This window comes from Plutella xylostella, chromosome 8 (assembly GCF_932276165.1).
Source record: "Plutella xylostella chromosome 8, ilPluXylo3.1, whole genome shotgun sequence".
Taxonomy (NCBI): Eukaryota; Metazoa; Arthropoda; class Insecta; order Lepidoptera; family Plutellidae; genus Plutella; species Plutella xylostella.
Genome location: NC_063988.1, coordinates 2,227,209 through 2,334,447, shown reverse-complemented (window position 1 = coordinate 2,334,447; position 107,239 = coordinate 2,227,209). Strand labels below are relative to the sequence as shown.

The window sequence follows — 107,239 nt, the reverse complement described above, 5'->3', positions numbered from 1 at the left end:
ATTGGATGACGCTATTCAGTTGTATGACTAGGCCGAACGTTGATTGTACAAGCGTCACAAAACGTCCAACTAGTTATCGGACTTAAAAATCAGTCAGGTGGTGAATAAAACAAATATGGCGTCTAACAGCGAACAGCTGACACGAAAAGCACTTGTATTGTTATTTTTTGCAAATAAATTAGCTTTAAAGTGCGTTATTTATGTTAAAATAGTGTGACAACATGGATTTACCTATTATTACACCGTCGGCGGATAGTTTCAAAGAAAAAAATGTGCTGAAAATGGATAATTATGAACAACAATATCAAGGTTACGTTTATTGTTATTGTTTAGTTAATTTGTGAGATGAGAGCTTTGTAACATAGTCTTTTTGTTGACTCTTGTCTGGTCATGTTCATCCTAACCAGACATTACAAAGTTGCTATACTATATCCCATTTAACGACTTCGCTGAATAACGTTCAGTCAAGACGTTGGACGTTACAGTCAACCACTTGACGAGTTGTTCTTTAGTCATTCAACTGAGTAGCGTCATCGAATGAACGGGCTAGCGGTTCAATCAAACAGGAGATTAAACCAGATGCCTGCGACATATATACCTACATAGTTAGTGCCCTGTAGGGCATAGTAAGTTTAATTCTTATATCTAGTAATTTTAGTACCTAACTAAGTAAGTAGTTAGTTAGTTACTGATATTTCATGCATTGGTGGATGCCGATTGCAAATGGAATTTAAGTGCTCTTCCCCCTACCCTACGCCTACCCACAATAAGGGACTACAGGTAGGTATGCCTATGTAATACTTAGGTTTAGATCTAGAAATTCGTGTTAATAGCGCTAGGAATGTTCTTTTTATATTTCGGTAACCCATACCTAGCTACTTTACCTAATGTATTTAACAGTATTTATCACAAGTTTAATCATACATACCTGCGTAACTCTGATTTCTTACTTATAATTTAATGCTAATCCGGCATACCTACCTAAGCTCATTAAAACCTTATCTTTATAGCCTTAGGTCAGAAGGTATACCTACTAACTTACGTACAATTTTACAACGCACAGCTTATAGCTATACTGTAAATACCACGAAACACCTAACTACTAGTTTAGTACTTTTTTCTTAAAGTACTTATATAACTACCAGTATCTAACTAATCTAATGAGGTTGCAAGTCCTACTGTTTTCCAGTATTGTAATGACTGTGAATGGATTGAAAGAAGAGGAAATAAAGGAAATATGCTCGAGTCTGGATTGCAGTAACTCCACTAAAGAGGCAGTCTGCGGGGTCAGAGCCGAGGGGGAAGGGTATAAACTCAAGGAATTCGACAGCGAATGTGAGCTCCTTAAATTCGGATGTGACGTCACAAAAATAGAAAGTAAGTAGTTAGAGGTACTTAACTAACTAGGTAAGTACTTTTGTACTTACTAACTTAAGCCATTATCATCAGCCCGTAGTCCCCACACTGGACCTAGGCTCCTCGAAGGAATGTCTTAAAGTAAATTAGTTATACGATAACTTTAAGATTCAAGATAATTGCCCTTCCAGTGCCCGACTTATTATTCCACTCTGTGTTGGTACAAGTCATAGTCCTGCCTGTGCCTGTTCTATTATAAGTAGGTACTTGTTGTAGGAATTATGTCACTACACACACAATATTAGTCTATGAATTATCTACTGTCCGCAGGATATGGCTTAATAGGCTATAGTTTTTGCGAGCAAGTATTTCATCGCTCACATGATTCTAAAAACGCTGAGGATCTAACCAACCATGGCTCCGACAATGATGAAGATGAGCTCTACAATGATGCATCCAATATGTGCGAGCAGAACATCTGCAGCAGCGGTAATGACACTACAGAAGTGTGCGCCATTAGGAAAGAAGACAATGCATTCCGAATAAAACTATTCCAAAGCCAATGCGAGCTATCAAAACACAACTGCAGACAAAAGTTGAAATATACCGAAACACTATCGGTTGACTGTCTAGATCTTCAAGAAAACTACACGAATGAAATCCTTGCTGCAGAGAAAGCTGAAGAGTTTTTCCAAAACATTGGAACTAACGATTTGGGAGAAAAAATCAGCAAGCTAGTGGTCGTAAGTGACCTGCCCTTTCACAATGGCGACATCAACTCCACAGTTCAAAACTTCTTCGATAGAACACATTCAAGCAAGCTCGTTCTAAAGCAACTTACGGCGTCAGAAGTTTCTCGAAGGTCCATGCACAATACTCACCCTGGGCCGGTGCAGGTATTCGAACCTGTTGTTCCGATTACTGATGAGAAAGATAGATTTGACGACTATGAGCATGAGCCTACGCTGCAGACTTGCTTTCACAAGTGTCCGGAGGTAGGTCGGATCCCCGACTATATAACTCGTATCAACTGTAGGTGGTAACTACCTTATTACACCCGGCCAACCCTGAACAGTCAACGGCGAACAACTTGTCTGACTGGCATTTCTTTAACCACGGTGACAAACGCTAGTCCATAGTGTTTGTCGCTGACATATCTCTTGTCTTGTCACACATTACCCCTTTCTTTATAGGTACTATCGATTTCTTTTCAATGTGGTTGTCTGGAAGAGATTACTTTTAGTAATAAGGCCGCTGATTGTACTATTTATTTTCTTTTCTAGTTATGTTTATGAAACTGTTTCTGTTTGTGTGCAATAAAAAGTATATTTTATCTTTTTTATCTAACTTATTAAGTTTCTCGAGAAAATAGTTTTTCATTATTTTCAGTCATGCCCTGACATATACAAGCCGGTGTGCGGCACGGCCGGCCTGAACGCCAGAGAGCCCAGCCTTCTGTTCAAGAACCACTGTTTCATGGATATAGCCCAGTGCAAAATGTACCGGGAGCGCAAGACCAAGACGTCAAAATCATCAAGTAAGGTATTCCCGATGTACTGACGGTGTGTTGTAGATAGGGACCTTATGCTAATGTCGACCTTATGTATAGCTTACAGAAAGAGACAGACATCGATTTAATGCCGACATTAGCTTAAAGTTTCTTTCTGTAACTCTGCGTGAGTGATTTACCTACGTTATACAGTATGATACCTATGGACCAAACGAAAGAACTTTTGTTCTACGACTTTTAAATATTCGTAACTAACTTGACTTGACTTTTAAGGATGATTCACGCTACACCGTGCCTCGACCGGGCCATGCCCCGGACCGTTTTGTATGAAAGTATGAAGTAATTCATGTCATGCCCGATCGACCGTGCCCCTTCATACAAAAATGCCCGGCCGGCCCGGTCGAGACACGGTGTAGCGTAAATCATTCAATCTACGCCAAATAAAATATGCTCTCACCTAATACCACATCCATTCACAGAGTACCAAGGCCTCACGTTTCTGTTCTGCCTGGGCGATCAGTCGTACAACACGTTGCGGCTGGTGCCTCTCATCAGGTCTCTTCAGCGCATGGGGCGGATCCGGCAGCGCGGCAGCTTCCACTATCGGATTCAGAACTACCGCACGCAGAATAACGTGCTAGTGCGGGAGCCTAACTTTATGGGGTAGATGTGGGATGGAGGGTATGGGGAATAGTGTTGTGGCTTTTGTAGTACGAATTAATTAAGACAGAATTACCTAGTAGAATCATACAAAGCTAACTTTGCAATAGGAAAATGAACTTAAACTACTTAATTATTTTTTAGCTGAAGCTCTCTGCCGTGTCGTGTGTGCCTGACCCCTAATACTTCAATGAAGAAAGAAACATTGGTAAAACATCGGTTTTGTTTTGTGGTGGCACTTGCTTCGGTTGCAAAGTTAGCGTTGTCAGCTTTCATCAGTTGCATTCATCGATAAAGTCAAGTGTTCAAGTACCTACGTAATAAATAGTTTAATCTTAGTTTAATAAATAAGACAATTAAGTAGGTGCCCAATAGGAAGCTAGTAGGTATATTACCTATAATAAAAACTACAAGTTCACAGTCAGACAATATATTTTATTTAAATATTACAAGATCAAAATATTACTAAATAACTGGAGTAAAATCTTTCATTGTAGAGTTAAAGCAACATTTATTGATAACATCCAAGGTTAGTGTTCAATAGAACTAAGTGCATAATCCTCCTAAGCCCACGGCTACAGGCAGGCTTTGAAAATGCATTAGTTGAGTGCACAGCTTACATTTTACCACGAACCATAGTTCGGCGAAATAGAAATATCTATCTACCATTCATGGAAATAAAATAATAACGGCTTCAAACATTTTCATGAAACTTAACTTATCTACAGAAGTAAAACCCTTAAACGACATTATTATTGAACAAAAATCGGTTTAGCCGCTTGGGAGCTACACTACCAAATCAGTTCCACAAACACATTACGACTATTTACGACACCACTTTTTTTCGTCTAGGTTTAAAAAGGTATCAATACTTTCAATCTCAACATTCAGCTGTGTGTGTAACCAGTAGACAACTCTTTTAACTTGACAAACAAGTCGGCAGAAAGGAAATTAGAAACTGCAGATATTAGATTCAGACTCGTGCAATAATAATACCCTCCTTTTAATGTCCAAAGCCCTTTCGGCTGTCCCATTTCAAAACACAGTAACCGCCAACTTTAAAAAAAAACGGGTCTTTGATTTATACATTATTTTAGGCGATTCCGCACAAAACTGCATTGTCAGAATATCAAAAAACCGCTTAGAAACGAAAATAAAATTTCTAAAAACCTAGTAACTCCACCCTGCGAAATCAAAAATGCCACGAAAACCATTTCAAAACATAGTAAGAGCCACCAACCATTTTAAAACACAGTAAGTGAAAATGACTTACTAGGTTTTAAAATGGTCAATGGCGCTTACTAGGTTTTGAAATGGTCAGCAAAGGACAATTTTCGTCCGTTAATTTTAGTAAGTCACAAATGGCATACATTATTACTAACACTTTTTTCGAACAAAATATCAAACATTTCAGAACCTGTATCTTTGCACCAATGAAACCTAGAGAGTTGAATTAAAAGTAGAACATAAGTAAATTTTGTCTTCTTTATAAAAGCTATAGAGACCTTTCTCGTTAGAACCTTTCTACTAGCCCTATTTTGCATAAACAAAAAAAAAACAAGTTATAAAACTGATTTTTAGATAGAAATTTAGGAAATATTGTCTAATTGAAGGCAGCCATAAATAATTTTCATGTTAGAGCCTTCTGAATATGGCTATTTAATTCATTTACATAAAACAAAAAAACAAACATAAAAATATGCCCGTATTTCAGCTATTACTTATAGTGCCGTCGTGTAAAAGTGCTGCAAAATTGGATTTATAATATGTGAAGGATCCCAAACATATAAAAAATGAAATTATTACGCAATTATTGCAATTTCAATATACTTAACTTGTCTTAAATGACACAATAATGGCCCTTACTAGGTTATGAAATGGTCAGTGAGGGCGGTTTTAGGGTGAGAAAACCATATAAAACCTAGTAAGTGTTTTCTTTTGTGCATTACAGCAACAATTTTAGTCATATTTAAATGAAATAGTATTGTATATAAAGCCTAGGTTCTGCCGCTTCTTTTAAGCTTACATTTGTTCAGATATCTATCATAGTTTTACCAGGGCATTGAAATGAAGGTACAAAAACGTTTTTTGGCTCTCCTGAACATTTTGTCTCATGGCTGTTACTGTGTTTTAAAATGGGACAGCCGCTTTGATGCACTGTTGGAAATGGAAACTAGAAACTAGGACAAATACGCAGCAGGAAATTTGTATACAAATAACGTTTGAATAATAATTGAATGCCAACTTCAGGTTCAGAAACTTTCAATACGATAACGATAACTGTTGATTTTTCAGTTGTTATTATTATTAGCGATAGCTAGGTATAATTCGGCTGTCCAATTTCAAAACACAGTAACAGCCAAGAGACAAAATGTTCAGGAGAGCCAAAAAACGTTTTTGTCCCTTCATTTCAATGCCCTGGTAAAACTATGATACATATCTAAACGAATGTAAGCTTAAAAGAACCGGCAGAACCTAGGCTTTACATACAATACTATTTCATTTAAATATGACTAATATTGTTGCTGTAATGCACAAAAGAAAACACTAACTAGGTTTTAAATGGTTTTCTCACCCTAAAACCGCCCTCACTGACCATTTTATAACCTAGTAAGAGCCATTATTGTGTAATTTAAGACAAGTAAAGTATTTTGAAATTGCAATAATAACGTAATAATTTATATGTTTTTTATTTTCTATATGTTTTGGATCCTTCACATAATATAAATCAAATTTTGCAGCACTTTTACACGACCGCACTAAGTAATAGCTGAAATACCGGCATATTTTTAAGTTTTATCTAAATGAACCAAATCGCCATATTAAGAAGGCATGTCTGACACGAACATTATTTATGGCTGCCTTAAATTAGACAATATTTCCTAAATTTTGAGCTAAAATTAGTTTACAATGTTTGAGTTTTTTTTTGGTTTATGCAAAATAGGGCTAGTAGAAAGGTTCTGACGAGAAAGGTCTCTATGGCTTTTATAAAGAAGACAAAATTTCCTTATGTTCTACTTTTAATTCACCTCTCTAGGTCTCATTGGTTCAAAGATACAGGTTCTGAAATATCTGATATTTTTTCGAAAAAAGTGTTTCTAATAATGTATGCCATTTGTGACTTACTAAAATTAACGGGCAAAAATTGACCTTTGATGACCATTTCAAAACCTAGTAAGCGCCATTGACAATTTTAAAACCTAGTAAGTCATTTTCACTTACTGTGTTTTAAAATGGTTGGTGGCTCTTACTGTGTTTTAAAATGGTTTTCGTGGCATTTTTGATTTCGCAGGGTGGAGTTACTAGGTTTTTAGAAATTTTATTTTCGTTTCTAAGCCGTTTTTTGATATTCTGACAATGCAGTAATGTGCGGAATCGCCTAAAATAATGTATAAATCAAAGACCCGTTTTTTTTAAAGTTGGCGCTTACTGTGTTTTGAAATTGGACAGCCGAATTGATGAATTGACTTTTTTATAACTTAGTAATAGGTATGTTACTTTCACCTCTCCATACAAAATCAATAGGGCATAAGCTGCATAAGGGTGCGGTGCAAATAGTTTTAACGAATGAAATAGGTACCTAAGTATGTAAATAGAATCACAGGTAGGTACAAAAGTTTAACACGTAATCCGAAATGGACCACGGCAGTTGAAATGTACCGAGCTTTAGTGAAATTGATTTCTCCCGTTGCGTGCGTCTGATGCGGCGACGGGAAACAACTCAATTTTGCGATGTTCAATTTAATTATTCTCGGTCAGCCTCCGATCCGGGGGGTCGCTCTACAGGGTGTTGCAAAAAGGGTATAGGTACTAAGCCGAAACCTATATGTACAGCATGGTATATCTAATCCCGAAACTGAAATCAGTATTCTGCAGTTCTTGCATTTCAAAATTCGCGAAAAAAACAAAAAATCCATATAAACTATGTTGGTCACGTGACTTTTACTATGGAGAGTGACTTTTTGCAACATCCTGTATATACTTATGTCGAAAAACATAGTTTCGGAGCGCTGCTACGCGAGCCACGACTCTATCTCGTTATGTTAAACGTGCCGATTGCACGACAGATTCCGTTTGTTAGTTATTCTTCAGTATTTGTAGAGTAACCCTCCAGTCCGTAAAAACCTTGAAAGTCCACACCAATGAAGAGACGAGACGAGCGAAGAGATATTTTTTTTTTTCATTTCTCAAGTACTTAGGTGAAATTCTCACCTAAAAGAGGGGATTTTCATGCCCGGGGAAAATAGCTTTCTTGCATCTAAAACGCGATGAATAATAATAAATATCCTAAAAGCCTTCTTGAAACAAGCACCTTATGATATTTACCTTGCAATAAAGATGAGGGAATCTTTTTATTTTTGAAATACGCATAAGTAGGTAATAATCAGATATTAGAAGAATAATTTAGTATAAACTTAACTATTTTCGTCGTTCATGTTTTCCTCGGGAGAACGCCTTATTTAGGCCCTTTGGCTACTAGCGCCCTCGCTACGCTATAAGGGACTATACATATAACAACTTCGGTAACAATTAATATACGTACTATTAAATAACCGATACTTTGAATTTATTTATAAGTGCTGTTAGGATTTATCATCAGTATTTTCACATTCGTCACCCATTTTTCATTTCATAATTATGGCATCGAAAGTTATTATTATTTACATAAGAATAGTATCATTAGATCACATAGAATCCGACGGTAATGCTAAAGTAATTGACTGGATTCGTGGTTAATTTTTTTTAAGGGATATCACAACATTTACTATATGCCTAAATGATTAAGTATACATTAAATTTATTCACATTAGATAAATACGTATATACACACTACTGTTGAATTGACTTTTGGGAGTATTTATTTACTTATTTACAGCTACTTAAAAATAATTTACCTATTTAATTTACTAGCTATGTATTTCATCACATCATGGACACGATTTTTTTCAAAATTATCACACTATCTAGAGTAATACAGCAAGGACATTAATTGTTCACATCATTTACAACATCATTTACATAATTATATTGGGTTTCAGAAAATAACAAATAGACAAGAATCATTATTTTAGTCATTATATCATAAAACCCTGTCCTAGCTCCCATTACTTGTTTATTTTTTTATATTTACATCTTTAAACTACCTACTTAATAATGATAAGGAAGGCAAAAATTCTAATTTTAACGGTTTTCAAACCCTAAGGGTAGCTTGCACAACAAAGTTAATCAAAATTTAATCTATGACCTCTAGCTCTGACATTATACTGTCAGAGCAAGAGACAAACTATTTAATTTTGATTAACTTTGTTATGCAAGTCAACCTAAATTTTTCAAAAAAATTATGATATTTACGGAAACACTCCGAATTTAAAATTTAAATAAAGAAATTAAGATTTTGACAGCTCTAAAATTAGAATTTGTGCCTCCAGAATAGACATCATTATTGAACTATGCTAAAGTATCTAAGTACGGTTCGTTAGTCGATATAGGTACACTATTTTGAGTTGCTGAAATGAAAATAATTCTCATTCAAACATAAGAGATAGCGGTCTGTATCTTTGACTATCGACTGTGAGTTATATTTCGCAACTGCTATGTGTCATAATTTATCCTAACTAATATTATAAATGCGAAAGTAACTGTGTCTGTCTGTCTGTCTGTCTGTCTGTCTGTCTGTCTGTCTGTTACTCTTTCACGCCAAAACTACTGAACGGATTTGAATGAAATTTGGTATACATACGGTTTGGACCCTGGGAAAGAACATAGGCTACTTTTTATCCCGGAATTCCCACGGGAAAACTTTTTAAGGCGAAGCGAAGCGCGCGGGAACAGCTAGTATATTCATATTTACAACAATGGGTACTAAATTGGCAGCTACGCCTGCTACGAATTCTACAAGCTACGCTACATTAGAGCTACGCCTGCTACGCCATATCGAAGGTGGCCTGTTTAGAACCTGGGAGCATAGACTATGACTAGAGGGAGAGGGAATAGTGATACTGCTCTAGGACCGCTAAAATAAAACATTAAGGGTGGATTCGACCAACGTCGAGTAACTTTTTACTCACGAGTAAACTAGCAGTTACTCGCGAGTAAGCCGATTTTGCATTCTACCAAACCCGAAACCAAGATAAGTAGCTTATCCCAAGAATAAAATGTTATACCGCCAAAATTGACCGTGTAACGAGCTTATCCGAGAGTAATTTTGTAATGGCGGCGGCACATCAGCTGATTAGAAAACCGTCATAATGACATATAAGCACATCTGTCAAAACATAAACAAAAGTAAGTTAATAGGCAAATTCTCAAAATAACAACAGCGAATAAAATATTAAAACATAAACAATTTCATACTATTATAATCCATTCAAACTAAGTTGGCATGTCATTTCTATTGCATGCTTTGAAACGCAACTATTTTTATTTTAGTTGCATTACAGTTTCGTTCCTCGTTCATTCAATTAATCATGGTATAACTTGGTAGAATGCAAATGTACTTATCCTAGATATTTACTCGCGTATAAATTTTATTCCGGTATAGTTATTCTCGTGTAAGATGATGTTTGGACGAATTCGCCCTAAGGGGAAAAAACACGACATAATCCCGGCATGACCCCTATACACTCACGAGCAATGAAAAAGTTCCAGTGACAATAGCAAAAAATTACTTCCTCCTAAACGGAAAAGAAAGTCTGGCTTAAAGACGCCGTCTGCAATATTGAAGTATTAAAGTAGAACATTACCAACTAAAAAAATAAATATTTTGATCAAATTCATCAAATCAATAATTAAAAGTTTTAAAAAATTGGGGTCAGTCGGTTTTGACATTTGAATTCATTGCTCATGAGTGTATTATGTACAAGACAAAAAAACTTACAACTTACATACTCATACAAAGCCTACAAATGTGTTGATTGAGCAACTTTTACTATGGAATAATTACGGATTACTTTGAAATAGCGATAAAATCAGCTGGTCCGTACTAAAGATAAAATATAAGATACCATACTTACGGTGACTTGCATCAAATATTTAAACGAAATTAAACCTAGCTGTCCTGCACTCTCAGTATACTGTTTCAGCAAGAGACCAATGGTGCAAGTCATCCTTAAATAAAGTAAATCGAACAGAGCAGATATTTTTTCCGATTCCAGAGATTTTCCTAGCTTTGATGTCGTTGCAGAAATGCATATTTTTCTTCTAATTTCGCCCGCGTAGCAACAGCCTTACAACAAAACTCAATACGTGCTTATTCGCCGCACAGCCATGAAAAAAAAGCGACTCGCATCGCTTATCTAGAAACTAAAAAAAAACCTGTTAATTGCATGACAATAACGCTCGTACAGGTACTTCTAGAAAATAAATCTTGTAATAATATTTCGCGCATAAAAAGATTAACTTAAAGTAAACTTAAACTGCAGTGTAAACTTACTTCTTCATTGTAAATTTCTGTAACTTAAAGTAAACTTAAACTGCATAACATGGAGGAGGCCTATACCGAGCAGTGGGTTGACACAGGCTGATGATGATGATGAAACTTAAACTGCAGTATAAACTTACTTCTTCATTGTAAATTTCAGGGCTTACAGCGTTAGTGATTGATAGTAGCACAACTGCTGCACCAGGCGGCGCATCTGTGGCGTGTCTGTGGCATCGGCGTGGCGGTCGTAGATGTACCTACTTAGATGCAGGTAGACGGACGACTGATCTAGAAAAAAAATTGCCTATACTTAGTACAAATAATTAGACCCTGATTCACAATTGAATGACTGCCTGTGGGATAAAAAGACATGCTGTCACTGTCTAAAACAGCATCTCTTTTACACCACAGAAGGGCTAGTATGGGGCGTATTTAAGATGTGATAAGAGTTTTGCATCGTGCTCACTCACATCGCGCAGCCTCAAGAGCGAGTGTGACGGAGAACTCTTGTCACATCTTAACAGCGCCCTGTGCTACACGGCCAGGTAGCTATTATCCATAGACATTGTGAGACAGACCCTTAGTATGTATATTATTTAAATCAAAATTGCTACTTTTTCAGGTTTATTTACCTACCTATTCTGGAACTGGAGTAGCATCCAGAGATGGCGGCATGTAGCTGCTGATGATTTTGAAGCTAATGAGTCTATTGATGGATATGTGGACCGTGTAGGAGAAGACCTTTGACACTAATGATGCTATGTAAATACCTGAAAGAAATAGTCAATAACTATAAGGGGGTAATAGAGGTAGAGGTTACAGTTAGTACACGACAGTGACAGTTTGGGACTTTGGGACAGAAAATAAACTTTCTGAAGTGGGCGAAGGAAAAATTATTGTCATAGACATAGACTATAATATATTAGTATTATTCTATGGTATTGTAATGCTACGGTGACCGCGTAGCATCCGGAAAACTGCTACGAACGGCGTAGCAGGGAAAGTGCTACGCATGGCGTAGCAGGAATGTCTGTCCTAGAACTCTGGATTTTTTAAACCTTTATTGAACAATTATATTTGTATTAATTTTTTTGTTATAAACTTTAAACACCAAATAATCATAATAATTTCTTACTTACATTGAGATAAGCTGCTTCTTAAACTCCAGCAACAGGTGTGAACGGAATTATGACTTTCTCCAAAAGACTCGGGACCACATTTTTTAGTAATTTCATTATTTACCAACTTTATTGGAGTTTAGGCAATAGGTACCTTCTTATAACGTTAAGTGAATGAATTAAATAAATCAAAATTTATGTTCATTTAAACTTCACACACATATACACGTAATTACTTGCAGAAGATATTAAATACTTCGCAACTAAGACGGTATAATTGTCCAAAACTTTTCTTCATTTTAAGTTTTGGCCTCTCGTTTGAGAGCTACACGGTTCCCGCGCGACCTGCTCGCTAGCTCGGCTGTCAGCGATCTAGCCTGCGCGGGGAAGCCTCCAGCCCTTACAGACCCGGAGCTGCTCGTAATTATATATGCATCCTTTTATAAAACATTGGTCTAAATATGGCCTTTTTTGGACCTGATGCTAACTTTTCTAGGGTTAAAGCGCGATTTCATTTTTTGGTGGATAGTGTTTTAGCTGCTCTGCAGAAGGATACATTTCAAAAAAGGACATAGGTATCCACTAATTTTGAAAATTTGATTATGTTAAGTATAGAAGTATTTGGAACTACTTAATTTCCTTGGATTGACGCCAAAAACAGAGCAAAGAGTTAATTGTAAGTATTTAAATTATTTATGTTATGTACGTAAACATCTCCTAATAGCAGGAAGCTTTGCACACTGTTTATATTATTATGCATACTTACTGTTTTGGGTGCTATTCCAATGCACCATTACACCAGTAAATGTTCATTACATTATTTGAGCTCCTGACCTGTCGGCCCGGGGACCTGCATCCACCAATCACAGCAACCTAGGTAATACATGTATACCTAGGCAGCTCAAACACACTAGGACATGCCAGGTTGCCTAGCAATAGTACTGACCCAGCACCGATTAATTTCGATGTGAATTAATTTTTGCCTTTGAGGTTTGGGCAGTTAATATTTGGCTGTCATGCTCAGTGAATATCATTAACAGTAGCCGTAATTATAATACTTATATCTTATTAAAATAATGTATCACTGACTGTAGCTTTGTTACGTTCGGTTACTTGATGGCACAATTTAAATACTTAAGTACCTATATTACTTTTGTAATTCTGTGATTCAGTAAAAACAACACATCGTCCTCGGCCTTCCTCATAACCACCTTTCTAAGATCGTCGGTCCAGCTGGCCGGAAGGCGTCCCACGCTACCTACACTTACTTGTTCGTGGTCTCCACTGAAGTAATCGTTTAATACCATATCGTACTGTGTATTGATTTGAAAGATCTCCAACTATACACGTGAAGTAAAATTATAGGACAGCGATGACGTAACGGTCAACTGTCGATTGATCCATTCCATGACCTATGAACTTTTAGCCAACAGAATTTTTCACCGGCAAACTATTTAGGTGTGCGAATCTACGGAGTAGGTACGGTCAGGTGCAGAGAAACCTGACCCCCCCTCCCATAGTAACATGCTTCTGAGAGGGGTCAGGTTTTTCTGCACCTTACTGTACCTACCCACTATACGGAGTGCCCAGATATTTCTTTTACTTTGATACTTATTCCCTAAAGTCGTAGAACAACGGTTATTTCAGTCACCTTTAGACTTACTATCACGTTTGCAACAGCCTGTATGACTGTACTCGTATATGTAGGTATTTCAAATTGACTATTACAATCGTTAACTGTGAAAGCAAAAGCAGCAGTGCAAATCAAAAGATTTAAATAATAAAATAGAATGCTTTATTTTAAAAAATCTTATATCTAAACTTCCATAAAAACATGGTGAATGGGTAAGTATATAAAGATGGTACCATAATTTTATTATAATTTATACTTATTATATTGCACAGACCATAAAGGTAGTGTTACTTACCTACCCAAGTTCCAAACCATAACCAAACCTATACATATAATATACAACCAGGTGGACTAGGTAATGAAAAATGATTTTTCTAACAGTCAACATAAAGGACCTAAAGTCTTAAAAACAGAGATATTTACATACAGCATTCATACATAAAATCACTTTATTAAAAAAATACGTAAAAAAAAACAAATTGTTAATTTACACCGTATTAAAAGATAACAAAGATATCAATAAACCTAGACTAATATTGGAATAAGTAAGTATATAGTCTTTTCCTAAAGTAGATAGGTATACATAGAATAGAATACAACAAAATTCCATTCAAAATCAAATATCTAGGAGTAATTCCTCTTTCTCTGTGCATCTCAAATAAAAATAAAGTATTCTTTGTCTACTTTGTACAGGAAGAAGACAAGAATAGCACACAATAGGTAACTGAGCTTCACCACCCACTTCATTTATTAAACCCAGACGAACGCACAAAGGAAAATCACCTATACATAGATGCAATATTTTTACTATCTTTCTCTACAAAATCAATTTGTTAATCCCTTGTTTCATATTCCTGTTACATTTAAAATGAAAGGGAAAATTAAGCTCATAGGTACTTAACGTCGTAAAGACTTAAGTTTGTTAAGTCTGTTCACGGTAATTTGAATCTTTTTGCTCACAACTTAGCTGTGGGTTTCTTCATAGGGACTCTCTTGGCTGCAATCTTTTCTACTATGGTGCTGGCTTCGGCATAATGTGGGTTGAAGTAGGTCCTGACTCGGTCCATCCACTCTCGTATGACGGGGTAGTTGGCAGTGCAGTCATATCCGGTCATCCCTGGAATTAATACCGACATAAGATTTATGGACTTACAGTCTGCAATAAATGACTTAATAATAATAAGATAAAATTATGACCTACACTGGACAAACGTATACCTATGGTACCACTCTTTTCGGTGGCAGGTTAAAAACGTAACTTGAAAAGATACTCTACTTTAAAATGGAGCTATGTATCGCCCGCAAAATTCGTCTTAAAAGGTTAGCCATGAATGATGTATCGAGTATTTTTCATAATCATATTTCCTCTCTTAAACCTTTCATGGATATCCAACAAGTAAAATCCTCCTATACTCTTCCATTCCCTGCTCACACGTCCCCCCCCACCCCATAGAAGTGTAGATTATAGGTATACCTACTCAAAAAGCTCACAACGTTTAATTAAACATAGAAATACAAACAAAACGCAACGCCAAAGTACGATGCGAGGCGACGACAAAGTTACTCAAAGCCGATTTTGTATTTCTAATTTTTCCTGACATTTTGTAAAACTTCCTATTGAAATGAAATTTTAAATTTTATATTGAAATACTCGTTTGTATTTGTGAATGTGCTCTCAGCAGTGAAGTTAATTCTGCTTACAGAGTATTTTATTTACGAAACTTTTCGTAATTTTCGTAAATTGGGAGAGAAACAATTTTTCATCAACATCAGCCGTTGAGCTTTGGGGGGATTATGTAAGAAAGCTAACCAACGGCAACGTTCAACGTCAGCTTCGTCGATTTTGATAAAAATATGGCAGAGAACTCATGGGGTAAGATTACCTCTGACCCAACAAAGACAATTAGAAAATCGGTTCAACCGTTCGGGAGCTACGCTTAACGCTACGCTAAACGCTACGCTAACAGACACGATAAAATTACATATAATATATTATATAAAACCCGTATTTTATATTCGCTATATCTTTGGCCTGCGTAAGTATGATCACGTCGCTGAATTTCGAAATAAACTCAAGTGGCTCAATATCCGACACCGAAGGAATGCCCATATTTTATCTCTCATTCATAATATAGTTTATAATCCTTGTGCCCCATCCTACTTAACAGAACGCTTCACGTTCTTCGACTTCTCTGACCGTCCTCAACGGTCAAGTCGAAACCTTCTCTTTCGTACCCCAGAGCATAATGCGGCAGGGTATTCGGATTCATTCACTGTGACAGGGGTTCGCTTGTGGAACAGTTTACCGCTACATATACGGCACACAAAGTCTATAGACATCTTTAAAGCCAAAGTTCGTCAGCACTACCTCCAAGTGCAGAACGATCAACAAAATTGATTTTTAATATATTTTATTTCATGATGATAATCTTATATTATATTTTGTATTATTATTATGTATTAGGTATATTATAATATAATGTAGGAATATATTTATATATGTATGTATATAATTTGTATAGCTATTATGTATAAGTAAGTATATCTCTGTGTCTCGATTAAAGTAAATAACTTCTCTCCTCTCAGCCTATCGCACTACCAACCACTTTCTCGACATCACCAAAGGTTAACTGGTAGAGAATGCTACTAGCATTAAGTTCGCCTTTGTACAATGTTTTTATGTGCAATAAAGAATTTATAATAATAATAATATATCGGGAGTTAAAAAAGTCACTTACGTGGTTGTTCCACCTCGCAAGCGGCTAGTAAGTCGGCTACCGTCACGGTGTCTCCCAGAATATACCGGTTCCCTCGTCCCAGCCACAGCGTGCTGAACTCGTCCAGAGCTGTCTCCATGCGCTTCTGGTATGACGGGATCTTCTCCGAGTCTGGGCTGAACATCTGTTGGTATACAGGGTGTTGGATGAGTTGAGTGGTAGCCCGTCGTGCTTCGCGAGTTAACGCTAGGAGAATGTTTCACCTCACCGCGCGGGTTAAAACGACGTACCAAACAGTGGACACCCTTAGAAAAAGCATTTACGATTGTGACTCTGGCTTATAGTGGGAATTAACAATGGTGCGAGGTAGGACAGTTCGGGTTCCGCTAGTTGGCAACTCTACCGCGCCACACAAATTCGCGTTTACTCGCTACTAGTCGAACGGTGTAAAATTCGCACTCCACAGTCATGCTTATTGCTAACTGTGTAGTGAAAGGCGCAATAGCATTTTATGGGGCTTATTTTTTTTAATGATATATTTGTGTAAGTCAGTCCCTGACTTCACCCAAAGGGGTCTAGCTGAAAACTAGAGTGCTATGGTGTGGCATACGAACTATAGCATGAAGCTAAGCAAGAACCCATTTAGCATCGGGAAGGAACACTCACACAATGTATTTTTTAAGTTTATTTTGTAATGTATGTGTTGTTTCTGTATGTGTTAGAAATAAATGAATATTCTTTCTTATACACACATTTATTTTTCCACTTACAACAACTCTGAAGTACATGGCCAGCGGAGCGCGGAGACCAAGATGCTGCCATTCGAGGAACTCATCTAGCCGTGTGTTCAGAACCTTGTCTGCCCTCGGGAATAGGGCCTCCGGGAGAAGGTTCTCTCTGCCCAGGTACCGAATTATAGCAACACTGTAAACGAAAAAGATAAATTAAAAAGGCTTGTATTTAAACCTCCACCAAAAAATATTCAATTCTGCCTCCAATAAATTCGAATTAAATAATTAGTAGGTAGGTAGTAGGTATCTACTATATCTTTATATCTTCAAATGAGGGTGGGGATAGAGATGCGAATTTAGATAAGGACGGGGACGGGGACGGGCACCTTGGATAGGAAACATGATTTGGTGATGATTTATCCCTTTTGGTGACTAAAAAGATTATATATTGTAAACTTGCAATTATTTGGAGGCGTGTTTATTTATTTTGGAACATAAATGTTTTTCTTTGGGATTTCGATTTTGGAGTTGGTTTAATTAATTTGGTTATAATTAATTTTTTTGGTGCAATGTATTAGCATACAAATATTTTTTTTGGTGTGATGATTTAAATTGTACCCAATAAAAAATATAAAAATATAAACTGTATATCTAACTGTTATAAAATTGAATATAGTTTTATAATGTACCTATGTGTATTAAATTTTAAAACTTTTTTTGAGACCCGTGACAGAATCTCTCGTAGAGATTATGGAGCGGGCTTCAATAAGTATAATGTTTGTCATTACCTTTCAGTCAAGATAAATCCATTATGGTCAATCACTGGAACCTTCTTGAATCTGTTAATATTATTGGAATATTCATCAGTGTAGTGAACACCTGTAACAATATAAATATTTCAAAAATGTAAGGGTATTTTAGACTAGTTGGTTTTGGGTTGTACCGTGGTATTAATTAAGGTAAAAGCTAAAAGGCAGTAAGAAAATAATAATGTGTAAGATATTTGTTAAAATTAAACTAACCTTTCCGTAAATCCACGTATTTTGGTTCAAAGTTAATGTTAGATTTTTTTAACAGAATATAGACTGCCCTAGAAGGTTGAGACATAAGATCATAGTATAATTTGAGCGACATCGTGATTTATACAAGTTGGAATTTATAAAAATGTACCAACTATTGACTTGAACTTTGAACACTGTTGTAAAAAAAAAAAACTCAACTCAACCAAAACATGAAAACAAACTTTTCCGGAAGAGAGCGGGGCGGGCGGGGGCGAGGTGAGGGAGGGAGGGAAAGGGTTCGTTCAATGATAATAATTATTTTACTCAGATTTATAACTTGTTTGACTTGCATTATTTATTTTTACAAAAAAAATATAATTACTGAGAATTCCTTTTCTATCAAAATAAAGTTAAAATGCGTGTATAACCAATCGCAAACCTAAATATACATATTTCTTAAACAAATCTATAAATATGTTTATTGAATCTTGCAACACTGTTATAACTTATGTCAAACGAAAGTCAATGATGGATGAAAACTTCATAGTGATGTTCTTTACCACTGGACAGAAATCTCGACTTATCTTTTGCAGCTGTGTTGTCAATAATGTATATTTGTGTCGTTGCCTCGTTAAAATAAAAAAGCACGGAAGCGACTTAATAGGTCTTTAGGGTAATCAAGGGGTTAATAACAAGTATCTTAAAGTTAATAAAAAAAACAAGTTGGTTTTGATAACGAACAAAATACCATATTTCTACTGTCACTATCAAAATCAAAATATTTAACTATTGCAATCATGTATAGGTAGGTACATTAAATCGACCTTTTTTAGGGTTTCATACCTGAAAAGCTTTTTTTTATTATTATTAATTACTTATTTGTAAATAGTAAACACCTGTCCGACATTTTGAATATTGATCGATTGTGATTACGTCGTTTGACATTTAATCCAAAAACATATCAATATTACATTTCCCATCACTACTTATTATTTTTGGAGACGCCGGGGTTAATATTTTTAAATTTTCGGAAAATTTATTCGTGTATTGATAGAACGCTGCACGATGGCATCTTTAGAATTATTAACTCCACATTTATCTAAAATTAATAACCCGAGACCGCAACAGCTCGTTTACAAGGACGAATGTGTATATTCCTTCGATAATCCGGTGAGTTGCAGATTTTTTCTAACCTATTTAACTATGTGCACAACTCCACAAATAAATGGTTGTCATCGCATGGCTCAATGAAATTGAAAAAAATAAACAACAATTCACATGATTTATGCAATTTTTCGGTAAAATTATAATTTTCACTATGTACATGAACAAAGGATATTGAGTTGGTACTTAGACCTGCCTACATCAGGCATATTTTTTAGATTCTTGATTTGTGATAATGATTATAGCTTGCAAGTTAATAATTTTCTAGTTGGAATATTAATAACATCATTATTAACCAGTAACTGTCCATTTTTATAATATCTGTGTACTCTTTACAATCACTTAAGTACTACAATCATGAAAAATCTGTTCATTACTTGGTAGGTAATCTGTTCATGGTTAACCTACACAGGAACAATAACATTATCCTTAAAAAATTTGGTGTTCATAAAATTTTTCACTGCCTGATAAATGTTAGCTATGACATGAAATATGGAGGTTCTGGTCCCATTCATAGTATAAGAACAAAATAGCAAAGACACAAATGTATCAAACATGACAGGAGTCCAGAACAGAATGTTATACAAAAGCTCCCGGGACACAAAAGTCTTAACATTTGCTTGTTTTACATTCATTGAATGTATTTTTGTTAGAATTACAGTTGATATTGTTATAGGAACAAAGTAACTTACAACTGAAATCAAGAAAAGGTACATTAAAAGTGATTTGGTCTCCAAGTAGCACATTTTCAAACAATGGTTGGTTTCCTTTGATTTTCTATACAAAACTTGACTTGATACATCAATGGAGTCATTAGTGTATCTGCTGAAATGGTTCACAATGTTCAACACCTTGTCCACAACTGAGGTAATGGCCGCACTCTTGTTGTACAAACTTGTGTTGTATTCCTTTTTAAATGAGTTCAGATAATTATCAGACTGCAAGTAATCCCAGAGCTCCAAAGTGTGGTTTTGATCAAAAAAGCATGACTCGTTGGCTACATCCAACATGGTCATACACACGTCTCTGTAGTTACGAAAGTCATTGGATCTCACTCCCATCTCTTTCACTTGAATGGGATACATCGAGAGGGCTAGTATAATTGGTATCACCCATTGTAAGATTGCTGCCACCACTGGAAAATAGGTCTTGATGTATGAAAACAGGGTCGGTGTCCCTTTGATTGAATCTTGAATAGATTGTTCACCGATATCCTGGACTGCATTATTTTCCTCTGCCTTATTACTCTGCTGCAGCATCATATAATGCATGTAGTTGTCAATTATCAAACTCACAAAGCTGTTGACCATAGATACCACAAGTGGGCCGTAGCCCATCAGGTTCGACATGAAGCTACAGCTTACAGAGCCTTGTTCTTTGATGTGATCTTCAATGTCCACTGCCCTTTCCATGTCAATGTTCATAGGATTGATTTCATAGACAGCTCTGCTCACAAAAGCTATTCCAATACATGTTAGAAGCACGTTTTCTGATAACAGTACCGTCTGGTATGAATCCTTCTTTTGTTTCACTATTCTTCTTAGATTTATTAAGCTGAGTGCAAAGCCACTCATAATAAGGAAAGTCCCAAGAAATAAGTCTGTGGAGGTCTGCATTGCTACTGCTCAGTATGACAGCCCTCATATAAGTGTGTAGAACAGTTAGCTGATAGTTAACCCCTATGAGTTATTATTATTGATAACTGGTATCAGTCAGTGTATGCAAATATTATAGGGGTACTTTTGAAAATCGATTTTGGTGAAAGTCCTTACAATACAGTATTCTTTCTTTATTCAAATTATTTTTCATTTGTTTCAGGAGAGTGAGACTGGGCTATATGTATCGCTCGTGTCATTCCTCGGCTTCGGTCGCAATTATGTGGAGCAGTACTTCCAGAAGACGGGAAATGCCGTCTTTCTGCACATCAAAACAGATAAAGAACTGGTGAGGCTTAGATTCTGTGTTAGACCTAATGTAAACTTAGGTACTTAAATTTCTAATGGGAAATTTGTATTTTGTGTAAAATGTGTAAGAATGTAATATGTTAACATAATCATCACATCAGATATCAATAATTTCGTTTATTCAAAGTCTGCTGTTAATAGCCCTATGAAAAACATGTTGTGGTCTGATGTAGTGAAAATCCTTACTTCTATTACCCAGTTTACCCATCCCCCAAAAAAAGAACCAAACCCATGTCCCTCCATCTTCCCACTCCCAACCCATCCTTGATAGAGCCCGTTGCACACGCCGCGCCACGTTGCCGCTCTTACCCAGGCCACGTTGCCGCGTCGTGTGTAGCGGCAATGACCGTGCCGTCCTCACCAGGCCCCGGAGCCCGAGCAGACGGGAGACGGCCCAGAGAAGAAGATCACCCGCCTGGCCATAGGAGTGGAAGGAGGCTTCGACCCTGACGCTGGGAGGAACAAGTACATCTACACAGAGCATCACAGTGTTGTGGTGCTGCCAGGGTTCCATACGTATGCGTGGCCCAATGACGCGCTGCCTGATGTGGTGAGTTGCTAAAACAATTATTTGGTAGAATCATCACTACGCCAAGACTTATGTGGCATAAGACTCGTTTCGTCTAAAACTCTTTTGGCACATACTTGAAACACCTAAGCATCACCCAAGTCTCGTTTGCTCAAATTGTTCGTATTGTTATAATCTTGTTTCTCCTAATATTATCTAAATAAATACTATATTAAGTAGTTATAAATGTACAAATTGTGGTATTTTTCTACAACATCTCGAAAATCACGATATTGAATGATCAAAATATCGAAAGTGAATGACCATTATAATTATTACAAACGCCATTAAACCCCCTGGGATCGAAACCTAAAGATAGGTGCGACGACGAGCAAAGCGAGGAGCTGCGTGTTAGGTGCACATGTTCGTCAAAAGCAAAGCGGAGCGCAGCGAAGCGGAGCGGAGCGTTTTCCATATAGCGGCCACAATACAAGGCACCAGTTTGCGCTATGTAGGGAGACGCTCCATCAAAGTTAAAGCCAAACGAATATTATTATTTTGTATAACCTATGCCTTAGCATTATTAGGCTATTCAAGATTTGGCCATACCATTATTAGGCTATTCAAGATTTGGCCATACCATTATTAGGCTAAACAAGATTATGCGAAATAACTTTTTACTAAAAGAGATTTATGCCATACGATTTTCGGCGAAACGAGACTTTGACCAAACGTTACTATGCAACATAGACTTAGTATATACTAGCGTATAGACGAACTGACAGCTCGATAAAACGTGACCAATTTTGATTTTTCAGTGTGTGCATTAGCTAGTGATGTACCTTTCTTTACTTTGGAGGACCATCGATAAGTTATTGAAGTTCGATGTTCGACCCTTGGAGAGTTGTTCCATAGACTGTTGTTGTCCAGATTATAATTTTGACATAGTGTAAAAAAATGCATAAATAAAAACACTTTTTTCATCGCTCTTTATTTTATTGACTTTTAAACAGAACAATCTTAGATATATGTATGTATCAGCTGTCTGACCCATATTACAGGCTCTGCCTCGGATGGCCCTGTCTGAGATGTTCCCACATATTTGTTTATTTAACTGGTTCATTACAGTTTCGTTTCCTAAATTATTAAGTTTACATTCATTCTTAAGTCGAATTGCTGCAAATGGTAGAGTTCTTCTTTGGATTCCAACCAACGCGTCCAACTTATTTCAACCACTTTCGGCTTATTATAATATCTATAGAGGGAATCTGTTGGACAAATTATAGAAAATAATTAGTTTATGTATTTGTTAAAAGATGTGCCTTGCCCTGACTTATTTTTATAGCTAACATTCAAGATAAAATATCGATAATGATATCGATTAATTTGAGTCAATCCCTAGCGTACATGTAAAATAAATTGATGAAAAATATATCCACTAAAATCTTGTAAATTATTAACAAATGGACTTCCACATACACAAAATATGAAAGTAAACAACAGCATTGGCATTATTTTATATTTAATACAGGATAAAAGACAAGTTTTAACCAAAAATATACGCGTCATAGCAGTGATGACGATTTTGGTATTTACCTGTGAAATGTGCAATTTTCAGGATTATTTCTATGATTAACGCCACAATCACTCGCAGAAGATGTTACCATTGTTGAATACAATTAGATTTACTGAAAATAAACCACGATGTACGCAAAAAATCCAAAATACTAAGGTGTTGATTTTCCGCGTGCTGAATTGTGACGCTCTGTCATTCAAAACCAGTCACAGTTTCATTGGACTCGCTATCCTTTTCTATCTTGCCAAATTTCCGTAAGGGATTTTCTTCTCCCTCGCTCGCTTTGTTCGTCTATACGCTAGTATATACTAAGTCTATGCTATGCAATATGAGATTCGGCAAATAAATCTTAGAACAAAAAAGGTAGAACCGCTATTAATATCTACTGTCTGTTTATCAGTCCTACAATTTTCTTTGTTTGCCTGTGCGATCAGACTTTACGAGTTTCTTTATTGAAGATGTCCATATAAGCAGTTTCCTTACTTCTAATGCGATCCTTTAGAGAAACTCTCTGCATAGCTCCTCACTATCTTACAGTAGAAATTTTAGATGTTGCTTTTATGAATTCGATAAAAAATGTCCTTTCTACAATAGACAAATTATAGTAACCGTGCGGCATAACCAAGGCCCGCTATTCGTTTTCGATGGAGCCTAAAAATTTATTTCAAGATACGTTTTCTTTGCCATGTAACTAATACCCTTGTCCGTGTTCAGGTGAAGAAGTCGGTGCAGGCGGTGATCGAGGCGGAGTCCCCGTTCAAGCTGGCGGAGATGGCGGCGCTGGCGGGCACGTGGGACGGCGAGCAGCGGGAGGTCTCCGCGTGAGTACCATCCAGTATGAATAGCGACTAAATACTGCACAACTGAACCCTAAAAGGCCTGTATACAAAACTACGAATCTGCGCTCTCGTATGGAAGATGTACGAGTGGGAGGGAAACGTTTTTACCCGACTGCCGAAGGAGGAGGGTAATGTTTTTCGATTGTATGTTTGTCTGTTTCTTTGTTCCCTCCTATAGCCTAAACGGCTTGATAGATTTTGATGTATGAGGTATCGTTAGAAGCGTATTGATAACGCGATGGTTATAGGCTATGTGACGTTTCAATAAAATGTACATAGCGCCCTCTAGAGGACATAACGTGATGATCGAAAAAAAAATATTTTTCCAACTATGCCGTGTGGGGTATCAAATAAAAGGGATTGATTTGTACATTACAAAAATATGAATATTGTAGGTATTTAAATAACAACACCAAAATTATTGACATAAAAAAAATCATGAACCCGACTACTGACGTAAATTTCATAAAATAAAAACAACTAAAACGTTACAAATAAAAAAAATAATTATAAACAAAGATAAAACCCGACTGCACACTAAAAAGATGAAAACAAGTCCCAATGTTAATGGAAAGTATCGCAGTCAGGCATTTATGTTTGTTTATAAAAAAAAAATCACGATTCGAGTTTTGTTTTCCCATAAAGATAGATAGGTAGATTCTTATCCTCCATCTTCAAATCATCTTCTACTGCTAGACATAGGTCCCTCTTAGACATAGGTCACTCTATCCTCGGCCTTCTTCATCAAACTACCACCGGCTGTCCTTACGTCTTTAGGAACCTGTCTTTACGTCTTTAGGACTTAGGTCGACGGTACACTGAACCAAAAGGCATCTCAACATTATAACCACCACATCAGCATCATCAATCCTCACCCCACAGACACGCGCTAGATCTGAAACAACTGGACAACGGCGTGAAGGTCCCTCCCTCGGGCTGGCAGTGCGCCAAGTGCGAGCTCACCACCAACCTGTGGCTCAACCTGACGGACGGCTCCATACTCTGTGGAAGGAAGTTCTTCGACGGCTCGGGGGGAAACGATCATGCGGTGAGTGGGGTTCCATAGGGAATGTTGTAGGGCCCATTTCTATTTAATTTCACATTTGACAACACGCTGCAGAGAGAGACTACAATATGTGAGTATTGGACATCTATCGCTTTAGTGTTACTGGACTACTGGCAGTGCGCCAAGTGTGAGCTCACCACTAACATGTGGCTCAACCTGACGGACGGCTCCATACTCTGTGGTCGCAAGTTCTTCGACGGCTCCGGTGGAAACGATCATGCGGTGAGTGGGGTTCCACAGGGATCATTGCTCGGCCCATTGCTATTGGGTAACGATTGTGCTGTTATTTTATAGTTTACAGGATAATAATAATCGGATGATAGTATATATGTATAGAAATTCTGCTACGCGAGACATCAGGATGACTGATTCAGGAATACATTGTTAAGTGGTTTCGATAGCAGGCGTTCCCCAGGGATCACTGATGGGCCCATTGTTATATAATTTCATATTTAACCTAAAAAGTGTATTTTACGCATAAGTTAAGTTTCGTGATTTCTGGTATATTTACATTACATAACAGTCTATCTCCGTCCCCAGGTGGAACACTACAAGCAGACCGGCTACCCTCTAGCGGTGAAGCTGGGCACTATAACGGCGGACGGCTCGGGCGACGTATTCTCGTACCCTGAAGACGACATGGTGCAAGACCCGCTTCTGCGCGCGCACCTTCTCCACTTCGGCATCCGAGTGCAGCAGCTCGAGAAGGTAACCGGCTGTTAAATGAGCTGTGAAAAAGATTCCGACGAATTGAGAACCTCCTCCTTTTTTGAAGACCGTTAAAAATAGAAAAGCGGCAGTTTGCTGGCAAAAATTACAGTAAATTATTATAGACGAGGTCCTATTAGTGCTTTGCGTCGTCAAGGTGTCATCGCTGCAGTATATTTTTTATAAGCGACGACTCAACGTAACGCAGTGAAATGCACATAGGGCCTCACTATCCACCGTTTCGGGATCCTTGTACAACCGTTTGGGAAGGTAATGACCTCCTATGAAAGCCAGTTTATTACTGACTACAGATTTTGGCAGTTATTACTATTTATGTAAGTACATACTGCCGCTACACGGGTTGGTTATCGACGCAGTTAACTATATCACGATAAATACGGCGCTGTGATCGGTGCCATTTAGGTTCTACGGCTCATAAACTCAATTCTCTTACTTTTTATAATACCCCGAATACCTCAACTAACTAACTAACCTCCTTATCTCTCTCCAACAGACTGAAAAATCCATGGTGGAACTCGAACTGGAGCTAAACCAGCGCAACCTCGAGTGGTCCGCCTTACAGGAGTCGGGCAGCGCCCTGGTGCCGCTCAGCGGGCCGCGGCTGACCGGCATGCGCAACCTCGGCAACTCGTGCTACATCAACAGCGTCATGCAGGTACAGTCGCACACAGAGATATGTAGGCCACCCCAGCGTGATCTAAAAAAATATATATGTGGGGACATCTCACACACGGCCATCTGACCCCAAGCTAGGCAGAACCTGTGTTATGGGTGTCGGACAGCTGATATATCTACACAAATACATAGATAGATAGATACTAAATATAAATATCAACATCCAAGACCCGAGTACAAATATCTGTCTTTAAACAAATATCTGCCCCAGCCGGGAATCGAACCCGGGACCTTCGGCATAGCAGTCAGGGCCACTAACCATCTTTAGGGACAGTCCTTAAGTTTTTGATACACAACAAATTTAATCAAAATTAAATCTATGACCTCTTGCTCTTACAATAGGGAATATGCAAGAGGTTCAAATAAAGGTCAAATATTATTTATAATAAACTTCGTTATTTCATAACTACACCTCCATCAATATTTTTGATTATAATTTATTTTTGAGCAAGTAAATGAAGTTGAAAAGTACAAAAAAACTTCGGTAAATTCTAACTTTAGAGAAACGTCACCCATTTTCTTAGGGCGGATGTGACGTCAAAATTCTTTATATATCAATCTCAGAATAATAACTTCTTTGCGTTTACGGCGGAAGTTAAATAAATGTCAAGTGTAAACAAAGAAATGTTAATGTCACCGAGTGTTTGTGATGCTCGTTGTGATCAGATACGATGGATCACATAAAAATTCTTCCAATAGATCCTAGCCTCCTATAACCACTCCACTTCTTGTTTGATATGCTTGTTTGTTTGCAAAGTTTAGGACTTTATATATTTTTTGTTGGTAGTGTATGGGCTGCCATTAGTTGTTCTTTTGTAATGAGGCGTAAACAGCCATTCGCTAGTCGACGAGCCACTCAAATATGTTCCATATTGCAACACAATAAAATTAATTTTGTATTGGAAGTATTATGACATGAACATGACACAAGTTGCTCTTTCTACTTTTAGGTTATAATGGCAGTCGTTAGTATATTTCAAAAGTTGTTATTTTTTCTAAATTAAGTTATGGAAGAATTCTCGTAATCAGAAGAACTGGACACATTAAATTAATTACGCAGTATGAACGAGTAAACTGTGGCCAGCTGCGGAAAAGTTTTCATTATAAATAAAAGATAATATGTATGTTATACGTTATTATTTTTGTAGAATTAAATTCGGGGATAATCATGTAGCATGTGAAAGAAAACATCGTGAGGAAACTTCAATATTTAGATTAAGCACATTTAGATATGTGAACCCACCAATCCGCAGTGGGCCAGCGTGGTGGGAAATGGTCCAAGCTTAGGAAGGGGATTTAGACCTTTGAGATATGCACAATGGTTCCATTCAAGAGAGCCAGGTGCAGGTTCTTACACCCCCACAGATAATAGAATAGAATGACCCACTAACCCTAGCCTCTCTTACTGAGAACCAATGTTACAGTAAGTACTTACATACAATACAAATATTACTTTATAATCATATTGCCATAATAGCGTAATATTGTGTACAAAGGTCCTCTGGTTTGCGCGCTCCCATTTCATAAGAGCTACTAGTAGCTATTTACGAGCTCCCATTACAAAACAGCCACTGGTCACACTTTATTACCATAACAAAACAGCCACTGATCACACTTTATACACTTCCTTTTTCGTTTGTTACCATGACAACATTGGTTTGTTGAAAATACAAAAGTACTCTGTGATTACTTGATTAGGTAAAAAATCTATGCCGACTGACGGGACCCATTATTCTGAGCCGTGAACTTAAAAGATTATGACGTCACACCAGCCCGCCATCCTGACGGGAATTTCAAAGTGGTCGTGATGGTTGTAATTTTTTAACTTTCTTTAAAATACCTTAAATTACTTATTTTGGCGTTGAATTTTTTTTTACTATAATAAAGTGATGTAAAACTATCCAATAAAAGTATTAAAAAAATTTATGCATATTCCCTATTATACTGTCAGAGGAAGAGACAAACTATTTAAATTTGATTAACTTTGTTGTGCAAGCCACCCTTAGATTGCACGGCAACGTAAGAGCTCTCCTACAGCTTATTTGGAATAGCATTACGTTTTCTAAGCCCTCACTACATCAAAAGCGTCATGCAGATAACGGACCAATGGCGACAAAGCGGCGTTACCAGCGCACCAATCACGTCGCGTATTTCCTCTACGCATTGGATATTTTGGATTTCAGTACACCAGAGCGTGGCTGAAAATGGTCCAAACTTAAAAGGGCAGTTAAGTTCGATTTTAAGTCCATATGCTCTAAGGTTCCATTCGAAGGAGCCGGGGCGTCACTCTATTTATGACAAAAAACTTAGACTCGGAGGATGCTATATGCTCCCGTTTTTCGTCAGTATAAATTAACCCTCCAGATGCTGGCACCTATACCCCTGAAATGAATAAAATAGAAAGTTGATACATCTATATTTGTGTCACAGGTGATGTTCCGCATCCCGGACTTCATCCGGCGGTTCGTGGACGGCGCGCCGGACATCTTCGGCACGTTCCCCGACGACCCCGTCAACGACTTCAACGTGCAGACGTGAGTAATGTTGTCATCTTCGTTGTAGGTCAATGGTCTTGCATTGCTGGACATGGGACAAACGGTCGTCATCGTCATCGCAGGTCAATAGTCGTGCATTGCTATTCAAGGGACATAATTATGAATCACATGCAATAAACATAGATAGTTTTTTTAATAGCACACAAAATAAGCTAGAACACATTTATAGAACTTTATCTAATACTTAGGAGCCAAAAGCGGTCTTATAACTTAAAGCGATTACCTTCAGATAACCTGTCCTCTCCTTTCTCTCAGTGCAAAGCTAGGCGCAAATTGTTCAGAAGGAACCCCTGAATCGGGTTATACAGGGGCTCGTTCTGAGAAACTTGCGCCCTTTCTGCTTTCTATACAATTTTAGCAATACCCGGTATACTTACATTTTTCCATAAACCTTTTCTTTCTATATCCACAGTGCGAAGCTAGGCGTGGGCCTCGCCTCAGGGCGCTACGCCGAGGGCGTGGCCCCGCACATGTTCCGGCAGCTGGTGGGCCGCGCGCACCCCGAGTTCGTCTCCAAGCGCCAGCAGGACGCGCACGAGTTCTATGCGCACTTCCTTACGCTTACTGAGGTATGTGCTGGCTATTTATTTACTGAGCGAAAGAAGGTCGAGCGCATTAATGCCGCAATAGACGAATCGAAACGTAACGCACTCTAAACAAGGTATGTCTCTCGGTCGCTATTCTTGTTGCGCTCTAATGGTGTGCGAATGATTGCAGAGCAAACCAATAGCGACCATTCTACAGAGCGCGCTCTTATGGCAGTGGCGTTACTTGGTCTAAACGAATTACTACTACAGCTTGACATACTAGTGGCGCCATCTATGGCGCTCTGTATCTGACAGAGAGAAAGAAGGTAGAGCACATTAATACTGTATTTAGACGCATAGCGACCGAGCGGCTTTACGTGGAAGCCATAAGATCGCGCTTGATGCCGATTGGTCGTAATTCGTTGGTTCGTCTATTACTGTTACATACGAGTAATACGCAAGGCGGTTTGATTCACACTGGTTTATTATCTATAAACCTAACGGGTAGGTGGTGACGCAGCACGCACCTATACAACGACACAACATCCCTCCACCAATAGCATGTACTTACAATTATTACAGTGTAAATACTAAAACACTATACTTAACATTTTACTGTATACTAGAAAAAGCCTTCATAATTAACTCGTGGTTTATTTCTAAGAGTCATTCCATGTGTGGACGGCGCCGGGTCCGCGCGGGCGGGCGGCGCGGGCGCGGGGGGAGGCTGCACCTCGGCCGGCATCGCCGCACCTTCCTCCCCTCCATTATCACCACTAACAGCTGTATCTAAGTCAAACTGATAATGTTCTGAATCACTTGTCAATCCTTTATACAATATTATTTGATTTCTATGACGAGTTATGATGCTACCACTAGACAAGTCCTTAATTTTAAATAACATTAATCCCACTTTTTCTACGATAAGTCCCTTGCACCAGTTAAATTTATTTTTATTAACATAAAGTTTATATAGTACCACATCATTCGTATCAAAGTCTTTCCGAATCACTCCTTCATGGTAACTATTCTGTAAGAACTGATTGTTCCGAACTTTATCAGACAGAGGCGAGGGTGGTGACGGTGAGGGCACGGTCAGCAAGTCCAGCCGTGAGCGCGGCTGCCAGCCGAACACCAGGCTGGCCGGGGTCCGCCCGGTCGTCGAGTGTACCGAGTTGCGGTAGTCGAACAGATACTTCCAACAGTCTATTATTCACATCTCTCGCAATGCCGCCGGCTAAAAGTGCGGTTTTAATACCTTTTTTTACTATTTTTACACAGCTTTCCGCCTGGCCGTTGCTAGCGGGATGGTACACGGCGGTGGTCACGTGACTAATACCATTCAATTTACAAAAGTCGCTAAACTGACCGGAAGTAAACGATGAACCGTTATCGCTTACGACGGAAATAGGAATTCCAAACCGAGACATATATTCGCATAATTTACTTATTACCATACTAGTTGTTATATTATCTTTCATATTATAACATTCAACCCACTTAGTATGAGCGTCTACTATAACTAAATACATCTCATTCTTAATAGGTCCCAAAAAATCCATATGTATTCTTTGGAATGGCTTGTCGGGGTAAGGCCACGAAACCACAGGAGCTCGCGGCGGGGAAGGTCGCATACTGAGACAAATATGACAACTATTTATCATGTTTTCGATAGCTGTATCAACGCCAGGGAACCAAAATTTTGAGCGAGCCAATGCCTTAGTTTTAACAATACCGAGATGCGAATTGTGTAACTCTCTAAGAACTTTTTATTGCATTTTTTCTGGTATGACCACCTTATGTCCACGCATTAAAACGCCCTTTTCGAAAGACAACTCGACCTTACATAGAAAATACGGTTTTAATCGCGCATCTTGTACTTTTCGTGGCCATCCGTCGCATACGTACTTAACAACTTGCTGTAGAATGACGTCATCACTTGTCTCCCGGCTCAGCTGTTCGCTAGTGACCGGTAATGCCCCCTCCACTACAAAGTTGATAAATGCGGCCGCCGTGACGTCCCCCGCGTTCCCCGCGAGCCCCGCACTCGCCCTAGAACTCGTTTCAGGTAACGGCGCGCGAGATAAGAAATCTGCAGTATTTTCAGCACTGCGAACATATTCTATCACGTAATTATACGATGATAGAAAAAGCGAATACCTTTGCAGTCTATTTGCGGAAACTTCAGGTACTCCTTTATGTGAGCCAAAAATTGCTAGCAACGGTTTATGATCTGTGCGTAACACAAATGGCTCGGACCTAGCGTACAAGTACTGATGGTACCGCCTGACTCCAAATACTATCGCTGTTGCTTCTTTTTGAATCTGCGAGTAGTTCCGCTCTGCAGCGTTGAGTGTACGAGATGCGTACGAGATCGGCTGCTCGACGCCGTCCGGCCCTACTTGCGATAAAATAGCCCCAAGGCCTTTAGGCCCTGCATCTACCGTTAAAATTAGTTTAGCTTTTGGGTTGAAGTGCGCTAATACACTATCGGAAGATAATATATTTTTTATTCTATCGAAGGCATGTTGGCACTCTGCCGTCCATGACCATTTAGTGCCTTTTTTTAGCAAATCATACAAAGGCGATAGAATCCCTGATGCATTTTTCACAAAGCTCCTATAATAATTAACTAGGCCTAAAAACGATTGCAGTTCCTTTAATGATGTGGGTGGCTGAGCCTCCTGAATAGCCTTCACTTTATCCAATGATTTTTTTATACCAAATTTATTTATGACGTAACCTAGATAGGTTATTTCGTCTTTGAAAAACTCGCATTTATCCTTTCTAAGCGTTAGCCCTGCGTCGCGGAATCTTTCGAGTACTAACTTTAACCTACGTAAGTGTTCGTCATATGTGTCTCCCGTTATACAGACGTCATCCAAGAAGACTAGTACACCCTCGAGATCCAGAATACTTTCCATGGCTCGTTGGAAAATGGCTGGGGCTGATGAAAGACCGAAAATTAACCTCTTATACTTATATAGGCCCCTATGCGTGTGTAGTGATAGATATACTTTATAGATATATATGCTTACCTTGCTTACTTACCATGTCCGTGTGAACGTGAATAAAGTTAGTTGTTACTCAGCAGTCACCGCGTTTCTACTTATTCCTCCTCCCTACCTTACATGGATCCTGGCAGGGTCGCCATGTAAGGTAGGGAGGAGGAATAAGTAGAAACGCGGTGACTGCTGAGTAACAACTAACTTTATTCACGTTCACACGGACATGGTAAGTAAGCAAGGTAAGCATATATATCTATAAAGTATATCTATCACTACACGTGTTAATACACGTAATATTTTCGTCATCAATGATAGGAAACTGTGCGTATGCCGAAGACATATCTAATTTAGTGAATTGTTTACCCCCGTGTAACTTAGTAAACAGTTCCTGTACCGTTGGCAACGGATATTTTTCAACGTATAGCTGTTTATTCAATGTCTGTGAATAATCTGCACAGAGGCGGACTGTACCATCCTCTTTTAGGACTGGAACTACTGGCGATGCGTATTCCGAATGATTTACACTTTCTATTACCCCCGCTTGTAACAATCTATTAATTTCTGTATCAATTTTCTCTTTTAAGGCGAAAGCAACCGGTCTAGATTTGAAAAACACCGGCTTCGCGTCTTCTTTTAGTTGTAATTTTATTTTGAACTTATTGAAACAACCTAATCGATCCTCAAATACTGTAGCAAACTCAGAAAGTGTTTTTTCTAACGGTACTTTTTTATCAGAATTTGTTTGTGCGCAAAATTTTATAGGAGATAGTTCGAGCTGAAATTTTGAAATAAAATCGCGACCTAATATCGGAGGCCCGCCTCCAACAATGACATAGACATCTAATATATTAGTTTTCTCTTCATAAGTTACCGTTAACGGCGCTACTCCCAGACAACAAATTTTATTCCCTGTGTAACTAATTAAATTCTTATTGCACTTCGACAACTTTACATTGGATAAATGTGAATAATATGTCTTGTCTGATATTGCTGTTACAGTAGAACCACTATCTAATTCAAAATTTAACTTGATGTTGTTAATGATGACAGCCTCGACCATCGGTGCCCCGCCTATGCAGCGAATATTAAACAACTCACCGTCGTCACCCTCTGCCAACTCTTCGGCTCCTACATATTTAACGGTTTTGCACATCGTACGAAGATGACCTTTTTGGTTACATTTAGTACACTTGAATTTACTGAACCGACAGGTATTAGCACTATGACTTTTACGGCCACAAACACTACATCTTTCACTTTGGTTGCCACTGTTTCGGAGATCGGACCCCTTGTCGATCTTGAACAAGGGGTCTGAGGTGGTCGCCGCGGCCGGGGCGGCGCAGGCGGCGGCGGCGCGCGCCGTGCGCACGCTGCTCGCCAGCTCCACGGCCTTCGCCAGCGTCAGCTCCCCGATGTCCATGGAGAACAGCTTCTCCCGCTCCGCTCCCGCCGTCATGCCCATGACGAATTTGTCTAGAAGTGCTTCTTCCAAGTGCTTGAAACTGCAGTGCGCCGCGAGTCCACGCAGGCGCGCTGCCCATTGCGCGTGTGACTCACTCGCCTGTTGTACCGCCGCGTAGAAATGTAGCCTCTCAGCAAATCCACAGCGCTTCTGTGTAAAATGCTGATCTAATACCTGCACGATATCTTTAAATGCCACATCCTCTAACTTCTTCGGTAGCACGAGGTTGCTAGCCAGCTGGAACGAGTCGTCGTTGAGTGTGCTAATCAAGATGGCGCGACGCTTCACGCCCGCCTTGTCCGTATCACCGTCTAGTCCATTTGCAATGAACCATTGCTGCAGTCTGGTTTTAAATGTCGTCCAATCTTGACTGTGATGGTCAAAATTGGAGATGGCCCCAAAAAATGGTGTAACTGCTGCACACATTGCCTTGGAGAATATTTATTTTAACACCGAGGGTAGTTTTGCCCGTCGCTCGTCGCCACTGTTACATACGAGTAATACGCAAGGCGGTTTGATTCACACTGGTTTATTATCTATAAACCTAACGGGTAGGTGGTGACGCAGCACGCACCTATACAACGACACAACAATTACCAATGCTTGCTTCTATATAAGATTTGAGAACAGCCGGAGCGCTTCAAGTAAGGGTAACTAAGAAACGTGCAATAATCAGCTCGACATACCTGTGGCGCCATCTACCCTACACATGACGCAGTACCACCCGCAGCCGCTAGATGGCAGTGGCACACACTAGGCGGGCCTCAGGGCGCTACGCCGAGGGCGTGGCCCCGCACATGTTCCGGCAGCTGGTGGGCCGCGCGCACCCCGAGTTCGTCTCCAAGCGCCAGCAGGATGCGCACGAGTTTTATCGTCAATTCACACGTACCACAACCACACCACGTCGCAGCGACAAAATGTTGTCAAGCTGTGGTTACGTGTGAATTGTGTGACAGCGTCTTTTTGCAGTTGCGTTGTGGCAGCGACAAAATGTCGATGTGGTTGCGTTGTCGCTGTCATTGCGATGTGGTAACCACTTCGTCGTGTGCAGTTAATACCGAAAACAGGTTGCCGCGGTGCCGCCGCCGCGTGGTGGCGTTGCCGTTGCGATGTGGTTGCGTTGTGGTTGCCATGTGGTTGCGATGTGGTCGTATTACACAGGTGGTCGATAACAACGGCAAAATGTGGCACGTGTGAATTGGATTATTCGTTATCAATACAAAATATACGCCCGACCACACCGCGTGGTTGTGGTGTGGTTGTGGTACGTCTGAATTGACCCTTATTATACCTTCCTTACTCTTACAGAGGTAGGGGTCTGGTTGAGAAATGTGAATTAATGATTATATGTAGAGCGAGCAATAGCGACAGCTAGTTTCAATAACTCTATCTACCAATGACTGGTAGTTACTTTCATACGATTTTGACAGGTTGTAACTTTCAATGTGTCGAAATAGTATGAAAGTACCTACCAGTCATCAGTAGATAGAGTTATAGAAACTGGCAATAAATGGCATAAGGGTACCGAGCTATGGCACTCGGCCACTATTCGTGTATTTGTGTCGTTTGGTCTACAGTCTACACATATTCCGCTCGTGCCTAGTCAAGAGGACCTCCATATATATTTTACGCCGTGGCGACATCTATTCTATACACCAAGCAGGAACATAGCCTCTACATAGATGTATGAAAGCCTACACAATCATTAGTCGTCCAGCATTGGTAGCCTTTTGTCTTAACCCTGTATGTAACATCGGAATACACAATATGTTCAACCAACTCAATATAATAACCTAACCCCTCTTTCCCCACAGCGCAACAGCCGCAACAAGCCCAACCCAGGCGAGTGCCTGCGCCTCGTGGTCGAAGACCGAGTCCGCTGCGGCGCCACCGGCCGAGTCCGCTACACGAGGCGCACCGAACAACATGTTCCGCTGCCCGTGCCTCTAGCTGAAGCGACCAATTTGGATGCGGTTAGAGCGAGCGAGCAGAAGAGGAGTGAGGCTGAAGCTAAAGGACAGCATTTGTAAGTCTTTTATTCCGTAAAAAATAAAAAAAGCAATTTTAGCAGGTTTGGTCCTCCGGACCTGACAAAATAGCGCTATACGCGCTAGATCGAGCACAAAATTCGGCGTTTTTAGTGTGCTGATAGTGCGTTTTCGATAACTATAGAGGTATCTTCCAAAATGCCATGTTAGATCGGGCTCAACATTTAGCATTTTTAGAGCGCTGATCTATAATTGTAGAGATATCTTTCAAAAAGCCATGGTAGGCGTGTCTGCGGCGCCTCCGGCCGAGTGCGATACACGAGGCGCACGGAACAACATGTGCCATTGCCCGTGCCGCTGGCTGAGGCCACGAATCTAGATGCTGTGAGGGCTAGTGAGCAGAAGAGGAGTGAGGCTGAAGCTGGTTTGGTCCTCCGGTTCTGACAAAATGGCGCTTTACGCGCTAGACCGAGTACAAAAACAGCAATTTTATAGCGTCGAGCACGCAATCTGCAATTTTATAGCATCGAGTACAAAATCAGCAATTTTAGCAGGTTTGGTCCTTCAGCCCGGATAAAATAGCGCTAAACGCGCTAGATCGTGCACAAAATTATACGTTTTCATAGCGTTGATAGTGCTATTTCGATTAATTGTAGGGCTGTCTAACACTCATTAGGCCGTGTTCGCTACCGGTGGCATAGCGCTCACCAATAATGTACGTTTTAAATCAATCAGGCCTTATAATAGTTTTCTTTGCATTCTTCCTTCAGACTCCTTGAATAACCGAACACTTCTCCTCACATTCCAGCGACCCATCACAAATCGTCCGGCCGCACATCCCGTTCCAGGCGTGTCTAGCCAGCTTCCTGCGCGAGGAGGCTGTGGAGCAGTTCTACAGCACCGCCGCCGACGACAAGGTCACCGCGCACAAGTACGTACTGTAGCGACATGTCGCCGGCTGTAGCGACATGTCGCCGGCTGTAGCGACATGTCGCCGGCTGTCGCGCAGTTCTACAGCACCGCCGCCGACGACAAGGTCACCGCGCGTCCGTTCCAGGCGTGCCAGCTTCAGGCGTAGCGTGGGACACCCATCAGCTCGTTGGACCAACCAACGGGTAGCGGCTAGGCTAGATGAGGAAGTTAGAGGACAGTTTTATGGCACTCGTTGGGAGAGGGATATGTTTAGCAGTGGATAGTTGCTCTATACTATACATGTCATGGTGGGATATAACCTTACCCGATCAGATTTATCTTTTTACCCACAGTTCAATGTAAAAAAGTATCATTATAATTATATACGTTTTCATGAAACCACAAGCTAACCAACTCAACACACCCGCAATCCTCAGAATAACCCGTCTGGCGACGTTCCCCGACTACCTGCTGGTGCAGCTGAAGAAGTTCACCATCAAGGAGGACTGGACGCCCGCCAAGCTCGACGTCAGCGTCGACATGCCGTGGGAGGTACGAGACAAGCAGAATATAGACTAATATATTGTACATTATTCGACAATGGATGACGGGCGGAATGTACCCACCGACCAATAACGACCAGATGTATGATGAAGAGCTTTTGAACTACATTTGTACGTTGCTCGTTATTAGTCGGTGGGTACGCGACCCATACATTTTTGCACGTCCTTTACAGAGTAATTTAACCATGATCAAGCCTGCCGAAAACGAAAACGTACGGGATAGTGTAGTAGTTTAGCTACTTATTTACCAAACCTAGACACGAGGCGGAAAAACTAACTTCCATGACCTAATCTGGCTAGAGGATTCACTTTTCACTTTTAATTTTAATTTCGTTTGTTTGTTTTATTTTTTGTGTACTTACTTATGTTATTATTATTTTTTGGTGTGTGGTGCTAGACACCGAATAAATACTTTTTATCTTTATCTTTATCATTCCGGTATACGAGGGCTACACCGAAAAGATCGGGAATAGAATACTTAGGAATAAATTAGAGTGAAACCTTTTTGGTGTATCAAATGTAGTGTTTTTTCAAACATAATTCCATTTTCGAATTTTAAAAAAAGTAAAAAATAAAAGAGTATTGACCATTTGAATTTGACAAGTCGGTGTAAAAAATGGAGCTTACGCGGGAACATTTCCGTGCAATAATTTTTCACAACTTTCGTCGAGGTTTATCTCAAGAACAATGTCTCGCCGAGCTTGTTTCTATTTATAAACTTGAAGCACCAAGTAAAACGACTATATATCGTTGGTATTCTGAGTTTCGCCGTGGACGTTCCTCTCTTACCACAGTCCCTTCTACTGGTCGGCCAAAAACAGCGGTAACACAAGATAACATCGATGCTGTACGCCAGTTAATAAAAGAAGATAGACATGTGACATACGAGCAGATTCGGGCTTCTCTCAGCATTGGTATGACAGCCATTCAAACCATTTTACGTGAAGAACTGGGTGTCAAGAAGTTAGTTTCGCGCTGGGTGCCCCACCGTTTGACCGAGGAACAAAAGTCGGCTCGTGTTAATTGGTGTCGATCTGCTCTGCAACGGTTCAATGGAGGCAGTTCAAATGCTGTCTACAATATCGTCTCTGGTGATGAATCGTGGATTTATTCATATGAGCCCGAAAGAAAACATCAATCGGCAGTTTGGGTCTTCGAAGGTGAGGTCAAGCCAACAAAAGTTATTCGCTCACGCAGCGTGTCGAAAAAAATGGTCGCTTCGTTTGTATCGAAAACTGGCCATGTGGCTACGATTCCATTACAAGAACAAAGGACGGTTACTGCTGATTGGTATTGGTACACAACAGTTTGTTTGCCGGAAGTCGTAAGAGAACTTCGTAAAACTAACCCGAATCGTCGTATAATCCTTCACCACGATAATGCAAGCTCTCATACCGCTCGCAAAACAAGAACGTTTTTAAATATGGAAAACGTGGAGTTGATGGACCATCCTCCGTATAGCCCTGATCTGAGCCCCAATGATTATTTTACATTCCCAAGAATTAAAGATATGCTACGTGGTCAACGGTTTAGCGGCCCAGAAGAGGCGGTCGAAGCTTACTAATCAGCTGTTTTGACAGTATCCACTTCAGACTGGAATTACTGTTTCAATGATTGGTTTAATCGAATGAAAAAGTGCATTGAATGTCACGGAGACTACTTTGAAAAACAATAAAAGTAAATAATATTATGATATCTTTGTACTTTTTTCTATTCCCGATCATTTCGGTATCGCCCTCGTAAAAGGCATCCTAAATGTTAATTATGGATGTCTGCTTATTACATACCAAATTTTATCAAACATTATTTATTTATTTATTGGTTTTAGGGAAACAGACAGTATCATAATACAATAAATTAAAGTTCTTAGTTAATACATAAACCACTAAAGTTTCCACTATTAGATAGAGCTTAAACTAAGGCATTAGGTTAATTCTATAAACACACACGCACACACACGCACTCACGCCTTGTACTAATGTACTCCCTTGCGGGGTAGGCAGAGGTGCATTGCTGCACCCACTTTTCGCCAGAGTGTTATGTTAGTCCCAATGTAATAGGGGGCGAGCCTATTGCCATTTTACGGGCACATCCAAGACCCGAGAACAAATATCTGTGTTTAAACAAATATCTGCCCCAGCCGGGAATCGAACCCGGGACCATCGGCTCAGTAGTCAGGTCACTAACCACTACACCATTCGGCCGTCTACACCATTCGGCCGTCACATTCTATAAAAATTAACAAAGTTGTAAATACAAGTAATTTTTACAAAAATAGAAACTAAATTAGGTACATCTAAAATTAATTTCTTAAATTTTCTATGATTTGTTTTTTGTTAATATTATAACTGAAATGAAGTGGATCTAAATGGTTAAACTTATTATTATAATTCTTACAAGCTCTATATAAAAATGAATTATTATCCCGTGAAAGAGTTAACAAACATGTTTATAATATTATTAGTAAGATTACATTGGCGACTTTCCTATGCGATACAAAGGCCTTACTAGGCCCTGGCGGGAGCACTCTTTCTTCTTCTCTAAATATTTTTCCTTACACTGTATAGATGTACAATAAAGTATCCTATAAATTCCACAGGTGGACCTAAGCTGCCTGCGCGGGCACGGGCAGCAGCCGGGCGAAGAATTACTTCCAGAGAGCGCGCCGGCCGAGCAGCCGCCGCCGACGTTCGACGAGGCGCTCCTGGCCGAGCTGGTGAGTCACTCGCGAGTCACTACTGGCGCGAGGCTGCATATTAACTGCAGGGCGATCACGAAAAATATAGAATCAAATGCGATTGCGACTAGTGTCAACTTGACAGCACTTTCGAACACTTTTACCTATAAAATTGACAGTAGAAGTATAGAATCGAATGCGAGTGCGACCACTCGCATTCGATTCTATACGTTAGCTCTGTTTTTCGTGATCGCCCTGCTGGTCCCTACTGGCCCTCGCCAACTGCATCATGGCGCTGTCTGGCGGCGCTAGGTGAGTTGATCATGTCGGGGTTACCAATTTGCCTCTAACAGGAATTAACAGGATTTCGGTAATAGGAAAGGATGAATAGCCATGTGTCTGTAGAAGCAGCCATCGATGTGCTACTGGCTGAAGTGAATGAGGGATAGGCCTCAAGGGACACCGGGACCAATGCTGGCGGCTAGCTGTGGTCTCGAAAGCATATGGTCAGGTAGAGGTTATAAAGACAGACAAAGATATCTCATTTTGGTGAACGGATGAACGAAGTGTTTGGTTTAGACCCCGTGAATATTTAGGCATAAAGAATAAATTCATATTATAGATAGACATATTAATATGTATAATGTTAGGCCCTGAGTATAGGGCCTAAATTACTGCTACTTATAAATACAGAGTTCAGCAAAGCACATACTTGTATTCATATAAAACTTATATCAATGGTTGCTCTTTCCCAGTTGGACATGGGCTTTCCACTAGAAGCTTGCAAGAAGGCTCTCTACTTCAGCAACAACGGCGGGCTGGAGGCGGCGTCGCACTGGCTCATGGAGCACATGACCGACTGGGACTTCGGACACCCCTTCCAGCCGCCCGCCGCCGCCGCCGGCGCCGCAGGTATACATTCAAACCTTGTACAGTATAACTCTGTGCACCTTGAAATTAGTTGAAACTTTTTGCACCTCGTAAAAAATGAACCCAAAAAAAACGGATCGGTTTGGTCAAATTGAACTATACAAATTTATTCCCAGGCCATTCCTTCTCAGCCTCGGATAACGGGGCTACTCTTGTTTGTAGAAATACGAAGTAGCCGTCGGTGCTGCCGCCAAGCAATCCTTACGTTTCAGTTCACCAGATAGAATCATAGTTTAGTTAAAATTAATAATAAAACTAACTTCTACACATAATATATACAGTACTATTAGAGGAAATCTGTAATGGGCCTTACTATTATGATTTTACCTTGTATTTGTACCATTGTAACGCTGTTGATTTTCCTAAATAAATAGTTAGTGTTAGCGCAGCAGCTCTTCGAAAATCGTATTTCGTCAAGCAATAACTCCCTGCTGAGCCGCCTATTATTAATAACTGAATAAAACATATTAACACTTTAACTCCCCACAGCCGCCACCGCCAACATCGACGAGACCAGCATATCCCAGATCATGGGCATGGGCTTCACCCGGCCGCAAGCGCTCAAGGCGCTCTCCGCCACCGGCGGCGCCGTGGACCGCGCCGTGGACTGGATCTTCAGCCACGCGGATGAACTGGACGCTCCGGATGCGGCGCCGCCGGCCGCTGATCCGGCGCTAGGGTGCAGGGATGGGCCGGAGAGTGAGTATCTTTAAGATCACAGCTTGTGTAAGCGAAACGTAAACGGATCGCCTTCTTTTCTACTGTCGCGAGGTCGCGAACGCCTGATTGACAGATGAAAAAAGACGATTCGTCTACTACGTTACGCTTCATAGTGGTCGTTTGTCAAGCATTCACAAACGATACAAGGAATTTATAGCAATGATATGCTTTTAGTATCACCGTCTGTTATACCCAGAGGGCCCAGAAAGACTAGTAGCAGTGAGGTAGTACAGCGTATGTACCTCTAGGTGGCGTCTTTCCCGCGCCATACAAATTCACTTTTACTTTTTACTGCTTGAACAGTGTAAAAAATCACAATGTAAACTACTTGAAGGCATTTGAGAACATTACTACGATTGAACTTATTCTGCGTTGTAATCACAGCTAGATTGACTGAAAATGCAAACTTTGCCGATCGATAAACTCCGCATACATTTGAGTTCATCATGACCACGTTGTTGTTTCAGAGTACAAGCTGGTGGCGTTCATCTCGCACATGGGCACGTCGTCCACGGTGGGCCACTACGTGTGCCACGTGCTGCACGACGGCCGCTGGGTCATCTTCAACGATGAGAAGGTAACTAACATCCATACATACCACATAGAAACACTAGAGTACTTTAGTACAGCAACAACATACCCACATAGGCCTAGGTCGTCTACCGGCTTTCTGGCGTGAGCTTGCTTGGGTGGCGTAATAGCTAGTCACCCCGTAGGTATTTCCACGCAAAATGCGGAAAATGTTTCTCGCCACGACAGACCTCGTAGGCTTCCTGGATTTTAAGAATGACTATATTATATATTTATTTATTTATTTTCTTGCTATATTTATTTATTTAGTGTATGTAGTGTTTAAGTAGTGTATTATACACTTGCACCTCAGCTACCTCTAATTCTATTTCTATTTTGTTTTATAACTCTCTTCCATCCAAAGGTTGTCTGGTAGAGATTGCTATAAGCAATAAGGCCGCCTTTTTGTACTGTTTTTATTTTTAAGTTTTTATTTTGTATGTTGTTCTATTTTGGTGTAAATAAAGAGTATTGTATTGTATATTCTCGGCCTTCCTCGTCTCGGGGCCTGAGGGCGTCCCAGACTACGCTTGTGTGTGTGGTTTCCACTCGAGTGGTCTCTACTTTTAGTCAAAGGTCATTGTCTATTCTGTGTATATGGCCGGCCCTATGCCACTTCAGCTTGCAGATTTTAAAAGCTATGTCGGTTAGTTTATTTCTCCTGCGAATTACCTTCTTTACGATGCGATGCTTTACGATTGCGGTTAGGAGTCTGTGAATGCTCGTTCTGAAGGGGTCTACTGTCTAGACTTTATTAAACATACTTAATATTATTTTTTATTGCTAATGTTATGTCAAATATTTCACCCATGAAAATAAACAAAAAATAATTAATCCTTAACTTTCAGGTGGCGCTCTCCGAGAACCCGCCCAAGGATCTCGGCTACCTGTATCTATACGAGCGACTGTGATAGACGTACTTAGACCTATGAGGACCGACTTGTACCAAATAACGCTGGCGGGAATGTGCGGTTAGCAAAAGTTATAGGACACTGACTTGAGCCCTAGACTAATGATAAAGAAAACGATAATTAATTTTACCTGACTAAACAACTATGCTATTGAAAAAATAAAGTTTCCTACATCAGTTATCGCTTGAGAATTTTTCCGGGGCTCCTGTAGTGTGAATAGGATATTAAACATGTTAACTCATTGGATAGCCTTCATCTAATACATTTATTGTAGATTCTCATATGTAAGTGGCTAATTAGTACATATCTTTTTGCTGACTGTGCATGCTGAGAGACTGGAATGAGTATGTTTATTGTACACATGGTGTTTTAATATAAACTACTTTTTAGAAAGTATTTATTTCATAGATAAAAGTATTTAAAGATTTTCAATATTAGAAAAATGAAATTGTTACTTGTGTAATTTATAATGATAGGAATGTATTTTTTTCACTAAATTGTTGCATTTTAGTTGTATTTATTGAATCTTTAGTGGTCTAAAAGCAATTATGTGCATTTAAGTTGTGACAATATTGTATTTTATACTAAGACTTAACATGATAAGCAAGTGGTGGAATCAATGTGTTTTCTGTCTATTACTGCTAAGTTGAACTCAATTTCGTCATGTTAAGGCAACGAAGACTTAAAAATAAATTATTACTGAAGTGCTCTCTGGTATACCTTCTTTATTTTATCTAATTAAAACCCCCCCTAATAAGGATATTTATGACTACTGTATCTCACATTGTAGATCTAATGTAGTAATTTTCTGTGACAACCTACAAAAAAGGACTTTAATATACCTTCTACTGTGTTCAGCTTCATTAGTAACTGTACACTTTTGTACCTTGTCAGTTACCAAGCCACCTATTCATTGTTTCAAATATAGCAGCAAAGTCTACATCTAATATGTTGGAAACAAACTGCATAAATAAATTAATAATGGTAATTATTCACTAAAGTTTATTATTTACAAATCTATCATACACAGGTTTAATTAAAATACATAGATCCACTGCGCCTGAACCTGTCTTCTTGTTTGGGAAGTCGCTTCACAAAGATGGTGGACTCATCGAAGTAGGTATTAAACTTTTTGTAGGCAAACCTCTTTTTAGGATCCTTTTTGCAGTTGCCTGGCGTCAGGTTGATCATCAAACCTGTAACAACCAATTTTACTTGTTTTGAAGCTGATCCAACCTCACCAAATCAATCAATGGAAAGCAACAATAGAGGTTAGATGCAGTGAGAGGTTAAAGAATGTTAATCTACAGTACTGGGTGAAAACAATTCTAATTAATTTTAGTGAGATTTCACATGACAAACACTAGAGCTGGTTTACAGTTGGTCACTGGTGAAAGGATTAGTATCTTGCTAACTGCCTAGGGTGTGCCGTACATGCAGAAAGTACAGTTATTACATAACTTTAACCGTCCATTATTTTAACAAGCCACATAAACAAACCTGCTTTCTGAGCCATAGTGACCATCTTGCCGATCTTCTTCTGTTGTCTACTACAAAGACCGGTGATGCGGCGCGGGAGCATGCAGCCGTCGCTGCGCACGAACTGGCTGAGGATCAGCACGTCCGTGTGCTTCACATCCAGGCCCAGGGAACACATATAGCAGGGCTGCTTGCCATCCTCTGATGTGACACTGTCGTTGCGAACCAGCAACTCTGTTCTAGGTGATGGCACGATCACGCCTTCTATAACTATCGATTGGCCCTTCTGCTGTTCTCTTACTGGAAAATACATCGAGGTTATTGTAATTAGAGTAAACAAAAAAGATTGGGGGTTGGTAACTTTGAGGTTAGGTTGAATTATAACTTACTCTCTTTCAAATTCAGTGGTTTTGTAATCGACAAAGAACGGACAGACGACGCTATTATTGAATTCTTTGCTAGGAGAAAGCCCGTCCTGAACAAGGAAGTCATTTTTGTACACAAAACAATACTCAAAACAGTGAATATAAATTGATATAAATCGGCTCACAAAAGGCTCAATATTGACATTTCATTTGACATTGACTGTCATTGATTGTCAATTTGACATACAGTTTTTTTTTCCTTTTTCTACTTGTGCAAAAATAAACCTTATTGCAAACACTTAAGGGTCATTATTGTGTTCAATACTTCCTTTGTCCCAGCAGCGTTTTGTTTCTCCATATCTGTTTAGGGTTATCAGCGTAATTCTACGCGATTAATTCTACCACAAAAAAAAACTACTATCTATCGAGGCATCGGGTGGTATAGGCAAGGTATACATGTATTAAGCCGCGTACACACCGGGCCAACGAACGCCAACGAACGTTTTTCGTTGGCCTTCGTTTCTGCAATCTGCCCTGTATTATGTATGTTAATATCCATCGTTGGGATAACCGTTGGCGTTCGTTGGGCGTTCGTTGGCCCGGTGTGTACTTTTTAAGGCCTCTACACACCAAAGCCGCTGACCCGGCGGCTCAGGCCGCCGGCTCAACCCGCCGGCCTCATTTTGTACAATCATGCCTCATTATGTACTAAGTTAACCCGCCGGCACTAGGCCGCCGGGCTATGCCGCCGGGTCAGCGGCTTTGGTGTGTAGAGGCCTTTAGGTTTTCCAATATTAATCTGAGGGGTAAATGAAACCAACCATTTCGGTAACTTATTTTAATTACGTTACATACGTAGATACACGATACGAATATTATATTAAGCTGAAATGAAGTATAATGGCGCAGGGAAACAGTTAGTTACCTATATGTAAACCTCCTAGGTAGTCTAGAGGTCTTTTTTTCGTAACAGCAGAATACACCAAAAGCTAAGGCTTAGTTAAATTGCTTTTGTTTACTAAATTTTGGTAAATACCACTGTGACTAAATCTGGTCTACAAACAAAATAGATTAATAAGGCTGAAATTTGAAATAACAATTATTGACTTCATGTTTTGTACTTTTGTATTATTATGGTTTGGACGGGCAGCTGATTACAACAATGCAGCTATTTTTTTATACATTTTTTTAATGCGCAACTGAAGAAAACAACACTAAGAAATAGGCTCCTATTCTAGACAAAACCTAGTATCGATCGTATTAAAATGTTTAAGGCTGCAAAAAAGGCTTCTCATTTTTTTTCGGACGTATTTTTTTTTGGGGAATTATAAAACGAGCGAACAAAAAAAAACTTTGCGACTGATGATGGCATACTGTTTTAATAACTTGAGCGGTATGAATTTGAGTAAGCGAAAAATTAACTAAACTGATGATGAATATTGATTTATAATAAAATCCAGAACGAGCTTACAAAAAGTGGATTATGATAAATCCATTTCAGATATTAAAATTTTATCCGAGCGACTTAATTACTAAGTGAGCGACTGGAAATACAGAGAGGGCAACTTCAATATTAAGATAGATTCGATTTTTCTAAGTGAGGTTATACTTAGCGAACTACTAAAAAGTTCACTTTGAGCAAAGTTTTGTATGCTGCTTTATTAATGATTATTGGTTACTGATATTCTATTTAAGGGCTTATGTTTTTTATTTTGATACGCTTTTTAACACGTTTTGGGGCTAGCAATTCGGCTCAAACTAACAACACCACCACTGGAAGCAAAAATGAGACAAAAACTAAGTCCAAGCCCGCACTTATTTACCAGTGACGATGAGTAGTAGGGCTCCTCATACCTACTCGTATCAATGTTTCTTAGTATTAATAAGAAGTTTTTTTTTAGTTGACTGAAGCGTCTTATTTAATTTTTTGATCATTTGATTGAAATAAATGCATGCATATTACTTTATTTTTACGGAGTACATTGTTTTATTTAATTATCCTAATATTAGTGCATTATATAGAATAGTGTTTCTTCAAATAGTTATTTCATATTATTTTTATTAGTGTATTTTTCAAAGTGGCTTTTGTATTTGAAACACTTCATTTAAGATAAAATGCCGCTCAGTATAAAAAATACATTTGCCAAATATTGAAAAAAATGCAGGACGTAACGTTGACACTCAAACAAATATTAGGTCGCTCAAATATTATGAAGCTGCCCATTTTGTATTTTAAGTAACTCAAATTAATGTTTGTAAGTTGGTGTTCTGTTGATTTCTCGTCACTCGCAGTCAGTCGCTCACTTAGTAATTCTATAACCCAAATTAATTAATTTTGACACTTAGAACTGTAATTTACAGTCACTCGTTTTATTGCTACCCTTTTTTTTTTCATAGCTTTCGTTATGATGAAGCCATTGCTGCAGCCTTAAATAAAAGTTATGCAGTACATTATAATATTATTTAAAAATGCCTTTAGAATACGATATACAAATAACACTTTAGACCAGTATTGGTAGGTATAAATAATGTATGAAAAATAAATAGTTAACATATAGTTATTTTCATTCAAATTCAAATTCAAATTTCTTTATTTCACCATTTTTTATAATACAGCTTAGTTTGAGTTCTGACTTCCGAACTAGAATTATCTGTATGTCAGAAGTCAGTGCTCTTCCAGTTTGATGTCTTAGGTGGTAAAAATTAAGATTAAAGATGAAATAATACAATACAATATACTTAAGTACTAAGGCATGCAGCATGCACATTATAGATTTCTTATTGTTTTTTGAGTAACAAAAGAAGTAATAAGTATAAGAAACTCAAGTGCTTAGACTTAATGAGAGTACTTAGCAATAACACAACATAACATTTAGTGCAAAGAGAGAAAGTTAAAGATTTATGATGATTTATTCTAAAATTCAGAAAACAAAATGCTCACGAAAAACTCAATGTCTAGATCAGTAAAAAGTAGTAAGTAAAGTTAATGTTCAATTTCTAATACACACTCAGTTTCGGTATAGGTCAGTTTCTGTAGATAATTATAGGTGATGATTTTTGAAGAACTTTTTATTTTATTGTGTATGTTTAGTATTTTATTGATTTTGTTATATATATAGGGACCGAGAAAAGGGAAGAATTTTTGCGCAAAAGCAGTTTTATATACCTTGTTTGGTTCACAAACACGATAGGCTCTTCGTTTCGGAGGATTTTGTGTAACGAAAGGAGTAAGAGAGTGTTGTTTAATTATAATACTTAGTAAGAAAAGTTGTCGGACTGTTAGAACCTCACAGTGTGCATAAAGGAGATGAGTAGGATATAGGAAATTTCGGAAAGTACAGACCTTCAAGACCGCTCGTTGTGCAATCTCCAAGGGAAGTAGTATTGTCTTTGGAGCACCTCCCCACGAAGATATACAGTACATCAAGAGTGACTGACATAGGGAAAAGTAGACCCTTTTTAAAATATGGGGCTCGGCCACTTGTCTCAGGTTTTTAAATATATATATGAGTTTTCGAACTCTTGATGTAAGAAGGCTGATGTGGGGTTTGAAGCTGAGATTTTCATCTATTATAATACCTAGATAGCGTATGGAGGCAACTTTTTGAAGAGGGACACAGTGGCAAAAGGTAGGTCTAGTGATGGAGTCGCAGTCATGGGCGAATAGTTCGAGTTCATCTCGAGGCTGTGTATTATTTCTGATTGAAAAGGTCATATATTTTGTTTTTGTGGTATTCAGCGTAAGATAGTTATCCTGTAACCATTTTGTGACCGTGTCCAACCCAGTTTGTGCGGCAGCAAAAGTATCTTCCCAGGATTTAGATTTAAACATGAGAGCTGTGTCATCAGCATAGCAGATAATTTCTCCATGGGAAGGTTTTAAAGAGCAGAGATCGTTTATGTACACAAGAAAAAGAGTAGGGCCTAGGATACTGCCCTGAGGGACTCCATAGTATTCGCCGGAGGGTAGTTCTGAACTGGTTTGTGAGCCTATCTTGACTAGTTGGGTTCGGCCTGAGAGGTAATTTTGGAACAGCTTTAGTGGCGTTCCTCTTATACCAATGTTGTCCAATTTTTTAATGAGTAGCGGGACCGATATGGTATCAAAAGCCTTAGCAAGGTCGAGGAATATTGATAGGCACTTGCTTCCTTCATCTAAGCTATTTGACACAAAGTTGGTAAGGTCCTGCACAGCATCATCAGTTGACCTTCCTGACCGAAAGGCAAACTGGTTTGGTGATAGGATCGAGTTTTTTTCTAGGTAGTTTACTAATCGCCAGTTTAAGATTTTTTCAAGAAGTTTAGATATTGCGGGAAGGATAGAGATGGGTCTATAGTTCTCGACACAAGTTTTATCGCCATTTTTGTGAATAGGTATGACCACGGATTTCTTCAATAGCGATGGGAAGATGCCCTTGTCAATGCATAAGTTAAATATATATGTCAGTGGAGGGATAAAAAAGTGTTTATTTTGTTTTAGTATTTTATTAGATATTTCATCCACCCCCACAGAGCATATTGATTTTAAGGACATTATTGTAGCGTCTAGTTCTTTTACATCAACCATAATTAGCCCAAAAGAGTTTGCATTTGTGATCTTAGAGGTACTAGGACTATTAGAGGTAATTTTTTTGTTTCTAATTTTTTCGGCTAGTGTCTTCCCAACCTTGCAATAATAATCATTTATATTGTTTAGAGTGTGCTCAGCAGAAGATGAATTTGTTAGTAGGTCCTGATTGCAATTTTTTTGTTTAGACGTAGAGGTAATTGATTTTATTGTATCCCAAATTTTTTATTATTATTTCCTGCTTTTTCTAACAATGATTTTTCATACTGTATTTTAATATTTTTAATGAGCTTATTACAATAATTTCGGTATCTTCTGTATGTTATGAGTGCAATTTCGTTGTTAGGTTTTTTAGTATTTAAGTGTAGTTTGTCACGGTTTCTAATACACTTTAATATGCCAGGTGTGATCCATGGCTTAATTACCCTTTTAATGCCGCAGTAATTTATTATAGTTTTATGGCTTATGGGTTGTTCTCTTTTTGATTTAGCATCAGGTAGAAATATCAGAACTGCCTTATGATCTGTCAGGGTGGTTTGCGGTACAAGGGTGACGGCAGACGATTTGGATTTCAAAAAGGTGTGATCAAGACATGATCCACTTTCGTCTCTTGTGACATATGTATGTGTGGGCAGCAGCCCATGCGATGCCATTAGATTCAGATAACTATTTGAGCCTGAGTTTGCAGAGCTGCTACATGTATGTATGTCGATGTTTATATCGCCTAACATTATTATTTCATTTGCTGATGAAATTGATGACAGGACCTTATCTAAAGATTTTAGAAATATATCCAAGTTCTTGTAGGAAGGTGAACGGTAGATACATACGACAGCAATATTATCAATTTTAAGAACAATACAGTTTCCTTCATCAAACTGTGGCTCTTCGACTATTACTTTAATATTGTTTTTTATGTAAACTACCACACCTTCATTTTGGTTTGCATTATTTGATGTTTTATAGTAATCATAGTTGTCTAGGGACGGTATATTTGGGCAACAAGACAGCCAGCATTCTGTTAAGACTAATATGTCTAATTCAAATCCTATTTGTTGAAGGAGCAGCAATAGACCGGGGAAATTTCTACCTATGCTTCTAATATTTTGGGTTAAGCAAGACAGATTTCTACCCGATGAAGGTTTTAGTTTGCAACAGTCTAGCGTTGAACACGTGAAAGCTGAAGAAACCGTTATATTATCAATATCCGTAGATATTGCATTCAAACTATCGAATTTTTATTGTTTTATAATTTAAAATGTAACTTGTGGATGTACCAATTTGTAATATGTGAATGAAACGACCATAGAAAAATATGTGATGCAGTATGAAAAGATAAGTAGCAAGTATTTAAGATATTCCAAGTTGTTAGTATAGTTATGTGAATTTATTCTTGAGAGTGAGCGTGTGATTTTACTTTGGTGTAGGTAACTATTATGATCAGTACATTTTGCTGTGTTCAGCCTCAGAGTTGTAAGCACTTTGTTTAGGTGTATAAAGGAGACAATATTTACTATACTAGACATTTCGTTCAAAACAATACATGCAGTTAAGTAGTAATTAATAAAAAACAAAATAATCTCGAGACAGCTTTCATAATAAAAGAGTAGATTCGTTTTTAAACTTAAGTCTAGTCATTCATTTTGGCGCTTATCCTTGATTGATTTTAGGACATCTTCATTTTTTACTAAAATGTGAGGTGAGTGTTCATCTTTCCGGAGAAAGATATTGCCGTTTGACACCCAGCAGAACTTGTAATTCTCTGTCCTTGCAAAATCTCGTGCTAGAAAATGTATTCTCGTATTTTTAGGCGTTAAATGTTCAGATACAAATATAGGCAGTCTAGCTGTATCAATGCCTAGATGAGTAGTGCTAAGTTGCTCAGTAGAGTGTTGGCGATTGAACTTTTTGATGTGCTCTATAATTGTTGATCGTGCCAGGGTAGAAGACATCTCAAAAATGACAGTTGTTGCATTGTTTTTGTCGTTCTTTTTTGGCAGTCTGTAGACATCTCTTACTTGTGGGTTAAGATTTTCCAGTTTCAGTTGCTTTAAAAGATTTTGGATCATCTCGAACAAGTCACTCTTGGTCTCCTTTTGTTTTCGTGGGATATAGCGTATCTCTAGACATGTTTTCCTTAAGTTGCGTTCCATGTTATCAATTTTATCTGATAAAATGCTTATCTCTAGGGATGTCGATTTTTTCTCCTGTTCCAAACTGGTGATTTGTGACTGTATTGCCGTTATCTGTTCGGACATAAAGTTCAGGGTATTACCCATCTCCTGATTGTTTTTTTCTATTGTGTCTATCATATGTTTTTCAAGAGCATTTAATCTAGTATTTTGTTGGCTAAGCATATCACTCAACATTTTCTTAATGTCATCTTTAAATGAGACTAACATATCCTCCGAGTCATCATCCGAGAGACGCCTCTTTTTGTTGCGGGTGGATATATTCGGGCTTGAGCAACTCTCTTGGGATTGCAAGTTTGGGAGTGCTGCAGTGCGTAGGTCGTTTTCGGAGTTAGTTAAATTGGTAGGGGACCTTTGAAGAGGCATTTTTGAATCTTATATGATGTTATAAAACACAAAAAGCCAACTTGACAGTGGTTGGTCTCGAACCCACGGCCTCAGTGTTGAGTCTTACACTCTAACGCCTACACCAGTTAGACAAGTTACAGGTCAGTCCAATATACGGGAGGTATTATAGCGGTCAGCACAATGGTTGAGGTGACGTCTTGATTCTATGCGTTCCTGGTAGTGTCGGTGCAGTTAGAAATTGACTCACCGCGTTCGTCGCTAGATGGCGCACATTTGTCGTCACCTCTGGTGTTTATATGCGGTCCTGGTGGTCAGCGTATATCAAATTATTCCCGTAGGTCTCCTCAGGGATGTTTTGGTAACTTGTTGACTAGGTTTTTTATGCACTTGTTGAATACGGAAACTTTGTGTTATTTAAGATATTTATTTAATTATTTAAATAGTTTTAGGGTATTTTTAATTAAAATTTACGCAAATTTCGACACGTCTGTACCGTGACAGTGATCCAGCGGAAGAGATCTTTGTTGACTTATACAATAAAAAAGAGGTCGTAAAGTTAAATGACTTGAAACTCCTGGCTTCTGAACTCGAAGGTGGAGATGCTCGCATTACTTGGGGAAAGCCGCCAGACCCTTGCTCAGCAGACCGGCTGCTCCCTCGGATCCATCGTGAGCGGCTGAAGAAATGTTGGACAGCAACTGAAAATCAAATAAAATACTAATTTAGATTAAGTGTAATAGTGATTGTTATATTTTTTTAATTAACTAAGTAAAGTTACATTTTTTTTATTACTTATTTCGTTTTTCCCTCGTTTTTCCGGTAGAAATTAGGAATGAATGAAAAAAATACTGAAGATGGGAATAGGGATGGGACAGAAATGAATGAACGAATTCACTTAGGAGTACTTATTATATAGGGTAGTTTACGTTCAATTTTATTTCCGGAATACAATATTTATAATAGTTTTCCCAACCTCCGTAAACTTATATTTGTGCAATAAACTGTTGTTTTTTTAGCTAAGCAACCAGTAATGGATTTTTCAAAATTTAGCATGAAGCCATTTCACACTCTGTTTAAACACAATATAATGGCAACCAAATACCGCTAAAACCTAGTATACATACTTATATTCCAAATATAATGAAATGTATTTACCGCATCCCGTTTCTCGTTCAAGTACTTGTCGGCGTTCTTGAGCTTGGCGTCGACGGCGGCGCTGGCGTTCTTGAGCCCCTCGTCCGCGGCGCCCTCCACGCGCTTCAGCGTGCTGTCCACCGCGCTCTCCGCCGCCTTCTTAGACTCTTCTACGGCTGAGTCTGTTAAAAAAATGTTTATTGTTAGTATTTTTCTTGATATAGGTACTTACTGATTAGTTTGTAAATTTGTATAGTATACGTTCACTGCAGCTGTATAAGTTCGTTACTGATTGAATTGCGCTCTGGATTTTCATGAGTAAATAAAAATAAGGGACATCTGATTTGTGTGTTTAGGTCTATAGTACTCTATAGTATATTCGCTACGGTAATTAAATCACTGACTGCATTGTGCTACTCTCATCCATTTGCATCTCGGCATGAGTATTTCTGGGTTTTAATTAATAACTATGCCAAAAAAATAATTTTAAAATAGTTAAATCTTACTGGCAGCTTTCTTAGCTTCTTCCTTGGCAGCCTCGGCAGCTTTCCTGGCCTCTTCCTTAGCGGCTTCAGCGGCTTGACGAGCCTTTTCCTTGGCGTCTTCAGCTGCTTTCAGGGCTTGAGCTTTGGCTTCTTCAGCAGCCTTCTTGGTGCTGTCGACCGTGGCGTTTATCGAATCTGAAATGAAAATACCAAGATAATAATTTGATTCTATGATGGTAGCGGTCATAGCTATTCAGCTAGTTGCCATTCTTCCAGTGTTGTAGTATATAAGTTGCGGTTTTTTGAGCTATGATATAAGCTCACACGTGTCACACAGTTGCGTTAGGGACGCATCAGCTCCTTCGGCAGTTATACGTTAACACAAAAACAATATTTAGTCATGTTAAATGTAAACGAACACAATTCAATTCAATATTATGTAGGTAAGTAGGTATGTTTACTAAAGCCTGTAAAAGATTCAAAAAATCAGCATCACACATAATATTATAACATATATTTTCTGTTTATGCAAGTACCACTAGCTTCGCTTGCTGCATCATCGGCTGCCTTGTTGCTACTCTTAATAGTTGATTCAAACTTATTTTTCATGTTCTCTAGAAATTAAAATTTATAAGCTTTGAGTGCACATTGACTTAAAAGTTAGTACTTAATAGAAATATAGGAAACAAATTACCTGTAGTCGCATCAATGGCCTTTGTGCTATCGTCTACTGCTGATTTTACATTATGCTTAGCCTTTTCTACAGAGTCTACGATAAAAAAGAAAGTGAGGGTTAGAGAAAATAAAAAGAAAGTAGTTAAGTAAAGATGTAGAGTAGTGGAATGAAGATCATGCATTGTGAAGAATGGTAGATGTTAAAATTGCTAAATTTACCTTCAATATCATCAACGTAGTTTCTGTTGTGATCAATAATGTCTTCAGCATTGTCTTTTGCGATTGAAAATGAGGAAGTGACTGAAACTATAGGGAAAGTTAGAAGAAACAAAGAAAATTAAAAGAAGAGGAAAAATAAAAAGTAGGAGATGAAAACGGAAAATAGTATCTAAGAAATTAAGGTATGTTAGTATGTATTTCTCAAAATGTGGAATCTTACTGGTTCACACAGCAGTTATGCACTATCTGCAACCTGTTTTGAATGATAATAACCATTCAGAATTCCATTTTTCCTGGTGGGCCCTACGTTTTCGGTGCTAAGTACTTATCTTGACTAAAATTACCTTGTTATAGATGTCACACACATTTATCTTTGCATTATTTACCTTTAGCAGACCCGACTAATGAAGAACCTTTTTCCACAGCAGCAGATGCGACGTTCTTTGTATTATCTACAGTGCTTTTAACTGTGCTAGCTACGCTATCTACGAATGGAAATGGCAAAAAAGTAAATAAAAAATTTGCATAATTATAATTAATATTTTATAGTTACAATATGATACTGTTCTTAAAATATACCTTTAGCAGTTTCCACCATTGATGACCCCTTTTCAACTGCAGCTGAGGCTACATTTTTTGTTGTTTCTACAGTGCTCTGAACTTTGTTAGCAATTGAATCTAAGAATGGCAAAAAAGTGCATAAAAAGCAGTCATTAAATAAAAATAATATAGGTAGGTATAAGTAGTTATAAATCTATGTAATATATAAACAAATAAAGCAGTTATGTAGGTACTATAACAGATAGATATAGCTATAATCTTCTCAGATAATATTAAGTAAAGATAAAAACAACACTTGCGGTATGGCATACCTTTAGCACTTCCAACAAACGCTGACCCAGTATCGAATGCCGTAGATGCAGCTTGTTTGGTTGAGTCTACAGTGCTTGCAACAGTGCTAGATATCGTATCTACAATGGACAGCGCAAATTGTAAAAAAAAATTGAACCACACCAATTTTATAGCAACCGATAATCAAAAAGCCGTGACAATACCTTTAGCGGATGTAGCAACGGACAGTCCTTTATCAACTGCAGACGCTGCTACATTTTTGGTTGAATCAACAGTACTTGCAATGGTGTCTATTAAAATTAAAATAACTGTATTGGTATTTAAAAGAAAAAAATATAAGATATTATACGTATTATAGTATCTTATATTTTTATAATAAGATAAATGTATTAATACCTTTAGCGCTACCAATAGCTGACGTTCCCTTTTCAATAGCAGAAGCTGCTACATTCTTAGTAGAGTCTACAGTGCTAGCAAGTGTATCTACAAAATAAAACGTAATAGAAGTGCATGGGTACGATTAAATTATAATATACCTAAATGCTTAAAATCACGGCTTTTTCAGTACCTTTTGCAGTTCCAACTAAAGATGTGCCTTTCTCAAAAGCTGAAGCCCCCAAATTTTTGGTGGTATCTACGGTACTAGCGAGTGTATCTAAAAAACCAATAGCAAAATATGTAAGTATTTGAATAAAATAAAATATAACAGTCACAAAAGAAAAGATAAATAATATATACCTTTGGCACTTCCAACTAATGAGGAACCTTTTTCAAAAGCCGATGAAGCAACTGATTTGGTGGTATCAACTGTGCCTTGGACTGAACTAGTTACTGTGTCTACGATGAAAATGTAAAAAATATATACATATATTATGTATAAAAAATTTACAATAATAACATAATATATTGTGTTTAAAATACTTAAATACCTTTGGCAGATCCAGCTAGTGAGGTACCTTTCTCAAAAGCCGATGAAGCTACATTTTTTGTGGTATCTACAGTGCTTTGAATAGTTCCAGTGATCGTATCTACGGTCAAAATGATATATAAGTTATTAAAATATCAAAATTACATGATATAGATAAAATAACGCAGTTGATAATGAATAATGATATACCTTTTGCACTACCAATAGCTGAAGATCCCATTTCAAATGCAGATGCTGCTACATTTTTGGTCGTATCTACAGTACTAGCTACTGTGCCTATAAAATTAAAAACTTTGATGACAAACAGAACAAAGGAAATAAGTAAATAGTTAATCCACAATACACGTTAAGCATGTAAGTACCTTTAGCGCCTTTTGGAAAGCTTGAAGACGAAAAACAAATATTACATGAACAAAATATATAGCATATTATTAGGTATTTAAGTATGTAAGCTTTGCTGTGATAAAATACCTTTAGCTGATCCAACTAATGAAGTGCCTTTTTCTACTGCCGATGCAGCAACTGATTTAGTGGTATCTAAAGTTGTAGATACTGTGTTTGTTACGGTATCTATAATAATGAAACGTTTCTGAATATAATATGACTATAAAACTTATTTTCTTTAAGGCTTATTTACAATTTAAAACAAAAATTATCACTTTGTTTCTCAAAGACCACCGATTTCTAAATTTTGATTTGTCTTACTCAAGATTACCACTTTACAATTTTATCATAGTTAAATATTTATCAGAATGGTGTTAGTCACAAACATTTAAATACACTTGAAATCCTAAATACCTTTGGCAGATCCCACTAAAGTTACTCCTTTATCAACTGCAGACGCAGCAACATTCTTTGATGAATCTACGGTGCTTGCTACGGTTTCTATTGACAATAAACAGTTATGTAGGTATATTTTGTTATAAAGATTCTACAGAATTTACAAGTCTTATTTCAGGTTTATTGGTCATGCATGGCATGGTCAAATTAATTATATTTACTTATTAAATGGAAAATGAGAACAATACCTTTTGCACTATCTACATATGATTTGCCTTTCTCGACAGCCGAGTTAGCAACACTCTTTGTGGTCTCAACTGCGGTGTTAGCAACATTCTTAGTGGTATCTACTGTGCTCTGAATTGTGCTTGCAACCGTATCTAAAAATGTATCATCAAATGAATTAAATTCTATATATCTAACGAAAATTAATGAATGGCATTTTGATGGCAGAAGTTTTATACCTTTAGCAGTTCCAACATAGCTTTTCCCTGTTTCAACTGCTGATCCAGCTGCCTTATATGTGTGGTCAACTGTGCTTGCGACTGTGTCTATATTCAACATAAATAACATGGAAATAAAAGTATAAAAACAATATGAATATGAAATAAGTTGGATTAATCAAAACGAAAAACACAAACACTTCTTACCTTTAGCACTATCAACATAAGTCTTTCCAACATCCAAAGCAGATTGCGCGGCAGTTCTCGAAGTATCTACAGCAGTCTGTATCGTACTTTGTACAGTATCTAAGGAATGTTAATCTAGTTAAAGCACTACTCAAGCAACACAAATTATGATATTACACAAATTATTATTAGTAATGAATACTACGTTACCTTTGGCATAGTCGAAGTAAGTCCAAGTTGTGTCCATTGTAGATTGCGCCATACTTTTAGTTACATCAACGGTGCTCTGAACTTTATCTACAAAGTGCTTGTTAGAAAATTACTTAACACAAAAGAAGTGACTAAGCTCTAGAAATTTAACTTGTACCTAAGTAAATAAATAGGTACATATACCTACTTTTCCGCAGCCACTTCTCATGTATTCTAAACAACAACGACAAAATATTCACATCAAGACAACACTGATTAGTGATTTACAGAACAACACAAAAACAAGTTATTATTGACTGTGACATAGACTTTTGGAAAAATTGCTACCTTGAGCGGAAGAGACAAATGATTTTCCAGATTCAGCTGCAGCCTGAGAGGCCTTTGCAGTAGAATCTACAGTGGAGTTTACTGTGTTAGACACGTAATCTAAAAATAAAATTCATTTTGTGAAAATCTACACACTGAATTTTAAAAAGATCTTGTAGATTATTATAGCCTATCCAATTTACCTTTAGCACCTCCGACATAAGATTTGCCAGTTTCAACGGCTGACTGTGCAAGTTTTTGTGTTGTGTCTACAGTGCTTTGAACTGTGCTTGAGACTGTATCTAAAAATGTCACAAAAATCAAATTATTCTCTGGATCATTGAATTCACCGAAACATTGTAATGTTGTTCCTGAGTTTAATTACCTTTGGCGCTACTAGCGTAAGTTTTTCCTGTTTCCAAAGCGGAAGAAGCAACTTTTTGTGTAGTGTCAACAGTACTCTGGAGGGTGCTTGATACTGTATCTACAAAATAATGATTTCAAAATAAACCAAAATCTTATGTTTTATCATTTTAATATAACGTTAAATCATCGTATTATTCCAACCGTATTTGAATTTACCTTTGGCTGAAGTGATTGCGGACTCCGCTGCTTTCTTTGTGCTGTCAAAAGTTGTGGCAACTGTATCTAAAAAGTGCAGAAAGTAAAAGTGCATAAAAAGCTGCCTACTGTCTAAGTAAAATAATACTTATACTATGTAAGTACTTATCTAATACTTAACTAATAAAAATAAAAGCTGTACCTAATCTAATCTAATAGACTACTGTAAGCGTTAAAACTACTATTAAAGATATGTCTAAATCGCTAGGTTTCTATGTACCTTTAGTAGTGTCGATGGCCTTTTTCCCGTCAGCGACTGCTTTGGCGGCGGCATCCTTGGCCTCCCCTGCAGCCAGGCTGACCTTGTTCAGCTCATCGCTCAGCGCGTTCACGGCAGAGTTTCCAGCACCTTGGGCTGTCCAGATAACACGGAAAATATTCAGGTTAACAACCGTTTATCTTTTGGACACTACTTCTATTATCACATTAAAAACAGATTATGTTTGTGGTTACACAATATCTTTATCGGTTTAGGTTGCATTGCTACTGCGTCATATTATTTAAGATTGCTCTAACATGGATAAAAGGTTCGAATTGAAAGATAAAAATAAGTGTTACTATGTGTTAGGTAACAAAATAATACATTTTCTATAACAAACTGATGAATTATCAAGATTGAGATATAAGTATTATTTAAATTTAAAACTGCTCTTATTTATCATTTAGGTAGGAATCGGATTATACATTGGCATTGACTTGATTCAGATTAGATGATATCATGTTGAATGCATTCAATCAAACCATGTGCAATATCTCACAGCTGTAATCGCTTATCGATTGATAATTTCAGTTACTATTAAATAACTAATGAGCTCCTTTATTTTATACACGTGTGGCGCTTGATAAAAGCTGTGTTTCAAAAAAACTGCCTTTTACTTTAGTTTGTTTTTAATGCTTTTGCGATATGGGCTATGGCAATCAACAAGTTCTCATATCAAAGCATAAATTTCAAAATTGTAAGTTCCGTCCGTACCTGAGCTGGCAGCATCGGCGGCGCTCTTCTGGGCCCCTCCGATGATCTCTCCGGTCTTCTTGATCTGCTCCTCGACCGTGTGAGCAGCCTCAGCCGCTTTCTCAGCAGCCAGCTGTTCAGCGTCCTTCTTCTTCCGCTCGAAGAGTGAAGCGGTCTTCTCACCGATGCTTCGGAACGCTCCTACAGATCGAAAGGGTTAGATTATGGATATTCAGAGTATATTAAATTTACACTCACGAGCAATGAAAAAGTTCCAGTGACATTTGGAACGGCAATGGCAGGGGAACTTTTCCAAAGGTCGTCAGTGTATAGGTACTATAATATTGTTTTAAAATGCGTTGAAAATATTAAGTCCATTTTCCATCAAAGTGATTTGCATAAAGACTGTAGACATATTAAATTATTCATGAATAATAATCGTTAATTATTTCATGGCAGACAATTTGCCGGAAGTGGTGACATTTTGCCATTTTATAGGGTAGTTTCGAGAAACGAACAATAAAATCAACAACAGTAAACAACAACATCACATTTCTATTCGAATTTTTCCATTAGGGGCAGTCGGCCAGGGAATGTAGTGATGTCATATTTTATTGATCGTTTCGTCTTGCCATTGTATTAAAAGCGTACATTTTATACCGAGAACGAGCATACCTAACAGTGTTATTGAGTTGATGACGTTTGTAAATAATATACCGTGCTATAGTTCCCACGGGTCAAGGTTAGAGAAGGAGGATTACGTGTACAAATTATCTATATATTATAGAAAATGAAACAAGGATGCCTCTAGAATCCGTACGTGTTGCCCTTGACCTATTTAGAGCATCTCTCTCCCCTCGCTGCTCCGACACGGGGCGATGAGGAAATGTTTTGCCGAACTCTGGCATAGCTACTACATTGTGGTGTGGAAGTATGTTGGACATTCACGATTGTTGATTGCCCCCCGCCTTACTACGCAGTTGGTACGGGTGCTAAGTACCTAGATGTATAAGACATACAATATTGGTGTTTTCAGGAAGTGAACGCAAAGTGTGGTTACAGTAGATATTAGGAACATTGTTTCAATCGACATACACAAGATAGTGTTAAATTTGGAAAAATATAAAAAGTGTGTTGTGTAAAACTCACCATCTGTCCGTTAGCATGAAACATTGTAAATTATAGTCGAATTAATTAAGTACGTATACGCAGGTACTTGGAGGTTTAAAGTATTGGTGTAAGTAGTAGGTAGATAGATACTAAGATAAATATGATTAGGTATAATTAGCAAAAAGGATTTTACGAATTATTTCTGTGTTTGGTGAGTCTACTTTACACTACTGTTAGGAGATAATCTAGCTAGATTGTCTACAGTAAAATTCTAACTAAGTATAAATAAAAATGAGCTCGTATTACCTAATTAGGTGAGTACTGAGTATAGTGTAGTACCTAAATGAATAATTTATATCTAAGCATTAATAAATCTAACACAAACTGTCTAAAAGCACAACCGCTAACCACAGAGGTGCTGGGTTCTATTATAATGTATAAACTACGGTAGTATATCCATATCTCTGATGGTGATGGTGATTGATTATGTGTAATACCGATATACTACTTGACTTGTGATTATACTTAGGTACTACGTATGATCAATTAAGTAAGTTCTTAATGCGGACTAAGTTTTGAACTTTATAATTTTTGAAGTCAAGGAACAATTAAATGAGTGATTCAACAATGAACAATAGTATTCGGGTGATTGATCGCTCAGTTTTATTGTCACGTGCGCAGGCGCACCGGTGTCGTGTCGGTTATTTGACCGAACGCAAATAGAACACACTTCACCGATCCGGGATCATTGCTCGACTTCTCTGGTGACCGATTTCGCAACCAACTGATTGCTGACCTAAATATTTTGTACGTACAGGAAAAAAATAAACTTATTTTCTCTCAAGAGTTACAGCAAATAAGTCCGCTATAGCTACCTGTGTATGGTTTACATTATTAAGTGGCAGTAAAGCCTAACTATAAAATGTTATTGCTCCCTAATTTATCCCGGGCGTCAAAAATATCAACCTATTACTTTAAATAGCCAGAGGTAGTTTCTCTTTTTTGTTGCATATTGATACGAGTACGACATTTTTTTATAGCTAATAATGGTCAAACTAAATTATATGAAAACATGCAAGGTCACACCTAGTCGCCGGCTAGTCTGGGTCTCGGCCTCGCCTGAAGTCTAGATCCAGCTATCGATCCAAACGCGCAACACCGTTTTATGACCAATGCGGCAACAAGGATCATGTCAAAGTGTGTTATTTTACCAAATATTCGTTCCAAAAAGATCTATAGTAAAACTATGTAAAACAATATCTTCATTCGTGCTTAATCGGCAGACTCACACGTACTTAGTGGCCTCACTGGTGATTTGTTGACGAACATCTGAGCAATGCGCAATGAAGATAATGTCCGGAGCATAGACGCCAATTTAAATGACATCACGCCCCTGCCAGCCTGTGAGATCACTGAGCAATCCAGCAACACTAGCTAATAGTTATTGTTTTTTTAAGTACGTCCGTAGTAAAATTACTCTGTTTATTGTTATTATATGCACTGGTTTTTTATAAATATACAAATCCGGAATTTATTGGAATAAATGAACAGAAATACGTTAATGTTAAATAGGTACTTAGGTACTTTAAATTAATTCAAAACTTTATTAGCTCAAAAGTAAAAAAATAACTGTATTCTTGTTCAGTTCCTACTTTATATTGTTAAAACAAAGATCTATATGAAATTAAACCAAGTATTTTATCTTGATGTTCTTTGTTGTTTTAGATGGAATATTTTTTAATGAGTTTTTAATTTGATCACAAGGTACATAGGTACTACTGATTTTATCATTCGTTATATCAAGGACATCACTAGATGTGTCATTTAAATTTAAATCCTCGAATAGTCCAGGAGCCGGAAGTCGAATGGTTTGATTCTGTGTCTTATCTATATAGGTAAGGTTAAGGTACCCATATTATATATAAATCATTATTATTTACTTTATATACGTTATTTGCATTTCGCATTTGAAGATAAATATTTGACACAATAATGGCATAGGTAAGTACTTAACCTAAGTTGGTGCTTATTATAATGTACTTACTTAATTTAAAAAGGGTATTAAATACTTAGATAAGTAAGTAAGTACAAAAAAACATAGGTACTAATATTATGTGACCATAGATAGATACTAAATACTTTTTTATTTACTCAACTACCTATTACAGCTGTGTGTGACATTATATGTATAGCCTAAAAAAGGAATCTTCTAAAACCGGTTTATTTACGTGAATCGAGATTGATTAGCACGTCGCGAGTTCTTATAAGAAACGAGAGTAGCTTTGTACGCACTACGTCTTATAAGCGTGTTGTCTCTCTTTGACCGAGTAGGTCAGAAAAGGATCGATAAATAAGGTCTACCGCACCAGTCGGCCTTGATGATGTCATCGTGTCGCGTGCAGTCTCTCGTCAGGCTTTTGTTTTTTATAAATAAATATTATTATGAAGTACTAAGCTTATGAATGATATTCTGAATATTAAGTGCAACATATACAGAGTGCCTAGTAGTTCAGCAAATTACGAGGCGGAATCACATAAAATAATATCAAAAGATTAACTACAGTCGTCGAAATATAATAGGCCCGTTTGGACAGCTCGAAAATGTATGGGATGACAGCTGGTGTCAAATCTATATAATAAAAAAATCTAAACAATAAGTAACTTTTGGTGCTTTAAAAGTTCTTTTTTCTTTCAGCCTTAGATCAAAAGTAAATAGCACATTTGTGTAGGTTATGTCCAAACGGGCCTATTTTATTTCGACGACTGTAGCTTGTACCCATCTACGTGCTAAATTAGCCAGTGCCAGTGATTCATTGATCTCAGAATCATAACCGCACTATACGAGTACACTCGGTACGCTTGTTATTTCTGTCCTGCATATCTGCTACTATCGCCTCGACCTTATGGGTCACCAGCACTTACCACGTATGCAGCGATATGCATGCATCACCTACATTCATATTGAATGACTACATGGAAGTGATAAACACGTGACGTGATTAAGTAGTCTAAAGATTTTTTTACTTATAATCAATTTAAGAATAAATGCGGAATAAGAACAAAGGTCATTGTGGTTATTACGGAGCTATGAAAACAAAGACCGGTGTTCGAAATAAAGCTACAACAAGGTGGAAATTGTTATAGCTAGATGTGTTAATGTGAACTATACTTGCTGACCTTCCGCAAGTATAGCGCGAGCCGGCTGCCAAATGCAATGATTCACATGGTGGCGAAGGCTATAATCCCGGTGGTTTTATTATAGTTTAGGTGGTTTCGTTAAATTCGGACTTTCGGTAAAAAAATAACGAACTTACATTACAGCTAGGAAGCTGAAACTTTTATGGTCAAAATAACAATTAAAGAGGTTGACAAAAAAATAGTTAAAAAGTAATCCAAAAAAATAATAAAAAATAATTAATAAACTGAGGTCGATTTTCGTAGAAAAAAAAATTCATAACTCCTAAACTACAAAAAATTGCTGAACATATGTACATGGGGGTGATTTGGCTACCCCTTGACCTAAGGAATCGATCATTTTTCTTTTTCACTCTTTGGGTCACCCTGTATAATGTATCAAAACGGGAAATAGGTAAGTATTAAAATGCATAACAAATGCAAGCATCTGGCATTTTCGATCAATTTGATCTATTAAATTAAAATTAAACCTACATACCCATAATATCTATTCTATGTAAGTAATCAGGTAGGTACCTACCCATGTAGGACAAAAGAGTGAAAACTAAGGTGGGTGGCTCTGACCTCTAGGCCCTGACTAAACTTTTATAGTGCTTTAACAGCTACGTAACTATTATTAGTCCCTAGATACTAAACAAAAACATTATTCTACACTACCTACGACCTATTTTTATTAGTGACCTATGGCGGTGTACCCGCCCTCTAATTTGTTCAGTAAGTATAGTTACTTTGTTCCCGTAATACCTATAGGTACCTACTAAAGTTTGCCTGTCAGAGATCGCTCTTAGCGATAAGGCCGCCTATTATTGACAGTCTATGAATAAGTTTTTGCGTGTCTGACTTATGTGGTGTTCAACAAAATAAAGTTCTATTCTACGATACGTCATTTCATGAAAACTAAATACTACGTAGCTCCTGTACTACTACGACGTAAAATTATGTGGGCAATGCTATAGTAATAAATGGGGCAATGTGACAGCCAGCATGCTTTTAACCTAAGTAAAGTAAGTTAAAATAAATAGGAAACATTACTATAAATAGTTAGGTACTTAAGTACTTGAGTACTTACCTTAAATATTAATTAAATTTACATAATGGCAAGTTAGGTACTCTACAATCTACAATTGTTACTTAAATATAGTTTAAAAAATCTCACCGGCTATTCCACTGAACATTTTGTTTTTTATAGGATTTTCCGAAATAATTTAACAACACAAACTTCTGATCAACACTTTTACGCACACAAATCACTATCAATATTTCATAAATTAGAATGAATATTAACAACACACACGGCGGATATCTGTTCCAGAATACCTTCAAGGTTTGACTAAACGAGTTGTTCAAAGTTATTTTCGTGAGAGAACAGAACAACCTCCCACTTGTTATAGACGACCGACCCGTCTGTATTTTTATCAATGACGTAATTTCATACCTCTGCGTTTTGTTTCGTTTTATTTAGTAAGTTTGCACAAACTACTAACATGGAATATTTTTTTGTTATCTGGCAACTATTTCTACGTCAGCCGTCGTATGAAGTTCAATCATTCATTCAAATATCCGTATTGTTTTGCCTTCTTTTTACATATTTATTTTAAAAATGAATTAATTTACATAACTTAGGTATATTAGCCGATTTATTTAATATAAATAGACATATATTTATCAAAGAATTCTAGTTTTCTATGTATTTTCATTAAAGAGGAGGTCATTTGTCACTGTGATTCGTGAATGAGAGAGAGACATTCATTCATTCATCATTGGCCTGTTGCCTAGCAACCGTATCTCGGATAATGACAACAAAACAACAAACATTTTGTTCTCCGATAGTAACTCAAACTTACATTATTTTTGTGATTACAAAATGTTTTCATGAACGCAATGTCGAAGGATAACCTATCGAACAACCTGCGGCTGATGGGGTCGCCCGTGAACCTCTCGTACCGGTGCAAGAAGAAAGATGACAAGAAGAACATCCGCAACAGACCGCGGTCCGCCATGCAGAACTCTAGTATAACTCCGGTAATTACTGCTCTTTAACAATATATTTTAATTGTTATGTTAAATCTGAAACTTTTGCTTCAACGTAGCTGTTGTTCACTCTCAGCCATAGTAAGGGATAGGACACTAAACATCTAGGCAATTTCGACTTAGTTATTGTGATTATGATGAACACTTGCGAAAAGTGCTTGCAACGATTCTCCTCTTCTAAGAAGCCTGCAAGGAACTACTTTATATGAATTGTGATGTTGTTTAAATAGTTTACATTAAATGACAATGTGTGATCTGAGTTCCATGTAATTTGTATCATACAGTAAGCCAAGTTGATGTTACTTATATTATGATGGTTCATAGTTATTATATTATGTGGTTATTATTGCAGGATATCCAAGAGCGGCACAGAAGGCCATTTTCAGCTGATGCCAAGGAGCATGTGCCGTCTACTAGAACTTTCTTGAAGTCTTTCAGTGCAGAGTTGCTGCACTCGCTGAATAGTAAGTTAACTGCATAATTTCACTATGCACTGCTAGCATTGCAAGTGACCAGATTGGTGAGAATGCTAAATGATTAGCACATGGATTAGCTATTTCTGTGGCCAGTAAACTTGAATCGTATTGTTCTACTTTTATTCTATAATTTTAAATTATTAAAAAAAACGAAAATTACTATGTTTGTATAAAAAGTTCTGACAACTTTTTTACAGATTCACCAAACAATATTAAAATTATGGCTCCAACAGCAGATTTACTGAGGGATACTAAAAGTTGTGAAATAAAAACTCGAAATCGGGAAATATGCAACACATCTGACCATGGCTCAGAAGATACCTTCATAAGTCTTGGAACAAAGATTAAAGCTAGAGCACAGTCACCTAAAGGTAAAAACTCTAATTGCAAGAACTTTATTAAGTACAGAAATATAGCCAGGAAAGGTAAAAAAGCAATGGAGAATAATAATATGGAACCTAAGAATACAAACAATGTATTTGGTCTTGAAGTTAAAATCGAAAGAAGACTCTCATTAGATGAGAATACAGTTAGAAACAAAAACTTATTCCAAGACCGTACACCCTCGCCTTCCTATATGAGTCGCTCCTATGAATCTTACTACCTTCCTATAGATAATAATAATAAGAAAATAAGTGAAGAGTCACTGGCTGGCCGCGTGTCTTTTGGACAGGGAGGCCTACAGTCAGAAGTGGAAGATGCCATTGAAACATATTCCCGACACCTCAATGTGACCAAACAACAGTTGTCATTAGTGGAAGAGGAGTCCACACAAGACATAGAAAGTGTGCCTTCACAGAATGCCTCCAGTCTGTCCCCCGAAAATTCGCTGGAAGATCATAAAGAGAATGGTGATGATACTGGCAGAGCCACCTATGTCGTTAATGGAAGTCATGGTGATTATGCAAAAATTACTAACAATGATGAGGGTCCCAGAACTTATACTAGCTTTTATGATGATTTTAAAAGTGCATCTATTCCATCGTATAAAATGTCCAGCACTGTGGTACATCACGACACTTCGTCCAAAGATTCAGGATACACCGACAGTGGCGGCACTAATGACGAGAAACCACCTAGACGTAGGTATTCTCTACAAAGTAAAAACACTATTTATAAAAAATCTAAAATGAATACTCTTCAACCTAAAAGCTTGGAATCAATTCCTGTAAGTGAAGCTAATGAGGAAAAACATTTGAACACATTTCCACAACAAAAATCATGGACTGAACCCATGAACCACAGTCGCCTCTTGTACAAAGACTTTTTCCTAAAGAAAGAAGGACATATTGCGGTACCTCCAAATAACTCACCAAAGAAGACTGAGATCTTGAATATTCCGGGAGCAAATGAATCTATTTCTGTAGTTAAAAGTGATGAAGAAGATAATGTAGTTGAATATCCCTCCTATTTGCTTCACAGTAACACTAAAACCTACACTTCTAGAGTTATTGAAGATTACAAGAAGGAAATAGAGGCTATTAACAATTTACACGAGCTTACGCTCAAAGATATCAAGACAGACTCCATATCACCAACTCCTTTGAACATTGACAAAATGTTTGATCAACATTCTAATTTCAGTGACAATAAAACAGATTCTAATGAGAATTCACAGGCAAGCTCATCCAACACCGACCCATTACCTGTTCATCCTAAGCCCGACGAAAATACTAAAAACGACATATCAAAAGTGTCAACTGAAGAATTGATCCAAAACTACTTAAAAGTTAAATCAGGGGAATACACCAAAGATTACGTTTGTAAGCAATTCAAAAAGTTTGAGAAGAAAATTAACAATACTGATGTAAGTGTAGAAAATGGAATAGACCGTAAACAAGGTTTGAATAATAAAAATAACATAAAAAGTGCTGCAGTAAAAAGTGCATTATCCAGTCCAATAAGAAACACGATTCCGAGTCGCCCTATCGTACCAGCAGTTACTCCTAAACTACCACTTAGTGCAAGACTTGATAGTGTACAGAATGATAAAGATATAGAATCCTGGATGTCCATATCAGCTCCTTCGCCAAGTATTTTAGATATAGAGGAATCTCGTGAACCTATTGCAGTCTCAGACAACCCAGAAACTAAATCAACAGAAAAAGTTACTGACAACAACCAAAAAATAACAGAATCTAATTCTGATTCACAAAATGAAGCTACAAATGAAGATAAGCCTAAAGTTAAAGAGCTGAATTCTGGCTCCACGGTTCTAGATATTTATTCGATGTTAAAAGATATTGAAAGTTTTGGCGATCATCCAGTAACCAGTGTTGTGAAGACCGACAATGAAACGCCAAGGTCTAAAGAAGAAGAAAAATGCAACACTCCCAAAGATAACTTTGCGTAAGTAGTAAACAATTCTGAAATAATAAATTCAGAAGTTGAAAGTTAAATAGATGATGTAATTAAAAGGCATATTTTTGTTTCAGGGAAATATTCGAATTTCTGGAAAAGGTTGAGGAAAGTGCGAACGACGCTCTATCAGGAGTCACAACCACTACGCCACAGACCATTCCTAAGTAAGTTGTGATGCATTCTTCTCGCGTTGGGTGACTAGCACGACTAAACATACCTAAATTTTCGTGCTCATGAATTCTATTTTTCTTTTACTATGCCTATAGTTTAGAGTCGAATGTCTCCGTGTGAGAAATGATACGTTAGACTTAGCCTCCGGACCCCTTAGTGACTAAATGTAGGACATAAAGTGAATGAACATTCCTGAGTCTGACATTTTTACTAATAGTCAGGAGGTTAGGCCGTATACAGAAGTCTAACACAATTCAGCTCTCTTGAGGGCTTTCAAAATATGCATGAAACAACGCTTTAAAGCATTCTTTCTACATTCCTACGGTTCTAAAAAGGCATCATCATTTATCTTCTTCATCCATCATCATCATCATCATCATCCGTCTCCCCACAGACTGGAAGCTCTGCTCAAGCTGCCGGCGACGGAGCTGGCGCAGCGGCTGGTGACGGCGCTGCTGCAGCTCGATGAGCGCGGCTGCTGCGTCGCGCTGCTGCAGGAGAGCCTCGCCAACCACAAGGAACAGGTGAACACGACACACCGACACACACTGCCAACACAAGCAGCAGGTGAACACGACACACCGACACACACTGACAACACAAGCAGCAGGTGAACACGACACACCGACACATACTGACAACACAGACTGGACGCGTTGCTGCAGGAGAGCCTCGCCAACCACAAGGAACAGGTCCTATACCTTATTACTTTATATTAAGGCTATTTAGTAGGTACATGTTGTGATAAAATCCTGACTTTTTCTCAAATACGTTTTTCCGAAAAAGAGATAGGTATTACAAAATGCTTGTCAAATTATTATTATTTTGTTATTATTGGTACACCGCTCTCTAATTTGTCACTTTGTTTCCGCAACATATAAGGTTGCCTGTAAGAGATTGCTCTCAGCGATAAGGCCGCCTATTGTACATTAGTTCTAGTCTATAAGTATGTTTTTTGTATGTCTGATTTATGTGGTGTTCAATAAAGCAATATTCTATTCTATTCTATTCTTGTCACCATAATTCATATTATTAAAACTGCTTAGTACCTAGAATCTAGAAGTTAACTCCCTTTTCGCCAGTTTTAAGACGCACATTGTGACGCACCCCTTCGATCTAGCACGTCACATTAAAATCGTTTGTGAAAATGTGAGTGAAGCTGATCGAAGAGCAAGCAGGGATTCTTCTTTCTTCCTATTGTAGGGCAGGGCAGGTGCTTGAAATGAGAAGGCTTTTTTCTTCTATTATTAGGAGGCTTCTTTTCTTCTTGGAGGCTGCGAGCGGAATGATCGAGGCGGCCCGGACCGCCTATATTTAAATGCGCTCTCCGCCGCGCGGGCGGTGGGAGGCGGGGCAAGAAATGCGTCGACCAATCAGAGCGCTTTGCACCATAAGCGCCCTCATTGGTACTATCTATTATCGCGCCTAACAAGCCTCATAGTTTATTTATTAATAAACAACTTATACTAGGTATATTTACAAACTATTAAAACTATTACCAGATATTATACCTACTACAAACAATAACTATGTTAGATCTTTACCTACCTATAAACATAACCAAATAAACTTTATTAAACTTAAACAAACAAATAATTATAAACAATTAAATCAATCAACTAATCTAAACAGTCTTGAACATCTCTCCCGCCGCAGCTCTTGTAGCTGGAATCTTGCGTGTTCAAGTGTTGACTGGCAGGATGACCAATTTCTTCGTAGGCCGCCGGAGTACCCCTCTGTTGGTGCGCACGTCGACTGCTCGCACCTCGCCGTCTGGACCGGGGTAGGTAGACACGACGACTCCGCGTGGCCAGCAGTTCCTTGGTAGAGTCCCGTCCGCGATGAGCACGAGGTCGTCCTTCTTGATGGCCCCGTTGGTGGCTCGGGGCTCCCGCCGGTGTTGCAGCTCCGGTAGGTATTCTCGTACCCAGCGCGCCCAGAACATGTCTGCCAGGCGTTGACTCTTCCTCCAGAACAGCTACGCGGGCCGCTACGCCCGCCGTGAAGACAGCTGTGCGGAAGTACCTACTTCTCAGCGCTCGGCACATGCACCGCGCGCGTCAACTGTGGCTACGCTCGCAACAACAAGAAAACTTCGCTGAAGAAATAGCTGCGCTACAGAAAAGCGTCGCTATACCTACTACGAGTCGACTGCACAACTTATCAGTCATACTCGACGAAGAGAAGATCATCAGACTACGTTCAAGAATAGCGACTGCCGCCGACATCACCCCATCGCAACGTGAACCGGCAGTACTCGACGGCAATCATCGGTGGACCCGACTGTACATCGCTTGGGTACACAAACAGCTTCACCACGGCGGGTTCGAGACAACTGCGAATGAAGTCCGGCAACACTACTGGGTGCTGAGACTACGACACGCCGTGCGCAGCGAAGTGAAGCAATGCCTGGCCTGCCGCATACGGAAGGCCACACCTGCGCAGCCGTCGACGGGCAACCATCCACATACACGGCTCGCGCATCATCAGAGGCCGTTCACCTACACCGGACTCGACTACTTTGGCCCTCTCATGGTCACTGTGGGTCGTACGAAGCAGAAGAGGTACGGCGTGCTGTTCACGTGCCTCACCACTCGAGCAGTACACCTCGAGGTCGCCGGCAGCCTGAGCACGGACTCGGCTATCATGGCGCTGCGACGGTTCATCGCGCGGCACAACTGTCCCTCCGAGCTTCACTCCGACAACGGGACCAACCTGCGGGGCGCCGACGTCGAGTTGAAGAAAGCAGCGCTGGCGGCCATGGAGGAGGAGGCGTCGGTACGCTTCATCCAGTGGCGGTACATCCCTCCGAGCGCGCCATTCATGGGAGGCGCGTGGGAACGGCTGGTGCGGAGCGTCAAGAACGCGCTGCAAGTCACACTGCACGAGCGCGCGCCGAAAGAAGAGGTCCTCGCTACACTACTGGTCGAGGCGGAGCACACCATCAACAGTCGGCCACTCACCCACGTGTCGACCTCTGCAGACGACGAGGAAGCCCTCACGCCGAACCACTTCCTGCTGGGCGCGCCGTCACGAGTGCCGCTGCCGGGAGCCTTCACGTGGCCAGCAGTTCCTTGGTAGAGTCCCGTCCGCGATGAGCACGAGGTCGTCCTTCTTGATGGCCCCGTTGGTGGCTCGGGGCTCCCGCCGGTGTTGCAGCTCCGGTAGGTATTCTCGTACCCAGCGCGCCCAGAACATGTCTGCCAGGCGTTGACTCTTCCTCCAGTCCTTGCGGCCGGCCTCGTCGTCCTCGGTGAAGGCTCCCGGCAGCGGCACTCGTGACGGCGCGCCCAGCAGGAAGTGGTTCGGCGTGAGGGCTTCCTCGTCGTCTGCAGAGGTCGACACGTGGGTGAGTGGCCGACTGTTGATGGTGTGCTCCGCCTCGACCAGTAGTGTAGCGAGGACCTCTTCTTTCGGCGCGCGCTCGTGCAGTGTGACTTGCAGCGCGTTCTTGACGCTCCGCACCAGCCGTTCCCACGCGCCTCCCATGAATGGCGCGCTCGGAGGGATGTACCGCCACTGGATGAAGCGTACCGACGCCTCCTCCTCCATGGCCGCCAGCGCTGCTTTCTTCAACTCGACGTCGGCGCCCCGCAGGTTGGTCCCGTTGTCGGAGTGAAGCTCGGAGGGACAGTTGTGCCGCGCGATGAACCGTCGCAGCGCCATGATAGCCGAGTCCGTGCTCAGGCTGCCGGCGACCTCGAGGTGTACTGCTCGAGTGGTGAGGCACGTGAACAGCACGCCGTACCTCTTCTGCTTCGTACGACCCACAGTGACCATGAGAGGGCCAAAGTAGTCGAGTCCGGTGTAGGTGAACGGCCTCTGATGATGCGCGAGCCGTGTATGTGGATGGTTGCCCGTCGATGGCTGCGCAGGTGTGGCCTTCCGTATGCGGCAGGCCAGGCATTGCTTCACTTCGCTGCGCACGGCGTGTCGTAGTCTCAGCACCCAGTAGTGTTGCCGGACTTCATTCGCAGTTGTCTCGAACCCGCCGTGGTGAAGCTGTTTGTGTACCCAAGCGATGTACAGTCGGGTCCACCGATGATTGCCGTCGAGTACTGCCGGTTCACGTTGCGATGGGGTGATGTCGGCGGCAGTCGCTATTCTTGAACGTAGTCTGATGATCTTCTCTTCGTCGAGTATGACTGATAAGTTGTGCAGTCGACTCGTAGTAGGTATAGCGACGCTTTTCTGTAGCGCAGCTATTTCTTCAGCGAAGTTTTCTTGTTGTTGCGAGCGTAGCCACAGTTGACGCGCGCGGTGCATGTGCCGAGCGCTGAGAAGTAGGTACTTCCGCACAGCTGTCTTCACGGCGGGCGTAGCGGCCCGCGTAGCTGTTCTCGGCGTAGTACTCGTCCACGCAGGGTCGGCCTCTTCATTCTTCTTAGTGCGCTTATGCAGCACTGTTTGTTTCTTCGCACGTAGTAGCTCGATGAATTGTAGTACCCGTGCCGTCGCTCGAATAACTCGCATAAAGTTACTGAAGCGAGTTATGTCTGGCAGGGCCTCAGACAAGCGTGTGGCGGCGACAGTGACGAGTGTTCGCTCTTCCCCCGTGTCTTCTTCGACGATTTTCTCTTCTCGCGGCCAGTGCTCCTCCGGTAGGTATAGGAAGGCGGGGCCGCGGTACCACCGGTGACTTGAGTTGAAGTCCGGGGGCGTGTCGCGTGTTGCGTCGTCGGCTGTGTTCTCCTTTGTAGGTACCCAGCGCCACTCCTTTGTTTTCGTAGTGTCGCTTATCTCGGCTACGCGGTGTGCTACGAACGGCTTGTAGGTACGTGGGCCATTTCGTAGCCACGTGAGTACTGTTCTTGAGTCCGACCAGTACACTCGACGACTCGGCTTCAAGTCGTGTTCTTCGATGGCGGCTTGTGCGAGGCGGCATCCCAGCACGGCCGCTTGCAGTTCGAGTCGCGGGATGGAGACCACCTTGTTGAGCTGTGCGACTCTTGCTTTTCCGCTGACGAGTGACAGGTGTGTGTTTCCCTCTTGATCGATGACCCTCCAGTAGACGACAGCAGCATATGCAGACGAACTTGCGTCGACGAAGACGTGGGGCTCGCGGGTGGCCGCGCCGCTGTATGAGGTGTAGCAGCGCGGCACGGCGAGGCGCGGCAGCTGTTGCGCGTGCTCAATCCAGCTCCTCCATGCTCGAGCTTCGTTGTCTTCGAGTTGCGCGTCCCAGTCGATGCCGGAGCGCCAGACGTCCTGCAGGATGCGCTTCGCTTGCACGGTGACTGGCGTGGCGAGTCCGAGCGGGTCGTAGATCGACATGACTGTCCGCAGCGCTTCTCTCTTCGTAGGTGTGCGCTCGCCGCTCAGTATTGCCTCGGGGATGCGATGTTTGTTCAAGTTGAAGGAGAGTGTGTCGTCCTCCGGGTGCCACACCATGCCCAGCAGCTTCCCCGGGTCCAGTTGCAGCAGTCTAGGGTCTTCAGCTTCAGATGACGACAGCTGAGCGAGCACGATGCGGCTGTTCGACGTCCACTTCTGCAGGTCGTAGTTCGCGAAGTGATGTATCTTGTTGACTTCAGTGGAGATGCGCACCGCCTCTTATTCTGTTTCGTAGCTCGCCAGGTAGTCGTCCACGTAGTGATTTCTCACCACGGCCTCGGCTGCCTCCGGGTAGATGTCCTTGTAGCGCTCGGCGTTGCTATTTTTCACGTAAATAGCCGTACACGGTGATGAAGTCGCACCGAATATAACGCTCTTCATGCGATACTCGGTAGGCGGGCCGGCGCGTCGATCTCCCCTCCATAGGAAGCGCTGCATGTCGCGATCTTCTTCTCGGATGTGAACGCGCATGAACATATCTTTTATGTCCGCGCTCACCGCCACTGCATGTTGCCGGAACCGCATGAGGACCCCCGGGAGTGACTGCAGGAGGTCTGGGCCGGGCAGCAGCATGTCGTTGAGACTTGTCCCTCTCGTTCGAGCGGCGGCGTCGTGGACGATCCTCAGTTTCTCCGGCTTCTGAGGGTTGATGACAGCGAAGTGAGGCAGGTACCAGATCTTCTCGTTTTTCTCACGCGGCGCCTCCTCAGCGTAGCCGCTGTCGAGCAGCACCTGCATCTGTGCGTTGTACCGCGTCTTCATAGCTTCGTTCTTGTCCAGCTTCCTCTCGAGTAACTCGAGTCGTTTCATTGTACTCGAGTAGTTGTCGGGTGGCCGAGGGTCGTCTTCCTTCCACAGGAGGCATGTTTCGTAGCCTCCCGCCGGTAGTGCGCGCGTGTTTTCTTCTAGCTGCGTAAGCGCGCGTCGCTCGGCCTCTGTGTATGATTTCTTCTTGTCGACGCACAGCGACTCGAGTGCGAAGTGGTCCCGCATAATTTTTTCCATTGTCTCTTCTTGAAGCGGCTGCACCGTGAGGTGGTGCACGCGCTGCACTGCCGGCTGTCGGTACTGCACGCCGTGTAGCACCCACCCGAGCGTCGTGAGTGACGCCACAGGTTGTCCGCGCGCGCCCGACTTGAAAGCGTGCGTGAGCAGCAACTCCCAGTTATCTTGCCCGAGCAGGATGGTGGCGGCGCCTCGCTCGTAGAGGATGTCTTCTTTGATGTCCTGCAGGTGTGGGCAGCTCTCGATGATCCCCGCAGGCACCGTCTGAGGCGAGACACCGATGTCCGGCACTGTGCGCGCGCAGATGTCGACTTCGCTCGTGTTACGCCCGCAGATCTTCAAGTTGACTCGGCGCGACTCACTGGCGTCGATCTTCATGCCCGACACCCCTTCTATGTAAAAGGGTGACGGCGGTCCCGTTGCTCCGATTTGCTGTGCGACTGCTGACTCGATGAGTGTGCACGTCGACCCGTCGTCTAGTAGCGCGTAGGTGTCGAGCGACCCCTTTGGCCCGGTGACTCGTACTTGTAGTATCTTCAGGAGCCCCGTTGCACTTCTTTCTTCTCGCGCTGTTGTTACCGCTTCAGATTCTTGGACGACTTGCGTACTGGCGGTCGATGCGTAGGTACCGCCATGCAGCAGCGGATGGTGCATGTAGGTACACCCGTCCTTGTCGCACTGCTTCGGCTTGCAGGAGTGTCGGTACTTGCGGATCTTCATGCAGCGGAAACATAGTTTGTATTTCTTCGCTATGTCCCACCTCGCAGGTACTTCGGCTCGCTTCAGTGTCGGACAGGCGGCAGCTTCATGCTTCTCGCCGCAGATGGGGCACGCAGGCTTCGCAGCTGTAGTTGTGTCGACGTGGTACGTGCGCGCAGTCTTCCTTGGCGCGGGCTCCCGCCGGTCACTCGCTGCCATGTCCATGGGCGCGAAGCGGCTGCACCGTGCCGCGGCCCGCTTGGCGAACTGCGTCAGCTTCACTAGGTCGGGGATGTCTTCAGGCTGCTCGGTGATGTAGGTGTAGCACTCGTTGCGCAGTGTGGCCGGCAGCTTTTCCACGACGTTGTTGACGATCTCCGCATTGTGTAGGTACTGCTCCTTCTTCAATGCCACCACTGTGGCCGTTGCGTTGGTCATTGTCGCGGCGAAGTCGCAGATGGCCTTCGGAGTGTCGACGATCTTCGGTAGTCTGCGCAGCTTCTCCATCTCGTGACTGATGAGTGCGTCCGGCCTCCCGAATTGCGCAGACAGCAGCTCCATCACTTCTCTCGTAGAGGGCGTCCCGATGAACAGGCAGTGGACGGCCTCCTTCGCTGCTCCTTTGATGGCTCTGCGCAGTCGAGACAGGTTTTCTTGCTCCGTGAGGGACTGCGCAGATTCTTCATAGGCCGCCTTGAATGGCAGCCAATCACTCGATGCCCCGCTGAACGTTGGTAGCTCGTTGACATGGCGCGGCGCGGCGACATGTTGAGGCGGCGACGGCAGCGCACGTGCAGCGAGGGCGATGGCTTCGGCTAGCTCCTTGTAGTCGAAGGCGCTCGGTCGTGGGTCGTAGCGATGCTGCACCGGACGCGGCGGCTCGTACACGTGCGGCTCTGACGTGTACGGGTTCGGTGGCAGCTGTACTCTCGGCTCATCGGCACCCATGGGACACGGCTCACGACGTGCAGACGGCGGCGCGGCGTTCTCCAGTGCGGCTCCCGGTGGACTGGCTTCGATGCGCGGCTCTGGCATCGATGTCCGGCGTGGGAGGCCCGCTGTCGCTCCGGCGTCTTCTCTCGGCACGGCGTGATGTGGTTGCATGGTCAGCGCGAGAGTACTTTGTTGTACCCACTCGGACATGCGGACACCCCTTATGGTGGAGGTGTCGTCTTCTTCTTCTTCTTCATCGTCCGTTTCTTCTTCCAGCATGGCCACACGTACGGCGGCTAACTCCATTTGTTTCTTCAGAAGCTCTTCCTTGGCCTTCAGCAACTCCCGGCGGCGACCCTTTGAAGACGCATTTGAACATGCGCGACGTGGCGTGTGCGGCTTGACGGGCTTCGGCGTCGCAGGGGTAGGCGCGGGGGGCGCGGGGGCAGGGACACGGGCTGTAGCGGAGGCGGGCGCCGTGACTTCTGAGGCGGCCGCAGTGCTTGATGCTTCGTTCGATGTGTCCGTGGATGCTCCCGTCGACGTGTAGGTATCCCCGCTGCTCGTGGTTGCCGTCGTCGCGGTGGCCTCAGTACCGGTGCTGTCCGTGGCACCGGCTACCGAGGCTGACTTGGAGGCGCTTCTTGTGTTCACCATGCTTGATCTCCAATCCGGCGCTCGAATGGACCAGAAAATGTGACGCACCCCTTCGATCTAGCACGTCACATTAAAATCGTTTGTGAAAATGTGAGTGAAGCTGATCGAAGAGCAAGCAGGGATTCTTCTTTCTTCCTATTGTAGGGCAGGGCAGGTGCTTGAAATGAGAAGGCTTTTTTCTTCTATTATTAGGAGGCTTCTTTTCTTCTTGGAGGCTGCGAGCGGAATGATCGAGGCGGCCCGGACCGCCTATATTTAAATGCGCTCTCCGCCGCGCGGGCGGTGGGAGGCGGGGCAAGAAATGCGTCGACCAATCAGAGCGCTTTGCACCATAAGCGCCCTCATTGGTACTATCTATTATCGCGCCTAACAAGCCTCATAGTTTATTTATTAATAAACAACTTATACTAGGTATATTTACAAACTATTAAAACTATTACCAGATATTATACCTACTACAAACAATAACTATGTTAGATCTTTACCTACCTATAAACATAACCAAATAAACTTTATTAAACTTAAACAAACAAATAATTATAAACAATTAAATCAATCAACTAATCTAAACAGTCTTGAACACACATAATGTAACATCAGGCGTCTGGTGAAGACGGAATATATGTAGAAATGCTACAAGCAGGTGGCACTCCGTTGTTAAAGGTTCTCGCAGGGCTCTTCAATATTATCCTCAAAACATCCATCACACCTGAGGCTTGGAAGAACGCAGTAGTCACGATCCTACATAAAAAGGGTGACCAAGCAAAACTCGAGAACTACAGACCCATCAGCCTCCTATCACAGGTATATAAATTGTACGCCAAAGTCATTTGTAACCGACTGTCTCGCTTGTTTGACGAATACCAACCTGTTGAACAAGCTGGCTTCCGGAGCGGATATTCCACCATCGACCACATCCACGCTGTCAAGCAACTGATGGAGAAATGTAGGGAATACAATCGGCCATTATGCTGCGCATTCGTCGACTATGAGAAGGCGTTTGACAGCATCGAGCACTGGGCCGTGTTCCAGTCTCTCCATCGTTGCAACATCGACAAGCGATACATTGACACGCTCCGGGAGTTATATGGATCCGCCACTATGCAGGTGCGCATGCACAATCTTACCAGCCCCGTTCAGATCAAACGGGGTGTTCGCCAAGGAGACACTCTCTCACCCAAGCTCTTCACAAATGTACTGGAAGATGTAATGAAGACTCTTAACTGGGATGAGAGAGGAGTCAACATAAATGGCAGACGCTTGTCGCACCTGCGGTTTGCTGATGACATCATCATTCTGGCTGAAGACGCCTCGGATCTACAGTGTATGCTCGCAGAACTGCATGAAGCATCCCTGAAGGTTGGCCTGAGGATGAATATGTCCAAGACTAAGGTCATGTCCAGCATTCCCACCGAAGTTTCCAACATTACTGTTGGAAACCATAAACTGGAGGTGGTGAATGAATACACTTATCTTGGACATTGTTTATCCTTTGGCCGAGAATCACAGGTCAAAGAGATCACGAGGCGGATTCAACTGGGATGGGCCGCCTTTTCAAAACTAGATGATGTCCTGAAGTCTAAGATCCCACAATGCCTGAAGACCAAGGTGTTTAACCAATGTGTCTTGCCCACACTAACATACGGTGCCGAAACATGGACGCTGACCAAGGAAACTGTGCACCGAATCAGAGTTGCACAGAGAGCTATGGAGCGAGCCATGTTAGGCATTTCGCTTAGAGACCGTATTCCCAACGTGGTGATCCGCAAAAGGACCAAAGTGTTCGACGTCGGTATGCGGGTCGCCGAACTGAAATGGGAGTGGGCGGGACACTTGGCTCGTCGGGAGGACGGAAGGTGGACAAAGGCGGTCACAGAATGGTGGCCTAGAGACGGACGAAGAGCGGTTGGCAGACCACCTGCTAGATGGTCCGATGACATCTGCAAGATTGCAGGGAAGCAGTGGATCAGAGCGGCACAGGACCGGAAGAATTGGCGTACAAATAAGGAGGCCTATACCCAACAGTGGGCGATAGAAGGCTGATGATGATGATGATGAACATCATCAGGTCAAACATATCCATTTCTTGGCTCCATTTAGACATGATTTATGACGTTTCAAAAACATTGCCTAGATGCGCTTGCACTTTATGTGATACGCATGACAGCAGTCTGTAATCTGTACTTATTCTTTATCCAAGACTCTAAGTTAAAAACATTAAAAAGTTAACAACGCACTTTTTACAGTCGTGATTGTAACTTGCGTGTTATTTATCTAAATTAATCTTGCAGATGTTCAACAAAGTGAGCAACCTGGAGAAGCAGTCGCACCGCAGCATCAACAAAGTGAAGCAGGACTGCGAGGAGGCCGTCAAGAGGCACCAGAACTTCATAGATCAGGTAACTAGTTGTCTTTGATAATGGGCTACGGTGGTTGGGATTCAATTAAACAAATGATGGCAAAAAAATACGCACATCTTGCACATGATAGACCTGCTTTAAAACTGAACATCCAAGTCACATTTATATTTGCACCAAAAATAAAATAAAAAATTAAATCCTGTGGGCCCTTAGTGTCCACATTGTCAAATACATTTCATTATTGTGTCAAATGGTAAATTCAATAAATTACCATTCGCCACTATAGACTGTTATTTCCTACGCTTCTCTACACTCTCATAAACGCCACCACCACCCACCCACAGCTAATCAACGACAAGAAGACCCTAAACCACCGCATAGAACAACTAGTGGATGAGAGGCGAGCCATGGAGGAGAAGTGGAGGAGAGCCGCACAGACCTTGGATGAGAGGCACCAGCTCGAGCTGCGCGCGCAGCGGGACAAGATGCAGGCGCAGCAACAGGTTATATAGGGTGTTGCAAAATAGGTTACGCTTTTTGCAGCAAGTTCCATGAGACAGTCACCTTTCGAAGAATAACGTCGTGATTTATCAGCATCTTCCATGACACAGTCATACTCGGGAGAATTTTGGCATCTTCTTTCATCTTTGCCAGGTGAGTATAAATAGGTAAAAACTATCCCAGATCCTCCGCAAGAGTTCAATCCATAGTCCATATACCCTCTACAAAGTTCATAAAATTTGATCCAATACTTTAAGCACTACTACTACTATTACACTGATATCACTGCAAGAAGTTTCTCAAACATCGCATCGAGCAACTGGTGAAATTTCGGCGTCTGCTTTCTTTTCTTCCGGTGAGTATAAATAGATAATAAGTATCCCGGATCCTCCGCAAGGTTTCAATCCATACCCTCTCCAAAATTCATCAAAATTGCCTTAGTAGTTTAAGCACTACCACCATTACACTAATACACTGCAAGAACATTCTCGATCATCGTATAAAGCAACTAGTGGACTCACGTCTCGGTATGGAGGAGAATATTAAACTGATATCACTGCAAGAACATTCTCGAACATCGTATCGAGCAACTAGTGGACTCGCGTCGCGCCATGGAGGAGAAGTGGAGGCGCCGCGCAGACCCTGGAGCAGCGGCACCAGCTCGAGCTGCGCGCGCAGCGGGACCAGATGCAGGCGCAGCAACAGGTTATACAGGGTGCTCTATTAAATAGTATAATGGTCATACAGGTTGCTCCGATACTGGTATACGATTATTGTAGCGTCTTCCATGCCACAGTTTTTATGCTGCAAAACTCGTATACCAGTCAGACAGTAAGACAGCAGTCAATGCTCAGAAGCATTTTGGCGTTTTCTTTTACCTTCGCCAAGTAAGTAAGATAAAAAGTATCCCGGAACCTCCGCAAGCGTACAATCCATACCCTCTCCAAAATTCATCAAAATGGCCGCAGTGGTTTAAGCATGGTCATCATTACACTGATATCACTGCAAGAAGTTTCTGGAACATCGTATAGAGCAACTAGTGGACTCACGTCTCGGTATGGAGGAGAATATTACACTGATATCACTGCAAGAAGGTTCTCGAACATCGTATAGAGCAACTAGTGGACTCACGTTGCTCGATGGAAGAGATATTACACTGATATCACTGCAAGAACATTCTCGAACATCGCATAGAGCAACTAGTGGACTCACGTCTCGGTATGGAGGAGAAGTGGAGGCGCCGCGCAGACCCTGGAGCAGCGGCACCAGCTCGAGCTGCGCGCGCAGCGGGACCAGATGCAGGCGCAGCAACAGGTTATACAGGGTGCTCTATTAAATAGTATAATGGTCATACAGGTTGCTCCGATACTGGTATACGATTATTGTAGCGTCTTCCATGCCACAGTTTTTATGCTGCAAAACTCGTATACCAGTCAGACAGTAAGACAGCAGTCAATGCTCAGAAGCATTTTGGCGTTTTCTTTTACCTTCGCCAAGTAAGTAAGATAAAAAGTATCCCGGAACCTCCGCAAGCGTACAATCCATACCCTCTCCAAAATTCATCAAAATGGCCGCAGTGGTTTAAGCATGGTCATCATTACACTGATATCACTGCAAGAAGTTTCTGGAACATCGTATAGAGCAACTAGTGGACTCACGTCTCGGTATGGAGGAGAATATTACACTGATATCACCACAAGAAGGTTCTCGAACATCGTATAGAGCAACTAGTGGACTCACGTTGCTCGATGGAAGAGATATTACACTGATATCACTGCAAGAACATTCTCGAACATCGCATAGAGCAACTAGTGGACTCACGTCTCGGTATGGAGGAGAAGTGGAGGCGCCGCGCAGACCCTGGAGCAGCGGCACCAGCTCGAGCTGCGCGCGCAGCGGGACCAGATGCAGGCGCAGCAACAGGTTGTACAGGGTGCTCCGATAATGGTTAGATAGGTTTTTTGCAGCATCATGTAGACAGTAGCTATACTCGGAAGAATTTAGGCGTTTGCTTTCATTTCGTCCGGTGAGTATACAATAGATAAAAAGTAGACAAGATGCAGGCGCAGCAACAGGTTATACATCATCATCATCATCATCATCATCAGCCTATTGCAGTCCACTGCTGGACGTAGGCCTCTCCCAAAGCACGCCACTGGATGCGATCCTTTCGATATAGCTTTCCGCATCCTATCATAACCAGCCACCTTTCGCAAGTCGTCACCCCATCTAGCCGGAGGGTGTTTCGCGTTTGCATAGCCGCGGTGTCATATTAGAAGCACCCTTAGTCTTATGCTGGGAACAGTCACTTTCGACAAAGAATCAGTCATCATATTTTTTTACGCTCCAATGTCTTTCATAACTATTATGCACTCATAATTTTTAGTATTGTTATTTTTTCATCGCATTATTTTATTATAAATTACAGGTTGCCAGGCAAAGATGGGTGCGTCAGAAAGCTGAAAAAATCAAGGTAATATTGCTGTATTCAGTATGTAACTTTTCTTTCGTAATCATAAATCATTCATTGAATCACAATTCGTCAGCCATCACAGTCAAGCAATCACCTATCATCATTCATTACACGCAAATGTAACTTTACAAAACTGTTTCTTAAATATTTTCATCATCAACCCGCAATCATCCACTGCTGGACATGGGCCTCTCTTAAGGAGCACCACAGCACCCTGACTTACTCCTTCCTCATCCAGCCACTACCGGCTATAAGGTCAAGGCTATTCTATTCTATTCAGAGAGGGCGTGAAGCTCCTGTACGTGGCTCTCTCGAGTGGAATCTATGTACATATCCCCTTAATTTCAGCTCAACCAGCCTAGCTCCCGAGTAAACTGGAGCAGCAAGCCTGGGTTTGCCAATTGCAACATTTCTATGACCACAATCTTTTTCCACCAGGAGCTAACAGTAAAAGGCCTAGAGGGCGAACTACGCGAGATGGCCGACCGACAACAGAAAGAAATCACCGACCTCAAGATGGCGCACGCAGAAACACTAGGCCGCATCCAGTCCAAGCATTCAGCAGCTTTGGAGGAGTTGAGGAGGGAATTGGAGGAGGAGCGGGAGGCAGCCCTGGTGAAGGAGAGGCAGCTCGCTAGCGGCAGGTGAGTCGCGAGTGAGTCACTCGAGCTGGAGGAGTGGAGGAGAGAGCTGGAGGAGGAGCGGGAGGCGGCCTGGTGAAGGAGAGGCAGCTCGCTAGCGGCAGGTGAGTCGCGAGTGAGTCACTCGAGCTGAGTTGCAACTGCAGTAGGAGGCCGTAACCTCTACGCTTGGGAGACGATTGTATGATCGTTGCTTTTAATTTTCTGGCCAAGCGAGATTTTAATACAATTTAGGCGCTCGGCTTTTCGAAATTACGTCGGTTCGGTTCGCTTTTCCGTTTACTATCTCTATCTCAGTAAATATTAATTTTCATACAAGCAAACCTATTATAGAGGGTTTCATCTATTGAGACAGCTGAAACAAAGAAGGACTAGCCTAATGTACCTAATAAGGGTTTTCACAGATAATAATATGTATTATTCGGTGAAACGGTCTCTAATGTATTCTATTGTAAATTTCAGAATGGAGAAACAGATCCTCGAACTCGAAGCGACGTACCGCTCGCAGCGCACGCGCTTGGCCGCTGAAATGCGAGCGGAGAGCGAGCGCGCCGCCGCAGGCCTGTGCGAGAGAGAGAGAGAGACGAGGAGGGAGATAGGTACATGCACGTGTATACAGAGAGAGACGAGGAGGGAGATAGGTACATGCACGTGTATACAGGGAGAGACGAGGAGGGAGATAGGTATAATATTAAGGGCCGTAACACACTGCCAAATTGCGAGCGTTTTGTATGCGGAGCGGTCGCGCAATGAATTCGCAACGACGTGCAGCGAATGCGTTGAGCCAAGATTTCCGCGTAAAACAACGTGGACGCCTTTATGTATTGTAGTGTACCGGCCGTCACCCCTCCTCTCTTAAGTGCGTGACTAGACATTTATGTGAGAAGACGTACGTGTCATCATGGCATCATCAGGAATTTATAATGGAGAATACGTTGCCAATGCGCCATGCGTCCGCAACATCTTCATTGTGATAAGACCTATGAATATGAATATACTTAAGCGTAGCGTAGTGCTGCCATCTATAATTTCAACCAGATAGGCTTTGATAGAGTTCATCGTATCTACCTGACCTATAACCTAACCTAACTAATAACGTTGTTCTTTGACAGAGAAATGGCGCGAAGAGCAAGAGAAGATTCTGGAACAGAAGAAAGTAGAAGTTGAGCAGGAAATAGCCAAGCAGAGGGAGAAAATAGAGGTAATACTGATTACATAATACATATTCAAAATTGCTTTTAAAGTTATTTTGACGGTCAAAGATTAGCCGTCCACCTGCTTAATAGTCAAAAGACATCATCATCAGTCCGTAATCGTTCACTACTGGAGATCAGCGTCTTCCAATTGACATAGGCCTTCCTCATTCAGACACCTGTCGTTGGTCCTGCGGGCTTGAGGGTGCAATGTCGGTTACCTTAGTTCTCCAAAAACTTAGTTAGGTTACACTCAAACAAACCATACCACCCCTCTATTTTTGATAAGGAATAACAAATATTGATAACGAAACAAAAATATCACTCAATATCAAGGGGCAGAGGGCGCTAGTGTCACGAGTAACATTAACTCCACGTAATTTTAAATGTTTACAAAGTAAAAGTTAATAGAATCAATAAAAAATTATATTGAAATACTCAGGATAGACCAAATAATAAGTGATAGTGTTATCTCAGTGTATATACTTATAAAAGTGTTAAAAAGTGCTATAAAAGGATATACTGATAACTTTTCGATTATCCGAATTATAAACACATATAATATCAACAATAGTGTAAAGTGACAATATTATAACTCACAAGGTAAATTCAGTTAAATTCTCAAAGTGATCAATTTCGCATATAAACACCAAGAATTTTTACAAAAACCTGTGTACAATACAAATGACCTTTGGACTTAACGAATCCTAATATTCAAATTTTTATAAATAACACAACTCAGTGACATCTAGTAGAAGAACGCAGAACTACTAAACTAGCTGCTTTACTAAGGTTGTAATTAGTGAACCTGGCATATAATCAATAGGTGATTAAGTAATCTTGCTACTCACCACTAGAGGGCACTAAATTGAATATACAGGTGATTGGAATCAAAACCGCCACTAGAGGGCACGCAAACATAAATTTTATTTTATTAATAAAAGGACATGGATAAACGGCAAAGAAATTATGCAAACACATCATGCCACAAATGCAGCAAAATGCTACTAAAGAAAAATGAGTCACTTTTATGTAAAAGCTGCAAACAGTCATATTGCCTAGACTGCCAGAATGTATCCGACAAACGGTATTGTCTTATGACAAAAGAACACAAAGAAAAATACATATGCATCGCATGTCTTTCCCAAGGAGCTTCCAGTAACAGTAACTCACATGGCCGACGTGACGACTGTGCAACTTATAAAAATAATAATAGAAAGGTTCAGACACCGAGTGATAGCGAGACAAGCTGCGCCACTTGTGAGTCAGACTTCGAAACTACAAGTCTGCCCGATTTATCTACTGATGGAGGCCCATCAGAAGTTCAGGAACTAAGACAGCAAATAAACGATTTACAAACGCAATTAAAAAGCGCAAACGCAGAGGTTGACAGGTTAACTCTAGAAAACACCGAACTACGAAACAAGACTAAATGTAATGAATCTAAAATAAACACTTTAAAGAAAATCTGCAATGACAAGATAAGCACAACAAAAAAATCAGGAAAAAAATCCCGTAAGAATCGTATAAATAAGAGGAAACTAGATTTTACCATCGACGTGGAGGACCAATCTAAAAATACGAGTCTAATATCGGACAACTCTACAAACTCTACCAGCGCAAAGATACAAGATTTGGTTGATGGACGTCAAGAGTCAAATAGCGCAGTTTCTGAAACCCTAAATCAATCAAACATGACACAACCGGACTCAAAAAGCAAGATATACTTTTTCGGTTCTCAACAATGTAGAGGACTAGCGAAAGCAATATCAATAGATAGAGAAGACTCACCATACAAAGACTACCAGATATTCTCATTTATTAAACCGAATGCAAAATCCGATGAAATTGTGCGATCTATGAGAGCTATCAATTTTAAGCATGAAGACTTAGTGGTGCTATGTTTGGGAGAAAACGACACAAATCCTACGAGACTAACCGCAGAACTTTGCTTTGCCTTGAAATTATGTCAAAACTGCTCAGTTATTGTACTAGGAGTCTTCAAAAGCTCTCACCTTAATGAAAACATGATAAACAGCACTTTTAAAACAGTATGCGGAAGCTTCCCCAATTGCGAATTTCTGGACTCTAATCCTGACTTCTTAAGCAGGAAAGCTTACCTTGCACAAACTGCTAAAGCCATAAACTTTTCTATTGACTGTAGAGACTACGATAATAGTTTTATAAAAAACATCAAATCATTATTGCATAAAAATAATATCACACAAAATAGCAAATTGCCAAGCCCAACTCCAATCACGAAAATGGTAACAAACAAACTTATAAACACTCCGACTAATCAAAACAAAAACAATTTTTTTCGTCCCTCCTCAGTGTAAAGAAAATTATGTTACATGCTTCCATCAAAATATCGCAGGTTTGTTGCCCCCGCCCGCGCACCCCGATCTGACCAGACGTGTTTACGTTTTGCTCCTACAAAAATAATAATTAAAAATACTTATTCCCAGTGTTATTGTGCATACAGTTCGTTATCAAACCTCCTAAAGTCAGTGCTTACGAAACAAAGTGATTGTGATAGTCAATATGGTGTTGTTAGCGATCTAGATTCCAGCAAGATACGTAATCTAGCGACGCGCACTACCCTCCAAAAATTGTTACGAGCGTGCCTGCAAAGCGCCTGAACTGTTAATTTAGCAGAACTCAACAAGTCAACATTACCATTCATTTAAGAAAAGGGATAAACACTGCTGGTTTGTGGTTATCTTCTACCATTAAAGTTAAAGCATACCATATAATAAGCTAAAAATGACTCAGAGATCACCACCACCATCAGAATTACTGCAGTCAAAGGTAAATCGGAATACTTTATCGGCTTCAAGCTCTGATATTACTAAAGATAACCTGGAAACAAATAATTTCATACGCCAAACAACTCAAAGAACAAAAAGACCAAGATCAAAATGTTTCAGCGACGATGACTCATGCAGTGACCTGAGTACCTTTAAAGAGGATCTCCTATCCTCTATAAAATCAATGATGGCTAGCCAATCGACTAGACTGGATCAACTTGAGAATCGAATGAAAGCTATTCAAAATCAAAACACAAACATTCAGTCTACGAACAAAGACATAGAGAAAGCTATGAATCATTTATCGGAAGATATTAGAAACATGGAGTGTAAACTTACGAGCCTCGAAGAGGAACGCCACGTTCTCGATCAGCAGATATTATCCATGGAAAATAAGCTGGAGAACCTTGAGATCGCGTCAATAAAAACTTGCATTGAACTGCGAAATGTACCAAAAATTTCCAAAGAAAAAAAGGCTGACCTATACGACTACATCCATACACTATGTGATACTATACAGTTACCTATTCAAAAATCGGACATAAGGGATGTGCAGAGGCTACCGTCAAAAAAAGAACAGGCTCACTCGTCCATCTCTGTTGAACTGATGAGTACACTTACGAAGTCTCTTTTTCTCGAAGCAGTAAAAAAGTACAACAAAAACCATCCTACTGATAACATAAACACAGCTCACCTAGGATTGTCTGCCCCGAAGCAACAAATCTTTATATCGGAATTACTCACACCTAAAATGAAGCGATTGTTATTCTTGGCACGTGATTTCTCGAAGACTTATAACTACACCTTTGTATGGCCATCAAATGGACGAATATACATACGGAAAGAAGAAGGAAAACCTTATATTATGTTGAGAAACGAGGCCCATCTTACCGAATTAAAGAAAACTGTAGAAATTCCTATATCTAAGTGACTACTATGTACTGTATTTGTATTGTTCCTTCTAAGATTGTTTGTTTGTAATATTAAGATATGTTACGCTGCATGTATAACTATAATATGTCAAATTCATAAAAAAACACTAAGGCATGTATATCTCCTACACATCCCACACACACACAACTATAACAGCACACCAAATAACACAGAACACCCTTACACATACAACGTACTACACATACAGTTAACAGAAATAAATTATATCATCATAAATAAACATATTAGCTATTTAATTCACCAGATACCTACCTACTTGCCAACTTCAACTTACTCACTTTATCAACACATAACTGCTGTCAAATTATATTTCAATAAACATACTCACTACCACTTAAGGATACCTATAAGACGGTTGATCAAACTGGGTGCCTTACATAAATACATTGATGACCTACAGAGACTACACCTCAAGAACTTTTACTCATACTTGTTTTATTAATGGATAATGATATAATTCAGACCATTGATGGCATCGATAATTACCTATTATCTGAATCAATTACATGCAACCCTGAAGACTGTTTGAAACACATAACTAATAGTAAAAAACAATTTAAAATTATGACACAAAATATAAGGAGCATCTGTTGTAACTTTTCAGGTTTTAGAACATTGTTACATAGAACGCAGCTTGACCCTGACGTACTTGTTCTCACAGAATGCTGGCTAAACTCTCCTACAAATTCAATTTTACCACACATGGATTACTACACTTGCATCTCATCAAAAAATAATCTCATACAAAATGATGGTGTAGTTGTCTACGTAAAAAGTGACATTACGTCACAATCTTATGAACCAACTTTCAGCGACGCGAACTGTCTAGTTACTATACTGAATAATAATGTTGCCCTTATTTCCATATACAGATCACCATCATATAAATCAATAGAAAAATTTATTCAATCCTTAGATAATGTATTAAGCTCCTTACAAAATTATAAAACAATATTGGTCACAGGGGATATTAATTTGGATATCATACCCAATAATATTGACGATCGTGCCTCAACATACCTAGAACTTCTAGCATGTCATGGTTTACTCCCTGCACACGTAATACCCACCAGAGATAAAACCTGTCTTGATCATGCCATGATAAAATCCCGCCTAAATTCAAAAACACTAATTATAGACAATAGTCTTACAGACCACAATGGGACGGTATTCATTTCGATAGATCTAACGCACTACAATCCATTATCTAAAACTATGTTCTCAAAAGTAGACTATCAAGGCATCTCAAACGATATATTAAAAACAGACCTAGGACATGTAATGAAGTGTACAGATTGTGAAGAAGCTACTAATATGCTCATAAATTCAATTTCAACCATAATTAATAATAATACAACTGTAATAAACTTAACTAGGAGGAAAACTCCTTTGAAACCATGGATCACTGAAGGTTTATTGAGATGCATAAGAACAAGAGACAGAATGCATAAAAAACTTAGGTTAAATCCAGATAATATAAATTTAAGTATTTCTTACCGTAGATACAGAAATTTCTGTAATGCATTACTTAAAAAGCTAAAGCTTCAACACGAAAAATCAATACTAGAAATGGCAAGCAATACTAACGTAAAAAAGACCTGGCAAGTTATTAATGAAATTACTCGTTTCAAGCCGAATAAATCTGCTCCCAAGGACTTACTTTTGATAACTAAAGATCCAATCGAGGCTGTTAATGCCGCAAATGACTACTTTGCGCACGTAGGTGAAAATCTCGCAAAAGATCTTCCGCCATTCAATAATGCTAAATTTACTGAAGACCACAGTCCTAATTCATTTGTCTTGTTGGAAACTGACTTATCGGAAGTAATCACCTTGATAAACTCTCTCAAGAATACGGCATCATCAGGAAATGACAATATTTCATCAAAAATCTTAAAACAAAACATACCCAGTTTGGCTGCCCCTTTAACTCACATATGTAATCTTGCAATATCAACAGGCATTTTCCCACAAGTTTTGAAACAATCTGTAATCACTCCTATTCACAAAGATGGTGATAAGGCAACCTTGAGCAATTATCGACCCATCTCTATTTTACCTACAATATCAAAAATTCTTGAGAAAATCCTTAACAACCAACTCATTCAATACCTAGAAAAAAACAACCTACTTTCACCAAATCAATTTGGATTTCGTCGAGGTAAATCGACTGCCGATGCCGTATCACAGCTAACAGAGAAAATAGCCAGGGGATTGGACGAAAAAGATAGATGTCTCGCAGTATTCCTAGATCTTCGCAAGGCGTTCGACACCATCTCAATACCAATTCTTATAGAGAAGCTCGAAAACATTGGTGTTCGATCACTCCAGCTACAATTATTTAAAAGCTACCTAAGTGACAGAACTCAAACGGTTAAAGTTAGCGATAAGATCAGTGAACCTCTCCCAGTCAAATATGGTGTCCCACAGGGAAGTATCCTTGGCCCAACCTTATTCTTGATCTACATAAACGGTCTCTGTAATCTCAACATCAAAAATAGCTACATTTCCTCGTTTGCTGACGACACAGCAGTACTGTTTAGAGGAAGCACATGGGACTTGGTTTTTAACGATGCCCAAGATGGATTGAATGTAATAACGAAGTGGCTTGGTCTAAATCGCCTTAGTCTTAATATAGAAAAAACCAAATACATGACTTTTTCCATGGTATCGACAACACAACCTAAAAACTCAATATTTTCTCTAACTGCACAATCTCTTTTATGTTCAACTAATGCTGTAATTCCATCTTTGTGTAACTGTAACTCTCAGAAACTAGAAAAAGTTATTAAAATTAAATATCTCGGTGTAATATTGGATGAAGGTCTCACTTTTAGAGAACATATAAACGTCTTGTCCTCGCGCATTCGGAAGTTAATTGGCATATTCAAAAACATCAGATTTGCAGCCACCCCTAAAGTTATGAAAACAATATACTTTGCACTATGCCAATCACTACTACTATATTGTATTGGTGTGTGGGGTGGTGCAGCGAAGACACACCTTATCAAAATTGAGCGAGCACAGAGGGCAGTCCTTAAGGTTATCCACTTCTTGCCTCGCTTAACACCTACTCTGGTGGTTTACCAGAAGTCCGAAGTTTTGACAGTTAGACAGTTGTTCATACAGCACTCGGTACTTCTACAACACAGGCGTGTCAATACATCCAACACAAATAGAGACAGACGTCGTAAAGATATTGTGTCAATAACTGAAAGATGTAGAACGACTTTTGCACAACGTTTTCAGTACTTTTTGTGTAAATTGCTGTATAACAGATTGAATGGAGTTCTTGATATATTTGACACACCGTATCAAGAATGTAGTAGAAGCATCAGGAACTACTTGTTGAAGCTGTCATATATCGAAACAGAGGAGTTGCTTACCATTACTACTTAGATAACACAAACACTGTAAATTTGATGAAAGACAGTCGACCACTTTGACATAGAAATTTACACAATCAATCATACTAACAAAACCCATTTACACATTCACACATATACACTTACACACATACATTAACACACATAGGTACACAGTCATTTACACATATACACAACAAAGCATGCTAAATTATTATAATTTTTTTATTTTCTTTTCATTTTTATGTAATTTTAAAGGTACCTACCTAAAATATAACCTAACTTTAAAAACAAATTAAGTACATAAACATGTAAAAAACGACTACATCCTACCTATATTAGAACAATTCCAAGGAGGGCACTGATACCTGTAATACAGATTATATCTAGTACAGGTATTGGAAGTTTTCCATATCTTAGTACATAAGGGTAATAGTAATACTGTAACTTCTATAATGTTGAATCAATATGTACCTTTACTTGAACAATAAAACTATTTTTATTTTTTTTATTTTTTTGTTAGGTAAACGTGAACTAGTACAGATATTTCTTAGCGATCTCGAAAAAAAAGACATACATACTGACATAATCTGCCTAAGTGAAACATTTCTCAAGCAGGGCAGCGAAAGCAATGCTCATCTCTCAGGCTATAAAATGGCGTCATCATACTCACGCAAAACTCAAAAACGGGGCGGAGTTTGTATTTTCGTTAAAAACGAGATTAAAACAAAACAAATTCCTATTCTGAAAGACTTCTCTATCGAGAGATGTTTTGAATGTTGTGGAATAGAGATTCCACAAATTAAATGTATTGTAATCTGTATATACCGTACGCCGTCATCAAATTTAAACACATTCTTCACCCAACTGGAAAGTCTTTTACATAAATTAAACACCAAACGCACAAAAAATATTGTTTTATGTGGGGATTTAAACATTGACATCTTAAAAAATACCAAAGAGACGAAAGAACTAATTGCTTTATTAATAAACCATAATATTGAATTACACATAAAGGAACCTACTCGACAAAAAACTTGTATCGACAACATTGCCAGTAACATCTCTAACATAAAATCATCGCAAACTGTACAAAGCGGTTTGTCTGACCACAACACATGCCAATTGATGACATTTCCTACCGAAACATGCCTACAAGCAAGTAACCATCATTACTATATTAAAAAAAGAGACTACAGCCAAGATAACATTGACAAATTCATAAATTGTATAAGCTCACTTTCTTGGTCACACGTATACAAAATTAAAGACGCTGACGAAGCATTTGTAGAGTTCAAAGAAATGTTCCTACTGTTTTACGACCTCTGCTTTCCTATTTTGAAAGTTAAAATAAATACAAACCGCAACTGCTTAAAATGGGTCACACCAGGCATAAAACTAGCATGCAAAAAAAGTCGATATTTACGTCATAAGTATTATGAAAGTAAAACAAAAGAAAATAAATGTAAATACTTAACATATTCAAAAACATTAAAAAAATGTATCAACAAAGCACAAGTAATGGCCAGTAAAAAACTTATTAATAACTCAAAAAATAAATGTAAGGCAGTTTGGACATTGATAAAAGAAAACAGACAAAATCAACAAAAAAACAATATAGAAAAAATTAATTTAAATAATAAAACATTGACCCACCCACTTGACATAGCTACAGAGTTCAATAAAACATTTATCGATAGCGAAACTAAATCAAAAAACACCAATTTGAAAATAAAACAGAAAACATCTATTCATGACTCTATATACTTAAAACCCTGCGACAGCAAAGAAGTTATGACCATTATAAAATCTCTTAACGTGACCAACTCAGTAGGTCTTGACCAAATTAACACAAAAATTATTAAGTCATGTGCACTCTACTTAGTTGACATACTCTCTTATTTAATAAATTGTTCTCTATCTACGGGCAAATTCCCGACTGCTTTGAAATTTACTGTTGTTAAGCCACTCCATAAAAAAGATGACGAAGCTGACATTAACAACTATCGTCCCATTGCACTTATAAGCATATTGTCTAAAATATACGAAAAAGCAATGGAAGGACGTGTAACAAATTTTTTGTTAAAACATAACACTATAAGAATAGAGCAAAATGGGTTCCAAAAAAATAAATCTACGAGCCTAGCTGGATTCCAACTCATTACTGAAGTGGTAGAGCATATCGATAAAGGAAAGCCAGTAGCTGTTGTATTTTTCGATATGTCTAAGGCGTTTGATTTTGTATCCCACAAAGTGCTCCTAGAAAAATGCGAGAAATATGGGATTAGAGGTATAGCACGCGATTGGCTAAACAGCTACTTATCGGATCGTAAACAAATAGTGCAAATAACAACACTATCGCAAAACAGAGAGCTGGTAGTTCACAGCTCTACACCCGAAACAAATAACTATGGTGTTCCACAGGGAGGGATTTTATCGCCTTTACTATTCCTAATATATATCAATGACTTACCTGAAATCACAAATGATAAGTGTATATTATTCGCAGACGACATTTCCATAGTTATAAAAAATAATGACATTGTTAATTTTGAAAATCATATAAATACTACTATTAATAAGGTGACAAACTGGTTAAGTGCAAACAATCTAAAAGTTAATGAAAACAAAACAAAATATCTACAATTCAGAAACAACAAAATGACAAAACTAAATATGACACTAAAATGTAACGATAAAATTATTGAAAATACTACTTCTACAACATTTTTGGGCATAATCATGGATGAGTTATGTACATGGCTTCCGCATATAGTAAAAGTCTGTAACAAATTAGACCGCTTTGTCTACGCCCTACACAGGCTAAAAAAAACCGCTGATAAGTCTACAGCACTTACAGCATATCACGGCTATGTAGCATCAGTTCTGCGGTATGGACTCATACTGTGGGGAAACGCCAGAGACATCAATAGAGTTTTTATTGTACAAAAACGGTGTATAAGGGCCATTTGCAGTGCAGCCCCTAGAGACACTTGCAAACCATTGTTCCAAAACTTGAATATTTTGTCATTGCCGAGTCTCTACATTTACGAAATGGCGTGTTTTGCTCACAAACATAGAACCTTGTTCACATGGTATGATGACACAAAAAAGAATTCTCGTCATCCAAACAAAATAGTGTACCCCCCATGTAGAACAACATTTTGCCAGCGCAGCTGTTACAGAATGTTAATTAAAATATATAATAAATTACCAGCGCCATTGAAGAGTCATCCCCTTATCATATTTAAAAATAAATTGCATAAATGGCTTGTGAATCAATGTTTCTATTCCATCGAAGATTACCTTAACTTTAATCATATTTGTATCGAATAACTAATAAAACTAACTTACATTTATAATATCGTAAATAACTGTAAATTACCTAACATTAAAATTAACATGAATTATAGTGTATAGCTTTGTGACAAATTTTTGCATGCCTTAACAGGTGAATTGTGAGGAACCTATATTATTGTAATGTAAACTCTTTAAACACCTATACTGTACCACTTTTCGTGCAAATAAAACTATTTCATTTCATTTCATTTCATTTCATTTCATTTCATTTCATTTCATTTCATTTCACTTCCCGATTCACAGGAAGAAATGAAACAAAAACGAATCGAACTCGAGCAAGAGTTCGAAACCTACAAGAAAGAGTTCGAAGCGTCCCAACAAGCGGCCCTCAAAGTGAAAGTGACGGAGATAGGCGTGCAACACAAGAGGGAGCGAGACAGGGAGATTGAGAAGGCTATAGAGAGCATGGAGGCTGAAGCGCAGGCGGGGAGGCGGGAGCTGCAGGATGCTTTGAGGTAAGAGATAGAATGACAGACAAAAAATATATATAACTAGCTGTTCCCGCGCGCTTCGCTTCGCCTTAAAAAGTTATCCCGTGGGAATTCCGGGATAAAAAGTAGCCTATGTTCTTTCCCAGGGTCTAGACCCAATTTCATTCAAACGCGTTCAGTAGTTTTGGCGTGAAAGAGTAACAGACAGACAGACAGACACAATTACTTTCGCATTTATAATATTAGTTAGGATAGTTAGGATGAAAACACTGTGCCAAAGTTCAATTGGTTCTCTTCCCCGTTGAAATTAATGAGCGAAAGGATAAGATCACAGATGAATGATTGAGATTGAGTGAAATGAAACATAATTATCACTATTGCCTCTTTGATACATAAAATAGAACACCGTATATCAGTATAACTAATAGTTGTTATACACGTTGTTCTATATACAAAAAATATATCCTAGGTACCTACCCTACTCATATTATGAGCACGTGGTAATGGTAACAACGTGTATGGCTAATACAAAAGCAGGACTGAAACACAACCATACCGCGATGTAGAATCACATCCGTCAACGCCACCTAGCGATACTTGTTGTGAATTATATTAAACTAATGTTCCCGCGCGCTTCGCTTCGCCTTAAAAAGTTATCCCGTGGGAATTTAGTAGGCCTGCTAGGTATACTAGAAATCTGATGATTGGGCCCTTTGTAAGTGCGGGGTGAGGCGCGGGTGGAGTGTGTCGAAACCCGTCGACGCCATAGGTGCTCGCTATGCCGCTTAGCCACTATTGGTTTGCTGCAACAAGTATGCGCTCCGAAGCCCCTTTTATCATTCGTTTATAAATGCAATGCCATACCATGCCATTTGGGCCGAGATAGATATTAATTGTTGCGCAATATAGATAAATTGATTATGTTATGTTTTTAAATGGTATACTCTCAATTTGAAACAGGAGGAACAAGGAGCAATACGAGATGGAGCTCCGTGAGCTAGCAGAAACAGAGCAGGCGACTTTACGCCGCTACCAGGACGCGCAGGCGCGAGTGAGGACCACCGAGGACAAGTGTGAGTACACGCGAGGAGTGTGAGTACAACATGAGGAGTGTGAGTACAACATGAGACGAGCTAGCGGAGACGCAGCCGCTACCAGGACGCGCAGGCGCGAGTGAGGACCACCGAGGACAAGTGTGAGTACACGCGAGGAGTGTGAGTACAACATGAGGAGTGTGAGTACAACATGAGACGAGCTAGCGGAGACGCAGCCGCTACCAGGACGCGCAGGCGCGAGTGAGGACCACCGAGGACAAGTGTGAGTACACGCGAGGAGTGTGAGTACAACATGAGGAGTGTGAGTACAACATGAGACGAGCTAGCGGAGACGCAGCCGCTACCAGGACGCGCAGGCGCGAGTGAGGACCGCCGAGGACAAGTGTGAGTACACGTGAGGAGTGTGAGTACAACATGAGACGAGCTAGCGGAGACGCAGCCGCTACCAGGACGCGCAGGCGCGAGTGAGGACCGCCGAGGACAAGTGTGAGTACACGCGAGGAGTGTGAGTACAACATGAGACGAGCTAGCGGAGACGCAGCCGCTACCAGGACGCGCAGGCGCGAGTGAGGACCACCGAGGACAAGTGTGAGTACAACATGAGACGAGCTAGCGGAAACGGAGCATACTAGTGTGAGTACACAGTGAGGATTAGTGTTATGAGTACAGAGTGAAGCAAACTGAGGTCTAGTCTGAAATGTCTGAAATTCTGAATACAGATTCAGAAAAACTGAGGACTTTGCTGTTTTATTTACAAAGCGTATTGGATTTTTTGTAATAAGACTTTATTTGCAGGTGCGGAGCTCGAGGTGACAATCAACCAATTGCAGACGAGAAACAAAGTCCTAACTGAGGTAAGTAACTAACATTTTGGAGATGTAAAATTTTAGGTTGCTACTATCCTTAGTTTTCTTCAGTCTCTACGTTTTATAACAAACCTGTATATGTACGGAGCACCCTAGGCACTCAGCGCCCGACGCTATTCTGACTAGCCAATCCTTTTGTCACGGTGTCAAAACCTGGCCCTGTAGCACAGGGCGCTGTTAAGACGTGACAAGAGTTCTCCGTCGCGCTAGCTCTTGAGGCTGCGCGATGTGAGTGAGCGCGATGCAAAAATTTTGTCACGTCTTAAATGCGCCCCGTACTAGCCCTTCAGATGACCTAGCACGGGTCGTAAGACGCGCACGTCAAGACGTGACACAAGTTTTGCTTCGTACTCTCGATGCCACGCAATGTAAGTGAGGGCGACACAAAACATTTGTCACGTCTAGCGCCCCGTGCTCCAGTGTTTTGTGTTTGTCACGCTATGTATGAGAAATTAAAAGTTTCATCATTATTTTCGCTAGAGGCGCCACTTTGTATGCCAAAAAACTACTTACATACCTTATTTTTATACCCTCTTAATTCCTTACAGAAAACGTTCCAACTCGAGCAGCGCGCGGAAGAGGTTCGTTCTAACTGTGAGCGTGCGTGGGGCGGGAAAGTGGAGGCGCTGCAGAAAGAGATGGAAGATATGAAGAAGACTCACGAGGAACAGATGCACCAGCTTTATGCCAAGTACGTACCATAGCGTCTAGTGTGATACGGGATTAGAGTGTAATTGCGTATGATCGGCTTATGGAGAAGCGAAGGTGCTTTATTTAAAAAACGAGGATCCTCAGACTAAAGTGGGGGTAAGTGGGCACTTCTTTCGGTTTAAAAAGCGTACCTACAGCCATTTACCAACAGATAGTGTATCAACTACCACTACACGGGTTCATTATCTACGTCGATAAACTCCTTTAATGCGCGCTCCGCCGTATTTATGGCGAATAACGAAATAGAAACAATTATCTACGTCGATAACGAACCCGTGTAGCTGCAGCAGGATATTAAAAAACTTTATAGTAAGATTAGAAAGCTACTACAACACATAACTAACTCGAGCAGAGCGCGGAAGAGGTTCGTTCCGGATGTGAACGTGCGTGGAGCGGCAAGCTTGAGTCACTGCAGAAAGAGATGGAAGATATGAAGAAGACTCACGAGGAGCAGATGCACCAGCTTTATGCCAAGTACGTAGCAAAGCGGCTAGTGTGATACGGTATCACCGTCACTATGCTGTGTAAAACATAGCATGACACCTATGACAGCTGTCAAATCCACACATTTGGTTTGTCATTTGTTCGTTTTCAAGGGAAAACCAACATAATTAACAAGGAGCCCGCGTGGAGCGGCAGCTGGCGGCTGCAGAGAGATGCAGGACGCGAGGAGGACTCACGAGGAGCAGGTGCACCAGCTTTATGCCTAATACCTACGTACCGCTTCACTGTCACTTAGATAATGGGAGATTTTCTAACTTATTAGTGGGCACATCTTTCGGTTTAAAAGCGTACCTACAGGCATTTACCAACAGATACCTACTGTATTAGCGGGCACTACACGGGTTCGTTATCGACGTCGATAAACTCGTTTATTGCGCGTTCCGTCAAACACAGCTCCGTAGGTATATATGGTGAATAGTAATAGTGACATGACATGACATTTCTACAGCAGGATATTAAAAAACGTTATAGTAAGCTACTAGAGCAACTATAACTAGAGCAGCGCGCCGAAGAGGTCCGTTCTACCTGTGAGCGCGCGTGGAGCGGCAGCTGGCGGCTGCAGAGAGAGATGCAGGACACGAGGAGGACTCACGAGGAGCAGGTGCACCAGCTTTATGCCAAGTACGTAGCTTAGCGGCTAGCTAGTGTGACTGTTGTGACACCTCATCACTGTTCTGTCGCTGTAACTGATTAGTGCGCACATATTTCGGTTTAAGAGCGAACCTAAGCCATTTACCAACAGATAGTGTAACAGCGGCCACTACACGGGTTCGTTATCGACGTCGACTGCGTTAAATGCGCGTTCCGCCAAATACAGCGCCGTATTTATAGCGAATAGCGATATAGTTTCTTTTGACAACCTACGTCGATAACAAACCCGTGTAGCGGCAGCAGGATATTAAAAAAACGTTATAGTAAGCCGCTTGAGCAAATATACAGGGTGTAGGGCTTAGTATACCATTTTGCACCCTGTATATGACTAACTAGAGCAGCGCGCAGAAGAGGTCCGCTCCGGCTGCTCGCGCGCGTGGAGCGGCAGCTGGCGGCTGCAGAGAGAGATGCAGGACGCGAGGAGGACTCACGAGGAGCAGGTGCACCAGCTTTATGCCTAGTACGTCTTAGCATCTACGGCGTACAGTACAGTATAGCAAGAAGGAGTATAAATAACGGCGTTCTTTCTCCTTTACTTTTTTCTTTGTTCATAAACATCTTAGCCAATAAACTCACTTCTCTCTACCACCTATATGCGGATGATCTCCAGCTCTACACTAATGCACCTCCAGAACACCTCAACTCTGCTATTAGCCTCATTAACACCAATTTGGAGATTATCTCCAAGTGGGTGAAATCTTTTGGTCTGCTATTAAATCCCACTAAGTCACAAGCAATCGTTTTTGGCAGCTCCAGAATGCTACGCAAGATTGACTTTGCAGCTGCGATGAGGGTCAGGTATGACCAATCGGACATACCATATGTGGCTTCAGTAAAAAATCTCGGCGTGATCATGGACAGCACTCTCTCTTGGGTTCCCCAAGTTGATGCTGTGAGCAGGAAGCTTTTTGCATCTTTCCACTCTCTTAAACGCTTGCAGTATTTCCTACCGTTTAACACTAAAGTTACGCTGGCACAGTCTCTACTGCTCCCAATTCTCGATTACGCTGACGTAAGCTATCTTGACCTCACTGAAGAGCTACTCAACAAACTCGAACGTCTCCAGAACTTATGTATCCGATTCATTTTTGGATTACGTAAGTACGATCACATTTCTGAGTATCGTGCTCAATTGAAGTGGCTCCCAATTCGCCTTCGCCGGAATACTCACATTCTCAACATGTTATTCAATGTTTTGAATAACCCTTCTTCCCCCCAATATCTCAAATCTAAGTTTTCATTCCTATGTTCCCACGGCCGAGCGTTGAGATCTACAGAGAACAAGATGTTGAGTGTGCCTGATCGTAACGCTGCTTCTTATAGTGACTCGTTTGCTGTGAAGGCGGCGTGTATGTGGAACACCTTGCCCGTGAACGTACGACTATCACCTTCGCTTGCTACCTTTAAAAAGAGCGTAAAGGATCACTATTATCAAACCTTAGGTTGGAAATTATAATTATGTAAGTAAGTATATGTATGTATTAATATAGCCAGTATATATTAAGTGTATTTTGTCTCTTAGGTATATGTGTATTTATATTATTATTTAAGTAGGTTGAATAGGTAGGTTAATTCTAGTTTATAGGTTTATTTTGGACATGCTTAAAGTAGTCTTAGTTACTTATATGTCTGCATTTACTGTTTTTTTTATTATTGTATAAAAGAGTTTTGTTAAATTTACCTGAGTTTTCCACCAACCAAGGGTTGGCTGGAAGAAATTGCTTTTTGGCAATAAGCCCGCCTTTGTGTACACTAACTTCTTCTCATTTTGTATTTTGTCTGTGTATGTTATTTTTTAAGTATGCAATAAAGTGTCTATAAATAAATATAAATAAATAAATAATAAGGACGCCAATTTCCATAGTACAGTCAGATCCATAAGTAGCTATACAGTCTATACACATATGTACATTGTCAAACTACCTACTTAGCAAACCGTCAATGTCTGAATGAATTAATATGCAGTTAGTGAATTTGACAAGGTAGGTACCTACCAAAGTGTATAGTGACTTATGCAGCTGACTGTACATGGCCACCAAAGTTACTTTTCCATAGCCTTAATACATAGAGAAGGTAGGCTGTATCCGACGTATTTTTGCAATACTTTTGATTGTCTGCACGGAAGAAGTGGCCTATAAAATGTAGAAATGTAAATGTACATTATGTATGTATGCCTACATATGTCACACCCACACCCGAGGCAGTCAGATACTGCCGCTAATCAAATGGCACTGCCATCTATCGGGCGCCTTGGGCACCTCTTTGCGGGATCTACGGCTTTGACATTATTATTATATCTTTCAAATAGCGCGGAAAGATGTCGTCACAACCTTCCAAGAACGATACTAGAGCATTGATGTCGATTCTGAAGGCAGAAATTCTAATTTTAAAGCTCTCAAACTATAAATAACAGAGTCGAATTTTAAACAAAGAAATTAAGGTTTTGACAGGTCAAAAATTAGATTTTCTGCCTTCAGAATCGTCATCATTATTATTAATTACCTCAACCAATTAATTATACTTATTCCTCCTTTGTCCCCAGAGTGAAAGTAGCAGTCGCCCGAAAGGACTCCGCCATCCAGGCGCTGACGCGCGAGGCGGCCAAGCACCAGGAGAGGATAGCCGTGCTGGAGCAGAAGCTGCAGCAGCAGAGGAAGGACTTCCTTAAGCATAAGTGAATGACGGTGGTTGGTGGTGCTTTTTGTTGTGAGTTTGTCTTTGGAGCAACCGGGGATGCAGTACCAGTAGGTAATTGTTTGCCGCCGAATGAGTTAAGCCTACTTTCACCATAATCTGTTAGATCCTTAACACCCCCGCTACATTGTAAGTGTAACCCGCAAGGATTCGGCCATCCAGGCGTTGACGCGGGAGGCGGCCAAGCACCAGGAGAAGATGGCCGTGTTGGAGCAGAAGCTGCAGCAGCAGAGGAAGGACTTAAGCATAATTCACTTATGCTTAAGTCCTTCCTCTGCTTTATTAGGGTGGTTGTGGTGCTTTTTATTATTGTGACTTTATGTTTGGAGTAACGCTGCAATCCTAGTAGGTCAACTGTTTGTCGAATGAGTTAGGCCTAGTTTTACCATAGTCTGTTAGATTATTAACACTTATGATTCATTGTAAGTGTAATATAAATAAAATAAAAACATATTGAATCCTTGACAGATGTGTCAAAAGTACTCAAAAGTCAACAACTAATCCATTGGTATAATGTAACAGGGGTGTTAATGATCTAACAGAGTCTGATGAAACTAGGCCTTAACGGCGTATCTGAGTATTATGGAGAATGTTCAATAGTTTTGCGTTCCTAGATAATACCTAACGTTACTTAAAGTTTTATGTTTTTAAAGACTGATTTTAAATTATAATAATTCAATAAAATAATGTTTAGAAATGTTACCGCGCACGCATGGCATTATGCGTATAACCAGGTACAGTAACCACAGATAATGTAGTGCGGGGCTCCCTCTGATGCTCTATAATCTATTCTATTTTGTACTGTGCTAAAAAGTATGTGGCTAATTATTTTCTTATAAAGAAATTGCGGGAAAACCGTTATCATTTTTTGTCTAAATGGCCGCTAGAGGTAAAGTAAACAGTCTAATAAATTTTTATAAGACTAAAAATAATGCAAGGCTAAAAAAATTGGTATATTTTTTGTGACTCAATCCGTCCATATATGTAAAGTTAGACCACGATTGTGCTAGTTTTAATTAGTTTTATTCTTAGATTTCGTTGGCCGGTCTGGCTTTTATAACTACCTGCTATTAGTGATCTCATCAAGACTTGATTTTATTTATTTAACTGTTACAGGTTATACCTACCTGTATTATACATAATTTGAATTAATATTTATTGAACAAGAATACTCCCTAGTTTTTAATTTTAGAATAATTTTGCAAGAGTGCTTGAAAATATATGGATTGTGATGTTTGCCAATAAATTACTATTTATTCAAAGCTGTCTACTTTTTCAATCTAAGATAATGAGAACACGAATAAAATGCACAGAATAAATCCAAATAACGTTACTCTTTAATAATATTTCTATAAAAAAATCTTAAATAACCGTGTACCTTTACGGTAAACACTTAAAGCTGTGATAAAGCTATCATTTGCCTTAACATTAAAAACAGTTTATACAATACAATGTATCACCAAGGTCGCCAGACGTCAGAGCTGGGGCCTTGCTCCGGTGACCTTGAACTAGTGTCGGCCTCCCTCTCCTTGACCTTCGCCTCCTCATTAGTCACACTTGATTGAGCCAATGACGCCGCCGTATGACTAATAACCGTCCTTGGAACGGAATAATCTCTAGGGTTAGCCAGAAGAACCGGCTTTTCACTAACAGAGGGTATGCTTTCGGGCATGGTTAACCTCCGTTCCGGATAGTAGAGTAATCCGGACCGTTCCGGTAATCTGATTTCGAAGGCGGAAGTCTTTTCCGGGGACCTGGTTAACCGTTCTGGAATGATCTGGGCTATAGATTTCGGTACGGATATCCGTTCCGGTAACGGGTCTATTCTTAAAAGTTTCTGAGCCGGTCCAGAGTTCTCAACCACAGATCTTTTCAGCTTCTGCCGTATGGAGTAATCGACGGCCCTTTTCGGGGACGCATCTATGCCAATCTTGTAGTTCTCCACGTCTATCACTATCGACAGCGGTTCCATATACTTTTTCTTCGCCGCTTCCTGTCTTAGCGTTTCTGGTGATATGGTCGTTGAGGAGACGGTAGGTTTCTGCGTTTCTGGGCTGGACTCTTGGTCTGAGGCTGATCTGCTAGGGGGAGTGGGGAAGGGGAACGTCTGCACGGGTCTCGGAGGCGTCTCCATCTCGGTGGACGAGTCACAGGTGGACCCACAGGACAGCGGACTGAGGGGTGGACTTTGCGTCTTGAGGTTCTTGACAAATCTAAACGCACTAGGTCTCTCATCTTCTAACCTCAAAGGATCTGGTACCATTTGCGGGTAATCATGCGGCGGGTTGAGGTGTTCAATTCCGTTGATGCATGACGTCAGATGGTTGCCTAGTCTGTGTCGAAGGCCGGTTGGTACGCTGGCCAGTCTGCTGAGATACTTCTTGACTTCCACCGCGCAGTCTCCGAAGCCAGACTTGAAGCGATGGAGGACGGTGGGGTCTGAGGCGATGGCGGCTGCGAGCTGCTGACGCTGTAGGGTCTGCAGATGCTTGACGGTGAGCTCGAGGATGTCAGCCTTCTCTAGCTTGGAGTGCCGAGCTGGCTGGAAAGAGGAAATGAAGGTTAGAAACGTTGTATGAATGTATGTTTTCTGCTGTATTTTTCTGTAGTTAGCATTGTTTTAATGAAATCTTTTTACCAGTCTGTTATTATGATTTCATATAAGATTCCCATAAGAATAAAATGATTTTTTTACACACAGATACACAGTCCGTAAATAGTCCAGTGCAAGCCATGGGCTTCCTCCGAAACTGAAGAGTTTCAACCATAATTTCATCATTTCAAAATATGGTCGGAGATATCACACTTGCCAAACATTCAACACCCACACTCTACCCCAGCCGGTATCGAACCCGGGTCCCTCACTGATCAACTATAGCTATAGCTTGTGTAAACTCACGTCCTTGTCCATGGCGTCGAGCAGCAGGTCCTTGAGCTCGTTGAGGCAGTTGTTGATGCGCGCGCGCCGCTTCTTCTCCATTATCGGTTTGTTCGTCTGCAAATATTCATGTTATTGTTATAAACAAATATTGCTCAATTTAATGCGAACCTTCGTCTATATTGTTAATCTAAGATTGCGCTTATAAAAAACGTTCAGATGAGAGGGTAATAGTAATATGTTTATTGCAACTATGTAAGTTTTATAGTAATATGTTTATTGCAACTATGCAAGGGTTATTGCAAATAGCTTTATCTAGATATCATAGGAACTAGTTTTTTAGAGGAGGAAGGTACGGGGGTACGGGGATCTAATGTTTTTTTAGTTCTATTTTTGATGTGTTAAAAAACTGAAGAAGGAAAGTTGTTGCGAACTTTGGCACAGACCTATGTGCATGGTCCACCAGCGAATAACTATGGGGTGTTAATGATGAAACAGTTTAAAATTGCGCAAAAGAAAACTCAGTGGCGAAATATTTTCTAGTCCAACTTTGTTTAAAATTTATTTTCGCACATATTACACCTACACCAAAAATATATTTAAACAGAACTTTCACAAAAAACACATCACATTTTTCCACCAAAAATAAATCCAAAGAAAATCACCTTTCGCAACTCCGCCTTGGATAATCCTTGTCCAGATTCAGACATGAATCCGGTTTGGGAGTCGTCATCTTCACTGCACGGCATTTTATCACAACACTGGCACACCACAAAATTAACAAAAAAATTAACTTTTCAAAATTCGAACACTATAGTTTGAAACTCCCGGCGAGGACTGCCCCGGATGGAGTCCCGACACGTTATGCCGAGAAATTACGATCAACGTGGAATAAATTGAAAAATGATCCCTATATCCCGGGGTGTCCTTTTGAAGCGTACGCGCAGACTGTAGCTATCTCGCTCTAACTCGCAGGGCTGGGCGGTGGGAACTGTATCGGAATGTTTTGTTTTCGTGCCGTCTCGCTCGTGACCGGTACCTGTTGAATGGCGCCGTATGTGCAGTGGTGTGGTGAGTGGGAGGCATGGGTTGCGGGTACGATTTTAATGGCAATTTTATTATGGGTACTTATTTTTATAAGTAGCTGGCTTATTTAGTTAATTAGTCAAATACTTTGTTTTTGTCTTCTTGTAGTTAGGTAGGTACTTGTACCATTTACAGGTGCTTCGCTTACATACCAATCACATTTTTTTTTAATGTTAACTTTATTGAAATATTCTGAAATGAGCGTTTTTATTTCATCAGTTCATCGCACACCGTGGCGTGTTTTGAAACTATACAAGGCCAGAACGCACCCATAGTGTACTAGCACTGTATAGTTTCAAGTGAAAAAAAATTATATTTTACTTGAAAATATACACGATTTGTGCGTACTAATCGCGTATACTTTCAAGTTGGGATTTACTGAATCGTTCTTGAAAATATACATTGCTATTACGCACATTGTTTGATTGGCGTACTTGTCGCACATAATTTATACTTACCTACATGCTGATTCTGATTAACTTAACTATCTCGGTAAATGTAC

The 107,239-nt window shown here is 40.2% G+C and overlaps 7 protein-coding genes, 1 long non-coding RNA gene and 1 pseudogene across 57 annotated transcripts; 3 read left to right on the top strand and 6 right to left on the bottom strand.

Moving 5' to 3' along the window:
* The first annotated feature begins 637 nt into the window (after positions 1-637).
* LOC119693067 lies at positions 638-4,317 on the top strand. The gene is made up of 4 exons (XM_038115366.2): positions 638-1,377; positions 1,687-2,351; positions 2,746-2,893; positions 3,346-4,317. Exons 1-4 carry the CDS (start codon positions 1,161-1,163, stop codon positions 3,531-3,533), a joined length of 1,218 nt encoding a protein of 405 aa, XP_037971294.2. The 5' UTR covers positions 638-1,160; the 3' UTR covers positions 3,534-4,317.
* A 10,336-nt stretch (positions 4,318-14,653) lies between these two features.
* On the bottom strand, positions 14,654-18,279 carry LOC105394254 (glutathione S-transferase theta-2-like). Its single transcript, NM_001309089.1, is given in 5 exon segments — positions 14,654-14,814; positions 16,436-16,598; positions 17,185-17,338; positions 17,934-18,024; positions 18,168-18,279. Coding segments are annotated over 5 exon segments (681 nt in total).
* Positions 18,280-19,119: 840 nt separating this feature from the next.
* LOC105383754 (ubiquitin carboxyl-terminal hydrolase 5) lies at positions 19,120-44,207 on the top strand. The gene is made up of 17 exons (XM_048622462.1): positions 19,120-19,316; positions 21,129-21,254; positions 21,639-21,824; positions 24,073-24,179; positions 25,080-25,245; positions 25,804-25,971; positions 26,486-26,647; positions 29,098-29,201; positions 29,635-29,791; positions 36,034-36,245; positions 37,016-37,138; positions 37,557-37,671; positions 40,282-40,398; positions 41,115-41,271; positions 41,779-41,988; positions 42,477-42,586; positions 43,428-44,207. Exons 1-17 carry the CDS (start codon positions 19,212-19,214, stop codon positions 43,488-43,490), a joined length of 2,388 nt encoding a protein of 795 aa, XP_048478419.1. The 5' UTR covers positions 19,120-19,211; the 3' UTR covers positions 43,491-44,207.
* On the bottom strand, positions 22,528-23,680 carry LOC125488855. The gene is made up of 2 exons (XR_007266538.1): positions 23,379-23,680; positions 22,528-23,050 (listed from the first exon to the last, which is right to left on the bottom strand). It is a non-coding gene; the product is annotated as an uncharacterized LOC125488855 (long non-coding RNA).
* LOC125488853 lies at positions 30,216-34,824 on the bottom strand (annotated as a pseudogene).
* A 268-nt stretch (positions 44,208-44,475) lies between the features above and the next one.
* On the bottom strand, positions 44,476-45,520 carry LOC105394255 (39S ribosomal protein S18a, mitochondrial). The gene is made up of 3 exons (XM_011566136.3): positions 45,359-45,520; positions 44,991-45,269; positions 44,476-44,686 (listed from the first exon to the last, which is right to left on the bottom strand). Exons 1-3 carry the CDS (start codon positions 45,459-45,461, stop codon positions 44,523-44,525), a joined length of 546 nt encoding a protein of 181 aa, XP_011564438.3. The 5' UTR covers positions 45,462-45,520; the 3' UTR covers positions 44,476-44,522.
* Positions 45,521-52,962: 7,442 nt separating this feature from the next.
* LOC105394264 (perilipin-4) lies at positions 52,963-65,957 on the bottom strand. Of its 50 annotated transcripts, none has more exons than XM_038115257.2 (29): positions 65,694-65,956; positions 61,382-61,384; positions 60,254-60,433; positions 59,501-59,635; positions 59,242-59,307; positions 59,045-59,143; positions 58,863-58,961; positions 58,681-58,779; positions 58,354-58,440; positions 58,165-58,263; positions 57,979-58,065; positions 57,763-57,894; positions 57,533-57,619; positions 57,206-57,304; positions 56,924-57,010; positions 56,736-56,834; positions 56,545-56,643; positions 56,375-56,461; positions 56,203-56,289; positions 56,010-56,096; positions 55,827-55,925; positions 55,534-55,632; positions 55,341-55,439; positions 54,955-55,041; positions 54,755-54,829; positions 54,597-54,674; positions 54,082-54,255; positions 53,597-53,757; positions 52,963-53,139 (listed from the first exon to the last, which is right to left on the bottom strand). In XM_038115257.2, the coding sequence occupies exons 1-29, from the start codon at positions 65,710-65,712 to the stop codon at positions 53,050-53,052; spliced, it is 2,799 nt and encodes a 932-aa protein (XP_037971185.2). In that variant the 5' UTR covers positions 65,713-65,956; the 3' UTR covers positions 52,963-53,049. The 50 variants fall into 50 exon arrangements, with proteins under 50 accessions (XP_037971185.2, XP_037971187.2, XP_037971192.2 ...); XM_038115259.2 differs by having other exon boundaries at positions 58,681-58,746; XM_038115264.2 differs by lacking the exon at positions 56,375-56,461 and having other exon boundaries at positions 65,694-65,957.
* Positions 65,958-66,308: 351 nt separating this feature from the next.
* LOC105398510 (centrosomal protein of 131 kDa) lies at positions 66,309-103,009 on the top strand. Its single transcript, XM_048622480.1, has 16 exons — positions 66,309-66,559; positions 66,921-67,032; positions 67,242-69,393; positions 69,480-69,569; positions 69,971-70,100; positions 80,496-80,603; positions 80,909-81,067; positions 83,494-83,538; positions 83,977-84,182; positions 84,642-84,778; positions 85,292-85,380; positions 96,105-96,316; positions 97,253-97,365; positions 98,143-98,201; positions 98,762-98,904; positions 102,622-103,009. The coding sequence occupies exons 1-16, from the start codon at positions 66,410-66,412 to the stop codon at positions 102,755-102,757; spliced, it is 4,041 nt and encodes a 1,346-aa protein (XP_048478437.1). The 5' UTR covers positions 66,309-66,409; the 3' UTR covers positions 102,758-103,009.
* Positions 103,010-104,195: 1,186 nt separating this feature from the next.
* LOC105398416 (hairy/enhancer-of-split related with YRPW motif protein 1) lies at positions 104,196-106,642 on the bottom strand. Its single transcript, XM_011570509.3, has 3 exons — positions 106,317-106,642; positions 105,673-105,768; positions 104,196-105,315 (listed from the first exon to the last, which is right to left on the bottom strand). The coding sequence occupies exons 1-3, from the start codon at positions 106,398-106,400 to the stop codon at positions 104,230-104,232; spliced, it is 1,266 nt and encodes a 421-aa protein (XP_011568811.3). The 5' UTR covers positions 106,401-106,642; the 3' UTR covers positions 104,196-104,229.
* Between the last annotated feature and the right edge of the window lie 597 nt (positions 106,643-107,239).

What these genes read in the sequence shown, in the direction of transcription:
- LOC119693067 (XM_038115366.2), top strand. Translation starts at nt 1,161, where the DNA reads ATGAGGTTGCAAGTCCTACTGTTTTCCAGTATTGTAATGACTGTGAAT. An exon ending in GCTTTCACAAGTGTCCGGAG is followed by an intron (nt 2,352 to 2,745) that starts GTAGGTCGGATC and finishes CATTATTTTCAG; the next exon opens with TCATGCCCTGACATATACAA. An exon ending in CAAGACGTCAAAATCATCAA is followed by an intron (nt 2,894 to 3,345) that starts GTAAGGTATTCC and finishes ATCCATTCACAG; the next exon opens with AGTACCAAGGCCTCACGTTT.
- LOC105383754 (XM_048622462.1), top strand. Translation starts at nt 19,212, where the DNA reads ATGGCATCTTTAGAATTATTAACTCCACATTTATCTAAAATTAATAAC. An exon ending in GAGTGCAGCAGCTCGAGAAG is followed by an intron (nt 25,972 to 26,485) that starts GTAACCGGCTGT and finishes TCTCTCCAACAG; the next exon opens with ACTGAAAAATCCATGGTGGA. An exon ending in CGCCGCCGCCGGCGCCGCAG is followed by an intron (nt 41,272 to 41,778) that starts GTATACATTCAA and finishes AACTCCCCACAG; the next exon opens with CCGCCACCGCCAACATCGAC.
- LOC105394255 (XM_011566136.3), bottom strand. Translation starts at nt 45,461, where the DNA reads ATGACTTCCTTGTTCAGGACGGGCTTTCTCCTAGCAAAGAATTCAATA. An exon ending in ACCACTGAATTTGAAAGAGA is followed by an intron (nt 45,270 to 45,358) that starts GTAAGTTATAAT and finishes TGTATTTTCCAG; the next exon opens with TAAGAGAACAGCAGAAGGGC. An exon ending in CACTATGGCTCAGAAAGCAG is followed by an intron (nt 44,687 to 44,990) that starts GTTTGTTTATGT and finishes TGGTTGTTACAG; the next exon opens with GTTTGATGATCAACCTGACG.
- LOC105394264 (XM_038115257.2), bottom strand. An exon ending in TTTAGTGGGATCTGCCAAAG is followed by an intron (nt 57,305 to 57,532) that starts GTATTTAGGATT and finishes TCATTATTATAG; the next exon opens with ATACCGTAACAAACACAGTA. An exon ending in AGAAGCTAAGAAAGCTGCCA is followed by an intron (nt 53,758 to 54,081) that starts GTAAGATTTAAC and finishes TTTTTTTAACAG; the next exon opens with ACTCAGCCGTAGAAGAGTCT.
- LOC105398510 (XM_048622480.1), top strand. Translation starts at nt 66,410, where the DNA reads ATGAACGCAATGTCGAAGGATAACCTATCGAACAACCTGCGGCTGATG. An exon ending in ACTCCCAAAGATAACTTTGC is followed by an intron (nt 69,394 to 69,479) that starts GTAAGTAGTAAA and finishes TTTTTGTTTCAG; the next exon opens with GGAAATATTCGAATTTCTGG. An exon ending in ATGCACCAGCTTTATGCCAA is followed by an intron (nt 98,905 to 102,621) that starts GTACGTACCATA and finishes CTTTGTCCCCAG; the next exon opens with AGTGAAAGTAGCAGTCGCCC.
- LOC105398416 (XM_011570509.3), bottom strand. Translation starts at nt 106,400, where the DNA reads ATGCCGTGCAGTGAAGATGACGACTCCCAAACCGGATTCATGTCTGAA. An exon ending in CCAAGGCGGAGTTGCGAAAG is followed by an intron (nt 105,769 to 106,316) that starts GTGATTTTCTTT and finishes GAATATTTGCAG; the next exon opens with ACGAACAAACCGATAATGGA. An exon ending in TCGACGCCATGGACAAGGAC is followed by an intron (nt 105,316 to 105,672) that starts GTGAGTTTACAC and finishes TCCTCTTTCCAG; the next exon opens with CCAGCTCGGCACTCCAAGCT.